The sequence below is a fragment of the Rissa tridactyla genome, chromosome 4 (genome assembly GCF_028500815.1).
Source record: "Rissa tridactyla isolate bRisTri1 chromosome 4, bRisTri1.patW.cur.20221130, whole genome shotgun sequence".
In the NCBI taxonomy this organism is placed as follows: domain Eukaryota; kingdom Metazoa; phylum Chordata; class Aves; order Charadriiformes; family Laridae; genus Rissa; species Rissa tridactyla.
Genome location: NC_071469.1, coordinates 23,020,689 through 23,142,584, shown reverse-complemented (window position 1 = coordinate 23,142,584; position 121,896 = coordinate 23,020,689). Strand labels below are relative to the sequence as shown.

The 121,896-nt window shown below is 36.9% G+C and overlaps 1 protein-coding gene across 1 annotated transcript; it reads right to left on the bottom strand.

The window, feature by feature from the left end:
• Positions 1-282: 282 nt before the first annotated feature.
• On the bottom strand, positions 283-104,736 carry EML5 (EMAP like 5). The gene is made up of 42 exons (XM_054201236.1): positions 104,540-104,736; positions 83,646-83,805; positions 79,880-79,978; positions 79,194-79,262; positions 76,362-76,547; positions 68,245-68,380; positions 65,299-65,500; positions 64,062-64,199; positions 63,069-63,325; positions 60,126-60,338; positions 59,324-59,491; positions 57,407-57,513; positions 56,901-57,019; positions 49,370-49,556; positions 47,997-48,102; positions 46,633-46,726; positions 45,031-45,131; positions 42,701-42,903; positions 41,653-41,764; positions 40,517-40,644; positions 38,926-39,067; positions 36,834-36,986; positions 35,899-36,030; positions 34,821-34,909; positions 33,850-34,026; positions 32,715-32,916; positions 31,873-31,999; positions 20,271-20,349; positions 19,053-19,182; positions 18,299-18,397; positions 16,205-16,225; positions 13,146-13,319; positions 11,495-11,703; positions 9,398-9,555; positions 7,019-7,133; positions 6,361-6,549; positions 5,979-6,151; positions 4,547-4,709; positions 3,678-3,781; positions 1,822-1,975; positions 928-1,028; positions 283-600 (listed from the first exon to the last, which is right to left on the bottom strand). Exons 1-42 carry the CDS (start codon positions 104,734-104,736, stop codon positions 564-566), a joined length of 5,910 nt encoding a protein of 1,969 aa, XP_054057211.1. The 3' UTR covers positions 283-563.
• Positions 104,737-121,896: the final 17,160 nt, after the last annotated feature.

Here is a 121,896-nt window from a genome sequence, read left to right as displayed (position 1 = left end):
TGTTTCCTTTTGACCAGTCATAGAAATGTCATTTCCATTATAATAATTAAACATTTATTAAAATACTATATATTTTAGAGTTAATATATGGTTTCTTTCAGTAATAAAATATGGAATACTCTTTCCCCCACCCCCCCAATGATATTCAGACCCCAAAACTTAAAGGAGAAACATTCATGCTGAAAATAGATCAATGTACAGCACTAGGTCAGAAATAACATCTCTTGAGTAAAACCCCAGATTCTTACTGTGAAACTGTACATTGATTAACAATTCACTTTTGCCTTTCATCCATGTACTCCATTTTCAACATCTGGCAGTGAGTGAAATACAAACCCGGATTATCCGATGCTGAAGCAAATCTAACGGCCTCAGCGTATTTGTTACAGTCCATCCTTCCGACAGACTCTGGGTACTTGTCTTTCAGAGCCAGATTGCCCCGTGTCTTGGATGAGCACCATTTCTGACGCATGCAGGGCACAGCAGAACGTCACATTGCAGTCCTGGGTATTTCATGCCTGGTACTTCATGCAGTGTCCCCTTTGCAAGTCTCCATGTCTCTCTCAATGAGGCATATGCACACATTTCCAGACAAATAAGCTGTGTTTTCAAAAAGATGTTAAATACGAGATTAAAAAGACTACAATACTGTTAAAAGAGATGACTAATACAGTCAAAAGAAAAATTTCAGTAAAAGCATAATGCTCTGAATACAGATGTTAAAATATTTTAATTAATTAAATCTTAACCGTTCGTGTTAACATCTGGGCTATTTATTTTGTTGCAAATATCCATTTCTTTATACACAAACAGACAAGCAAGAACACAGATGAAAAGATGAAGACTCTGAACTTGAGCTTTATACTGCTATGGATCGTGCACGTCCACTGCTGTGCACTTTTTGACAATAACGGCACGGATACATACCTGCAGTCATCCCCTCCAGCACTGACCACGTAGCGATCTCCACTTGTAAATCGAATATTCGTTAAGTGGGCAGAGTGACCTAAAAATCGTTTGTGTTTTGCCTGGGAAAACAAAACAAAACAAAACAAAACCACAAACAAACAAACAAAAAAGAGAGTCTAAATACTCTGTGTCCTCCTAAATCAAACATGGCATGCGTGTTTTTATCTGCCTTTTTACTGTGTCACATATTTATATCATTCAGGATGTTATATAGGTTTTCAAATGTGAAAGAGCTCCTAAAGGAAAACTACTACTGAGCTGCAATGCAGCCTAAATTGCCACCAAATGAGACAGCACCAGCAAATTGGGAACAATGCTCAAGCTAACACAATAAAATGAAATGTCACAGATTCACCTCTAAATTTTGTATAAAACTCCCAACACTGAAAAAATTATTTTCATTTGAAGCGTGTGAGCAGTTTACACTGTGCAGCCTCAAATCCTGAAAATTAACAGTGCTTATGTTAGCGAAAAACCTGTAAGTTCTTCCTCCATGGAAATACACAGATGGGACTAAAATTACCAGCTGTCTCCCTCATCTGTCAAACGGAGATTTGTGGGTAAATAAAACTAAGGGCTTTGAGATTTTCAGTATGAAGGCACTGTGCTAATGCAGACTGGCAGATAATACTACCACTTACAAGAGCTTATAGCAAGAGCCATTGCCCAAAACATTAGGAAAACTTTGAGGTGAACCATCCTTATGAGACTACAGAGCTAAACTTCCATAGATGCATCAAAAAGCTACAAATTTAGAGAAGGAAATATTTCCATCTTCCAGAGAAGCAATGCAGGACCATAATACCAACAGTACTTCTTGTTGTAGTGATGCAAACCAAAAAAGTTTCTTACGAATTTTTCAGGACATGGGAAGTCAAACAGTTTGACCATGCCAAAATCATCGCCTGTTACAAGATTGATTCCCGAGTGAGAGACGCAGGCACAGTTTACATCAGCTTTTTCGGCATGCCGGGACCAGATTCCAATGACTTCATCCCCTAGAACACTGGAACAGAAGAGCAAGTGATTCTTTGGAAAACTACAGCAAAAACAAGAGAGTGAGGAAAGAGTAAGCAGCTCTCATGTTGTAACTGGTTTTATAAGAATGTAATTTTCACATTTTATTCTTACACACACACATCTCGTATAGGTTTTACTCCGTAATTAATTTTTATATCATTCCATAATTGCTTCTGAAACTGATTCAGTGACATAGTTCTCAAAATAATGTGGCTGATGACAACACTAAGACACAGAGGTGACATCAATAGCACTCATACTGTCCAGTGAGGCATTTGCCAAAAAAATGAATAAAGAAAGCACAATTAAAACCAGAACGCCATAGCGTAAGCATTAGATGAATTAAGTTTCAGCTTCTGGAAAATAAAAATATGTATATTCTATCAATTAGATGAGAAGTTTCCTTGAGTCCAGTGAAGATTCTTCATTATAATCAGAGAGAGAGAGAGAGAGAGAGAGAGAGAGAGAGAGAGAGAGAGAGAGAGAGAGAGAGAGAGAGAACTGTCACAAAAAGAAAACATCATTATCTTAAGCTTCCAAACCGGACATTTATAGAAAATTTCCTTCGCAAAGCCTTGTGAAAAGTTGCTTTTTATCATCTCTGCTTACAACATATATGCATATTTCCAAGAATGCACAGAAACAAGCACTTCATCATTTATTAACAGGTGAATGATTTGGGAATTTTTCTGTAATTTTCCCCCCCAAATCAGAGCACAGTACACTACATTCAAAAAGGAATGATTAACTCCAGACATACTGAATTGGGTCAGAAAACCACAGGTTTCTTGTTTACGTATCAAAGAGGTGACAAAAATGGATTACCCAAAGAGAAAAGAAGAAGCCAGCAAAATCAGAAAAGCTCGTAGTTTTAGTCATGTCCAATAGCCAGGATTTAGTCAGCAAAAGTCAAGATTATTATTGTTTGAAGTGGTTCATATGTGGAAAATTTTCAAGTCTTTATTCTCTATTTTTGTCTGAGGTTGCTAATCAGAGGACAATAATAATTAAAAGCAGGCAAAGGAGCCTGAAATGAGGCACAGGAAATTAGATTTTCATAAAGTATAAACACATTATTTAAATGTGAAATAAAAATAAAATATGGTATCATTCTTCATGTAATTTCTAAGTGTATTTTGAATTAAATATAATAACTTTAAGGTATTTAAGAGTACTTTTGTGTACCTTTTAATATGCAAATGTTAATAGCAACTTTAATATACAGATGCCATTAGTGTAATACAGTAAATAAAACTTGAATTACCACAGTCTTGTATTGCCTTTCCATATTTTGATATATTTTACTTTTCCCCTCTGCTCTCATCCCCAAATCGCTATTTTGAAGCATATAGTGCGGTATTCCAGGTAATTTGCAGAGTTCAAGGAAAAACTACCGAGGCTTCTAGAGATATATCAAAGGAAGCTAGAGATACACAGCGAACAGAAAGGCAGACGTTAGAGAGATCAGATTTTATCAGATGTCCTCACCAGTCAAACAGACCATGTTCTACCGAGGGAATCTGCTGTCTTCTGCTGTACTGGACTGACCTGATCCATTGCCAGAGCAGATGGGTGCATTAAAAGAAAATATCTGACAGAATGAAGGGATGAAATACGCTTTTAAACAGCAGGTGTTTCTCCTGGAAGTTGCAAGTGTTTTAACAGGTGTAAATGTGAAAATCATTTACCTTGTCCAAGTAGCCCACGTTATTCTGTCAATCACAGCCTGGTCCACAAGCTGTTTTCCTGAAGGCACTTCATAGACTTGCCTTTTGTAAGACCCAGTAGAGACCTTTGAGATAACCACAGAGAATTTAGAATACGTGAGCTTGTTTGAAAAGGTGAAAATATAATTCTAAGGGGCTCTGAAAAGCATTTTCTTTACAGTTATCTTTTACTCGGTATGTAACTTAGCTATTAATAAAACTTGCTCAATTAGTTGAGATTTCTCAAAAATCTATACAAGCATAAAACAACAGTGCGAAAGCGTAAGAAATCTTAAATTTTAAATTTTTTAATTAATAAAAAAAATCATTGAAACATCTCACATTCTGCACATATTAATTCTACGTATATATTGTGTGTGTTAGTATGCATGCGTGTCCATAAATAAATAAGGCAAAATAAACTCCTGTCTTTAAAACTGACACAAAGGTACTCCTCCCAGCCTGTACCTGTTGATTTCATAGTGAGAGCAGCTTATTCCTCCTCTCAAATGTGAACAAAATATAGAAAGCAAAGTATGCCTACTTTATTTTGATTTTAAGAAACGTCTTGAGCCCTGTGGCTGGGAGTTGTAACACCATGATTTTGGTCAGGGATGGCTTACAGAATGATAGACTGTACACCTTCCTCTGTTCAGACAGCCCATCAGCATCACAGAGGTAAAAATGCAGGGAGACACATTACAGTGATTTTGAAATCTGTTTCTCAATCCTGTGCTTATTTCTTGTATTTAGTACAGGGAGAATATTATTTACTATGAGGAGAATACTTGCAGAGTATCTGTCATGAGTGTGTTTGCCATTCAATATCTTGAACAATTAAGGACTGATACCTGGAGATAAGAGCTATCTGCAGAGAAGTCCATCTGGATCACAAAACTTGGGATATCTTTGCAATAGCTGACTCGATTTAGTGTGGGACCCAAAGTCAGGTCATAAAAATCCACTGCATTCTCACTGGAACCGACTGCCAAGTAACGAGAATCTGGGCTAAACCTGAACAGATAAAAGGTTTTTACGAACACAGGTTGGCACTTACAACAGATTCTAATATTAGAGACGCACGGGTAAATTTGCATTTCAAGTATCTGCTGTCCAGAACTAAAAATGAAGGCAGAGTATTTCGTCAAAATGACCTTTGAAACAAAATTTTCAGGGAACATACATGCAGTAGAAGGCCACAATAATTTTGGTACAGCTGTCACGTGTAAGTGAACTGGGAACATCTCCGGAATAACTCTGTTCGTTATCTGATCTCATTACCATCTCAATGGTCTAACAACTTTGTGACATGCCCCTGATGCCTTTGAGTCTCTAACGCTAGACTTACAAGACTACAAACTAGAAAAATTAAATGCTCTAAATGAAGAAAAGCCAGACATTCTAGATTAAATATACTGAATAAAAAGACATAAAATCAAGCCTTTCATCTGCCTAACGTTATCTTTGCACAGCACTTTCTTCCCCCCAGTTTTCCTTTCCAGTCTTGAAACTCAGCTTCCTGAGCTGAACAAATTCCTCACAGCCCCTTTTGTGTTACTAGGGAAGCTGCTTTATTTCTATTATCTCTGAGACACACCTCAGGACAGTGTTCTGATTCCAGCAACCCCCTCACTCCTAGCAGGGCTCTCCTGCCTTCCTTCAGCAAGGTCCCCGTTTGCTCGTATTTCTCTCACTTGTGGCACTTTGCTCTGCGGAAGCCTCCCTTAGCTGGTTGCGATCACTTTATCTCACAGAAGGCACAGTCTTGTCCTCCACTCAGGAAAGAGAAGACAAGTTTTACTTCTGATAACTGCTTTCTAACAAAACACAACACAGAACAAACTGACAGACAGGCGCTTTCCATTGCCTCTCACCATCCAGGCTTCATCTGTAAACTTCTGATCTCATTTCATCTCCTCCACATCACCTCACCCTGCTCCTTTTAGACTTTCTCACCTGCCCCCTGGTTAGGACGGTCTCTTCCTATCGTCCATTTACTTCCCCATTCACCCTTCATTTTAACTAATCCTTTGCAACAGCAGCTGACACTCCCTCTATGGTACTGCCTGGTTTTTGACTGATTGCTACCTCTTATCTGCATGCACCTCCTCCTTCTTTATATTCCTAGTATCAGAGTAATCACACAAAATCCACATTTCACTCGCTGATTCAAGCTCTCTGAAATACCACCACAGTGCTCCTCAGAAAACAAAACTGTATTGTTAAAAAAATAATACAGATTTCTAGAGTACTACAATAGGCAAAGGCATCATATTTTCTGACCTGATATCTTGAATCGCTGATCTTCTGTCCCTTTTTTTCCCCCAAATTTTTAGAGAGGTCACAAGCAAGATAATAAATTCTCCATTTTTCATGCCAATAGCTACCATATCACCTTCTGGGCTGTAACAAACAGTACGAGCTGCGTGTCCTAAGCTGACTTTGTTCAGCATCTTCTGTGAAAAAATAAAAACCCGGAAGAGTAAATGTTTCTATTTGCTCATATTTCAAAAGTACTTTATGCTAACTGTTTACCACTATCAGATGGATTATTCTCAGAATACATTAAAAAAAAAAAAAACAACTTTTGAGTCTTCAACACCACCACGAGTCTAGGGTTTTTTAAATTTTTTTGGCTGAACAACAGCTATTGTCCAACACCTACCTTTTCAGCAATATCCCAGAGTCTTACTGTGCCATCTTCTGCAGCAGAAAGGAAAAAATCTCTGGAAGGATGCGTTGCCAGGCCCCAGATTGGCCCATCCATATGACCATTAATTAGAATGTTACATGCAGCATTTTTCTCTCCAACTTCGATTATTTCGGCATTTCTTGTCCCGACGAGAATTTTCCCCTTGAACAACAGTGAAAGATTTATCTGACATAATACATCAACTACTTGTGATGAACAGTAATAAAGATATAATTCAAAGCTATAGTTCTGTCAAGAAGATTTGCTGAAATGAAGTAATCAAATAATAAAAGATAAATTATTTTTTAAACTCCCCTACGATTTATTAAAGTACAAAGCTATATATAAATCATGATGCTAGTTGAGTCACCTATTTGAAGTGCGAAAAGAAAATAGAAAAGAAAGCCTTAGGTAGTCTTTAATAAAAATATACACAGAATATTATCCTAAGTAAGTCAGATCTCCTGAAGTACATTTCTGCTGTAAAATCAGTTATACACACCTTCTAGCTCAACCTTTAATTTCAAATACTAGTTATAAGAGAAAAAGGAAGCAATCTATCATCTATTTAATGCTATAGATCAATCCACAAACTATAAGGTTTATTTTAAAGACACGGTGCTTTCTTTACCTTGCCTCTACAAACAGAGCGAACACAGTCCGTCAGTTGTCCTGTCTCTAGTCTGAAGGCACGACATCGTTTCAGCTCTTGATCCCATAGCTTAACTGCTCCTCCTTCCTTTGAACTATGAAGAAATCAGGAACAACCATGAGTATAATGGCTGGCACAAAAGAAGACAATAGATGTATGAAAAAATATATTATTTAATGTCATGCACTGTCACTGAGGCATTTTAATATGGTTTAAATATATCATAATTTAATCATTAAAGATTCCATTTGTTTTTACTGAACAGGTGATGTTAATATGCTGAACCTCCCAGCTAAGCAAGAAATGATGATTCAAAGTCTGTGTACTACTTCACAGAACAAGCTGAAAGATGGTCACTGCTGAGCTTTGCCTGAATCAGTAGCTCTTCAGGAATTTGTCTAGTCAAAGGAACAGGTAAGTGTGTGAACAAACTGCCCTCTTATTATTAAGACAGGCAGAGATTATCAACATACAGTTGAGGGAAACAGGAAAGATACATATTTTATGGCTGTGAAATAAATGACAAACATACATGAGAAAAAAAAAAATCACACAATATTAATTGCACAAGATACTAAACTAATGAGTGTTAATCATGAAAGCACCACGTATTTCCCACCCACTTTCAAGAGAACTGGTATTTCAGTAAAGAACACATTAAATTTTTAAAAAGTTTCTAAAAAGGAGATAATGCTTAATGAAAGAGTTATAAATCTGGCATTTCCAGTTGAGCCAGGACATGTTTTACCTGTCTTCAAAGAAAAGAATCTCCCCCGAGAGAAAAGAAAATACAGTGCTGTGCAATATTGATCTGCCAGTGTTACAACTTTGATTACTGAATGACCCCTGACAAAGAACTCCAGAAGGTTTAATCACAATTACTGCTTTTGTACTTGCAATATTCTTTGCTTCCCAATAGCAGTGTTTTGACATATGATTGGTCATCCTCAGAAAAAAGTTTTTATCAAAAGAAGCTGGCGAACTGGAATTAAAATGCCAAGGCAGAAGCAAACATGCCACTTTCCTACGTGTAGAATCTGTTTTGTGTATTTTCAATGCTCCATTTTCCCACAGGAGATGAATTCTTGTTTCTTACTGTTATTTATTACTATTTCTTTCAGGCCAAATACTAATTATTAAAAGGCTTTGAAACTAAGCGGTAGAGAGAACATTCTCCAAATAAAATCAAGGTAGTGTTTTATAAATACTAGAAGAAAATATTTCAAGCACAGGAACAAATAAATTTTCAAGCTGGGTTTAAATATCAACCAGGATCTTCAAGGACTATTTAAGGAAAAGGTAGTAAGTGGCCCGTGTCCTGCAAAATGGGGGACTATCATGCCATCAGATGGACTGTATTACAGCTGAAGCATTTATTTTTTTTCTTTTACCATTAACAAGGCGCTAAGAAAAAAAATTCAAATGCTTGAAGAGATATTTTGTTTACAACCCCAGAAACAAAGGATGTTGATGTACCTTAGATTTTAGAGAAAACAACCTGCCTCTGCCATCATAACTAAACACATCCTTCCTTTAAAAGCAGCTGTGCATTATGCTGTTATAATATTTATCATTCATTTATTTAATCACAGTTGAGCAAATTACTTGGATTAACCTCAGCTCAACTTCAGAAGTAACTTTTTAATGCTTAAAGCTGTATTTCAAACTAAATGTTTTTGCCTTCTCTCAAAAATAATATTGTTGTGATAAATACCATTGAAACATTTAATAGTAAGATAAGGTGATTTCAAGGCTACTTTTGATTATAACAGTTCAGCCCTTTCCTGCTTAAGGAGGGAAAACTGTACCAGCTCTTTGATAATTTAGTATTTGTACTTGGAGAAACATTACCTGACTGAAGTAAAGCAGTATAATCAATAATGCAATATAATCGATAATCCATTCACATAATTTATTTTACACTTGCCTATTATTTTTAACCAAAACAATATAAAGTCTTAATCATAAAATGCCTGAAGAAGCTTGCACATGTGCTTCAGAAAGAAGACTGTTATCTAGAGGTTAAAATTATGAAGAACTGCTTGTAAAGCATTTAGATTCTGATTCATCCCCCTTGACTTCAGGTACTTAAGCAAGGTCAGGATCCCAGCACCTCTAGGCTTTCTCTTAGAATCAATGGAAACAAAAAAAAAAAAAAAAAGGTACTTGAAACTCATGTGGGCTTACCTGCACTTTAGAGGTGGTGGATGCTTTTTTTTCCTTACTGCCTATTCAGGGATCCAAAAGTGACTACTCTTTTAGCTTTGATGTCTCAGCTGCCTAGTGTCAGATGGGATAAATCCAAACCACTTTTAAAGAATACATGTGCATGCAGAAAAAAGAAAAAAGAAGACTCACGGCCTTTCTTTGCCTCCTGTAACGATCAAACCGTCTCTTAGCGTGGTATACATTGTGAAAACAGGTCCATTGTGAGCTTTGGCCACAATCCGTATCAACACATGATCTTTCCACACACAAACATCTCCACTGATAGTACCTGTAAACGTCAAGTTATTCTGAAAAGGGGAAAAAATATACTCATCATCTGATTCTGGGTAAGGCAGGAAGAAAAACATTCAGAAATAAAGATTGCCACCATTTGCATTTAGGCTAGGTTGCTTTTATTTGCTGCTGTATAAGAGCAAATTGTGGAAGGCGTAATAACAACCCGTAATGATGAAACAATGAGCTCTTTCTTGAAGTCTGAAACATGCTTTCTTGTAGCTAACAGGCTCTGCACTGCAAGAAGAAATGCAATGACTAAAGCTTCAGCAGTAGGGTTATCTATGTTTTCAGCCTATGAAGTGTGTAAACTGTGGTAAAAAAAGTAGAAAACCAAAACCAGTTTTAACATTTCACACGAACAGGCACTTTGCACCCCCTTCTATGTACATTATGCTTGCAGTCATTTTTGTTGTGCGGTGAAGTTACTCACTTGATTACAGTAACCATTAGTTTACAAAGAAAACAGTTTGACTTAACTCAGAACTAAAAGCTGCCTATTCTTCTTTACTTCTGCTTCCTGTTTTTGCAAGGTAATAAATGTAATTGCCTCTAAAATTTCAGGGCAACAGGAACTGGTTATTGAGTAAAACTGTTTTAGTAACTTACATGAACAATCCTCATATTCAGTATCACGTGTAGTATTTTAGAGTACCAGCATGCAAGCACAGATTTGGCAAGAACACTTTCCTTGACTGAGGTGGGCTGATGCTCTACCTCCTTTTTTAAAGGGGTACATGGCGGGCGCCCCAATAAATGAGTAAATAAAAGAGGACTGGAAATGAATTTGGGAGCAGATCCTCTGATCATCCTCCCAGCACAACTGTTGGGCTGTTTCCAACTCCTGTGTAGTAGCACCTGAACTGGCTCCTTCTGAGACAAAAACCAAGGAAGAAAAGCACTCCCAGAACTGATCCCTACAGGAAGTATGGAGAACACACCAGGTTTGGCTTTATTCGGTTTGCATAGCTTTTTACAAAACCCCTGCAAGCTTTGCATCCTCAAACAACCTCATACCATACTCCAGGACATTCAGCATACAGCCTGATTTTCACACTAAGAACATCCCTTCCTAAGAAAGCTCACAGAGATTTCCCAAACCCCAGGCTAATGGCTGAGCTGCGCATCTCTAACAGTTATTGTTTAGAAGATATCTTGATGCTTTGTAGGGCTCTCTCTTAAATCAGAGGTACCTGAGAGAGAGAGAGACCACTCTCGAAAAGAGGTAAGTCTCATGAAAAATGAAACCGTGGGCCAGTTACAGTTTCAAAAATCAAAATCAATAGTATAAATTCAGTCTGGACCTATCAGGCAGACCAGCAAGCAGGACAGTAACGCACACAATAAAAGAGAAGCACCCCTTCATAAAAGCAATCTATGTCTATCTGCACAGCTGAAGAGATGAGTGCTGCTCATACAGAGCAAGTCCTGAAATGGCAAAGCCCTGGAACTCAGCAACAAGGCCTGCATCTGCCAAAAAAGCCCCCCAGGCAAAACAAAACTCCACTGTCGTCACCTAACAGTCATAGATATTAACAAACGCCCCAGGACAGTGCTGCTCTCAGATCACCCATGAGTAGTAATGCATACAGATTATAAAACAGTCACTCCCAGCATAAAATTAACTTTATTTCTATTGTTTGGCTCCTGCAGTCTAGAGTCAGCTTTGTTTTACCTGGACTAAATACCAAGCAGCGTATTATCAGTCCAAAGCACCTATATTTGCTTTTTTTAAAACATACAAATCCATAAGCTTTTTTCTTTTCCGTTCTAAAGAAAGCTAGTATTAGTTCTAACTAGCAGGCAAGCATTAGAAATGCCAAACCGAGTTTAATAAAACAACTGATAGATTCATTAGCAGGTTAGAAAAGTCTCATTGACCTGAATAAAGGCAGAAGAGTAAAAAAAAATTTTGTTTGCATGCATTTTAGTATAGCTTGTTAAGGTACGTACCGCTCCAAAAGCTACAGAAAGCATCGTTTGCATTCGGGCATCTTCTATGGAGCTCAGCAGCCCTTTTTTACTGAGAAGAGCTCTTCCAGCCAGCGTCCAGAACCTCACGTGTTTGACTCCCACAGAAACAAACTGGGTATCTGAATCTGGCCTGAATTCTGCTACAAATATACGCTGGTTATGACCAGCTCGGCTGGCAATTTTGGCACCTGGCAGAAAGAAAATGGACATTTTGAATTTGTTGAGAAAAAAAATATTTATTTATGATTAAAAACAATATAAAAATAATGGAGAATTATGAGTCATCCAAGAGCACACACATTGGGAAGAAAAGCACAAACTGCTTCTAAATTAAAACTAAATTAAGATGCAGATTTAAAAAAAATCATTTAATAAGACACAGTAGCAAAGTGTAGCACCTAATGAAGGTGCAATCTACTTACAATTTTTAATTTGCTCAGGAGTATAAAAAAGTTAGGAGCTCAGATCCAAGTACATTTCCCTCTCCTCTTAAACTCAGACTCCTCTGAAAATCCCAAACTCTGGACAAATTACAAGTGATTAATGAGTGACTTCTCTGCAAATTTTGTCCAAAGTTAGAAAACTTTCTCCTTTCTGCAGAAAATGCAGAAACTGACTTCGTTACATATGGTGTTAGATTCAAAGGTAATGCCTTTCCAGTCTCTCCAGAGGTGTTAAAATCAGACATTTTGACCCTTATGAAGATTCCTCGATTTGGATCCTTAGCTGCCAATACTGAATCTGTACCAACTCTTAAGAATGAGCACGTTCTGACTGAAATGGCAGTAAGCTGCTGCAGGGGCTTTTACCACACATTATTCATACTACCTAAGACTGTATAAATACACCTTTGACCTTGCGTTCCAGCTCCACAGGATCCAGCAGACAAAGCTGTGAAGGATCACTTTTTATTAAGTTGAGAGCTGATCTTTAAACTTCCGAGAGATACTAGTTGATCAACAGAAATCTCCAAAGAGGAAATAAACCCCTATGACAAGAGAATCCATTTCATAATCTGGGCATGGCTTTGCCAGAGAGAAAGGAGATGAGGAGAGGAGATGACCAAATGGTTTTAGCCTAAATCCTGAACTCAGATCAAAGCCAATCTGAAAACATGTAGCGTAGCTTAAGACACCAAGTACATAGCTGCACAGAGGAGCTGTACTGGCATCACATTTCTGCAATTTGCAATTTTTTGGGGGATAATTTTAGGAGTCCAACAACCTCATCAGTAATCAGGCGTTAGAGAAGAACAAGAACAGAGAAGAACAGAAAAATTCACTTGGGAGCAAAAAAGATATTATAAAGAGTTTTTACCAAGCAGCAAAGAAATGACTGAAATAAATAAAGAAAAAAATAAGAATGAAGACTATAATTTTCTTTAATTGTTTTAACTGGACATCAGTGAACTATCTTAATCCTTACACAGCAGTTCCAAAAGATATATATAGCAGTTACTAGAATAGGCAAGTACATTTATTTTACCTCTTCTTGTACAGAGCATACGCACAGCACTTATTGTAATAATTTTTGATCTGTTGATAACGTTTATGTTACAACTGCTCTTGACTCAAGCCAACATACCCTCTAACAACATAAACGCATTCTACAAAAGCAATCACTTGCCCACCTTCCTGCCACTTCCAAATGGTAATGGTATGTTCGGGATCCAGCCCTACAGAGAGCAGCAGTTTGCCAGTGGCACTAAAACTGACTGAACAAACGCCCTTGGAATGGTAGCACCGCAGTACCGACAGCGTCTGTTTGTTCATTGCATCCCACACGTGAATAGAAGGAGCTGTAGCTACACAAATATAAAAACACGCAGTTAGTACACGTTTTGAAAATGGTTGACGATTGGCTTATTGCAGCAGTTAATATTTTTTAATAAGACAAAATTGTTCTGGTCAGACAAAAGAAAAAGAAAGAAAAGAAAGGAGATTTTGGCCTCCCTTTGGAAACCAATTTACGGCAAACAGGACCATTAAGCAGGACTAAGAAGTTGTCCTCATTGCACTACTGGAGATGAAAACTTTGCTTAACCTGCTACTGGACTTCTGAAGCACAGCAGAAGCGCTGAAAGCAAGCTGTCTTCTCCTGCTTTTCTCCTAGTGAAACTTAGCTCAGCACAGTAACTCAAAAACCTTCATAAATATTGAATCGATCATCAAGAACGTAATTTCTACATGGGGCTTTTTGGACAACTGATAGCTACAGAGAAATTAGTTTACAGTGCAAGACCAAAATCTCCTTTTCTACAAAACGGCCATCTGTCTGAAATGCATGCTCTCTTAGGAGAATGTCAGCTGAACAATCAGCTTGCTCACTGATGTAGAAGAACTAGGGTAACTAATTTAGTTTGCATTGTTTAGACTGCAAGCTCTTTGCAGTAAAAACTCTCTTCCCATGCTTCTAGTGCACGTGATTATTTCTATTATGATGACAGCTAGGTTGTTTTTTGTTTTTTTCCAAATGCAATGCCTTCTTCAAAGATCTAGCAATCCATGTATAGTTTACAGTCTCTGAATAGCATCTAGCGCGTTTTCAGGACAATAAGGTTCCCTCTCCAACTTCTTTACTTCTGATCTCTAGCAAATCTGACTGCAGAGTCTGGAGGTTACTCGTTATTGTCGTAAACCCAGATTCACATAAACTAAATTATATTTCAGCTCCACACTTTGTGTTTCTGATCAGCTAAATCTAGTCCCTCAAAGGCACACATATGATGGGAAACAGTAGGCACAGGGACCTCGGTAAAATTTTAGCCACATGAAAATAAGTTTTTGAGCACAATTCCACAGCTGTTCCAAAACAGTCTTTAGATTTCCTAATTTCTTCTATTTCCCACTGGAATTTTCTCTCATGGCACCAATATGCTGTTATCATCACCTTTTGAGAAGTACTACAGCATGGTATAGACAGGCCATTAAAACAGAAAGGGCTGAGGTTGACAAAAACCAGCATGTCTCAAAATTTTCAGCAAACTTCCTGTCCTTATGGAAAGTTGAGGGAAGAGAAAGCTTTATTATGGCTCTGAGCTGTTCCTTCCTCTTCAGCACTCCTCTTGGTAAAACTCTGTATTGCCCTTGACCTGTGTACCTCTCCTATAACCTTGGCCAAAATTTTCCTTTCGTGTAGCAGACAGAAGCTTTCACCCAGATTTCATGAATAAGAACTGACAAAATCTTTCAGAGCAAGGTTTGCAGGACAGAGAACGTGGACTTTTGAGTCGTCCTACTTGACAGTGTTCTTCTGAAAGCCTCTGTCCTGACATTGCGTCCTGCTTGTTGAGTTCTCTAGCTGCTCAACATCTGCACTCACAAAAGAGATTTTCTAAGGCGTCATCTCCTTCTGGGAGAAGTTAGATAAAGCTACCACGGGCTGGCAGGGCAAAAAATACCTTCAGTAAGATGAAGCAAATCTATACCAAGTCATTATGAGATTTAGTTTGCCATTCCCGCCTATTACAAACATTACTGCTTCAAGAACCCCGGCATCACTGTAGACAACAGAGAAATGGAACTAGAAAAGCAAAAGTTGTTGGTAAGAAAGGTGCCAAATAGCCATCGATAAATTTTAAGTGAAACTATGCAACTTTCTAATGAAGGCAGGCAGCAGCTTGGATTCCAGACTAACGATTCCATAAAGAAGAAAAAAGTGAGAGTGCTGGTTTCAGGCAGTGACAACAGAATTTAGTAATATACACAAGCTCAAACTAAAGTTGCAGTAGGAAGAAGGCAAGTGAGAGAGGGAAAGTCTCCAGGCATCATATGCAGGACTAGATATGTTTTTTCATATAAACAACCATATCATCACTGCTTCTTTTATACAGTTTAAAAGTGTGGGAAAATGTACCTATATTCTTCCTCCCATCCTTAGAGCAAGCACAATTTGGCATATTTAAAAGAAGTCAACACACATTAAAAATGCCATTGTACATTTGTTCTTCACAGAACAAGCTTTAGATCCACATGAAGATTATTATACTTTCTAGGTACACATGAACACACATTTATGCATCTCTGAAGATGTGTCACAGGACAATTATGGCTGCTCAACAATGAACTCATTCACACATGACGGTGATGAATTTTTAAGATTACTGTTGAAAAAACAACATACTAATAAAAAAATAGCTCAGTGAAGACTGTCAAAGACCCAAAATGATACTGAAAAAAAATTAAACCAACATCATAACAAGCATTTTGGATCAGTGGTAATAACTGCATGACAATCATACATAAATGCGAAAGGTGATTGTTTTTTTCACTCAGTCACCTAGGCCTCCTCAATAGAATTTACTTCAGAAATACGTATTTAAAATTATACTCAATTGAGTGTCTAAACCAAATGTTAATTGTCAGCCCCAACACATCTATAAAACCTGCAAGTGTACACAGGAATGCTACAGTAGCAGTAGGTATTAGGACTCACTAATCGCTGGGCAGCAAGAAGGGAATATGTTAACAACAAAAGTAGTTTTTAAGTGTGTTCTAACATTTTAATTGTTTCTATATTAGCAATTTGCTGAGCTGCTCTGGTTTATATTCAGTGCTGACAGTAATATGACTGATACAGGGTTTTAATAAACTAAAAATGAATTCACGTCACTTATCACTCTATAAAGCTGTAGACAGCTACCAGATAGGCTAACTACACCTGAAGATGTTAAAATTTTATTTCCCTTACCTGACATATCTGCTGAGTCTCCTGTAATGGAAAAGCAGCAGAAAAATAATTAGACCAGAAATAATATAAGTGCTAAAGAAAATATACGCCACATTTAGTGTAATTTCCTAACACACACATTGATGTCATCTCTTTGCATTGCAGCAGCACCAATACTGCTTTCAGTGTTAAAGATGAACAATTACTGATAAAAGGCGGTCATATCAGAAATAAAAATTCGTAGAATGAATATATTTTGATTTCCATTTTGAGTTACAACACAAAAATCTAGTTTTGGTGTATGTTAGGTCTCTCTCTGCCAAACTAAATAAAAAACATATTTTACACGTTACTCATATTTTAACAAAGTAAGTGAGAAAAACCCCACTGATAGCTATTCTGCTAAGAATTAATTTTTGAGTCTGAACTTGACAAGTGACAAATACAACCAGTGTTCTTCTATAGGAGCATTAAGAAATAAGGATATAAAGGTTCAGGTACTGGGAAGTATTACTGAGACACTGCATAACAGCATTACAGTTTAAAAATACTTGAAATAATGCTTCTGTAAATCTTTTGAAGATTTAAATCACGATGATGATGCTATGTTTGTGCCAGTCATACCAGTAGGAAAAGTAGCAGCAGCTAAGTGTGTTCTCTATGGAGTATGTGCTCCTTAACATCTGTTCAGAATCTAAAAATAGGTACTGTTTGAAGATATTTTGCTTCCAGCTCATTTTTCAGATTTAACTCTCTCCTTAAAAATATGTTTTGTAGTTTAAGTGTCATCTGCTCCTGATTTGTATGCCTTAATCCACATTACAAACAGTTAAAATTGTTCTACTGCTAGTTATGAAATAAAAAAGCTTTCAGGGTCCCATGTTTCTTCTTGGGCAAGATGCACACTGAAGAAAATCCATGCAAAGGACAAATTTTCACATTATGCCTTCATTCTTCCCATATTTATATCATATGGAAAGACAAACAGGGCCAGATTAAGAAATACACTGAAAAACCAAATTTCTAAAGACAACAAAAGGTTTGTAATTCTTGCAAATGTTCTTTGCAATCAAATCATAGGCAAAAAACTGCTGATAATTTTTTCCATTTAAATAATTTCCATTAATGATTTCTTTAAATTGTTGTGAGGCAAGAAACTCACCAAGAAAGAAAGCTATTTTAGCTAAGCAGTTACAATTATCAGTGAGTCAATTTTAATGAGACATGCACCTAAAAATCCAAAAGACAGAGGGAAGCAGGCAATAAACTGAGAAACTGACCATATTTAGATGAAACGCCTAAACCAAACCTACAGGGAAAAAAACCAAAACTATTCAGCCTAAAATAAACTAAGGTTTTTTTTTATTTATTTTATGCACTAAGAGAAACTGTGGTTTTGAATCTGCTGAGAAACAATTAAAGGTATGAAAACTGCAACTGGGTTGTAGGACTACAAAAATAACAATATTCTGCAAAATTCAGAAACACTGGTATTAGTTCAGCCATGCAGTTTTTTGGTTTTTTTTTTTTTTTTTTTTTTTCTTTTTAAAACCTGGTTAGTTCATAGATCAATTTGAACATTACTATGAACCGTAAATCTAAATTTATGTGTAGGGAAACACCATTAGGGTTTTGGTTCTGCCTAGAATATTACAACTATGTATTATCAAAACATGAATTAGGCATTATAAATCTGCCTGATGAGATAAAACTTCTATAAAGTGACATTTATTTTAAGAATTCTGTGTTTAGTCCATGTAGAAATGAAAGATAGCTCAATTAAGCTTCTTTGGAAGGCCTATGACTCTTAGGAAGGCCTAACACAAGCTGGTAGTTAAATAAAACCAGGCTAATTTCATGGGGCTTAACATTTCTAAAAAAAAAATTTTTGCTAACGCTCCAAAGAAAATATAAGCTTAGTCTTAATGCCTCAATATTTTTTGTTCAACTTTATTAAATTACACTCAAAGAAACATATAAAGAGGACAGGTAACTGAGTAACATTCATACAAACGGAGATAGCATAATCAAATATTTCTGTGATTTATCATGAACTCACAAGGCCCTAATTGCATGCTCCTATGTCAATTTCTTTTTACAAAAATACAAACATACCTACTTGGCCAGTTGCCACTATGTTGGTAAACTTGGGGTGCTGATTTACAGTGAGGCACAAAATATCATCATTGTGTTCCTGGTAAAAAGACTGAGAGCCTAAAAAAAGCCCAGAAGTCCAACTTTAATTAAAACATTTATACATACACAGACATGCTTAATGTTTGAAAACTTTATAATATTTGTGCATTATGGTGATATTGCAGTTTGGAGCTTAAAAACAGGAAACAGAAACTCCTAATTTTTTTTATCTCGATTTTAACACATAGCACTCAATAACTCCGAACTATTCCCTCAAATTTTCTATATCAAGTTACTTAAATATCACAGAAACAAAGGGCATTGCATTACTCTTTAAAAGGTCTAAGTTATCTGAACTGAATTGGTTATTGGGAATGAATGTACGTGATACGGAGGACTGAAAAGTAAACCAAATAAAAAATAATTAACAGAAAAAAAAACATTAAAAAACTATAATGACCCCATTGATCAGCTGTTTTAGTTTCTGTGATCATTTCAACAAGCAAATTTCAGAAAGTTAATACCAAAATAATCAAAGCTTTACTTCCTTCAAAATTCAGTCACCAGAAACATTTCAATATATTTATGCAGCTATTGCGAATCATTTCTACAGACTGAATTTTCAGCAAATAATAATAATTTTTCCACATGATTTAAAGCATACCAGTTACTTCATAAACTGTAACTCCACACGTGTGAAGAAACATTTTTCCTCAAGTGGGTTTTCTCCTACCTGTTGCCACGTTATACAAGATGCCAATAGACGCGGTATGATATATTACATCAGCACCATCATTCAAATAGTGCACGTTGTTTCTACAGTCCTTGCCTCGGTACCCAAATACAAGCTCCAAAATTAGGTCCTAAAAAAAGATATTTCCAGCTATTAGATACTCAAAACCTGAAAGCAGTTATGAACTTTACAATCTTTTCCAGGATTTTATTTTTCAAATATGTCCTTATGCAGTAAAGGAAAAGGAGTTTAACGATGTTTCAAACCAACAGGAACCAAGATCCTGCCTTCCCTGTCAGCTTACATTCCTGTTCATTCTTCTCGTAGACAGTCACGTCATCCTGTCATCTCTGTTTGGGGGATGCTGTAGAATATTTGTATGTGTATACACACACACGTATATGCACAGAAAGAGAGACTCATAACACATGCATATAAATAAATAAATTACAGTGAGCCAAGAAAAACACAGCTCTTTTTATGCAGAAGATACTCAGAAACAAAGAATGACAACCATTCGTCCATGACTTGAATTCCAGCTGGCAATTAAGAAAGCTGAATTATAGCCTAAAAGTTCTAGGACACTGATGGCAAAAGGCCGTTCATTGTGCTACACCGAACATTTTGTTTCCTATCATAGAAAATATTTCAGTTGATATGAAAAAACTGCATTTTTCGAGGTTAGATGAAACTTCCGCTTCAGATTAATCAAAAGTGAGTATATTTATTTGGATAGGCCATGTAATGAAAAAAAAAAAAAATATGTGCCTGAGCTAAACGCATCATTAATAATTTTTAAAAATAATTTTGTTTTAAAAACTGTCAACAATTACGAATTTTAAAAAAGTTTTAAAATAAATTAAAAAAAAATCAGTAGAAGATGCTTATTTTAATTAGCAATAGTACACCATTAACAATTCAGTTATCTAAGCAGGACATATTGCTTTCAACACACTGCATTTAAAAGGTTTTATTGTTACTAAGAATTAAGTTGTGCTCCATTTTGTTTGCAAGAAAAATTAATACCAGGCTTTTTTGGATTTACAAAAAAAAAAAATTATCTCCCACTTTTTTTGCTCTCTATTTACTCACTATTCAATATTTCCATCTTTGATACATTTAAAATGAACCAATCATTTAGTGTGTCCACAAATATGTCAATCTCTAGAAAAAAAACGTCCTAGAAGGAGAGGAAGAGGACGTCAATGTTTTTCTTACCTCTATAGGTCTCTTTTTTTTCCCAACATTATTGGTCTGAAGTTTCTCCGGCTGTGGCAATGCCCTACTAACTGGTGGTCTGAAATAAAGAACTGTGAATAAGAGAAGGCTGTCCGTCACCCATTCCATACTAACACAGCACCTTCCAACCAGCTACTGCATATGGAAAACTTACAGCCCTATCCTGCTTAGCTGATATCTGTACTCATCTTTAACAGAAATACCTCTGACAAAGCGGGGGGGGGGGGGGCGGGGCAACAAAAAACCACCTCTGTTTAACATGCTAGGTTTTCTGACAGTTCTTCAACAATCCATGAGGTTAATGCAAAAGCTGTTCTGCAATGAACGACCGCTGATAAAATATTCTTAGCTTTTTCATGCTATATTCTTAAGGTACTTCCATCTCTGTAGCAATTTTTATTACGTAAACTTTAAAGGCTTACCTGATTAATCTAAATACTTGAGATAATCATTCCTGTTCCCAAACACCTTCAGTAGGCCCTAACTCTTCCTATTTTTTTAATAGTTCATAAAGAACTAACTCCATGTTTACCTGCCCATTCACTCTTGCATCAACAGAAACAAATTACTGATAAACGCTTAGTTGGAAGTAAGCCATCACCACGCAAATGCATGAATATCAGCCATAACTCATGTTCCACTGTTCTGAATAGCCCAGATTTAATTAAGAAATCTCAACTAGATACGTTTGATAAATATCTGTAACATATCTTTCAGATTATGTTTAACTGTTCATATACAAAGAAACATACAAACAAATAAGTTTCATTTATCAAAATTATGCAATTATTTCTAGTAATTTGCAGGAGCATTGCTTATTGCTTCTATATATACAGCATATGTGCCCATAAAAAGAAACCTTTAAGTTTGACCCTTAAGAGGAACAATTAGTTTAAAAATAAATTCTACAGATAGATTCAATGAAATCTAGGCGATTTAATCCAGAAGGCTGCGTGACAAACTAATATCACATACAAAGCAACAGGTCAGCTCTCTTTCATATTCCCTTTTTAGCATGAAGTACTTTTAATTCCAATCTCTGGTCTTGAATGATGACTTTGATGCAAAATAATCACCATGTCTCTTCTAAGAGCAACAGACTATGGTTTGTTTGTACACTGTATATTTTGAACTACATTCGAAGTATTTTTTCAGTTATTCAAATAAAATACCATTTTCTGAGCTTTATTCCTCCATTTTCCCTGAATAATTTTAGTACAATTTATAGGTTGATGTCATATCACCAATCAAAAGATTCGCACATACTATAAAGCAAATTATACCGCAACTACGTAGTGAGTTCTGAGATACTTCAGTTACTTCCCCTACACTTAGAAGCCTGTAAAGTATCTATGGCAAAAAAAATTACAGAGGAAAAACCGATGATGAAAAATTCCTGTCTGGTAAAAAAGTCTGTTGGATGCCTGGATCACACAAACATGATCAAGTTTATTAAAACTCGCTGTTGTGTTAGATAGCGCCAGAGGGAAGTACTTGAAGTATTACATTAAGCATCATAAATCTAGATTTTATGAAATGTAAAATTTTTTACAACAGAAAATCCAAATCCAGATCTAAAAACAAATACTGCTGCTTTACACTGGATAGTTGAGACAATGAGTCCTTTCACAGAGGGGGAATATGGGCTGTATTAAACACATTCTTATCAGAGCAAAATATGAAATAATAATTTGAAGTTAAATAGAAAATTCAAGGCGTGAAGGAAAATAACTAAGGTTCACATTTCATATTCATTCATAAATAAGTGCAAATGAAAACAGAGAACACTAATTGAAGTATGGAGAAAGACTTTTATAACTTCACAAAGAACGGCAGTCTAACATTTGGGGTTTGCTACTCTAAAATTTTTACTCTTGGAAAACAGACTTCTACTAAAGCATCAGTAAAGGCAAAAACTGGGGACATCTACCACATATAGCAATGAAGGTCAGAAAAGGAGTCCAATGTGGACATGCACTAAAGGTCTCCTCGCTCAGAGAAAAATATTCAAAGATAATGGCATTTAAACGCACTCTTTCTGTCCTGCTTGAAATGTGTCTGGTGGGAATGTACCCCTAGATTTCATTCTCAAAGGTCCTCAGTTAAAGATCTTTTTTTCATCTCAGCTCTGCAGTTAGAAGGAATTCACATACACCTTGAGACAGAAAAGCAAAGCATTCGAATTTCTTTTTCAGTTATAGCCTGGACTTAGCTCACAGCCATTAACATCCTGTCCCTTAGTCCGTGAAGGTGAAAAAGTATTCTCCTAATTTTTGGAAAAGAGAAGGAAAAGCTAAACAAGGACGATCTGGGCTGCCCTCATCATCTCTACAAGCATGTTGGCCAATACGGGAAGCCAGGAATATATCTGATTTCTGTCAGCAATCCCAACATCCAATTTCATGACCATTTTTGAATCACTGTCTCTCAACCAATTCTTTCTACCAATTTGATGCAAAATTCCTAGCACACCAGCTATTTTCCAGGTCCCTTCTTCTCTTCTGTCCTATCACCACTGACTCCTAGCATCCTCTCATCTAGGCTAGTCATATTAAAACAATAGTATCGCTAAGCATGATTAAAATTCTCACTTTTTAATTTTAAAAAATAAAGAAACTACACTTTTAGTTAGAAGCTTCTAAATTATGAACAGAAAACACTCCCAATAGGTCATAATGTTGTTCATATTAAATATATATGGAGAGAAGTCATCTGAAGTTTTGCGGAGGAAAAAAATATCTTTGGCCATATTTCTTCCCCCCCCTTCAGAGTATATGAGCAATTTCAGTTACAAATACACTGATCGAGAAGCATCCAGTGCCACAGAAACCTTCTTATCACTGTGTGCCACTCAAAGTTAATCAAATCCAATCAAGTAAAACTACTGAAATGCATGAACAAAAACCGAAAGGCACAGGTTCTGTGTGGGGAATGGGCTTTCTGAAAGCACTTCAGTGATACGGAGAATAAAAACCTGCCCTTATTCAAGTAAATGAAGAGACAGAGAAAGAGAGAAACTAATACAGCCCAGGTCCAATTAAAATTTGCCGGGGTGGGTGGGGATATCAGCCAGCTTCATCAAACATCTGAGGTAAATTTACATTAAGATTCCCTCTTCTCTCATAAAGAACAACTTTTTTTCCCAACCTCTTTTGTGAAATGGGTCACACTGAATCCCCAAAATATTAACAAATAAGTTAATACCATACCATGGTACGGTATTATGAGGGTTATGATATATTGTATAGTTAATACCATACAAAAGAATAAAGTGAATGTACATTGGTCAATAACAATTGACTGGCTAATTTATACTTAGCTGTATTATCTCACAGGCCACTCAAACCATTTATACAAGTACCCATCTATGAAAGACTAACTCTATATTGATTCAGAGCAGTGGAACTGGAACGCAAATTACAAGCACGTAAGTATTTTTTTCCCAATTAAGTTTCAAGCTGACATTTAAAAGCGGGAATGTTGAAGGACACCATAATACATTTTCCAAGTGCTTTTTTTAAAGGTGCAAAAACTGAAGATATTTTTCATTTGCTATTTAATGTGCAGGAAAGTGACTAATGGCATATAAAACACACAGTGACCATATACCTGCACATATAACTGGCTGCATGCTCAAAAACAGTGTGCAAAAGATGGGAAGGAGAGCGTGAATAACATTTTGGGCTGAATGCACATATGGATGGGATCAGTTTGAACATGTGGAAGTAAAGTTCCAGCCATCTATCACAGGGGACATAAATACCTTAAACTGACACTTTATTTTCAACATGAAAATAGAATCCATATATATATTTTAATATTTCATGTTATGAGACCATAAAAATGGAATAAAAGCATTTCGCAGTAGTTTCTGAAACAAAGAAGTCGCTTTTTCATGGTTTTAGACATAGTTTTAATATTATTGATACTGCCACCCATGTTGTTTTGTATCATGATGTTGTATTTCACTCCTTAATTCATTATCAATACTGAGTTTCTAAAGTTATTAACAGAAAAAGGGATGGTCTTCTCCGGTTAATATAAACTGCCATCAATTCTTTGAGTTCCATGGTAACTTATGGCAATGTCAATCACATCTATTTCTGTTTTAAAAATCCAAAGGTTATTGTAGGCATGATTTCATAGAGCAAATTATAGCTGTGGGTACAAAAGAAAAAAGCCCCTTCCTGTGAGGGTCACCCATAGCTGCCCCTCGTACTTTGGGGGACTTGCAGAGAATTTAACAATTGATTTTGCACTCGCCTTCAACATGAAGTGACTTTCACTGCCCTCCCCAACAGGTGTTGGCAAGCATGAAGTAGAGAATTAATTTTAAAAGTAAGGAGGAGCTCTTTCCATTTACTCTTGATAAGATTCTCAGTGTCACTTTTGAAACTTTAGAGGTCTGATTTCCATTAGAAGATAATGAAACCCGGTAATTTTTAAATACCACTTCTTGACAATGATTAGTCATAATTACTTTCCTATTTCCTATGAATAGTAAGTGCCATGTTATAGGCACTAACATGGATATAGGTAATCTAATACTTAAATAATTTAACAACACACACACCTTGACATGTCAGGCGAGACTGTCCCATCAAATGTAAAACAATCCATTTTTGAGGTGGATGGCTGTCTACTAGGGACTGGAGAGAGTGCTAATCTCTATATTTTAATAAATATTATTGAAAAATACTATTAGTAAAACATAGGGAAGTTTAATGGTCCATGTAGTTAATTTTATATTGGTAGGTAAAGAAATACCTAGCTTACTGTATGGAACAGAACTACAATGAATATATATAACTTTAAAATTTGTAATACGCCAATATTCTGAAGAGTGATAGGTGCATGGTATAGCACCCAACATGACAGATGGCTTTTTAAGGAAAATGGGAGATGACAGTAAAACATGGACTAGATAGCAAAATAAAAGCATTACCTGGAACCTCTTTCAGCAGCAGGTAGGAAAGAGAAAAGGATTACTTATACAAGTTTGGCTGAAAGCTAGGTGTCACTGAATTATTCATAGAAATAATTATTATTGACTTTCTGGTTTGTTTACTTTTTATAACAAGGGGATTATTCACAACTTCATAGGTTACGTAAATCTATTATTTGTACAGACAACCTCCATTCACTTAAATAAGAGTTTTGAACATGTGTTGGCATCAGAACGTAATTCCTAGGAATGATTCCTACTGTAAACAGAAAGAAAGCAGAAGCAGACCCAAAAACCTTGGATGCATATCAAGTGTTTAAAGAGTCGGCAAACACAACACCTGAGTTACTTAAAAAAAGGTTGTGCAGGTTTAACTTCCCAAAATGAGCTGATGGATAGAACAGGCAACTCACTATTAAAGACAGATGTTCAAGTTCACTCATAAAAATAACATTCAGTTATCCTAAAATACAATTATCTCAGATAGTCAAAACACGTGGGGTACTAAGCACTGCTGATCTAGTGTTTTTTAACAACTATTTAATTCAGTTTATATTAACTGAAGATATTTCAGCATCTATTTCACAAATTTGAGGAACTGGATGGGTTTTCTCAGTCACATATGATGACTACTCCTACACTGTGACTAGCAAAAAAATCATGATTAGCCATCAGAATATATGGGCACGTAGAGATTATTTCCTAATATTTGTACTGTGCATTGGCACTTTTCATTAGTCTGATTAGCAGGTACACTTCCTTTGTTTTGATTTGCCTTTCTTTTAAGAACTACCAAGCAATTCCACTGCAGCAAGGAGGAAACTAGTTACCAGTCTTTTTTACTTAATGGTGAAGCAAAAATAATTCTTCTCTCATCTGTTACAGAAAACTTTCCAGAAAATTAAGAAAACAGTGTTAACAACTCAGAAATGGATTTTTTTTTCCCCTCAATGAAAATAATCTGTTTTACTGAATCTCCTCTAATTAGTTCCAACTTTATTCTGCAATGCAAGACTGGCACACTATTTCTTCATACAGGAAACAGCTAAATCTTTTCTCCCAATAAAATTCAAATGTATCTTGAACTGGTTTTACAGTCAATAACATGCAATTCTTCAAGGACTACAGAATTCAAATACCTTCAGATATTTTTCAGAGTAAGCGCTATGCAGGGGAAATGAGTTTCATCAAGAATGGAGCATAGTTTTCTCTTACAATTTTTTGAGTCCACTGAACAAAATGTTCATGTAGTCAGAGGAAAATTTTTAGCTTTCATTTGGCAGTTTCAATTCTTTAATTTCAAGATTTAAGTAAGGAACAAGATTTTCCGTATGGACCACATGTGACATATCTAATTATTTGCTGGCAAATATTTACACATATGGAGATATGATTGGATGCCTAATTGATTCAAGGCAGATTTCATAAAAGGCTTTTGTGTTGTCTTCATCACTGAAATATGCATGACATTTGGAGCTGTATTCAACCTATCTAGAAATATGCCTGTGTTTCGGTTACCCTTTTCTTGAGGTCTTTGATAAATGCATATTGTTCGTGTAACTTCTTAGATTCTCTTGATAAAGTCAGTCTACACAGATCAGAACCCAAACAGAAATCTTCCAACCCTCATCACTGGGCCATGCAATTGTACTGCTAGACATTTCTTTCCTGGTCACATCTGAGTATTTTAGTTGAAAAATGAATAGTTTTTTCTCCTTGCATTCAAAACTGGAGATTATTTGTTAAATCTTGATACTTTGGTAATTGGCTTTCTGATTTCCTCAAAGACATGGACTTTAGCTCAGCTTTGGGAGGAAAAAATAATTACCTCACACTGGTAAAGTGTGAGGAAAGACTGTTCCTTTCCATAATGTTGTTCTAGTGCATTGCTAGTGCTATAAACCACAGCAATACAAATAACTGAAGATAATGAAATTCTTGCTTGTGAAGAATGAAATCTTCAGATATTTCAGGGTTTATATCTCAAGGTTAATGCCCTGTACTAACATACATTCCAATGTGCGGCAACTGATTCACAGCTTCGAAAAGCCCTACTTTCTTTCTAAAACTGTTTAAAAAAAAGTTAACGTGAAATTTAAACTTTCCTGTAATCTAACTTATTCTGCAAACAGGGTGAACAGAGAGAGGGAAGAAGTTGCTAATAGAAAGTCCCTTGCTATAATTTTTCATTTTGATTCCTGGCTTCTGCCCTTTCCCAAATCACACAAGTTGACAGAGTGAAAGGAGAGGATAAAGTTAAATTTTTACCAAAAGAACTTTGGAATCTGTGCTATTTACATTCATATCACAACTCACTAGACTAGCAAGCAAAAAAATCTAATTGCATTTTGTTCATTTATCCAAAACGTATGGAAGATGTTTGTATAAAATCTCTGAATTTCTCTTTCAGTGGCAATTACAAGGTGATAATTGTGAGGTTCAGATAAACGAAGCCTCATTTCAGTAGCTTCCTCCCTCTTCCAGCCCCTTGGAAGTACAATTTAGGTTTAATTACTGTCTGCTTCAGGTAAAAAAAAATTCTTCACTTCTGGATCAGTAAAGGACTAGTTTGTAAATAGTTCCCTATGATTCCCTTCCCGCTATGAATACATAAGGATCTAAAATAGGTTATGTATTTTTGCATATTTCTATTCAACATATACACCTTTACAGCGCTAGCACCTCCTATTTTGAAAAAATACCTGCCTCTCTCATTTTCTTTCGAATACTGAATTGCTTAGATAAGACTGTTACCAAAAAAGTCCCAGAAAAAGTGGGGAAAATCATGTTTGTCCTGAAGGAAAAAATAAAAACATCACTGCCTAGAAGTATGAGCAACTCACATCTCAAGTTAATGTGTTAGCCATAAAAATGATTAAGACATAGAAACGTCCACTGCTCCTAGTAAAACTGTGCTATTGTGAAGAGAAAAACAATATTTTTTTTTAACTTCTGCTATTGCAAGGAAAAAAAGTAATTTACGAGCAAAACCAGAAAACTGAGAACACTACCTCTGTTGGACAGCAAATAACCTTTTGTTCAGATTCATGTTCTGGGAATCACATTTACATTTTGAATTAAGGGTCACTGGAAGAAAATTATTATGCTACACCAAAAGCAGAATCCCATGTTCCACACTTCACAGAGAAGTTACCTACCCACCAGACTCCAGTGTTTTGCAGCCTCTTTTGCTCAGGGTCTTTCTGACCCTAGGGATTCTTTCACTGCTTTCTGCAGAGCTTTAGCAAAAAGAGTGACACTGTTCTGACCCACCTGGTGATATGTATTTGCATTTTTGATAGACTAAATGGCCTACAACTCTGATATCCTATATCACCCTACTACTTACAACATAAAAGGTAAGATCAACTCAACCTTTCTAATAATATTAGAATCAAAATAAGTTTAGTGAATCAATTTTTGGTAGCCAGTTGAGTAATTTCCGACTCTAAATCCAAGCCGTGGTCTTAGACTGCAACTCTTGGCCTCACAGATGTGCTTTTGTGATAGTAGTAGGAAAGAGGTAAGATTTCAGGTATGCTTCTTCCTTTAGTGTTATCCTATTGTTTATCTCATTTAATACTCTGGATACTAAAAATCATATATCTTCTATACAGATGTAACTTCACTACACAGCTAGGGTTTATGAATTCCACTTCAGCTGTCAGGTACAACAATCTTTAGTAGTAAATACATTTTTGGTATGGTCTTTAAAGTCTTTATACACAGCCTTAGAGTTCAATTATCTGGCAGTATTTACCTCCATCTTCTCCCATAAAGAACTAAACTCTTCCTACATTCAATAGTAAAAGAGGTTCAGATACTTCCTAATAAGGAATCTCCTTTATACGCAAAGTCAAAATTACTTGAAAGACATTCTCAGAAGCACATTCTACACTGGTGTGTACCTGTGATCCTGAGAATACAAGGATTCCAATAAAGTGTTACTACAAGAAACATATCTCTTCTAATGTTTGGCAGTCAATGTAACAAGCCTACACACAACATGGAATGCCACAGATGTACTGCCCACACTCTGAGCAGTATACTCAAATACCCTGTAAATGAACAAACACAGAAGAAAAGTCTGTATAAGTTATACACGCTTTGTATAACTTCAACAGAAACACTGACTTTACAGACATACATTTTTTAAAAGCCTAACACCAGAATTAATTTGATAAAGATTGCTAGTGGTTTGATCTAAAATTTAGATGAAGACAGTGGCTTTCTTGATTCTGTCAAGTTGTCTGCAGAAGGATACGTAGAGGTTAACACAATTGTATCATCTGTCACCACAGGGATGTGATTTCACTGTGGAAACACGGTCCAGGTAGGTACGAGAGGGGTTCTCCTTTCTTAACCAGTGTAGGTCCAAGTGTCCTGGCAGCTCAGTCTGCAAAGTCTGAAGGGTAACCTACAGCCTGAGCATTTGTTGTGCGACAAATGTAAGAGCATGGTTTTGAGTATGTGTATATTCTAAACAGAGTATGTGCAAAACCTCATTACCTAATGCAGGCACCTAAGCTAGTGACTCTGCATGTCATCCGAATGCTACGTGGACCTACCAGCTCACATCCTGAAGTAGTGTAGATGCATTGGTAAAATGCTGCAGCCCAGTCAATAACGCTGCTCTTGTCCCTGAAGCTTTATTAGCTCCAACACAGCGGTGCAGATGTGGTGATACTGCTCATATGGCCACCTCAGACATCTCTGCAACGTGCTCCCTGCACTTTTTATTCCATGTTGGACCTCTGCCCCAACACTGTGATACAGTCTTACAGAAGTCCACAAGAAGTTAGGCAAGCTCTCTGACTATAGCTACTTAAATCAAGCCATTCCTTAGCCACTCCAAAGTATTAAGAAAAGAGGATGAGATTTAATAACCTCCCATATACTGTATTTAGCACCCACTCACGTTTACTCAGACTGAGAACTGGGCTTATTCATTGTCCCTTATCCCTTTTCTACCCATTAACAAGCTACTATTTAATAGCAAAGAGTTAAAGTCTTCACTTCTATTTCAAAGCATAACTACTTTCCCAAGCAGCTTAAGTTATTAAAATGCGTTTGATCCTGGACTTTGTGTAAATGAACTTACCTCACTACCCCCTGCCTTCATAGGAAGCCAAAGGGAAATAAAAATAAAATAAAAATTAGTATCTCTGAAAGCAGACTTACTAAAACATTTACCAATTTTACACAATATTAACTAGGACAGAAGTTAAAATGCATTATAGTAACTTTATTCTTGTTTTATTCTTCACAGAAACTTTTCTTTGAAGTTTTAGGGCCCCAACTTTTAAACAATGCAGGCAATGGAATTCTTTCATTAACTTTTATGCATTCTGAATTAGAATCTAGTTTCCAGAAACAATTATTGAGTGAAATACAAGAAGTCTGTGATTTCATTTAAAAAACAAAACAAAAAAATCTTTAATCACAGCTTTCATTAACAAGAGTAAATATAAATCAAAAATGTTGATACCGTGGACATTTCTTTTTGATTTCCACATCAAATATGTTTAATTAATAAACAGAAAGACCATTTCTCATTTTAAATGCAAGACAGGGAGCCACAGCTTTATACGCAGGCATCCATTCTCTGCTTCAGCAGCACAACTTAAAAACAAAAGATGACAAAAAACCTCCCACAAATGTCAGGCTGCGTTTCTCAACAAGGGCATCACAGATCTGTCGGCTTCACTGTGGAAAGAGGCGTGTGCTCCTCACGTTCCTGCAGGAAGCTTCCAATCTGCTACTCCTCTATAACCTTACACCTAATCATACCACGTTGTGTTCTCCTCACTTCCCTCTGTAACACTAGCGTCGCTCAGCTGCCACCGTATGGCGTTAGGAATACCTCTCTCCTTTTCCCTCACATACACTGTCCACATCTATTTTGCTGACAACAAACAACTTTCATGGTCCTGTGCTCAGCTGCAGATTTGACAACAGATTATGTTCTAGTGGTCATAAACTCTTTTTCTTATTTCACAACTACTTTACCTGCTGGTCTTATTCTACTCTGCTCCCCAGCCCCTCCTCTTCTAAAGCACACGATAGCGAACCAAGCTATACAGCTAACACTGCAAAGCAATCACCTTCATTTTCCAAGACTCACTAATAGAAACTGCAGAACCACTGTGGACAGAATTTTTCAAAGAAAGGCAGAAGTTATCTGCAGACAGAAACAATGCGAGAAGCAATTACAGCTCAATTAGTCAGATTAGTTTGTTGGCAAAAAAAAAAAAAAAAAATTGAGAGCTGTCTTTCAATAAAACAATTGTACAGGTTCATGCCTATAATGCCATCACTAGATACCACTTGGTATTTAAGTTTCAAAACGAACATATCAAACACCAGCAAATAACACAATTATTTCAAAAAACTCCCCAAACATAATAGTATACCTACATCATTTGTAGTCCTCTGTGCTCTCTAAAAAAGTACAACCTAGTCCTTAGGCAAGACTTTTCTTAAGTTGGTGTTTGGTTGTTTTTTCTCCAAAGAAATAATTCCACTCATTTTATACATATCCTTTTTAGTTGTATATATATTCCAATATAGTTACATTTTACTATTAATCATATTTTCAGATTCCTTTCTTGACTAGAATTTTAATTTAGCAATTACCTTTCATCTAAGGTTGGCTCCTTTTGTTGCAGATGAGGCTTAATTCCAAACATTGGTCTAATGTTTGTTGATAAGGCTTTGATGGTATAATTAATTTCATTTTCCCTTGTCACATCACTGTCATAACCTAACAAAATGAGAGTGCACAGTATCAAAACAAAATAAGATACCAGAAAAAACAAATTAAATCATAATTTGTGCAGGTTTCAACAATGTACTGGACTACAAGAACAATTATACCTTGTATTATTAGTAACATAAACACGCAACAGAAAGAAAGTAGCTGGGAATCATGAACATTGTTAATAAAAGACATTCTAAGATAAAGGTTCTCTACAGTATCTTTGTGGAAAAAATGATTAAAAAAAAGATTCAAGAGACATTCAGAGCTACCCCATTTCTGCTTTGTTGGGCCTTAACTCAGGGTCACTAACATAGGACTTTACTACATGACACCTGCTGCTAAATTCACAGAATCCAGGTTGGAAGGGACCTCAAGGATCATCTGGTCCAACCTTTCTTGGCCAAAGCACAGTCTAGACAAGATGGCCCAGCCGCCTGTCCAACTGAATCTTAAAAGTGTCCAATGATGAGGGGATCCACCACTTCCCTGGGGACATTATTCCAATGGCTGATTGTTCTTATTGTGAAAAATTTTCCTCTTGTGTCCAAATGGAATCTCCCCTGGAGTAACTTGTACCCATTACCCCTCATCTTTTCTTCGATATTTAAGATTAAAACAATCATATGTAAAACTTGATTATTTCTAGATCAGCAGTTTTCCAATAATCAAGTCTCCTTGAGATAGCATAATCCAGCTAGTTTTATAAATTATCACTGACCTCCATCTTCTTCAGAATCTAGATCAGACTCTTCACTGTCACACTGCCTGCTATCCCGATGTCCTTCCATCTCATAAGTCCACAGCATTAAAGAGGTGTCTGCTCCTCCAACAGTGACCAACAAACTGTCATCGTAGGTCCAACGGACATTTGTTACATGGGTACTGTGAGCAACATACCTCTTAAATTTTCCAAACTTTCCCTAAAAAGGGAGAAGAAAAGACATAAATCAAATTTAACCAGTCTGCTAGATAAAACTGAAATGAGCTGCCAGTGCACAACAAAATGTTCTTAACTTCTTTACAGTTTATGCTTCAGCTGTTTTGCATTTGTATGTATCACATGATTTGCCAAGTTCTTCTCCTATAGCAACTTCATGAAACGTTAACCATATTTCCATACCAAGCATACAAGAATTTGTTTATAAACAGATTCCAGCAATAAACACTGGATCATTTTTCCTAAGAGAGAAAATAGTCTAGCAGATTAAGAATAAAATGCACATAGAGTATTTGGAGTCAAGACTCGTGCATTGTTACCAACCCTAGCATGGCAAAATATGGAAGACATATTTACGGATAAATAGCGGGCAACTAGAAAGGTTCTAGAAGAGCAGTAAAAATATAATGTGTTTCCAGAATGGCTTTTCTAATGATGCATGTTTAAACAGTATTAAAACTCTTAATCTTAGAGAAAAATGACTGAGGTTGGACAGAATGAAGGTCTCTAAAATCATGAGTGGAGTGAAACGAAGGTGAGGAAGAAATGATCATTGTCTTCCAAAACAATAGTTTAAGGGGCTAAAAATGACACTGATAAAAACCACACTGAGGATATTAATGCCTAAGATATTATTAGACGGTGCCTGTTCCATTCCCATGCTTAGTTTTTTCCTATGCATTTGCCACTGTCAGTGATAGAACTGACATGAGGTGGCTCTTCAGTCTAACCCAGAATGGTCATTCTTACTGGCTGAAAGTTTAATGCATTGCAAATTGCAGTGCAATGTTGAATGCCTTCTTTGATCATAAGCTCAAAAGTATAAAAGCACCATTTTGCTCTGAGTGATGAGTTTTTACAGTTTTGAAAAGGCAGTTTTATTCATCATCTCCACGAACCGCTGAAAATTACTTACTTTAGCAGGGTATCGAAACAGTTTCACAAATCCAAAATCATCTCCTGTGGCTAATACTTTACTGTCACTAGTGAGGCATGAAGCAGTTACATCTGTGACTTCACCAATTATTGGCCAGATTCCTTCACAGCAAGAGCCCAAAACACTTGTCCATGATGCCCAGCCAATCTTTTCTACCTATAAAAACAACTTGTTTGAGACAGAGCACGCTTCTTCCCAGGCAATTTTCTTCCATACCTGATTTCAAGAAAAAGTCCTTGCACTGAAAAATACGACACATCTAAAAGATTAACCACTTACTTTCTGACTCTTCAGGATTTTATTTGAGATCCTTAATTTTAACTCTGTTAACTTCCAGTTTCAAAGCCTCTAGAAGTATTTAAAAATTTTTGACCTTACCTGCCCTTCCAGGTTAGGGAAAAGAAATTACATTTTTCAAGACTGCCTTTCAGTCTTATAGAAAATATTATTTGAAAATTATCCGTTATCACTCTCTGCCCTATGACTATGCTCTATGTCTGAGAAAACAAATCAATATCTACAATATACTACACTTGCCTATGTATATTATGTATACTATATTGCATTGTTATGTAAAGACATTCATGACGTCTTCCACAGCAGGTTTAGGGCTAAGTAATCAACAATCGGTTTCCAAAGGTGTTGAGGTATCAAAAGAGGCATACAGAAGTCCGGCGAGATCTTCATGAGTACCTAAGTCAGCCAAATGTCCATTTCTTAACAGAACAGACAAATGTGATATCCCCTATGTATTTTATCATTCTGATTACATCACCTAATGAAATACGCTGCAAAAAAAGGATAAAGGATAGCAAATACCTGAAAAGAAGCTTTTTCAACAGACCAATTAAAATCACGGTTTTATACATCATTCCCTCTTATGCAGTATAGACAGTTGCATCAATAAATCTAATTTGCCATCAAGTTAAGGCGGCAGTCTATTTCCTTACCTCTAAGCTAGGAATTGTCTGTTTTTTCCCACGAGGAGCTTCAAAAAACAACTGCTCTTTAGCACCAGTGTTGACTTGCAAGAGCTTCCCTATAAAACATATTACATATTGTATATTAACATTAAATAGAAGATTCCATTTAAAAAAAAAAAGTTATTTTGAAACTTTTGTTGCTAACAGCATTACACAAACTATTTGTTTCCAATGGAAAAAGCTGCATACATAAACAGTGGAGCTGGAAGTATGGGCTTCTGAATCCTTCAACCCCTTAAATTCACAGTCCTTCCTCCTCTCTTTGAAAACTGCAATAATGCATTACTTTTCTCTCCTGTTTAAGGTCTTCCCATCAGATGGTAGACAAAACGTGCTGCATCTACTTCAGAGCTTGTTTGTGACAACCAGCGGACCAGTGTGCGTGTGCACTTGGGACTGAGAAGCAAATATGCTGCCCAGCCAATGACTGCTTCCAAGCAGCTGGCTTCTGCTTGCCTTTATACTGCTTCTTTTCTGAGGAAAATTCTCATTAATGTTTCCGTCCTCTTCCTGTTTTCAAAATTCTCAGATGAAGCTAACGTATAACACTCTTAAATTGGACAGTTTCAAAAGGGATCATGTAGAAGAATAAGAGCAGGAAACTAAGAGACTGCACAACTGCACTGCCTTGGTTTTGCATGAAACAGGACTAAAGTTACTGTTGAAGTTAGTCACGTATTAAGACCCAGGAAGACAGGAAATCCAGTCTTTCTGCTATTTTTGACAACACAGATATATCTATTCCTGAGCTACAGATGCAACTGCATCATGCAGTACATTTTTCAAGAAGTACAAGTCACACAATAAACACAGAAGATGTTAAAAAAACCCAAACCACTCTATTTTACTTCAAATTGCACAAATTCTAAAAATATAAACACTAGTAAAAATCATGTTTTTATATTTATTCAGATGCTGTGAGCATACTCAAAAACCAAAGAAGCAAATCTGTCAGTGATGCCATAAATTCATACTGTAGATGTACTGTATTTAGTTCGTAATGTAATCAATCTTCCAGCAGATTTTTAGAACGATTGCTACTTACCTCTTATGTCCCAGTCCATGTGCGTGATATAGCTGGAGGCTCCCTTGCAGATTCCTACTCGTTTACTGCTCATTACATTGTAAATATCTACAAAGTTGTCACAGGATGCCACAGCTAAGTACTTTCCAGCTCCTAAAGCACATCAGTAGAAACACAAGACATTTTCAAAAATTGTAGTGCTCTGTATATTAAATAAAAGTACGTCCTGGAACTCAGCCATATGCAACTCAGATTTCTTTGAAACGAGCTTGCTAATTTATATAGTCCTCAACAGGCTAATATTCGTATCACAGTCAAAATCAGTATGAAATATACAACCATGACATCATTACATCTTCAAACAATAAAAACCTATCTCATGAAATTTTAAACATTTATCCCACTTGGAGAGCACTAAGGCTTAGGTAACCAGAAAGTAATGTTGCTTGAGAACGGGTATCAGTAATTTGCATCGAAATCTCAAAGTATTTTCACTGAAATACACTTGAGCTCCTAAGAGCTGTACTGTCTAAAAAAAACTAGCCTCACTGGGAGTGCTTAGCACTGTAGGGGGAAAAAGAAGAAAAAAAGAAGACACCAGAACTTTCTGACACACCAGTTTCAAGCATTCTCGTTCTCATTAGCTAACAGTAACCTCAGAGGAGCCAAGCTTATGCAGCTCATAAAGTGGAACCCTCAGGAGCCTGCTGGATGTTCATGAGTTGACTGTTGCATTCAGGAGGTTACTATGAGCAAACCTATTCCAATAATCTCAGCCTTAAATGAGCAACATAAGACTTCACACCCAATATTTTTCAAAATGTTAATATTAGTCTTGACGGCTTATTTGTTACACGTAAAAGAGTACTAGAAATCTCTACTTCTTTTATCTTTTAAAGGTTATGAAGCTTGCTTGAACAACCTCGATATAAAAATCTTAATTTTAAATCACTTACCAGGAGAAAATCGGATCTCTGAAATAACATCTTTCCTGTGCTGGAAAGAGACTAGATCCTCCAGGGTATCTGCATTAACTATCAAAAAGCTTCCATCGTTGAGACCAACAGCTAATGCTTTTCCATCAGGTGAAAAGCAGCAACATCTACCTCCTATGAGGAATACAGAAATGGCATTCAGGTACATTTATAGTGCATAATCCCTCTTTTAGGTGTACTTTTCCAGTAGTAAAGGAAAGCTATTCTTAGAGTATATAGTCCAATGAAATTTTTTAGATGCTACCAAGATAATTTCCAAGCTCTACATCTGTAGTAGCACACCAAAGCTATTAACAAATCGACGAGTACACAATCCCAGAATCTTATGATTACATTTATTTGCATATTAATTGACATATGTTCTACATTAGTAACACAAATAAATCACTATTGTCTATATATTTTTAATTTGCTCTCCATCTTAGTATCTGGTGCCAGTTGTTGGTTACCATTTGCTCTGGTAGGGAGAACACAGCAGGAAAAGACCTTCTGGAACAGCCTGCCCAGGGAGGTGGTTGAGTCACCATCCCTAGAGGTGTTTACAAAACGACTAGATGTGGCACTTCAGGGCATGCTCTAGTGGCAGAGATTGTAGGTTGTTTGGTTGGACTCGATGATCTTAAGGGTCCTTTCCAACCATGAAGATTCAGTGATTCTGGATTCACAGAATCCAGTCATTTGCTATCACTGTCACTATGTCATATAATCCTTCTAATAAACATGTCAAGTTTCATTTGAAAAAACAGTTTAATTTCCAATCAAAATTTATCTATGGTCAGCTTATATAGATTTGCATAAATCTAGCATATCTATATATCTAGATATAGCATAAATATTTTTCCCTACTATTAGGGATGATTAACTTGTAGACAGTAGTCCTTTATTTAGCTGACTCCACCACAAAGCTTCTCATTCATTACCCTGTAGCTTCTCCCTCTCCATACTCAACTTTCAGTTTAATTTCATTCAGCTGAACACAGATGAGAAGTTTATACCAAAAAATACTCTGATTAGCCTCTTGTAAATTATATGCATACCTCATTATGTCCTGGGAAAAATACCTCACTATCACAGGTAATTGTCATCCTGCCATCCGCTAGAACATCCTGAGCCTTCTGCTCCTCAGTTACTCCTCAGCTACAAAGGCATTTTTCTTACAGTCACTGAGTCTTGCCTTTTTTAATTACCAACTATTATCTCATTTACATTAGTGCAATCTGCAGAAGTATCCAGCTCTTTCTGTACAGTACACAGGTACTTTTTAAGACCGCCAAAGCATCTCAAAGCGTGTCTCATCAGCAAATTAAGCAATCCTTACTCTTCTGCCAAAACTACTCTTAAAGCTATTAAGAAATATCAGCTTCAAGACTTGAGCAGACCACAAACTTGAAACTTTCTTGTTTAATCTCTGCTTGTGCCAGCTCGTGACTCTTCTTACATTTACTTTATTAATCCAAATCATCTTCAACTAAGCTTCCTATAAGGTTTGGATCAAAATGCTTTACTGAATGTCAAACAGATAAAGCCTATTGTATTCCCTTGTCTAGCAAAGCATATATACCATTAAAAGCTTGTTAAGGCCAGCCTGGTCTAATCCTAAAAAAAGTCTCCTTACGTGACGTCACTTACAACAGATTTTCCAACTGTCAAAATAGAATTCAGTTACAGTATACAATGAGTAAGAATTTTATGACTGTTCTCTTTCCTCGACATTCCAGATTCTTCCAAAAATTTCTAGATTCAAAGTCCTCCACTGTTCAAAAAAAGCTTGCAATACTATAAGCAATATGGCAGAATTATGTAATTGGCTCAACCTTTATTGTAATTTCACTGACTTTAAATTATTTGCAATTGTAACATTCAAGAACAGTATTACGAAGAAATCTTTCTTACAGATTCATTAGCTTAAGGGCTACATAACTCATGAACATAGCATCGATGAAATAATTTGAGGAACGAAAGGAATTTATTCAGTCTTGCTTTTGAAAGATTCATAATGCTAGTAAATGTCAACTGAATTCAGTTAAATATTTTTTCATACTAAGCATCTTACCCTTCTTCAATTTGCGAACAGCTAACATACAATGGCTAGGAGATAAATCCCATATTCTTAAGGTTTTGTCATCACTTACAGTGGCACAAATAGGCAAATGAGGATGAGTAGCTAGACCCCAAACTTCCCCCTCCATGTGACCCTGAAAAAACACAATGAATCAGATGACTTTGTATTTTAAACTGACATATGAAATAATACATTTAAGGAAGTTTAGAAATAGAGAGAGAACATGCATATCGTTAGAGGATGAAAAAGAAGTATCTCAATAGAAACACAGAACACCTGAAAAAAACCTCACCCTGCTACATACAAGTAAAAGTGCAAATTATAGTAATTATCAGTAGAGAAAATTTTTCCCTGAGAAATAATCCTCACACACATCTATGTCAATGACATGGACAGTGGGATCGAGTGCACCCTCAGCAAGTTTGCGGATGACACCAAGCTGTGTGAAGCAGTTGACACACCTGAGGGTTGGGATGCCATCCAGAGGGACCTGGACAACTTTGAGAAGTGGGCCCATGTGAACCTCAGGCCACAAAAATGATCAAAGGGCTGGAGCACCTTTCCTATGAAGACAGGCTGAGAAAGTTGGGGTTGTTCAGCCTGGAGAAGAGAAGGCTCTGGGGAGACCTTATTGCAGCTTTTCAGTAGTTAAAGGGAAGAAGAAGATGGGGACAAACTTTTTAGCAGGGCTGTTGAGATAGGACATGGAGTAAAGGTTTTAAAGTAAAAGAGGGACGATTTAGACTAGATATAAGGAAGAAATATTTTACAATAAGGGTGGTGAAACGCTGGCAGAGGTTGCTCAATGAGGTGGTAGATGCCCCATTCCTGGAAACATTCAAGGTCAGGTTGGACAGGGCTCTGAGCAACCTGATCTAGTTGAAGATGTCCCTGCTGATTGCAGGGGGGTTGGAGCAGATGACCTTTAAGGGTCCCTTCCAACCCAAACTATTCTCTGATTCTATGATCTAGATTATTATTTTTTTATTTACCTTAGGTTCTAACAGATTTTTTAAAAAAAATCTATTTCTTTACATATTGCACTGGCCACTCAGAGGTGCGAACTGAAGTTCCACGGATTTTTATTTAAGTATGAACGAAAATCACATGATGATACGATGTAAAAAAATTTGTTTTGTAGTCAGGCTTAAGAAATGCAGTCTGTTTGGTAACCAAAATGTTTTTTACATAATCACGAAGCAGACCTAAAAGTAAACCTCAAGGAGATAACTTTTAAAAATAGGAAGAGTAATTAGTACTTAGAAAAAAGGTAATAAGGAATTTGGTGGACGATCCACTGTTACACACTTTTTTACCTTTTTTTTTTTTTTAAAAACAGAAATATGATCTTGGTCTGCTTTAAAGGATGAACTTGTTGAACAAATTAGTCCATAAAATTCTGCGATCTGTTTGGCTCATTAAAGAGTCATAATGGTCTAGTCTAGCCTTAAAAATCTATGAACTGATAGTAACTCACTAACTTTACTCAAAATTAAAATACTTGTTATTTCACAACAGTCTTTATTTGGAAAATAAAACAGTGTTTGTGGTACGGAATATTTGACTGATATTTAGGATGTACCTGAACCAGCAGAGTTATTGGTCCACTTTTATCCACCTCCAATATTTCACCGTTCTTTGTGCCCACTAAAATATGACCATGTCCTAAAGATATGGCACGTATAGAAGGATTATCTTCTAAGAGGAGACCTAGAACATTAGAAAACAGAATATTCTCAAGTATGCCTTAAAGAGGATCTTTCATACATACGCACATTCTATTCTTACTGTAGAAAAAGATACTCAGTAGTAAAAACATATTCCTGCATGGAAGAACTCACATGTTTGAACTCATTTGGGAGTATTTAGCAATTACCCAACTGACACTAACCTTTCTTCTCAACAGAGTAAATGTAAGAATGATAATGTAAATGTAAGACCCACTGGCAATCTTAGTGAAAAAAAAGTGCATGTAAAGCACCAACTATACTACTATACTGCTAGAATTTACGGTACCTTCAAATCTAGCTTTTATTAAACAGGTATGACAATGAGATACTCTGTATTAGAATGTTTTAGTTACTGGGTGTTTTCATACATGATTTTTGAAAATCAAACTACATACATTAGAATACAGCAGATGTAATTTTAAGGCAGGGGTGGGAGGCTATCCAGAACATCAAACAGGGAAAACAGTAAATCAGCACTAAGATCAAGAATAAATGGAAGAAATAGGAATAATAGGAACTAAAATGTTCTTACATAATTTCAAGAGACATATGGATTTACAGAAAATTAAGTCATAAAACGTACTAACAGCATACAAAACTAACCACAGTTCTGAATTCCACTCCTCCTCGAAAACAAAAAAGATCAGACAAGATACTTCATGATTAGAAATATAATAGGCTTTTTGGTTACCACTTAAAAAAAAAAATAAAAATCACCTGGGTGGTAAGAGACTCAAGGTTAAATCAATTAATTCAGGCAGATAATAAGATATGCACCCACCAAATGTGCAAACAGACACTACAACATACCATTCCCCTCCCAACATAAAAATGACTTATTTAGAACCAATAAAACTTTAAAAAAAATTGTTAGTATTCATTGGGTCAAATGTGTATTTCCTCCTATTGGGGAAAGCAATTCCACAGAAAGAGTGTTCTAAAGAAAATACTTTAAATAGAATAAAAAACAGGATAAAGTCTGCGTTACCTTTAGACCCAGGGGCCAAAGCAGCCCTTTTGATGGCATACGTTTTGAGACAACGTTCAAAGGTATCATCCCAGAGAGCTACTACCCCATCCTTTCCTCCAGTGACAAATCCCTGAGGGAGGGGAAAAAAACAAAATAAAAAAAAAAATAAAAAAAATCGCAAGTTATAATCAGTTATTACCTTTCCTTAATTTTTCAGTGATTTCTGTCAATATTGAAAATGGATTCTATACAACACCGTAATGCACAGAACTACAGATGTTAGAGATGAAAAGATCAGGAGCAACAAAATGAATTCTCCTGACGAAGGCAGCACACTTCTGTAGAGTCCATGTACATAGGCTGGATTTTAAAGGTCTAACCAATAAGCTTCTACCATACCAGAAAAATAACTTAATTGACGTACTGAAATGTTTTTCTTGATATTTAGGCTCAAGATCCTTTTGGCTATATACAGTATATATGTACTATATAGACTATACTGAAACTCAAGTATTAGGAGGTGGAGTAACTTGGTCTAACCTAGCAAAACACAAACACATACATAAGTTCAAACATACAACTAATCTAACTGGAACACCCACTCACATTTAAGCACATGCTTAAAGGCTTTCTGGAGTCAAAAGAAGTTGAGAATCAGGAGAGAGTACTTAGTGAGCTACAGATTGAATGCTTCTACTAGTAGACAGTAATCACTGCACAAAATAGTAAGAGTATGATCCTCCTCTCTCACAAGCTCACATATTGCATCATACTCCTGGATGCTTAAATCAAAAAGTACTTCTACTTATCATAAAGTTACTATTATTTCTTTAGTAAGAGGTCATGAAAATTACTGAATAAGATGTTACTAGACCACAAAGATTTGAAAAACATTGCGTTACGTAACAAGAATTAGAGACTTGCATAAAACACTATTTTGGATGTAGACCTCACAAGGCTTTTCTGTAATGGAAATAAAGCCAATGGATTCTTGAGTTTAGGAAAGGCCTAACTTCATACGCTTTTTTTGTCCAGACATCAAAAAAACAATGAGCAGTTTATTTACTTTTTCCAATGCGTGCATGCTGAACACAGGACCATCATGTGCTTTGACAGTTTTTATGAGAAACACATCTCTCCAAATACACACATCCCCTGTGGAAGTTCCAGAAAACGCCATCTCTTCTGTCCAGCCATATACTGCACACATCATTGTATCAGTTCTTCCCAACGCACCAATGCAGCCCTTTCTCCCAATTAGTCCTCCGCCTGGTTCAAACCAAAAACAAGTCATCAGATCTTTGCTTAAAATTATTTTCCATATACTATACAACCTTACAAGCAACAAGTCTTTTCCTCTCGTTCTCCCCAAGAAACTGAGCCTGAGAAGAGTTGTCAGAAAATAAAATTTTTGTACTATTTGGCATCTTTCAAGACATAAAAAAAACCTTACCTTTAACTTATTACTTAAATCTGGATTTGAATAGGTACATATACCCACATAGACATACAAAGAGAAAGTGCATTTATAAACCCACATGTAAACAAAAAACTTAGCATCTACCACACAGTACATAGAAATTTCTAATGAAATTAAACTGAAAGAAAAAAAAAAAGTTTAAAACTTGACATCCCATCCCTTTCACAATAACACTAACAAAATCACTGTGCTAGGAAGTCTGTAGTCACACTTATCAGTCACATGATTAAGATGGGTAGGAGGAAGTATTTCAGTGATACGCTTTTCTTAGTGAGATAAGCAGAAGATGCTGCACTACATTTATTTAGTAGAATGGCCAGATTGGATGGGGCTTTGAGCAGCCTGGTCTGGTGGGAGGTGTCCCTGCCCATCGCAGGGGGGTTGGCTAGATTATCTTTAAGGCCCCTTCCAACTCAACCACCCTATGATTCTATGTTTTCAGTGAGAGGATTTCTGATTTTATTTTAGAGGTATGCTATACTGGCCTCTGGATAATATAAATGTTACAGCTACATAAATTTTAAAATTCTTTAAAATACTGTCTCTAAAATCATTTGACAGGTGTAGCACAAAGCAACTTCTGGCTAGAAAGTGAGATTTATATGCTCACAATCCTCAGAGAGACTTCATGGGGTATAACACAGAAGTCCCTCAGGATCTGACGCTTAATACCATTCTCCTACTTACAGAGGCAGGATCTCTGAACCTCTCTGCCATCACTTGCCACCGATGAAAATTTATTCCGAAGCATATACTTTGGTGTCTCTTCTCACATCAAGTGCACCTGCACTAGTGCATATTTCAGAGACTTGGCGTTTGTTAAGGTGCACTGATATGCTACATACACTACCACTGTTAAGTCTGTTTCCCGGTGACTGCCTTGCCTGTGTGCCGTTGCAGTTTTGCACAGGTGGGCTGCAGCGTTAGAGAAATTTGATTGACTGAGCAGTACCAGAGGAGAAAAAGAGGCATTTTAAACAATTTCATTTCTTTATTCAAAATTGCCATCTCCAGGCTTTTATCAGAGTTAGGATTTCTTTCTAAAGAGTTTATAGTAATTCTCTCAGTAAGTATCCTGACACACTTTGTTCTTTCTATAGACAGCAAGCACCATTGTTAAAATTAATAATTTATAGAGACTTCAACAGCTTGCTCTCAGGCAATCTTGATTAATTTCTGCTGGAGCCAGAACTGAGAAAACTAGTGTAATTTTTTTTCATCACAGACTTATCTCTCCACAATTAATCTTTATCAGGGACTCATGTGACTTGATGTACATAAATTCTGCATGAATAGTTAGAACATTCTTAGCAGATTAGCTAGTCCTCTGTAGCACGTGTCTTTCAAAAACCTCATTTTGAGGTCTGAAACAATGAAGTTCACACTAATATCAGGGAATGGATTTTTCACTCTTCAAAATTTTTCAAGCAGATAAAGCAAGCTTCTTTATCTTGGTTTTTAATTGTCAAGTTCTATCTAAACAAACAGGTCTCAACTGGCACATGTGTCCTCTTCAAGTACTTTGTGGATTTTTATAACGTTAAATTTATTTATATTTGTGCCTCTTTATAACATGTATGTTCTAAAGGTCCTTCTTCCAAAAACTGTTCTATGATTTTAGAGCAGCTCTGTAACATTTTCAGATGTGCTACGTTATTAGTAGATATAAAAAACAGACAGTAGGAAATCTAGGGTCCTTTCTACTTGTGTAGCTCTAGCTCCATGGCAAACTGATCTTAAAAAGACTTCCCACTACTGCCGTAATGCCAATTAACATTATTTCTACTAGGGCAAACCTAACTTAGAGACATATAAAGAGAAAAAAATTGCCTTTAATGCATGAGACATACTATAAGAGATGCAATATTTCTATTTCAAGTAACCGAAAATGCTGTAATTCTGAAAAGTTTCCTTACCTGCCCTACGCCAGAATTTCATGTGTTTAATTCCAACCGTAATCAATTTATCAGGCATGTAAGGATTAATCTTAACAACAAAAATCTTATCTTTGCTTCCCCTGAAATGCAAAGGAAAATATTTTAAATAAAAATATAACTATTCATATTTTTAAATAGGTTTTGGTTTGAGGGTTTTTTTGCTAATGTGTACCTTTTCTATCTTGCTAACATTTATTTCCAAATCATTAACAGGAATTTATTATGAAGAGGAAGAAAGCCAAAGAACAAACATACTGAGTCCTATTCTATTTTGATTACCCTTCAGTTTTCAAAGCAGGTGAGTAATTATGTTACTTCGGAAATCCACTAGGTGGCATTTTCTTTGAAAAAGAATATATATTTGCATTAAGTTTAGACACACAGCATTTAGATCTCTGACAGCTCATAATGAAACTTAGAGGTGTAAAGTAGTACATCTTATTTAAAAGTCTCTCATTTTGAAAATAAATTTCCATTCTCATCCATCTTTTAATTTATTTTTCTTGTTAGAATAAAACATATGCTGTTATATCAATTTTAAATGGAAATTTCAGTTCTTTCTAAAAACACTAAAACCTGTTATGTGTGTTAGATTTCTTACTGTGCTTCTATAAAACCAATGCTTTGCTTCAGTCCTAGAATGTGAAAAACAGCTTTCAACTATGTTTGCTATCTGTGCAAGGAAAGAAATGCTTACTAGTAGATTTTTTTTTCTTTAAAATACAGAAGAGCTTCTATTCCCTAATTTTTGTTCTCTGTTCAAGAGTGACAACAATCTTTTACCTTCTGTCATTTTCAAATCACTAAATGGGCTAGTAGCAAAAAGCATGAACCAGTTTCTTTCCAAACTTACACTGTAATCTTCATTCAAGAAGATTTGTAATCAAGAATTAAGTAAGACTGGTAGGTTCACAGAGTAGGGGGATTTAAAAAAAAAAAAGAAAAGCTGAAAAAAATGTCTATCTAAAGCAACAGATGCTTAGAAACAGCAAAGTCAAAGGTTTCACAAACATTACTCAACATTGGAAATAAGAGCTTAATTAAGAGAATATTAATTCTCTTAATATTTATTAAATTAATATTAATGTAATTAATATTAATAAGATAATATTAAGAGAATTAAGAGCTTAAATAAGAGAATCATTTTGTAGATTAAAACTCTATTTAACAAAACACCTGCAAACTACTATCCCAAGAAAGATGTGATGTCTGATGAAAAAAGATTTGAAAAGCAGAGTGTACATCACCATCTCTGGTAGGGCCAACAGAAGTGCATGCAGTTAAGTTTTAAAGAAATTATTTCAGAACACATCAAATAAATGTAAATAAACTTTGCCTTCTATGTCTTCTTTCTTCACCAGTTGAGCTGTCACTATAATAATTCTTGTTGACTCTACCAGAGCTTTGTTTTTTTCTTCCAAAAAAAGTTTTAGGGCTGTGCTAAATGTTATCGCCTGTATCACTTAAGTGATAGAAGTGATAATTTATTAGAGAACTATATTATTCTTTAATGAATGTATTTTGCTTACTGTCATTTGAGTAAATCCAGATACAAATTTTAAAGCAAAGTTAAATTCCTACCTTACTGCTGAAAGCTTTTCTCCTTTCTTCCAGTCCCAGAGTACAACAGTGTGATTGTCGTCTATTCCAACAGAAGCCAATCGTTTCCCATCCGCTAGAAAAATAAATTTATGATTAAGAGAGTAGATAGATAACATTATGTTGCAATAATAAGAAACCATATTAAATAATATTATAACTTCAAAACTATTATAAGAAGAATGTACAAACAGGTAAATAATTGTATGACACGTAGAGGCATGCCTGTCATCTGTTTGCTTTTAAACTTGAGTGGTCAGTTGGATGGAGTTTAGGGCTTGGTTACCCAGTCTAAAAATTGCACTTAGATTCTCTGTGTTTGTACGAAATCCTTTGTTCAGCTAGTTGCTGATATAGTTGCACAAAAACCTTCATCACAGGTTGCACTGTGAGAATTTTCTGTCCACTCTGAAAATCCCTGTTCACTTCTGAACAGGAAAGCATTGAAGCAATACCATGAAGTTTATGAAATATCCTTAAACTTAGTAATAGCGCAAAGTCTTTGAGAAGCTCTGACACATATCCCACATTAACCTCCAAAAAAGAAGTTATTTGTGGTCACTCGTGATCAACAATTTTCTGACATTATCCAAATTGCTATGCATCTATGTCAAAATTTGTGAAATGAGATTCGCATCTTGAAAAAGGAGAACAAAACAAACGTAAGAATCAAAGACTCCAAACTACTCATCTTTGTGATTAAGACATCTTCAGTGTGAGTTTAGAGATCCTATCCAGTAAATCCAAACCGTTAAAGAATAGAAGCCAGTGGAGAAGAGGTAATTTAACATTGTAAAGGAATTCCATGCATGGGGTGCAAAAATATCAAAAGATTTAACTGACAGTCTCTTATGTTAGTATAAGGTGGAGAGAGGGGCTCGGTTTCTGCTCAGAACTCCATAAGTTGACTTTTTGAATTTATCAGTGTGCTAACCAATCAGCTTGCAGGATTTAATAATAATCAAAAACAAATAATAAAAAAAAAAAGGCACTCCTGAACAATTTGCTCAAAAATTCGCTTACACGGCTGTATCGCAGACACAACGCTCCAGATCTGTGCACCTGCCTCATACAACCAAAATCAATTCCAAAGTGATCAGCCCAGCTATTAAACGGCACAGAACCTGTTCTTGCATTTCCTGATGTGCAAGACTCCACAGGAGCTCTTTTTAACAAACGATCACTTTAAGACAGTCTCTCTCATTTGACATTGATCACTGGAGAATATTTTTAGGATAAAATCTTCAGTGTAAAGGAATTCCCAATTGTTCATTAGAACCGATTAGCTTGTATTTTTATATGGAAAAGGAAAATTATATATAAATAAAAAAATAAATACTTATTACCTGAAAAATCAACAGCACAAACACCGTACTGGTGATAGCCCTTTAATACCGAGAGTGGTTTTATTGTTTCTGTATCCCAAATGTGTATTGAGGAATCTCGACCAACCTGAAAGTATAAATATTTGTAACTATATTTTTTGTCATTTCTCAGTTACTTCACACAGTTGTTTAGAAGTATAATATTGACAAATACTTTTTAAAGTATTAGAAAAAATTCACAGTGATAACATTTTCCTAGTATTCCTTCTGTCCGGCTAGCAGTATTATTCCTTCTCCTGCTTTACAAGTATCACTCCCCAGCTGTCTCTTTCTCCCCTCCGAAGAACTTGAGCGCATTAATCACAATAACTAGAGTCCTCTTGGCGCTAGGGGGGTGGGAAGCCCTTCATTGATTGCACTGTGGCATATTTACTCCATCAATTCTCTATCAATCATTCCTTGTCTAAAAATAAAAGGTTATTTTTATTGCTGGTACATAAGCTACCCTATGTTTGAGAAATCAAGGTGACTTCTGTTGTCACTACAAATGCCTACAAGTCAGATTCTACTGCACTGATACCCGTGAAGTAATGTCCACAAGAACAGTACTAATGCAGGTAATTGGAACTTGGTAAGAAATGGAACATAGATTATTCTTTTCAACTACGTACAAACATTATTAGTCAATATTTACAAGATTACTTGCTATTCCAAAGGTTTTGCACCTCAGTACACAAAAAAGGGCTGCAAAACCAGAACACTCTCCTGTGTTTAAGCCCAAGGGTAGGACACAAGAAAGATAGGATTTATTTCTGGTATTGCCACAAACTTGATATATGACGTTTGCAAAGCTTTCCGTAATGTCCACCACCGGGAAAATCTAAACCAGTGTTGCATGGGGAATTTGATTACTGCTTTACCTAATTTCTGCAGGTAATGTAGCATACAACAGTATATAATGTGTATATATACAACAGTATATAATGGAGTGCATCTTTCTGTTGATAGCATAAGGTATTTTAAAATATCGTAAATACAGGCACTAACTTCACAACTAAGATACTAAAAAAAAAAAAATATATATATTTTAATCGCACATTTCCTCCACTTGATATCATGAAGCAGCAACATAATGCTGAATAGAAAATATGAATCTATTCTTAAATAAAAAATTAAGTTCAAAAAAACTACCAACTAACAACTCTTATCAGAGTTAATTTGAAGAACTGAAAAAAACATTTACGTTGCAGTTTTTTAACATGATTCCATCTGCAACACAAATGCAGTCCTTCCCCTGAATAAATGTAGACCAGACTTCCTTCCTCCAAACCACGCTTTCCTAAATTCAGTATTAACAACTTCAGATTCCTATTGCAGATAAACGCGCATCCTACCTGACCCGTTGCCACATAGTCCTTTAAGGGATGAATAGCAAGGCAAAGAATGTCATCATCATGACCTAGATAAAAGCGCTGGGTGTTCTGCTGTCGATTGTACACCACTCCCACTGCTGCAACATGGTATACAATTTCACCCGTCTGAGTGTAAAATAAATTGCTTCGACAGTCGTAACCTCTGTAACTGATTAAAGAAAAAAGTTTGTTCATCAAGGTCATAACCATATATACAGAAACTTTGACACAGAATTATGCAAGATGCGTTTTGCACATGTAAAAACTCAGGTTACTTACCAACTACTGCTTTGGTGTTGTAAGATTATTAACATATTTCCCCAAAGAAACACCAATTTATTAATTTCATATACTATTCAGACATTAGTACTACTAGTATTAGTTTGAAAGTGACTGCTCTTTAATAGCTAACTCTCCACAACTAGTTTAGAAGAGGAAGTAATAGCTAGTAGTTGTTCCAAACCACATAGGAGAATTGAGGCATGCAACACAGAATTAAATGAAACGGACAAAACTAATACTTCAGACATTTTCTATCTCTTACTGCTCAAAAATCAGGCAGCTAAAGTTTCCACAAGAATGTGGACAACACAGATATCATAAAACTGAAAGTTTCTGGAAACTTGCTAACAGAAAACAAATGCATATATTTTCTTCCAGATCTTCCTTCTTTTTTGAAGGAAAACCTGTCTCCTTTCTGTACTGGTACAGCAACTGGCAAGAGCAGGCCAATTCCCAACTGAGGGCTGTACGCGCTATCACAGTATACACATTTCCTCCTAGGTGGGAGGATTAACATTCAGTACCCTATTAAAAAAAAAATGGAGGCATTTTCAAAAAGGCTAGGGTCCTACTTCCACAAGTAATTTAAGAGGGTCAGAAACCTAAAACAACACATTAAACAAACCACCAAGTTTTAAATTAGTGTTTTTAATAACGCTATCCCTGGCAGTCAATGGAGATAATATTTAAAAATGCGTAACTGAAATTCATTCCTTCTTTTCTTCCGATATAAACAATATTCCATATACTCCTGACACATCCTGTGTCTATGCTGTTAATTCTCCAGCAAACCTCTTTCTGTTCCTTCTGTTCTTACAGATATTCACTAAATCAGCTTTTTAATTATTTTACAAAGATGCAGGCAAAATCTGATTACATCTCTAAACAGATAGTTAAATTTACAGAACGGGAATAACACTTGAATGTGTTTGAATTGGCCACGAATGTTCTTTATTTAGGGATCATAAGGCTCTACTTAAGCATTTTTGCACCCAACTTCTAATTGAACTAGTTGAAAAAAAGCCCTGAAGATGATCAGCAAGTCATTCTCGGCAAACAAAATAACTAAACTTTCACCATCAGCAACTGCAAACTAACAGAAATCTCTAATGTTTATGGTATACATCTCAAGATACTAATTTCTTTACTTAATTAAAAGCATGTATCATGAGAAAAAAATTACATTATTTTTAAGAAGAAAACAAATGCAGGACCTTTTTGCAGCAATGCAGCTCTTTAAATTATCGCATAAGAAAGACAAAGATGCATCTGTACGCATACCAATAAGTGTCTTACACAAAATGAATGGGTAGCATTAAGACAATTACTGTGTATGAGACACTTCAAAGGTTTAAATGACACAGGAATTATGCTATCCAGATAGAAAAGTCTTTCATAAAATTATATACAGCTTTTCTTGCACACATGGTGCAACCGTGTACTGGTCAAGTAACAAATCTTTAAAGCAGTTGACCAACTTTAGCTTAATGGATACTATTCTGAATGAATAGTGAATGAATGAGTACTCAACCATGGATCCACGTTCACAAATACTAGACACTTGAATTACTAGTAAAACCACAGCATGTACCTGGAGCAGGTTTGGACACGCTGTATTTTTGTTGGCTTACCCACGCTACATGCAATGGTACTTATGGCAGATCACAAGTGATTAGAGAAAAATTGCTAAATTCATCTCACGAAGTTTTCAAATGGATCAGCAGATGGTTCAGGTCCACTCCTCCCCAGATGCAGAATGCTGCATTTCCCCTTTCTGAAGTTCATGAGATCTCTCCCTGCCCAGTTCTCCAACCTGTCCAGGTCCCTCTGGATGGCAGCACAGCCATCTGGTGTACCAGCCACTCATCCCAGTTTTGCGTTATCTGTGATACTGTGAAGTCCAAAGCTGTGTCTCATTAGACTGTGAACAAGCAAAGCGAACTTCCTAAACCAGCAAAAACTATGATAGCACAGGAACAAAAGTTTTTAAATAAGTCTCCCTCCAACCCACTGTTTAGATTGGTACTCAGAGGCAGGTTCTTAACTTCAGGTTTGGTCCCAGCCCAGCAACTTTTCAGTGGCTGCTGAGTTACTGTCGTTTCAAGGTCTTTCTTTCCATTAAGTGTGGGGCTCAGCTATATGTCTGCTCCCTGCCCTTCTCAAAGTGACCAACAGTGGAGACTCACAATTCAGGTGCAGACTCTTCAGTCATGCCTTGCTCTCCCTCCATCCATACCCTTCACTAACAACCTCCCCCAGCGGCAACACATGCAGATGTTTTGAAGCTGATTTCTGCCCCACCCAAAGTGCTGCCTGCCCATCCTGCCTGCCTGCACCCTTCCTTGATGTTCAGCCACTAGTTTTTACAGGGACATAACATGTAATCATCTACAAAATACTATGAAAAAAGAAAACAAAAATAACCTATCACAGTATGCAAAACCAACAGTTCAAGGATGTGACAACAGTCATTGAGAAGCAGGGTTTATAAAGGCAGGCACAGTGCCAAAGATGACATCTAGACCCATCGTTGCTCAGACGTCATTTTCCTGTGCTTCGCTCTGTACTGTGCTCTTTTAAAAATACTAGATTTCCTTTACAAGTGCAGAATAATAAATAAATAAATAAATAAATGCTGAATATGCACCTTAAATGAGAATATTTCAAAAAACAGCTACAGAAATATGTATGCTGAAAGAAATAATGCTTTAGAAATACTGGACATTGAGCAATTTCTTACAAGCTTGGCAGTTCACTTACAAAAGTAAAAAGCACTAAGACAGATCCTTCTACCTGCAATCCAGAAACTCAGAATTTTCCCAGCTCCTGTCATAACAATTGCCTATATACCCTAAACTAAGCACAGTGAGTACATTAATGCCATATAGCACAGGACTACCCAAAACCCCCAAAATTTATCTAGGATGCAGGAAAATAATTCATATTACTCATATTTATAACTTTTTATGATCAGAAGCTTGGATTTTAGTTCACTACCTCCAGTTATAAAAAGAAATTAAATAGGTGTACAATCAATTGCTTACAATTAAAATAAAACATATTTTGCCAAAATACCAAGCAAAGACAGCTTGTAACCCGGTTAAACACATCTGGTCTTTCTCACATGCTGGGCTACTAACTCCCTGACTATTGGTACTTTTCACCAGATGGGTTTAGACAGTCCAAGCAGAGATGAAAAGTAGTATGTTTCACTGTAGAAAATTATTCCCTCAGAATGTGCTACACAGTTCCAAAATACTTACATCTCCATATTACTAAACCAATTTAGAACTGAGATTATTAGCTAATGTCAGAAAAAGCACAAAGAGAAACAATTTCTTTGCATGCAGAAAACAAACCACAGAAATAATTTACGAGGTATCTTGATTAGCAACTAGAAACTAAATAATACTGAAAGCAAGCTCTGCAACACAGTTACTGGATAATATATAATAAGACACAATAATCACAGAATCATGGTTGGAAGGGATCTTTCAGATCATCTAGTCCAACCATCAACCTAATACTGACAAAAATCACCACTAAACCGTATCTCTAAGCACTATGTCTACCGTCTTTACATACCTCCAGGTATAGTGACTCAACCACTTCCCTGGGCAGTCTGTTCCAATGCTTAATAAACCCCTTTCAGTGAAGAAATTCTTTCCTAATATCCAGTCTAAACTTCCCCTGGCACAACTTGAGGCTGTTTCCTCTTGTCCTATTGCCTGTTACTTGGGAGAAGAGACCAACCCCCACCTGGCTACAGCCTCCTTTCAGGTAGTTGTACAGAGCAATAAGGTCTCCCCTCAGCCTCCTTTTCTCCAGGCTAAACAAACCCAGTTCCCTCAGCTACTTCTCATAAGACTTGGGCTCCACACCCCTCAACAGCTTCATTGCCCTTCTCTGGGCCCACTCCAGCACCTCAACGTCTTTCTTGTAGCGAGGGGCCCAAAACTGGATACAGTACTCGAGGTGGGGCCTCACCAGTGCCAAGTACAGGGGGACGATCACTTTCCTAGTCCTGCTGGCCACACTGTTCCTGATACAAGCCAGGATGCTGTTGGCTGCCTTGGCCACCTGGGCACACTGCTGGCTCATATTCAGCCACTTGTCAACCAACACCCCCAGGTCCTTTCTGCCAGGCAGTTCTCTAGCCACTCTTCCCCAAGCTTTCTGCAGTAGTTGATGTTTTCAAGTGTTCTTCAGCAACAGCTAATCAAACCATCAATCCAGGACTGATTCAAGTTAATACAACAGTAAGTTTCAGAAGAAAAGACTGCTACCTCAATGCTATGTAGGAAAACAACTTTGCCATTACAAAGATCATGAAGAGCAAGGACTGGATTCACTTTGAGATTAAGGCAAACATAGCTAAGATAGGTGTTCACATCTGTGTTAGATATATTAACACCTATGTTTTAACCAACAGTGTTCCAGTCAATACAGCCAATGGAACCTGCAGGGCTACTCAGCTGACCGACTAGTCAGCACTTAGTTTTACTTGAGCCAAATCACTCTTTATGCTCCACTGACTGGATCGCCACTGACTGTGACAGAAGTTCAGATACACACATAAACCCACCTACTTTTAGGCACACAATTTAAAATTCTTTAACCTGAAGCTGGATCCTACCCACAGTTGCAAGTTACACATCTACAGCCAACTAAGGGGGAACTTCACAAGTAGTGCCCTCTCTGGGAAAAGAGTCAACGTCCATAGTTTGTCTGATGCTTTAAGTGTTTCAAAATTTGAATGTTACTTTTCAAAGTATAAATGGGACATTTCCGAAGGTAATGCAACCCTCCCCAAAAATCTCCAGAAGAACTAAATGTCAAAATAAACATGGTGAAGGTCAGAGCCTATATAGCACAAACGAAGAGATAATTAAAAACAAAAAAACCCAAATAATTTCACATGGCAACAGTGTTTTCTCAACAGGATCCACTCACAGCCTACTCCCTTCAGGTGTTATTTGTAGGTATTCGTAGCCCTCTGATAGAAATCCATGCAAGGTGTCATAAGACTCATTTAAGAACATAAGAAATCCCATCTCATCTTGAAACCATTACCAAATTTCATCTTATGATAAGGTCAGTTCAATAAATATCCTGAAACTCAAACCAGATTTTGCTTAAATCCCCTGAATATTAAAATATATATATATCATTCTTGTGAGATTGGCAGCATAGCTTTGAGAGACTGCAAGACATAAGTATTAGATTTGCATCCCTATTCCCTGCCAGCAAAAAGAGAGTATTATAAGCACTGAGTCTGAGAAAGTGGTTCCTCTGAATGTCCCAAAAGATGTATTCTTTTTATGCTTCTGAACCACCACCACTGTCAAAGACATGGCAGAAAGAAAATACAGGAAAAGTCAAAAACAGGCCAAACTAGTACGCCAATTTTATAACATGCTTCTGATGACAATTGCATCAGATTTCTCAGAGAAAGATGCACTTAAAGATTAACCTGTTAATAGAAGTTGCTTTCTCCTCCGTATTAGTCAGTGGCTGGCTCACATACTCAGCATTATTGCTTTTATCCCCTTCCAAAAGAGGAAGTAAACAGAGGTTTAAAAGATTTCTTACAGGATATAAAGAGATTTTTAAAAGCTCATCTTTCAAGGCAGTTGACAAATTCAAAACACAAAACCAATGTGCTGAAAAACAAAGAAAGGAAAAAGAGCTTCTTATCCCCTAGCTGAAAAAGCACCACTTTTTATACTTTCAAGGAACATCCAAGACATTTCCATTGCAGCTAAAGAAAGATGAAGCAAAGCAGACTTCCTGAATCAGAGAATATGCCTATTACTCACTTGGATGTGGGTCACTTTAAAGTTAACAGCCTGGACACTGAGAAAAATCTGTTGTTCAGCATGGATTCTTCATTAGTTTCCTTGATGCCCATTGGGTAACCAGACAGAACTCAACTGGATATTCTACTTCTGGTCATTCCTGGATATTCTGGTCAAGCTTCACTTCTGTTGTGAAGGAAATAACAATAATCCCAAAGATCCAGGGCCCTTGCTTGTGCTACATCTTCTTCAGGATCATTTGGTTTGCTCCTCAGACCAAATTTTAAAGACTACATACAGCTACCCACCTTAATGCATTTTCTAAACAAATATAAAAATCTTCAACTGAGAATTCTGGAGCATCAAAAACAGAAATAGAAAACACAGCTTTGTACCAAGCTTCCCAGTTGTCATTACTTCCAAAGCTATTCCTTAGACTCCATGTCTTCTACAGACAAAATTGCTGAGTTGAGTGATTAACTAGTCTTAGACAATTAATTTATTACGCATTCCATGTGGAGCCCTTCTAAAATTGTTTAAGTGTCATTATAAAGCTAGACAGTATCACTAACTTCACTGTGCATTTAGTTACCTCCAAAAAGAAGTTGTATCCCTGCAAAGAGGTATCTTTTGAAAGGGAAACACAATATTGCCTGATTTCCAGTGCCTCAATTTAATAAACACTTTGGTTTTGCTTTGTATCAAGGGAATTTATATTTCTGATCATTATTCTAATGTAGTAACATCTACTGCCAGTTGGCTTTAAACCACCACATCTTTGTCCTGATGAAAAAGTCTTCACTTATGAAGAGTTACATGAGACTACCAATCCCAAAGAAGAAATCATAAGATTTCAAGGATGCATCTGAAAGTCATTTTGTTACTCAAATTATCACCAAAACCAGAATTAAACTGAATTTGACACACTTATAGGACCTACTAAGAATTCTATTTCATCCCTAAACTAACACGAAGAATGTACAAGTTGTTTCAGATTAGGTACAAACAGTTTATACTTTTTTTTTAATTTAATAAAACACTGATAGAAACACCACTTAGTACAGAACCCAGTCATCTTCAACTACACCAAGTTTCTGTCGTAGCTTCCAAAATAATACACCAAGGAGAGCTATTACTTTCCAGATACAGAAAAATATAGGTGATAGCCAAATACTATATTTAGTCACCTGTATTCAAATAATAAATATTAGCTAAAGTTTCAGTGCAAATTCACTTCAGAATTCATGTTCAGAATTAGTCTAGCTCGGCATCAAACTTTCTAGTGTAAATTTATTTTTACAGAAATAAATAAAAACAATAAATCACAAAGCAACTGACCTAGAAGTCCTTCATCAGGTTATGAAATTATAAACACCAGTCTACAAAACACAAACAGTCTGCTTATATATTTTAAAGAATACTGCTTTTCATACCCATGAACAAAATGTAATCTTATACTGTTTCCTGGAGCTCGCTCTCGTCTCTTAGAAGCTGCACTTTTTCTTTTTTCTTTGCATTGCTCTTTAAGCTGAGGTAGATCTTCTTTGTAAACCTTTAAGAAAGAGCACACTTAAGAGATTCATAAGGAAAGTATGTTTCTGAGAATTCAGCCACAGTCATCACCCACAAAAATGTTACACTGATATAACTGAAAAAAAATCTCTAATAACTGTAGATGGCTATTGTATAGCGCAACTGATTTTTAACTTACAACCAAAACTCTAGTAGAACACACTACGAATATACGCAATCACTTTTTTTTTTTCCTCTGTTGTATCTTAATATTTTGAAAGCATCAGATAATAAAAATTCTAAAGGTTTTGGCCAGTTCCTGCTCAGCTCTCAGTCTCCCCAGTTCTCAAATTTCAACAGGTCTTCATAAAAGACCAAATTAAAACCTACGGAACATTCCAACTGCCATTAAAACTAAAATCTTTACCTGTCGACGATAGGTGATCTGTGTCTCTTGTTCAATTTCAGAGTCCAGCTCTGGAACGTCAGACTGATCTGAATCTGATTCATCACTATTGGAATCAACCAGACTCTCTGCCACCAAAAAAAAAGAAACAGAAAATGAAGCAACCTCAGTTATAAATCAGAAAATGTTTAAAGGAACTGCTTAATGTTTCCCATTTGACAACCAATGCTCATATTAACTACAACATAAACTGCTCATAACTGACAGGATCACTTCTGCTGATAAAGTAGAAATAAGCCAACTTTTAAGTATGATAATTGCTTTTATGTGGTTTGGGGAGCGAGTTAGTTTTCATTTTTAAAATTATTTCTTCAACATTAATGTTAGGAGGAAAGGGAGAAAGAAGAGAATGAAGTAATGAGTATAAAGCAGAAACTAAGACTTGCAGAAAACTAACAACAGAAGTAAAGAGCTCCAAAGAGAAACTTAAGGTTAGATGAGCCATTCATGTAAGTTGCAATTCTCTATCTAGATCAGGAAGGAAAAAAAAAAAATCATATATGGGAAGGAAGTGGTAAAATTTTTAGTTACTGTGGAGAAAAACAGTAGTCATTTAATGTTTCTGTTTTACATCACCTGGGGAAAGCCAAATAATGTTGCAGTACAGAGTTTCATTCCAACAGAAACTGAAAAGAACGTCCTGGATGATAAATGATAATATATTTGGAACTTTCTGCACCCTTTGATTGAACATTGCACATTTTTTGATTAAGAAACCAGACAAAAAAACTAGTCTAGAAAACAAATGGATTTTAAAAGATCTCAAAATGTAATTGCAAAGAGAGAATCACCACTCAGTAAGAAATGTTTCTAGAAATATGCAATAAAGAGCAATCTTTGGAGCTATAATACTTAACATTTTTATCAGTGATCTACAGAAAAAATAATATTGCTGCCAATTACAGAGTTAGAAAAGTCATTAACAGGACAATTATCAATAGTGTAACAAAACAGATGTATGTTGCACATACTGTCAGATAGCCAGAAGTAAGGTTATATATCCAGGAACAAGGAATCTAAACAACACCTAAAATTTTATCTTGGGAACGAGTAGCTAATGAGAAATTTGGGACATGGGAAATAATTAGTTGAAAATTAATTCATACCATGAAAGGATCAAACCAGTTAAAGGATTTTTGGAGGCTCCATCAAGGAGATGAAGGTACCTATTGCTTCTTTCTGCATTTGGCACTGACAAGACCAGCACTGAATCAGCATTCATTTATCTATTAGCTGGGTCCACACTGATAGATCTTCATCTGATCTTAGCAATTAAAGGATAAAACAGCCTTTTTAATTGTAACTCTGTATACTTATTTCCCTAAAGGACTCTCTAAATTCCTTTAGGAATTTCCAAGTGAGGCACTCAGTTAATTGTTTGATTTGGGGAATAATTGCTGTATCAGTCACTGGTGGAAACATGATCTACATTTTTTTCCAAATATTAAACACCTATAGTTTGCTTAAAAAAAAAAAAAATCAATTACAATACTTAAATTATCATCTAAGTACTTCAAACATTTTAATCAAATGAGTATATGCATCTTTTTTTTCTACTGACATCTGGGCACCCATTTGTTGTCAATTCAGTAAAGGATATATGTACAGAATTCATAAATTCATATCTATAATACAAACTTTTAAGTTTTCCCTTTACACAGGGAACAGAGCAGTGAATTTTTTTCACAATCTTGCTAGACTGAGCATACAGGATACAGGCAAGTAATAGGCAACGCCACCAGCTACTTCAGGCAGCTGCAAAGGTATAAAAAACAACAATTTTGTGCAGACTATTTATTTCTATATTTGCACCAAAGAATTTTACTTCTCTTTTAGCCTCCCCTCCTCCCACCTTGGAGGGAGTTATAAGTTACTTACCTTGAGGTGCTATGTGAAGAGAATCCTTCAACTTGCGCTCAGGGACAAATTTCCACTGAAAGACAGAATGATCAGCTCCTCCAATGGAAACAACCCACTGGTGATCGTGCGACCATCTGACATTTGTCACGTGAGCAGAATGACCAAGATATTTTTTAAACTTTGCTCCTAGAACAAGAATAAAAATCTCTTTCAATATATGTGGAAAAAAAAGTTTCTGAAGCACCTCAGGAAAACATATCAAGGAACACATACAAAAAGTAATAGTTTAATTAAGATATTCCAATTACTAGTGATATTTTAATTAACAGCGGCAATCTCATGCAGTATTCCCAAATTTTAATCTGTCTTTAAGACAAATTGTTAAATTTGGATTCCAGGTTATATCATCTTTAACAAGTCAACACAAAGAGAGAAGACGTATGATAGTGCTGTATGAGGTGTACTAAAGGAATATTTTTTTAAAATTTTATTGCATTTGCTTTGTTTTATCTTTGCAAACCAAAATTTCGCCAAAAACCAAACCAAAACTAAACTATTTTTAAAAATAAAATATATGTAAAACTTCTGGCTGTCCTATTCAAAATGCAAATAAGATACTGTTACTATTACAGTTGTCAATACACCAGCCTATTATTGTTTATGAGCTTTGAGCTCAAACTAAACTTCTAAGAATAAATATTGGCCATTGATATAATTTTCAAAAACCCAGTTTTCTAAAACCTTTTTCTTGAATAACCAAAATTCAAAAATTTATGTTTATAATTAACTTAGAATTAACTGAAGAACTTAAAGGTACTACCTTTTCTTAGACATGGGTATCGAAAGAGCTTTACTATTCCATAATCATCAGCTGTAACCATAACTTGCCCAATAAAATTTGCATCCACAGAATTTATATCATTTATATCTGAATATTTGGGCCAGATCCCATTAACTTCAAGGCCAGAAACACAGGTCCATGAGGCCCACTGAATGCCTTTTAATTCTTCCTTGTTTGTTACTTCTTTTCCACCTAAAAAAAAAAAATTAAAGGGCTATTTTTCCAATATTCACTTAAGCAATTTTAAAGAATGTAAAATTTTTTAAAATTTTCCAGAATCAAATCCAAGTGAGACAGAATTAAAAACTATCTTCCAAAACTGTCCTGATCTAATATTCTCTATTATGACCAACAGTATCAGTAGTAAGGCTTCTCAAGACTACTTAAAAGAAGAGCATAGCTTTGGTACTTTACAGTTTCTATTATTTCTTGATACCTGTTTGAGGCTGTGTTATTTTTATATGTTTATCAAAAACACATGTAGCCACTCTAAGATAAAGTTGTTGCTGAACTATTCTAGAAACCTGGATTATTTAGAGCAAAAACTGAAGAACGCGTTTAGATCTAGCCACTGTAAATTACTGAAAATACCAATTTTACGCTTAGATCCTTGTTACATTATTTCACATCAGCTCTATCTGTAATAAGATTGTTCCAATCCCACAAAGTTGCATGTAGGAGCTTAAGAACTGAGTCAGACCAAAGGCCCATTTAATAAATACTGTGTCTTGAGGAATGACCAGAAGCAAAGTGCAGGAGCAACAAAAGAACAATGCAAGCGAATGTAAAAGTTGTGAGTCAGATTCATCGCACAACGGCAGAACCTGAGCAGGACACTGCCAATAATTCATCCCTCAGTCTTCAGTGGTAACAAAACTGAGGGCATCTGGGCTGGTTTTTTTCCTGTTTTCTTATTTTTAATAGGATTCTGACTAGTGGGAGAGGATGGGATGGAATGTAGGGGAGCAGCCTCAGGTATTGTAAGGAGGTAAGTTTTCAACAGAGGGTTAGGGCAAGGGAGAACGCAAGTGGACTGGAATAAACAGAGGAAAGAACAGCCATAGAGAAAAGATAAAGCAAAATGGCAAATAAATTAAAAAGGAAAATGTAAAACAAAACAACAAACCAACACAAACCACAAAAAACCTAACAATTCACGCTCAAGGAAAAGTTTAACTATTATATACCCCTCCAAAAACTGGAAGGGAACTCAGGTGCCCTGTCTGAAGATCCTTCAGCTCTGATGAAATAACTACACCCTTTGACAAGGTTTACCTTGTAATCTCTTTCCATCACTAATCCGTGTAAACGATGACTACTAGTACTGGTTATATCCATGACTAAGTCTTACAGATCTTGTATTAGGCAACTGTAAGTTCCTTACTCATTTATAGTGGAATTTCAAGTGTTATATGACGCCCATCATTATTTTAAAATATTTAGGAGATTCCTCTAACTTCACTGACTTTGCTAAACTTTTTTCATAAACAAGCTTCCACTATCTCACATTCTAATATATCAAAGAACTCCAGGCTGAAAGCTGCCTATGTAATTCAGAATTGCTCATCCTCTGTGTATGTATTTGTTACAGCCTAATTAAATTCTCACTTACTATCTTTTCTCACATATCTTCTGTCTCATTCAGTGCACAAAACCAGAAACATCAAATGAATTAGATGCTTCAGCAAAGAGAGTCACAAAAAGCTCCATGGAACTATGAATAATCTACAGTGCAAAGCATAAATATTATATAAGAAATTAAGGGACAATATACTAAGTGGTGATGATAAATAAATACTTATTACAAATACAATGAGTGGGAAAAATATAGAATGATATTATGTAAAGAGTGCATACACACAGAAGAAACAAGTGAAGCCTTGTGACAAACACTGCCCTTGACATACTGTAATCAGGACTACTTAAATGCGAAGCTTTAAGATACATGTAATATGTACATATGTCCTCTGCAGAGGGAATTGTCATGGTGAAAAATGTTTCAAGATTATGGGACAGTTGAGCCAAGTTTTCAAGACAGTGTTGTCTTGAAAAATATTTACAATTACAGGGTTGTCACAAACTTTGAATCAGAAAACTATATTTGAATATTACGTAATATACTAATTTTCTTTAATAGTCCCCTATCATAAAAGAGGAAAGACACATACGAACTTGTGTTATCAGCAGACTACCCTGCTAAATTTCATGGTGGTATTTTTATTCATTTTGAAGGTTGCATGATAGAATCATGTATGTAATGCAGCTTAAATATTTGTTTCCAGTGAGTAATTCCTAACATTCTGGCATCCTTATATCAGGTACTCTTATTTTCTCTACAGTTACCTAATGCCATTAGACTTCCAAATTCATTTGCATCCTGATTTTTTCTATCTGCAGATATTTCTCCCTGTAAAAGCTCTTTTAAGTTAAATTCCTCAGTTCTGCTGCAAACACAGTTCTAGAAAGCCAGATGACTCTTCCGAGATGCAACATATTGATTTTTCCACACATTTTAAAAACCATACGGTGCAAGCAAATGATAATCTATTTAATACCTAAGCTCAATAAATACAAAGCTATTAAGCTGTTGCAAAACTGAATTTGAATGCAGTATTATTCTTTGTCTAAAAAAGTGGGAGCAAAGATTTATTTTTGAGAAATAAATTATAAGCCAGCATCTCTACCATGAAAAGATGCACTATAAAGAAAAGTAAACATATAAGGATAAAAATATTTAAGTATCTTTGCCAGAAAATGCTATACTTACTCAAATATAGCAAATATTTATAGAAACTTAGAAAAAAAATATCTCTATAACCCAGTGCTTTGAACCAGGATCTATATTTGGCTGTTTTTATGGAACTACTATACATTCTTTCTGTATTAAGTAACAAATCTCATACAGGCAACTCAGAATCTTACTTGGCATCCTGTAAAAAAGTCTCTTCCCGTTGCCATCATTGGTCTGTAAGTATTTACTGTCCGAAGACCAATCCATATGGGTGATGAAACTCAAAGATCCAATACATTCCCCAACTTTCTTGTATCGCTGAACAACACCATATATATCCACAGAGCTGTCATTGGAACCAACAGCTAGGAAATTCCCATCTGGTGAATATTTCAGTTCATGAATAGCTTCTTTCCTGTCTTTGATATGAACAACCTCAGTCATATCTCTGTAGTATGAAAGAAAGCATGTCATAAGTATAGAGGAGCCTTATCATACTGTCAAGTTCCCAGCTTTAAAAAATGGACAAAACTGTGAAATGATGAAGTGGACTTTATATCCTATGTGCAAACACAACACTGCTATGTTTAAGACTTGCGTAGGGCTCCATGGTAAAAAAAAAAAGAGAAGGGAATAGTGACAGAAAAAGGTGCTGCACTGGGCTGAGGGAAAGCAAACAAAAGGAATGTTCAAGTTGGGTCTACAAAAAAAATTAATCGGGTAGATTACCATATCTTTATTCACTCAGGGAAGAAAACTTCACTGACATGAGACACAGATCTCATTTTCCTTTTAAAACTGTGGGATCACGGCCACAAGGAGCACTGGTTTTGCATGCGTGACGTGCTCACAGCAGCATTCCAACACATGGAAACAATTTAGGAAGCAATGAAAACTTGTTTCTTAATAATTCAAGAACAATTAATAAAGCTAAAACCTAAAGTAAAACAATTCCTAGAACGCTCTGCAAATAGACCAATATACTTTTTCAAATATGTTATTATGGAACAACATGAACACATGTAGCACACATATTTTAAAAAGATCAGTAATTTAAAACAGAAATCCAAGTGTCTCCTCATGTATGATCACTACAGTGTCAATATACAACAATTTATAAAAGCAATTGTATAATATGCTTGAAAGAGTTAATGAAGTATTTCTTTTTAATTTTTGTAACATACCTAACTCGAAGCACAGTGAAAGAGCCATCCTTCATTCCAAGAGCAAGATGAATTCCATCGGTACTAACTGCAGCACAGCGAATGGGTTCCTCCATATTGCACCGGGCAATCAGAGCATGGTCTATTAAACTCCAAATTCTAAAATAAAGTAACAATTACAAATGTAAGAAGCGGTTTGTAGCTGTGTCATAGATAGCACAAAGCCTGTAGTTTCTGCATAATGCTGGATGTGGTAGTGTCCTATTTTAAAATAATTTTCCACATGGAAAATCTAGGACAAAAGTCTGAATTTTGCATACAGCAAAGAATATTCTTTTACCTAAAACAGCAAGAAAATTCCTAATGAGAAAATGCAGACGCAGATTAATTTTATTTGACTTTCTGAATATAAACTGAATGACAACATATGACCATACTTTTAAACCACTCTGTGAAAATTCCACTATTTTCTTACTCATTTTAGCCAAGAACATTAAAGAACAGTTAAAGACTTTGCCCAGTAAATATATCCTTTCTTATTAACGAGTCATTAGTCATAACTGCTTACATGCAACTAGATATTATAACATGTAAGGTTTTACTACAGGACACATTACAAGATCTATCATTTACAAGATGCATCTGGAATTCTAGAACATCATTTCAATAATCATAATTCAACTACTGTTTTGCTTAACCACGTTACACTTAAGGTATTTAACAAAAATGCCAATGCATTTAATTACTGAGAAAGAAGAGAAAATGTGTTTTTCACAAAAAAAAAGATAAACTTGTAAAAGGAAGTAATTTACTGCGTTTTCTCAGAATATAGATTCTATTTAATATGCGTGCATTAAGTTTCATGAAACTTCCAAACTAAATGTTAATTCTCAGCATGTGAAAAAGTGAATATGGTACGAGGAAAAATCGTAAGTTTTTATTACAAATTTTTTCATTGTATCCTGTGAATGCCTTATGTAACTCCTGAAAAAGAAACATTACAGGATACTTGTGTATGAGTGTTTTATGTTAGGTTAAATGAAATTTGTTCAAATTATGTACATTTCATTTTTGTGAAATATACATTTCCACTATATTTTATTACTATAGAGCAATAATTTCATGCATAACTTAACTGGTTCAGAAGCACTTCAATGCCATGTTTTAATACCTTTAAAATGCATACATTTCAATTAGGTTATCTACCAAATGAGCTGTTTGTATAAAACTGTATGCAGTTAAACAACCAAGATTTAACCTGACTGATCGATCATCACTTCCAGTCATTGCTAGTGGTTTTGTAGGATGGACAGCCAAAGCCCACAGCTCTCCTTCACAGTGCCCCTGCATTATCAGGAAAGGCTTATTACGCTCATGCACCACAATTTCAAAAATTTCACTATCTTGTGTCCCGACGAGTATATGGTCTCCTCTCCAGCAAACGCTTCTTACAGACAGACCTGTAGAAGAGATTGTTACTTAGAGATACAACCACAGAATTTGTGAAACAAAGGTAACATAGCATGTGACAAAACATAAGAGCAAGAAAACATCAAGAAGTATCCATATACCTTCTCTTATTCCTGTATTTACTCCTTTTATCTATTCCATATAACACATACTGCCCTTGGAACATTAAGTTTTCCATCTTAGTATTACAAAAATTCTGAAATAAAACATGAGCCTTATTTTAATAAAGGACATGTAGTCAATTCTTGTATTACAAGATCTCTAGCAGAGAAAGATAATACTGATGTTTGTATCTAAAATAACACATTTAGAATATTTCCATTTCAACTAAGGTAGAAGACAATCTAAATTACAGTTTTTAATCAAACCATGGACCTTAGTACTAGCTAGATGAACCTAAATTATATGTGACAGAAGCATCAGCAGAACATGCATTATACGTAAGACAATCAAAGAGCCCAGTTCTCCCCGGCTTATTTCTGAGATGCTCCCCCTAAAGCAAATCTCTGTAACATCTTCATAGTATCTGGAATTATTTTTCCCCCTTAACAGTAAGCTTCCAGGCTTGCAGCGGAGGCGAGCACTCACAGGCTGCACTTGTTTGTAAATAAGGTTGGGAATAACAAAATGCAAGTTAGGACAGCTGTACACCGAGAACCCAGTCATAGGTGCCCAATTTTAGGAATATGCACCTTTGAAAAAAAGGGTGATAGTCCAACTCAATTTTGCCAATTTCAGGTATAGATAACCAGAAGGTAGCAATGCCTAACTTAATTCAATTTGCCTAAACACTGATTGTGGAGAGTAGGTGAAGAACGATCTTTGAAAAACTACTCTGGATTAACATGTGAGACAAAAATGAGAGAAAGGAATATTGTAATGGTATGAGTTGATGTGCTTCTGAAAATATTTTTAACAACGTAGAGGGGAAAAAAGAGCCTTATGTTAATTAATTTACATTGGAAAGAAAACTGCAAGACTCAGAAACAGTGAATGGGTGGGTTAGCAGGCCAGTCTGGTGCATCTGCACTGATGTTTTAATTCTGACAAAACTAGCTTTCAAAGCGAAGCTCCTGATCATGTCTACTTACCACGCTCTGCAGTACAAGATAGCTTTCAAATGTGCAAACAAGACTCCCTCCATATGAAACAGAACTGAAAGATCCACTCAGTGCACTCCAACTGCAATACAATGTTCACTGAGGCAGAGTAGAGCTAATGCCTCTCAAACACCCCTCAAAATGCATATATATTGTGCTACTCTAACACTCCACACAAACTGTTTTGCTTTACAGATTTGTTCCTATTGTGCTGCACTGGTGAATGTAACCACCTTACCATTCACTACAATCTGGACATTACATGGCTGTATTGTCCACAGTCATTAAAAAAATAAAGAAACAAACAATGAGAGTCTTTGACGAAGGATGATTAAGACATCTGTCTTAATAATTCGGAACTTATTACGGTAGAGGGAGATATTTTGAAAAACAATTTGACTACTTGGAGATACATCTAGAGTCAATTAATTGCTCTGTGAGCCGTTCACAGGGATACAGAACTTGACTTCGTGTTCACAGATAAAATTACCAAAAGGTGAGGTATAGCAGCAGCACAAAATGCAATTAAAAAAACAAGCAGAAGGACAGGTCATAAAGGCAATCCTCAAAAGGATACAATAAGAAAAAAAGACTGAAGGGAAAAAACTGAATTTATTAAGGACAGGATATTTAAAAAGCTATTAGCTCTGTCACGGGCATTTGACAAGTCAAAAAGATGAGGATGGAGTTCACGTAAGTGATCAAGAACTGAAAGAGTTCATGGCAAGAGTCTGTTCCACTGAAAGAAAAGGAGACAATCCGGAGTGGAGAACAAGTTTGAAAGAATGAGCCACAGCTTTCAACTACATGCAACAGAGCTGACAAACAGCAGCTGAGTATATTTAGATTTTAAACAGAGTCAGTATACGGCAGGGTATTTAAAATGAAACATATTCCATCTTGTTGCAGTATTTCACAATCTTGGTGGGAATGCCAAGTCAATTACAGCATACAAAGATTTAACTTGTAATCAGTTATTTATTGGTCTGAATATCTGAGTGCCATCAGACATTCTACCACATTGTCAAATTCTTGGCAATATATTAGATAATAACAGAGTGGGGGCAAAGAAAACCAAATGCCAACCAAAAAGCAAAATTATAACTGACATTAGTGCTTCAGTATACGTTTCCTGAATCACTACAGCAATTAGAACATTGAAAAACATGCTATAGACTGCTAGATGTAAAATTTTGGCATGACAAATTGTAACTGAAGTCATAGGTATACGTAAGCAACATTCTAAATACTACGAAACTGTAGATTGCTTCCAAGTGTTTTTTATGAAAATTTGAATATCTAGCAAATGCAGTTTCTGTACGTGGCTGTTCTACGTTGTAGGTCTCACTAAGTTCTCTTAAAGCATTACTGCTCCCTGTTAAAAACTGCTGTGCTATAGAAAAGATGGGCATTTTATTAAATCTCTTCATCTACAACTTCCTAGTATGCTTTACAGTAACTTTGAAGGACTACGTGACCTTCATACTAGTGGGCATGATCAAATTTCTCTTCTAGCAAATAGTACACAGTAACATATATGAAACAACCTTTTTGGTCTTTTGATATCTTTTCTTGTTCAAAACACTGGTATATTTCCTACCTTATTGGTCTATCAAAAGTGACAAACTTTTTACCTTTATATCCCTGGTCTGTTTCCCTGAGATCAATCACAGTAATTGGTTTAAAATTTAAGTCCCACAAGCGAACGCAGCCATCCCTGCCACCAGTGGCAAACCCCTCTTCGCATGCATTCATGCTGAAAATTCCTGCCTAAAGAGAGAAGAAAGTTAATTTTAACAATACACACAGTTTAGAGGCACCAATATGGAAAACGGACCTCTTGTCCATGCTGGTATCAACTGTCTTCCTACCTGTTACGCTGTTGAAAATAGCATAAAAATACACAACTAATAAAAGCTTTAAATACGAAAGAGCCAGAAATGGAAACAAAACGAGCAGAATCCACAGTCAGTGACAAACAGTAAGATGAGAGAATTTCTGCAATACTGCTTTCATCCTGGTGATGATGATGATCGCAGTGATGCTGCTTCTTATCCCTAGAAAGAGTTGAGTGTCATATCCTCTTGCCTTGGGGCCTGGTCCAGCTCTCACAAATGTCAGCAGGAAGATGTCCACTGATCTCCACGAAGCATAGTTCAGGGCCTTTGTTGCTATTACTCAGCTTCCAGGCAAAAAACATCTGGGATTTTTATTTTTATTTTTACATTTTAAGCCAAGAAAGATTGATCTAAAATTTGTTTAGATGCAAAACATAAGAAAAACAGTGATCACTTTACACCATTTTTAAATGCATAACATAAGCTCTTATTTTAAAGGTGAACATCAGAAAACACATCAGGACATCAGTGGACATCAGGAAGAAATTCTTTACTGTGAGGGTGCTGAGGCGGTGGAACAGGTTGCCCAGGGAGACTGTGGATGCCCCATCCCTGGAAGTGTTCAAGGCCAGGCTGGATGGGGCTTTGATCAGCCTGGTCTAGTGGGAGGTGTCCCTGCCCAGGGCAGGGGGTTGGAACTAGGTGATCTTTAAGGTCCCTTCCAACCCAAACCATTCTGTGATTCTGTGAAAACAAAACCCAACACATTTTCTTTAACTCACTTGATGCATGTTTTCTTCAGGATAACAATCTATTATTAAAATAAATACAATGTATCCACATAGCCACTATACTCGATGCAAACATGATACATTATCTAAATAGCATACGGACTTTTTTTTTTTTTAAAGTACTCACACAACTCACTGATAACTCTTCTTATTTTCAGAAGTAGTTCACACATTGCAGTAAGCAAAGCTACTGAATCTTTGGCTAGTAAGTCTATGAGAAGTTAAAAAAAATTGTTCTATATATATTGAAAATATTTAATATTCAACTATAAAAAAAAAATAAAAAAAGAAAACAGGAGAGCATTAAAAATGAGGGAAGGGAAAAATCTGTCCAAAAGAAGGCAGAAAGCCAATAACCGCCATAGATCTTCTATACTATTATTCTGAAATTTCAGTTTTGTAAATAAGTAAATGTAAAGTTCCAATAGTTTCTTTGGTTGGGGGTCTGGATTTTACACTAAGGAAGCACATTAACCCCAAAAGCGAAAGCAATTTGCAAAGGAGAGATGGGCTTTTGGGGGAAAATAAAACTTACAGAACAAGTTAGCATCCGGTGTGGTGGCTTCTGAAAATTCAAAAAGGTACTCATGACTATTCTCTCCTACCAAGCTGTTTTTAATTCTTAAATTATAACTAAGGAAAATATTATAATGGTCTGATCATAATGAAATATGGACTGTGTTTGCTTCTCTAGCGTCAGGTAATAAGGATATAATTTTTCAAGTTGAAAAAAAAAAAACCTCAGTTTTCACCAAAAAAGCATATTATTACTAGAATGTCAAATGGAAATCAAAATTGAAAGATTAGGATGACAGAACTCAAATCTTTTGATGCGTCATGTCCATCCTCAGGATAGATACTTTTAAGACAAGCCATATTTTCAGTAGTACATGCCCAAATAGAAATGGAGTGGAATTTTTAAGTCATAAGCAGATTAGAAGGCTAACTCCCATTATCTCTAACGTCCTGAAAATCCTCTTTCTGTTTCTTTAGGAGCCTAGAGATTTTTGAAAATAAAACCCAAACTGTATTTGTTTCTCTGTGTCTGTGCATCTGTCTGTCTGTTTTATTGCATTAACCTTTTAGTGCCATTGAGCAAATAAAAGGCTAGAGGAATTTTGGCTCATTTTGTACCACATAGTGAATTCTGCCCAAGTTCTGGCATATTTACATCTTTTAAAGCTCTATTTGGAATGCAACCTTCATAACACAATTATTCTCTTTTCTCTAATAAAGTCCTTCCAAAAATCCATGATTTAATTAGTCAGTATTAAAAAAAGAATCAGACATTTGGAGATGTGGGAAGCTGGCTGAATGTTATGAAGATAAGATCAAGTGGATCCAGGATTAATCTGTTTTCCATTTCACAGAATATCCTTATCTTGAAAAGGACATACTGGTTGCCAAGGAGATTTGGCAGATGTGCTTGCTCAATCTCTTGAAATGCAATAGGACATTCTTGTTTCAGTCTATGTGCCACTGGAATAGAAGAATTAGATGAAAACTAGAAAAAAGGTCCCTTATTAACGGGAACTGTAAGTACCTAATGGAAGCAGCCGAGTTTAGCTACTCTTCATTTGATTGTTAGGCGCACACTTAATGGGGAAAAGACAGATTCTTTACTCTGGTAGCTTGGCCAATCATAATTCTTCTGCTAAGTATTTCCTTTTAGAAACTGTCAAGATTGTTAATGCAAAAAAACTTTGGACATGCTTTTTTTTTATTATTATTTATTTATTTCTCTTAATCCTTCAGCCTGAAATTGGCATTAACATAATTTGATTCTTGGTGGTCAATAACCTTCTAGCAGTAATGAGAGGCAAACAATTGCACTGACTTTGTTTGATCCCATTGAATAATGTGAACGACAAAGATTGATTGTGCTCCTGAGTCAAAATAAAAGGTGTAGATCAAAGTCTTCCATCTTAAAAGTTACAAAGTTTGACAAACAGACTGCGTGCTTCTGTAACAAATTTTTCATTACACTTCCTAATGAACGGGAAAATTGTGGAAATAACATCTCAAGCTGATCAGCAGGTTTCTCAGAATGCAGAGTATTTCCTGTTTTTTCCGATACAACCAGCTGATATCACATCTGTGTTCCCCCAAATTCGAAAGAAGAGTTGAATGAGAATAAACAAAGAAATAAAAGCTCAGATCTACCAGAAATGATAGTTGAAAGCTGAAGTACAAAAAGAACTTGACAAAGATGGTCTCTATTGCATGAATACTTTGCTACTGCTTGTATATAAGAAGCTTCCAGTAGTGAACTAGTCTGAGGTTTTCTGTTGCTGCTGGACCTATCTTGCCCCTAATGGACAAAAATCAAGTGCTAATTTATCTAAATGCAGTTGTTTATACAAAATCCACCACACTAACTCTGACTATGCAATTCCTAAAACACATGACTGCAGTTAGCTATAATTAGGACCAAGCTTGAAAGATCATACGGAAACTTCAGAAGCAACTGGCTACTACTGAGCAATATGGAGAACAGAGACATTATACCAGTTCAACAAGAATTCCAGTGCCTCCTTTTTACTCCTAGATACAATTCAGGACATAGAGGCTAACATGTAAAGCAACACATATGTTGGGCACTTACGCTAAGATATTGCCTCTCCTGATTTATACTGCACAGAAAGGAAATGGATTGCAACCATTTAAGGTTGGTGTCAGTAAATTTACAGTGGAGAGCCACTACTGTGAAATTTAAACTTCCTATCTAGCAAATCACCCATAAAACAGTCAAAAAACGGACATATCACTATTAAAAAAATAATAAAATTGTTACCTATACACCTCTCATCGTCTGAAATAAGCGGACGGTTACCTTCCAAATCCATGACTGGTCTAAGCAGTAGGAGAAAAATACTGCACAACTTAATGTGTTGGTATATGACACCAGCTTAAAACCATTCATTTAAGTTCATGATATTGTTTCCATCTATATTTAATTAGTATTCAGCCAACTGACATAGGCGTGCAATAGTTTTAACAGCGTGCCTGTTATTTAACCTCAAGCCTGTTATTTAACCTCAGTTTCTGACATCAATCCACACAACTTCAGTGTGTACCTCTGAAAGACTATCTCAAAATAAATTATTCAGCTGCTGAGGAAGCATCTTATGTGCATTTACTAGGCAAGGCAACAGCATAGCACCCAAGAATCTTTAAAACATATGGTGCTTTTAAATAAGCATACTATTTTGTTTTAGTACCTGAGTAACATCTTGTATATACATCTTCATAGTCATGGACCACCTTGAATTTAGAACATGGAAGATGATGAAATAAATACAAGAATCTATAGTCTGTTCTTTGCACTGGTACAAAAATGAGACATCTTATAGAAGTTGTTGTTTTTTAATCAAGGTATATATTAACTTTCCAGAATCAGATGCACTTTCTACAAATAACCTCCTGAAGTACTACCAGCGCCAATGAACTTAACATATGCTTTCGTGTTGCTCTGTTTCCTTTCTCCCTATTAAAACTTCCATTATTAGTAGTATTATTTAGCAAACCTAGAATCTGGGTTTCCCATTGCCATCTGCTGTTCCCTGCGCATGAACTCTGTGCCTTTACTCTTGACCCCTGCTTGTTTCCATCTTTTCATTCCAACTTCTATATTAAGTGAACTCTCCACTCCTCTTCCAACTAATTCTCCAGTCATCCCAACCTAATTGTTCCAACTTTTTGTTTCTACTCAAACTCGGATAGGAAATCTGCTGGAAACTCTTCTTTCTTCTGTCTACAGTACTTAGTACTGACGTGACAGAAGACAGAGAATCTGTCTTAGCTGTGAATTCTTATTTTGCTTGCTAGTGTTAAAGTTGCTATCTGTTTCCTCAGTTGTTTATACTGGGACAGCATGGTTTATTTTTCATATTGAATTACTTTTAAAATAAAAAAAATCTCTTTTCAACTAGCGTAACTGTAACAAAGATACCCAACCTTTGAAAAGAACCCGTTTTCTCTATTAATGCAGACCACTGCCAGATGGATGGACTATATCCCCACATCACTCACGTGCTTTAGAAAATGTTTTCCTGGGTCTCAGACACCTACTGTTTATGTTGCAAGAAAGAAACACATGGTACTTTATGCAAATAATGAGACATGTTTTCCTTGAATAAATTTTCAGTTTAATTCAAGCCTGTTGAGGAGTAATGATGCAGGATATTAGAGGCACGCAGGGAGGACAATTCCAATACTAGCATACTGAATGGAAATTTGTAGCAATTCCCTACAATGCACACACTGTGCTTTTAACAAGATATGCACATCACAAATGTTATCATTTACACTTGCATTTGTTTTTAAAAGAATGGACGAGAAGGACATGATTTATAAAATTAAGTGCAAAATAACTGTAAAATATAATGGTAATAGTTTAGTATGTATGAAGAGGCACTCTTATTCCAAGCTATACTTTGTTTTTAGAATAGCCTAACAATATTATCCTTTAAGGTAATATTTTATTGAAAAAAAAGTTTCATTTTGTTGGACAGTAAGCTTCCAAAAGAGATTTTATTGTTCCCCCCCCCCCCAGAAATCGGTGAGATTTGTAGTGACTCTAATCTCTTGTAGAAATGAATTCCAAAGACTAGTGCCTCTACTTAATTTTCAGTACTGCAAAGTACAATTCCACTGAGCCTAAAGGACAGAGCCAAAAATAGAAGGCTAGACGAGACCTACTCCAAGGTCACCTGAGCTCCAGCCACTGACACTACTGAAGATAAGGAGCAGAGCACTTCAAATTTGATCTTGTAGTCACCAAAGAACTGACACGGCACATAAAGTAATGGAGCAACAGGCTCTCATCATCCTATGTTTATCAGTTGGGTCATTTCACACTGAAACAGCTGAGAAGCACTGCATTATTTTGAGCAATCAACTGCTGCAATTTTAAATACTCCACATAACAAATATGTGAATATACAGGACAGGTGTCTCCTGTAGCACCAAACAGGATGGGAGGGTATTTTCCTGATCAGTTTTGGATAGGAGACAAAGTGCACTCTTTCCTATGTGAATCCAGGTCTGCATATGTAATATAATAATTTTAAGAATTTCATTTCACTAACTTCAACATCAAAAAGCGAACGTCCATGTCACCTTAGGAAAACATAGAATACAATAGAACACTACTGAACACTAAATATAAACACTAAAACTAGGTATGAAAGTATAGAGTAAGAATGAGGGAATATTTGAAGGCTAAAATACCTCCTCGTACTTCCTGGCTTGTAATTTGGGCCTTCTTGAATATATTTAATATTTCTATAGATGCATACAGGAGGGTATGCGTCTGTGTGTGTGTGTATATATATTTTTTTTTAATATACATACACTTATACGTATATAAAGAAATCTCAAATGCAAAATATAGCCTAAGGTATGTTTCCCACACTTATGTTCTTCATAACTTTTTTTTTGTTCATGATCAGATACACTATCATTATACAGCTGGCTGCATAAGCAGTCCAATCACTTTTAAATTATTAGCTAATACAACAAGTTGCAACTGTCCTGAATGTACATTTCTAAACTATCAATAAACCAAGAGTCTCCTTACTGCAGCCTGACGGCAGCCTCTCCCACATATATATCATTCATCATGTTTTGGCCCCTCCGTTCTACCTGATCAAATCATAGAGTGGTTTTAATACTTCAGTTACATACATCATCCCATCCAGTCCAATACTGCCAGGTAAAACAAATGCATTCTTACAAGAAAGTATAATTAACTGTTACTGATTTTTACCTCAAATTTTGAGGCCGCAGTATAGGAACTCACATGCTTGTATTTTCACACTATTTTAAATTGTTATTAAGGAAACTTCAAATATTATCTAGAAAGTACAATGCTTTCCAAAATGAAAGTTAACCTTCGATCAGCAAATAACATAGCTTTGAAAAATTACCTTAGCTGTTTCATGCCTCATAGGTTAAAACAACCAGAAATTGATCGGCTTTGTTTTTAAACTGATACTTGGACAAGTTAGAAGTTGAATCTGACATTATTTCACCACATATGACTTAGTACCAGGAGAGGAAATGAGGACTCTGATAGTTTGGCAAGCACAAATTAGACTGCAAACCATTATGCTTTTTTTTGCTGCCTGCTTTAATCACAAAACCATATGCTTTGAACGAATACGGAAAATATGATGAAAATTTACATAGCAAAAATATAATTACTTCACAGTTGCATTAAACATTTCGATTAAAAGGAAAAGAAAATCTACCAAGCACTTTTGAAAAATTTTATTAATCTTTCACTGATAGGCCTTCAATTTTCAAAGCCGTATACTGTTCTAAAAAGCTGAATGAATACAGTAAAAGGCAGCAACACAGGACGAGTGATTGAGTCAAGCTAAAATGACTAAACACATGTGTCTACAAACAAGCCAGGTGTTTGGGAACACATTACAGTTCATCGAATCAATGGACTCGAGAGAGCTCTCAGACACCACCAGCTAGGAGGACTCACTTCACAGCATGACAGAAGACCTGATGTTGGGGGAAAACACTGGAGAGCTTCTAGTCCGCATTTTGAGTATCTCCAAATGGACAGAGATGTGGATGGCGACTCCACAACCTCTCTGGGGACCTGATTCTTCGTTTCAACATCAATTGCCTATCAGAGTCCAGGCCTTCCGAGATGCTTTTGGACTAATCAGACATCCACAAAAGAAAGTCAGGTAAAGCAGATCCATATTCTTTGGGGAAGGCAGCTATACACTCAACTCCGGTATAGAAAACATCACTATATATACCCATGCATGGGTAACTGAACAGAGTAATACATGTCTACTTAAGGGTAAGCTTAAAACGCATTCCAGGCTCTATTAATTAGTGACTAAGTGCACCAGCAATGATAATGGGAGACAGCACATAAACAGACACCTAAATGTATTTCTCAGTCTAGCATGCACTTCCTACCATAACAGCAATCTTAAGCAATAGAAAGGAGAGGAAAAAAATATTCATATTAAACATACTGAGTCTCTATCATTGAAATTGTTTAGGAACACCAGCTGATCTTGCACTGCCCTTTCCAGCTCTCCAGAAATCTATTTAACATTTTATATTAATTTAAAGAGATATACTTACAGCATGTGCTCCCTGTATTGTCCGTACAAGGTTGATTCCTTTCCATACATATATATCTCCATTCAGGGCACCAGAATACGTCACTTCATCCCTTGCACAGGCTAGGCACAATATAGTTTGGAGATCACCAGTTTTGCCAAAAACACCACGTTTTGGTGTCAACGAATTGCCACACAAGCTCCAGAACTGCAACATAAAGCGATTTATAAAGATGGATATTTCACTAATATCCTATAATTTAGTATGTACATCTGAAAGAGAAGTACCTTACCGCCAAAAGACATCACCATTCATACCCTTTTCCCTGATTTAGTTCTCCAGTTGGTTAACAACTTTTTATGTTATTAACCAACTTTCCCTTTCCATAAAATCAGCACAGAATACTAGCTGGGAAGGAGTTTTGCATTATCAGTATTAAATCAAACTGAAATTCTTTCAAATTATAATTTGTGAGTCAGTTGTGTTTTCCATCATTTTTGGAAAGCATTTCATAATAGAGTTATGTGATCTTTCTTGGATGTAAAACTTCCACTTTGTAAATGCTGCATTTATATTTTATGTCACTTTAGGCATTTAAAGATGCAGTCTACACATGTAAATTTCCGATAAGGTTGCCAGTTGCTCTGTTTGAAAGCAGCTGGTTTTATGATAGATTTACCGCTTCTCATCAGACCCACTGATGATGCAAAGCAGCCATTTAAGGCCGACATTTTTGAGAACTTTCTAATAAAACGCTAGCATGTGATTACAGCAATCACATGAGAGTGAATTTCCTCCTAGATGAACCAACATGTACTAATGACTCTTAAACTGAAGACATGCAAAATCTCTGGTCAGAGCACAATACTTGCCAACCAAATCTCCATCTGCACTCTAGTTTCTGAGAACTCTGCAGACAAGTAGCACTTAGATATTCACTTCAAACCCTCCTTCCCAAACATGTAAATATGCACTGGAAGGTCAAAAAGCTGCTGGAGTAATCCAGTGCAAAATGTGAAAGCACCGATTTCATCACTGCTGACAGGTTACTCTTATATTGTCTCAGCATATTCCCTGTATACATGTTTATGAAACTGTATTTCACAGTCAAGTCTCTGTTACCAATAATCTATTCAAAATTCTGAGCAGAGACTTCAATTAATACACGATAACATAAGTAGTTACAATGAACAGATTTTTGTACCAACAATACCGTAATTAAGAAATAACCAATAACCATATACTGATTAGATAAATCCCTGTATCTTAACTAGTATTTCTTTAAGCAAACTACAGAGGTCATCGATTATGTTGTTGCTTGAGAAGTAACCACACAATCACTGCATAAATCAAACATCTTGCTCCAATATGGAAGTAGGTAACTTATCTAAGAAAAGTAATTCCTCAATATCAGTTCACTTGGAATTATCTACATAACTTTATTACGTGAGATTACAATTTGCATAACATATCATGTGAGGAAAAAATGCAATAGTATTACAAACGTGAATTACTGGTATCTGAAAGAAGAAGGGATGCTTTAAGAAAAAAAACAAACAACAACATCAACAAAAGTCTTTTGCCTGATCCAAATGCCTATAAATCTCTAGGATTCAGATTTCTGGTTAATGTTTTCTCAAAGGAAACATCAATTATTTTTTAAAAGCTATTGTTATTTAAAAATGCTTTATAGAGCCTTAAAAGTTATTCATATAAACTTTTGCTTATCTAAATAGATATGTTTTGACATCATAAAGCCACCATAAATATACTAGATCACGGCTGGAAAATATTAGCTCACTATTGGCATAATATTCCTTTTAAATCTTGAAGTAGAAAAAAAGATTGTTATTAATCAAACTCATGGCAACCTGTTACTGACATGCTAAACACTACCAAATCAAAGACGCATGCAATCTAGCCAGCATATTGAACATTTTTTTTTTCCAATAAACCATTAATTCATACTAATCTAAAAGTTCATTGTCTAAAAAGCAACACATTTTTCCCACCATAGGATCCTCCACATAAGAGCAATAAAGAACTTTCAAGCTGCCATCTACTGCTGTTACGTGGTAACACAGACGACAGTGCATGGGAGAAGGCAGTGACTTTAGGAAACATATTCGATGGCAGTCAAGCATTGATAATTGTGCTGACAGTTAAACCTGACAAAGAAGCTGTTTCTGCATGGCAGCTGGTACGTAGATCAAACAAAGCAGAGCTTCATAGAAACGCTCTGCTTGAAAAAGATGTGAACTGTCCAAATTATGAAACCTGTAACAGGTAGAGAGTGTTCAAAATGACAGAGATAGGAGTAACAGCAGGGAAAAGAATATAATTAAAAGAAAGATCAAGCTTTCCACTGTATCCCCATACTCTCTCAAACTGTAAGAAATCGTTTTTCAACTCATTTCACCTCTGCAGTGTAACAATTCACTAATTATTCAAGAACCATAAACTTGAGTACCTTGACTCACCTTAAACATACGCATCCTGTCTTATGCTACCTGGGATTTCAAACAGCACGTTTTAGACAAACCTAAATGTTTAATTGTATTACGATCATTACATACGATGCTACTGACAACTGTTTCATTCCTTCTGCGTTTCTTCTGTCAGGGCATGAACTCTTTTGAGCAGAGATGGTCTCTTTTCCACTACACATATCTTGTAAAATGACTAGTGTAGTCAGGTGTGATCCATGACTGCAGTTCCTAAGAAGTAATATTATTCTTACAGACAATGTTTCATATTAAAATTATATTCCTTTTAGATTCTATTTTTATCTATTTTATCGAGTATAAACTACTGCAGCTTAAATATTTTATGAATTAACATTTATTTCATTACCTTGATGTGTTTTACGCCACAGCTGACAAGCTTGTTTGGCTGGTACAAATCCCAAGAAATATCAAATATCTGCATTAAAAAAGCAAGGATGTCAGCAGAGATGGTCTTTCTAGCATGTTAAAACAGTAAACACTTGTAGTAAATTAACAGTCTGAAATGCTTTAAATGGAACTATTGGAATTACTTTTTTATCCCCTCACTCAATACTGAAATTGCAACATATAGCTCATTAGTTCTGTTTGGGTTTTTTTCCTAGAGTAATTACAACACATAATAAAACAACACAAAGGCTCATTTATGGACTAGAAAAATCTAAGAGATTATTTGCATTTTGATTTCCCGTATAGGGATTTGGGTCTACGAAGTGCATTAATTTTGCACTTCCCCTACATGCTTACAGTCTCAAACTGTACACGAATAAACAGTAAGTTACACATTTTATTTTAGAAATAAATATACGTATCTTAAATATCTTCACATAACTTAATAATAACTAAAAGGCAAATTCACTTTCTAAAACATAAAATATTTTCTTCACATAACTTAATACATATCCAAGCTTTATGCAAATTCAATTTCTAAAACATAAAATATTTTTTGTTCAGACATAGCTCTAGTATGTATACACAGACATGATTTAACAAACTAAAATTACACTGACATTCACATTCTTTAGTTATACTTACTCTGTCTGTATGACCAGGAGCCATTGATAACAATTTTCCTTTTCTCCAGTCCCATACGCAAACTGTGTTTTTCGAATCCAAACCAACCGAGACCAAACGCTAAAAATGTCCAAATAAAATAAATAAATAAATATAACTCAATATATTAATGAAAAGTAGAGTCATCATTTTGAATGACAACAAATTCATAACATATTTAAGTTAGAAGCAATAGCTACATTTCAATGTAGAAGAAAACTAAAGATACAACATCTTATGCCAAAGCTTCCATATATGCGTCTCTTCAGTTATGACATCATGATCTTAAAGTATTAAGATCTTCTTGGGTAACAACATTTTTCTGATTTATAAAGTTTAATACGTATAATTATATATAGCCCACATGGCAAGCAGCAGTCAGGAGACATTTGCAAAAAAGAATAATCTCACTGAAATTAATGAAACTACATGTGTTTACCCTTAATTACACAAAACTTACAGAATTTAAGTATTGATTTTACAAATTCACGAGATACATAGAAAAAAAATACTTTCTTCATTCTTCTTGGAAACAAAGATTCAAAACAGTTAAAAGCTTTTAGAATCTTTTTCTTGATTCTTAAAAACATGTATGAGTAACTACTCCTTTCTGAATCCTTTCTCAAACTGGAATCCAACAAAACCCTGAATGCACAAATTTCATTAAGTTCTTCCCCAACGCTGGACACTTTTAAGATTCAGCTGGACAGGGTGCTGGGCCACTTTGTCTAGACCGTGCTTTTGCCAAGAAAGGTCAGACCAGATGACCTTTGAGGTCCCTTCCAACCTGGTATTCTATGATTCTATGATTTAATATTCAGAAAGAGTCTGAAGCCAGTTAAATTAAATAACCAGGAAGGACAAAACGATTGTTCCAAGAAAATAAAGAAAAATAAAAGGTTGAGATCTTCCTATGCTCTGCAGCCTGTCGTGTCTTCAACTGTGAAGATATTTTGCACAGATTTCTTGACACAAATCATCAACCATATTAGCCAATAGTCGACACTTACTGTATTTCTTAACCAGTCAAAATGTTATTTTTCCTATAGAAATTCTCAACAGAAAGACTAACAGCATTAAAGATCGGATAAAAAGTAACTGAGTGATTTCAGACTTTGTTTTTAAAGAAAATTAAGTCTTTTTGTTCAGTTTATGCATGAATTGTGACATCTTAATTTTGATAAATGAACACTTTGCAAATATTTCAGACAAAATTTTTTCACTGTTCAGCAGATAATACCTGCACACATTAAAGACAAATTTAGTTTCGATTTCTACGTAGATTTATTAAAGGGAGTTCATGAAAGCAAAAGTAAACCCAAAACTTAAGTGTATTTTTTCCCAAAGACAGAAACCCATTCCAAATAACATCATTTCTTTACTATCTGAAAAGCTCCAAGATTATGAGAAGAAACAAGTTAAATACAGTTGCTATCCATGCTCTCTATTTATTAATGCTAAATTCAATTTTTCAGATACTGCAAAGTCCAACCTTTCTATTCCATCTTTGAAAACATTCTCGGAAGGAACATCAGTTTCAATTCCAGTTACACTTTCAAGCAGTTCAATTCCAGTCGCACCACAGAATAAGAGGCGTAAATGCAGACTAGTTCTACAATTACTGCATACCCATCACAAAAACTCTGGGTGGATGCCTTTCCAGACATAAGCCAAAACAGTGACTTCTCCAAAATGAAGATTAAATTATGCCCTTGGTCCTCCTAAGAACTAGAAAATCTTGTTACCAACCAGCACACCTCCCCAGTGGAGTAGAGCTCAGAGAAGATCAAAAAAAAAAAAAAAAAAAAAAAAAAGGCAAGCTTGGGGAAGAATATACCATAAAGCAAGATGAACTGCTCTCAACACCAGGGAGACTGGAGGCTAACCTTGGTTTTAGATAACACAGCTGCACCACTGAATCAATTCAAAAAGGATAATAAATAAAAAATAAATAATGCATTCCTGACCAGTTGGGGGTGGAGAGGAGAGCGTGTATGTGGCATGGCCCAACATGAAGTACAAAAACTGAACAACTAATGAAATACACTTTGAAGAGGGCAATGCGCTTGACCTCAATTCAATCCACGTATTCCTTCCCAGTGAGTAGAGAGGCCCAGCATGGTGACAGTGATCATATAGAGGCCAGTAATAGGAACCACATTTTTCTTGTGATTCATCTGTATGTCGCAATTGCTTGTGTTGTGATTTCAGCATATTGCTGTATCACTCTACTAAATCAAAAATCCCTTAAAACGCCAAATATATCAAATAAGTATGTTTAATATAAAAAATTAAACCCTCTAAAAGAACCTGGCTGGGGACTCTGACAAATTTGGATTTAAAAGGACAGGCAAGGTGTAACCAAACATATTTTGCAGATCCTTCTGAAGTGGATTTGTGTTTTAATGTATTTCCATATGGAGATAATTCTGGAGACACAGATCTTGAAAAACCTGTATTCAGTTTTCCCTTAAGACCACAAAATTCTAATAAATGCCACAAAAAAGCTGATCCTATGGAAATGCTGAGAAAAGTGGACAGCCTAAATTCTGACCATTTATGGCTTTAAACATAAGAATCAGTACTGGGTGCTCCTAGCACAAATCACAGATCTACATTCAGATCTCTCCAATACACACAGGGGATGCATTCTAAAAAAGAATTAGGGGACTTTAATCCTAATTAGATACATTTTGACCTTAAATTACTAAGGCTGTTCAAGTGAGGAAGTGACACAAGTTTACATAGACAAGAACAATACAGAGAAAAGATATTTCTGTCAAGTAGAAATGATGTTCTAGAAAGAAGATGACTCTACGAGTTGACTCTAAACAATGAGAAACCTAAATGATAAAATCTGTAGATCATTCCAAAAAAACTCAAAGCCTCCCTACAACAATTACAGCATGTTTTAATAGAAACAAGTTACAGCTAGGCTTTCCTCTACTTGTGTTCAACAGAGCTTCATTTGATATTGTCTTAATAAGGACAGCAACTGCTCTCTGCAATATATCCTCACTTGAAAAAGCAATAGTAAGTTACAGGTACTGACCTTTTTAGCAAGCAAAGGAAATGAGAATATAGCTAAATCTGAATATCACATTGCAAAGCTAAGTGGGAGCGGAAGAAGTGCTGCATAAGACCAGGAGAGCACAACTGCAGAAAGGACTTTCATGGCTAATACCTCTTCAGCTGCTACATAATGTGCATTTTCCATTCCTAACACATCAATGAAGAAAGACTCTTTATGCATAGGAGTAAGTGTCTCCCTTATAAGTAGCAGCTCCGAGAACCAATTCACTACTCAGAGAATGTTTTAAAGTAACAAAATTATAATCCAATAAAATCTTTTTCGTGACTCTTAGATCCAGGATACATGGGTCTGCACAATTGAAATGTGGAGAGCCACCAATGCACACAAGATGCATGACAGAGAAGGGGATAACGCCCGAAGACATTCGGAGTCCAAGAGCAGTAACACAATGGGATTGCCATCACTTGGTGCCTAAGACAGGTCCCTGCGCAGACCACAAGAATCTCCCTACCACTTCATCTTCATTCAAAACTCTTTTGTAGTTATACTTTTCTTGGCAAATATTTGTCAGTCACTACTAATGCCAACTTTTTTCCTCAACTTGAGGATAAGCAGATAAAACCCTTCCTTAAAAAAAGAAAAAGCTACATAACAAGATTTCTGACAGATAAACAATTTATTTAAGTGTTTGAAAAAAGAATATTAATTACATACCTGACCATCTAAATCAAAAGCCAAGCAAGCTATACCATGTGTGTGAACATCTTTCAGAACAGATACAGTTTGCACAGTGTATGAGTCCCACACGCAGATGTATGGTTCTTTTCCAACTTGACCGGTTGCCACCAACACACGTTCAGGATGCAGAGCAAGGCTGCAGAAGAAAAAGATATAAAATATTTCTGCATGAAACTTTTACACTTACCTAATTCACTGCATTAATATTGTTCCTTAAAATATTTCACAATATTTTCCCATTGATAGTAGATATTAACAAATCATTTTGTATCACAAATTCCACAATAGCTGTAAAATTCCCTTAATACAGTACATGCCGCCACTTTTCTTGAATTTGAACCTTCAAGCCTCCTCCAGTTAAACTAATTACAGAACAGTCATTAATCCTGTCTTCTAAAATAAACTTTATTAAATTAGGTCAGATTTTCATGCACTAAAAAAAAAAAAAATCTCTATTTTCCCTTTCTTTCTATTTCTTAACATTTAAAAACACAGAGGATGGACAACAAAAGTTAGTGTTTAGCTACCTATGCATCTATCATCAATGGAAAGAGATACGCATCTCCAAAGTATTTCATTCCACATACTATTAGACGTCCTTTTTATGAGAGGATTGAATAGCCTTCTGAAGCTATCTCTCAGCTGATCATACAGCAAGCCAAAGCATGACTAGCATAGACTAGATGTTATGACTAGACTTCAGATGACTAAACTGAAGTGAGATAAAAATTATCTTAAATGTCTTAATTTTTATATAGAACAACTGAGAAGAGTTGATTTTGAATAATTATCAACTTTTCACATATCTAACATTGCAGAGAATTTTCTTACAGTTTGTATTTTAGAGTCTTTCAAAGTCTACAGCTGTTTTGTCAAATCTGGGACCAAGCTAGAAAGCATGTAGTCAGCAAGATAGTTTGTTTTGTTTATGCAAGCAAACTGCAAGGGAGGACATGAGGTTTGAAAATCCATATTTCATAACACAGAAAAGTAAAAATATATTCTGAGAGAAACCCAAACAAGCTACTTGATAACATTCTACACAGAGCAGGTACAGCAGTCCAAAATGATGTAAGAAATACCACATGTGAGTCAGGAAGATAAAATTTCAAAAGTTGGCTATTTAATCTGGCTAAAAAACTAATCATAGAGTAATGACCTTGAGAGATTGGTGGATAGGATCACTAACAACATATTCTAAATGTATTTATCTTCTTAACATCACTTGGAAAGGAGAAAGGTTGAGCACTTTGCAATGGTAAGATGATCTTACACCTAAACACAGATTTTGATAAATGAAGTTCAAAGGGCAGAGACAAGGGAATTCTATAAACATAGAAGAAATAGCCAGGATAAAGCTAATCAGCAAGTCACCAGTAAAAAAAACCTAACTCAAAAGTTGTATACATTTTCTATATACAAAAAGAGCAAGAGAAAACCAGGTTAGAAGTTGCTTAATATTTCATGAAGGCATGCTACAGCATGCAATACACTTTTATATTTTTTCTATTTTAATACAGCATTTTAGTTGGTTGATATTGCTTGACAAATTCCACCTGCATAACTCTGAGAGGAGCCTTTAACTTCAAAGTTTCTACAAAAGGTAAAAAGCCCCTGGACCTTTCAACTTTTCTACAGGAATTCCTCTTCTTTGCTACTCTGCATTATCTGCAGCACTGGGATCAAGCAACCAACATTTCACCACTCTGTTTCTCTTCAATTCCAGAGTTATTTCTCTGGTACTCCCTTCCTTCTTTATTTGACAGAGCAACTTCATAATTAAAAAAAACAATGCAGAAAGGAGCTGGCAGGCAAAACTTATCACATTTCACTTCAGTTCTGCCACCTAATCCTGACCAACACCTGCCCATCTCCCGGAGCACACACAGGCAGATGGCATACGCATGGGGAAAAGGAAAAGCATCTGGAGGGGGAGAAAATGCTGCATTCAAAATGATCTAATTTTTACAATGACACCACAGAGAGGGAGAGATAAGAACACATGGGCAATAAAGAAATTCAAGAAGAGAAAGGATGTGAAAAGAATAAGCAAGGAAAAAGAAAAAAAAAAAAAAGACAGACTGCAACTAAGAGAAAAAGTAAAAACACAGCAGTCTTATGACTGATTCATGATTTCAATCCCATACTTAGCTCTGCTATTACTGCATTGTGCAGTTTCAGGCAAGTGAAAACCATCCCACAACTGCAACTTTCAAAAGTGATCAGGCACCACCCTGGACACAGACATGTGCAAAAGCATCCCCATGCCACACTTTGCAAAACACTTTCCAGCAACCAAAAATTAGCTGAGTATGTTTTTAGCTGAAGACCAGAAACAACAAACACAACGCATCAGAGATGGAAGGGACAATGGTAAAGGCACTACCAAGGACAACACTGTCCTAAATCAAGTGTGCCAACTAATTCCACTCGAAGCGTATTAGGTGACAAAGCGCATTAGGAGAGAATGTTTCCTCTCTTTCTAGTTAATACATGGCAAATAGTAACTAATAGCAATATCATAGTATTAGTTGTTTCTATATCACGATACAAAATACCGACTTAAACTGAGCTCACATTCTTCCTTGATATGGGATAACACAGCACAAATTAAGAGCCAAAGCCTACATTTTAATCAGAACAGACAACATTGTAGAATTACTAATGTCCTTCCCCTACCACTTCAGTCTCTATAGTAAATTGCTAACAACCTTTCTAAATAGTCATTGAACATAGAAGAAAGTATACAATAAAAACAGCAAGCTTTTTAAAAATGCCAGTATGCAGGGATTTCAGGGAAACTGAACAGCAGAGCTGTTGGCAGTAGCTGAAGAAATACTCACCTGAAAACACCTTCCCTCACCATTCCTTCCAGACCAAGGAGTGAAGGACAGATTAAAGTACTACTTGCAAGTATTTCATCTCACTGGCTGTCAGGGCAGATGGAAAAGGGCAGCACGGAAAGAGTCAAGGGACTGCTATTTCTACTACCAACACTAAAACAAGGAACTGCCACACTTATTTTCGTATGAACCATGAATGATGTTTTTCCTTAATATTCAAGTCTTGGCTATTATTACACCCATGGGGCACCATGCAGAATTCTGGGTCTGAAATTTTGAGTCCTAATCAAGGCTCATGGATTAGACTCCAGTTTTAAGCAATATGGAGACCCTTTTCAGTACTTCACTGGACTATGAGTGGTTAAGTGATCCTTACAGGCATAGCAATTAATACAAAAAATACAGTATCTTGGTCTAACTTCTAGAGTAAAAGCATTGATACAACTCACATGATCACGAACTTTCATTATTAAAACAGTCCTGAGCAATACATTGCAAACAGCTTCTTAATGCAGAAAGAAAAAATATAGCTAGAACAGGTGCCTGGAAATGGATAACCATAAATATTTGCCATACAGGCATTATGCTGACTCAGGGGTGTGATGCAGTTAACAGTATCAAACAACAAGTGCAAGTTGTCTCCGGATACCCTGGGTAAGATCTCCAAGACCAATCTACAAAGGTGTTAATAGTGTAAAACTATTGGGATAGTATTTGAATAAGTTGCTTACTATCCATCCAGTCAGTCCCTAAGGACAGGCAGAAAAGCATGAGTGTGGCTCAGCTCTTAAGACAGCTTCCAAATCATAGAATCACAGAATGGTTAGGGTTAGAAGGGACCTTGAAGATTATCTAGTTCCAAGCCCCCTGCCATGGGCAGGGACACCTCCCACCAGACCAGGTTACTCAAAGCCTCATCTGGCCTGGTGCTGAACCTGTTGGTGTGGGCTCTGTGGACTTAAGTACACACATTTTCTTGAATTTTTTTCTCCTAGGTAGGAGGAGACTGCTTAGCGGAATGAGAAGCTCTGCACTCAGAAGAGTTCCTTTCACTACCCTGGTAATGAAAGCTGGGATGACCTACCCAGGTTAGACTGCTGAAACTGTGCTTGCATCCAGCCCACACAGCTAGACTGTAAACCTGTGCCTGATCTCTTTCCTCTTCCTTGAAGGATGACTCAGCTGATGAATGAGATACCGCCGCTTGCCCAAAAAAGGAAACAAATATTCCTACTGAGAGAAGTTCTTCAGGCCTTCTTGCTTGCCTCTGGCCTTTCTGACCTGGGCTTTTCGAGAACAGATGTTAGATCTAACATAGTGTCTCTGAAGAGGCAGATATGAAGGGAAAATGTCCAAAAGGCAAATGTGACCATGAAACAAAGCAGGAACGAGGCTAAAAACCACTAAGTCAAATTAATTTTGACATTAACTATAAATTTTGATACTTCTCAGAAGAGTTCAGAAGTGGAAAATTTGAAAAATCTGCCTGTCACTATTGCAACAAACCCAAATGGACCTGTAGAGAACTGAGATTTCTACTGATATCTCTCACTGACAGGTCTTTTCCTAGACAGATATTCAAAGCCAGCTGAAATATATTATTACAATTTCAAATGGTATACCGAAAAGGAGTATGTTTCTCAATTTGGGGCATTCAAGCTCCTCCTTTATGCTTCATACACAAAAGGTTATTTCTCCATTTTAGAGCAGTATGTAAACATTCCCACCATTTTGACCAGATCTATGCATTGTACAATGCCCGTGTTAGAGTAATGGCATTAAATATTAATGGCAGTCTATGGAAAAAAAAAACACCTGTCCATACTGTGCCTGTTTGGGATCAGACCAAAGACATGGACGCGACCGTCCAATTTGTGTGAGGTTTGTAGCGCCCGGGGATCCTGAATGAGAATAGTCCACAGTAAACTACTGTATTATAGAAGAAAATAAGATTTTTCCATCTTTACTTGGTTTGTGCTGAGCATTAACAAGCATTGATTAATACAGACAAGCTGCAGACAAGGATACAGTATTAAAGATGATGTTTCCTTAGCAACAATATTGGATGAAAATCCAAGAATATATTCATGTGACTACTCCTGAGCTTCATAAAACTAGGGCACCAGTAAAAATGCACAAAAGAATACTGCAGTAAAATAACAGCATCTCAGATATCTATTAATTAAGAGTTAATTTCAAATGTGAAATTGTTTTCATGAGTAAATACAGAAAAATTTCCATTGTATGTTTACAGACATTTTACATATAGTTGTGCATATTTTCTTATTTGCTGCCATTTACCCGTATTTCCCCAGAAAGAATGACAGGAGAAGATACAAACTGTTTCTGTCATACTATTTAAGTTGTTAAAGCAGAAAGAGCTGTAATCAGCAAACATCTCTCATTAAAGTTTAAATAGATCAAGTCAGAACACACTCACTTCCCATCGACAAAGCAGTACTCATCATGGAGCATCGGGACTGGGGGAAACCAGATGAACTTCAAAGAGAAGAAAAGGGTTGAATATAGTTACACGGATGCAGAGTTCCCAACTCACCAAATATCAAAACTGAGGAAAAAGATTCTGGGAACTATATGCCACTTTATGCAGATGCACATTTTTTTGCCTTGTATAGCCACATCCTCCACTGACAAGGAAAGGATTGACTTAAGGTTTCTGGTAAAGGAGTTACCATCTCTAGAAAAGGGAGTAAAAATTAAGAAATTCTCCTTCTTTTCAAACATGAATAGTTTTGCCAGTGCCAATAGGAAAACTCATGTTTTGACTGAGACAGGGAGTGCTGGTTTTTTTCCCAAATTCTACATGATCTTGACACTTTCATCATCAGGTTTTTCACTCTCTGAGGAAAGTTTCTTTTCTAACATATCCCTTGAAAAAGAAGGCAGCAAAATTACTTGCATTTTTCTAGGAAAAAAACTGTTCTCACAGAAAAGTCAGAAATATTACATACTCCAAAACAATTTGGAGATAAATTTGCTGAGACAATGTCCTATTATCTTTTACTAGCTATTCATATGAAAAAAGCAATTCTGATTATAATAACTAGTGTTACAATAATGTGACATATTAAAGCCTGGAAGTAACCGAGGAATGGAATCCCACTGAAAAAATATCCATCTTCTTTCTTTCCTCATGAAACAATGCAAGGACCTGAGACTCATTCTTTAAACCATTATTAAATATAAACTGTCAAACATAACCCCTCCAGTACCAGCAGCAAAAAAAGAAAAAGGGTGGCATGGAAATAATACAGAAGAGCAAGATCTGCAGGGAGAGGAGGTACTGCAATCAGCTGTCAATAACTTCCGATAGAGCAGTCCAGCTATTCGGCCCTTTTGGGAAAGGAGCGATCCCTTCACAAATCAGCAAGCAATATTAAATGATTCAGTTAGGATCTGTCAGTCACAGAGTTAGAAACCAGTTCTTCACACCTGAATATAAGCAGTGAAACGTACACAAATCTACAAAATGATCACAGATTAAAAAAACTCAGGCAGCCTAAAATTAAAGGGGAGATACTGATTTCCCATTCTAACCAGTTTACAAGCTAAGAAACTACTTAATTAGCTTAAGTAAAGATTATCATGCTGTAGCCACTTAAGTATGTGGACACTGAGACAAGTATGGTTATAAAATCAGAACAGATTTAATTTCAAATCAAATTTTGCAATGAAATACAGGCTAGAAAGGGAAACTGAATGACAAAAATTCTTACCACAGTTATAATCGCTCTCATTTTTCAGTGCACAAAAATTCATTGCGCTGTTTGCTAAATTACAAATATATAGAATAAATGATTTAGAGGTCAAAGAAACAACTACTCCAAAGCTTTTAGCCAGGAAAATTTTGAAAATTTCTTTCCAGAAAAAATGTTATTTTGCATGGTTCTGACCTCACAAGTTAACTAAACAAACTTGCTTGAGGTACAAAATTTTCTTGTTTCTATATCTTTACCTATCATGGTAAAACCCTTCAAACAACCCTTCAGCCAGTCATTACTGTTTGCTTCTTCTCCATAAGAGATTTACAACAGTTTTTAACTACTAGATTAATCTTCCTTCTATTATTTTTGACATTTATACTCAAACTTCTAGTATTACATAGAAAAAAAAAACCTCACAGATTGTACAATTTTCTTTCCTATTTCTAAACAAGTAGATTAAACAGCACTTCAGTCTTCTCTCCTATGGGATACATTATGAAAAACTTATGTATGTGAGAACTTATAATCTGAATATTCAAGAGGGAAGTCACAGAATAATTAGTGACAACTTTTGAAAGGTTTTTCTTTTATACAGAAAGGTCACCCTGATAAAATTAGCAGTTGGCTTAAAATAAGGAATGGTGGGAAGAAGGCAGTGGCAGAGCTGCTAGTGAAATAAACTGAGATAAGCACAATATTCTATGCTCCAATGGACTGTATTTCATTACCAACCAAAGAAGGTTTAGACAATCTTTATCTTGCCAACCCCAAAGACTGCAGATACACTAGATTTCTTCCCAAGCTCTTGAGAACACCAGGCCTACAGGTGTTCTGCAGGTGTTAGAGGTGTTTTCCTACAGAAAAGGAAAGCCAAGGACATCTATTTACCACCCCAGCATCTAACCTCTTGCCTAGCAAAGTAAAATGAGACAGGATACCACTTAAAGTTGGTACAACATCTCAACCATCATTTAGAAAATATTAAAATGTGATGGAGGCCACAGAACAGAAATAATTACATGAAAGACTGCTAAAACAAACAAAACCCTCATATGTACCAGAAGCATAAACAAAACAGGAAATAAGCGTGGGAAAGTGCAAGAATACTAAAGGGACTCTGAGGTCAATGTCTATTTGGTGGACAATGAAAGCTGTTTCACATGTGGGCTCATGAACTTAATTGATAAAAATCGCTAGAAAGGAGAAGATGGATAAAGAGCATTCACGAGCAACAATTTCAAAAAAATACAACTCTTCAGCTCCAAGATCATGGTTATCTCAAGAATCCTGATCCAGTTGACTATTTCCAATGAGGTAGTGTAATGTATACTCATTATCATAAGCACCTGCAATATAAAGTCACAATCATTTATTAATTAATTTATTAGTGAATAATGTCCCAAAGGCTATTCATTGTTATGGTATTAATTTATATGGTAGAAGAAACAGCAATTGATAAAGCAGTAAGTGAAAAGAGGAACCTCTAACTAAAATGGAAATATCATCTAAAATGCAACATTCATCTAAATAACACCAAACCAAACATTTACCAGTTCTTCAAATTTTTCTGTTATTTTCCTAAGTACTCTGGAAGACTAGCTTAAAATGTCACAGTCACCACAATAAATCTTCAGACAATTTCCAAATGCTGTCAAATGCCTTGTCTTGATCTAAGATAAAGCATCATTCACCTTGCTTGCTATTGTAGAGGGATTATAAGCAGGGAATGAGTGTTAACACAGTTCTAGAAGTCAGGAAAAGGTTTATACAGTTGTCAACTAACTAAAACATAGAATTAATCCACTCATTTTGCATGCATACTGTCTTGGAGACATCTCACCACCACACACCTTAAAGGGCTAAAATGCATAAGTGTTTTTAAGTGACTTCTACCCTTAAGTATGTTTTGGGTTTTTTCCCCCTAGTTGTATGTATGTATAATATTTGCATATCACACTCCGACATTTTCAGGAACTTTATTATTAAAATAAGTTACCCTATAGTTCAGAAAATTGAAGGGTTAGTGTTATTTTTAACATTATATCCGACCAGATTTAGTCACAAGAAATGTACCACATAAATAGAGAGAAGCAAAGCAGTAAAACAATTCTTTTCCATCTAGTCTTTTAGAACATTGTTATAAAACTGTCATATCTACAAATTTCATTCTCCAATTCTGGTAAAGAAAAAAATACAATACTTAATCAGGAGTGAAAAATGTAAACTAGAGGTGAAAACACAATGATTTTACTGTAACTACGAGCACTTTATAAACATGATGTTCAGCTTGGACACATTGGCATTATTATTAGGTCTGGTCCTTTGCCTCAGTTTTGTTTTTCTTCTGTTTAGTTGAATTCTTCACCCGAATCAAGTATTCTATTTACATGTAATTTTATGTCAAATTTCTAATCCATATACCTTGTATGAAGCCAAAGGAAGTTTAAATTGTAATATATCCTACAGTCAACACAGCGTAAAAGGCGAATGAAAAATATCCCTGCATGTCATCTGTCACAGATCAGGCTAAACCATCAGTGGAAGCACCACTTGTGGTACCTATAAAGTTGATCACTTTGTTCAAAATGACATTATTCTCCCCAAAGTTACAGCGCTAACTCTTTGGACACATTTCTCTCGACTCTTGAATTCAAAACCCCTGAGAAACATCCACTACAAACCACAGCAATCCTCCTCCTGAAGAGGAAAGTTCAAATCTGAACACAATGCTAGGTTCTGCTCAGGTGTCCTCCTGTGCCAGCTGCAAATCCTACCCACTATCCACTAATTAGGACCAGGTTGTTCTAAAAGAATACACAGGTGAGGATTTTCCAAAAAAAAGCGCTCCTGGTTCCAAGACTGGATACGCATCCCAGCAGTTTGTTAGCTGAATCAAACACAGAGAAATTTCTTGGAACTAATCTCAAGCATATGTTTAAGATTCTTTGGTGTTCGCATACCTATCTTAAAACCTAGTAATTCTGTTTATATTTGGACAGTCTAAAGTAAAAAAAAAAAATTCCTGTGAACAAACTGGCTTACCTCAGCTCAGAAAAAGAGGCACTTCAATTCACAACTCACAAGTAATTATTACTCCCATTGTATGAATCCACTGCTTTTCAGCATAGGAACATTATTCTGATGCAAAATAATGCTAAATCCACAGACAAACAATACCAAGAGACCTCAAAAAAGTGCGTCCCCAAAAATATTTGTCAAAAATGACCCCATAAATATTTAAGCACAAGCTGGACATCACTGTTTGGATGGGGGTTACAATAAGGGATTTTTATTATTTCTTTTTTGCTGAAATGAGAGGAAATAATGCATGTTTTTAAACCAAATGAATCAGACTGATCTGGGCCTTGATCCATCCTGTCTGCAGGCCAAAGCAAATGGCACTATCAAGAAAACTCCCCTAAAAAAGCTCGGAAGATCAAGCACTGACATGAAATTAGAAAACTGTGAAAAATGACTGCAAGGATTGTCCACTGCATCTTCTGAAGTAATATCTGAATACCCGGGGCTTTCATAGAAGGAAAAACATCAGGCACATTCTTACAGATCCTATAAAAAAAGAAAAGGAGTCTACCAGGAAGCCTCTCAGCAGTAATATGGATTCCCATTTAAAGGAAAGTCTTTTTCAACTAGGCCAAGGAAAATTATTCTGAATATAAGATATAATATTTCTCTAGAGATTTAATAACACACGTATCCTCTAGCAGCTAGCTAAAATGACAAGAAAAACTGCTTTTCTAACAGAAACGATCACACAAAGACATCCTGCTTTAAATGCAGTGTAGAAGTGGAACATCTCACCTATTGCCAAAATAATAGGTATGTCAAGATGAGGCCTTCAAAGGACAGATTTTCTTCATGCTCACAGGCTGATGGAGATGTCTCTAAGAGTCATTTCGCTCAACTCAGATATCAGCTACCAATGAATACCAAAATTTGTCCTCTTTCTTAGCAATGCTGACATCACTTCTGACATTTTCATGATTGTAATTGAAGCCGAAAGACAAAAACTTGAAATGAAAGTAAAGGTGGTCAACATCAAACGAACAAATCCAGGGATTTTTTATCAGATGGTGTACACGCTGGTATTCTTTGTGTTTTCTATCTTTTGCAATATATAACTGATAGGTATCATAAGCCCAGCTTAAAAATTTCAATCATATCTTTTGCTACCAAGAGTTAAGGCAATCTTGGCTGATTCTGACCTTTTTTGTGCAAATCAAGCACTGCATTTTTAAAGTCTATTACTCTCATAATAGCTACAACAGCAATACAAATAATGATATTGCTTATTTCTTGTAGAAATTAAAGTCTTCGTAGCCACTGGAGTAATCAGAGCAATCTGCGCCCTAATGCAAGTAATTTAGATGCATAACATTCTGTAATGTGTTTCACTGATGCACCGGGGAAATTCATACTACACCAAATGGCACTCACACCAGAATCTGACTGTGTAGAAAATCTTGACTACACATTCAGTGGCATCTAGGTTAAACATTTAGCTGAATTATCAAGATGGCCAGGGGAACTTTCACACTCTGCCATGTAAACTCAAGGAATATTACAACTTTATTTTTCTGTTCAAGTTATTTCAAGTGCTCAGTAACTTTGTCTACAATCTGAAAGTACCAAAAGCAACAGATTATTCCAAGTCAAATAAATACATTGTGAATAAACCAATTTTCTTGATAATATTATAACAACATTGTAATTCTAAGTGTATCTTAAGAAATCTAAATTTTAAATTGAGCATATGACTGATCTTTATCAATCCAGATTAGACAGCTTTGCCGCTTTTATGGGTAATAAATTATTTTTCTTCTTAGGTCCTTGATGCCAGACAAAAGTGCTGTCCTAAATCACAAATGTAACTCTGTGATATAATATTTTGAAAATCTGGGTAAACTACATTTTGAAGTAAAAAAAAAAAAAAACCTTGAGATCTTAGAAAATGTAAAACTAAATTCTCTGTCTTTATTAGCTTTGTGTCAATGTCAGCTTAAACTTTAAAAACACAAAACTGTAGATGACAAAACTAGAAATTTTTTTTATAATTTTTATTATTTGGGAGAGGTTTTATAATTATTTCAGGTTCTGTTTCAAGCAATGTATGTTTTTTAAAAAGCCTACAGTGCCTGTGTTAATAATTACAGCAAAACCTATACCCATTTTTTGATATGTCAGACAGAACTAGTATAATGTTTTTCAATCTAAAACACTTTACAGGAGAAAAAAATAAATCAGCTCTTAAATAATTAACTTTTAAATCTGAAGTTTAGTTAACATCTTAAATTAAACTTTAAAATTTTGCATCAAAAAACCCAAACATTTGACTTCAGACAAACCCTTCAAAAGAATTCTTTTACTCAAACATGCTAAGCTACTGCCTACCACTATCATAATAACATTGTAAACACAATAATAAGTTAACTTTATAATGCTGTTAAAAAATCAGCCAGGAACATAATCTCCTTTCCTACCTATATCAAGACGATGACTAGCAAATTAAAACATTGAAAACATAGGTAAGCAGAAACATAATTACTTTGAATGCAACTTGGGAAAGCTAAAAGATAAGGGCAGACCGCAAAATTTCTACAGAAAATCCTTTAAAATTTGTAATGATCAAACATTATTATACCTTTGGTTACATTTCCTGCTCCTCTCTGACATTGTCTTAGTGCCTTCACGTTGTCGCATTAGTTCTGAGAAAAAGAGCCAACCACCAAATCAAGAAAAGCATTTTCTACAGCACCAAGATGTTTTCTCATATAAGCACTGACCTGATCTGACCCTGCCTGTGAGCACTGACAGAATCAGATCAGAAGGTGATGTGACCGCTGGCTATGAAAAGCACGATGCATGAAGGCAAGCTCGTAAGCCTGTAGCTCCTTGTTGCGTCCATCTACTTTAATCAACTTCTAGTACGTTTCAGATCTGCAGTTCTTCTGGCTGGATATTTTTGGTATTTCTATTCATCTAGTTTTAATTAGGAAAAATCAAGTTTTCAATGGTATGCAGGCATATTAAACAGCCACACTCTAGTTCCATTTCAAAACTGAATCCAGGAAATAATTTGATTCTGTTTTCCTAAAATATTTTCATTTTATCAAACCAAATCCAAGCAAAAGACATTTTTAAAAGATAAAACACAAAGCTGTTGATTTAAAAAAATATATATAATGAAGATCCAACAATAAATCCCTCAAAAAACGTCTTCCAGCCTGGTACATCATGTGTTCCAGAACAGCTCTAGAACTACCTAGAAAACTTGGTTTTCCTCAAGGAAAAAGCAGATCATTCTCTCTCCTCTCTCTCTCTCTTTGATCTATTTAAGACATGAACACAAATCTTCCCTCCAGACTTTTACACATTTGACAATTTGAGATCACTTAACATGAAAAGCCGGACAGAGCTTAATGGGTACTTTCCCCTTGCCAACGATGGCATAAAATGAAGCGGTCAGCAGAGTAATTATCTCACTCCTTGTCCTAGCAATTACTTCTGCTGTATGAAATGCCATTTTGACTGATAGACAGTCAAAAGATACTTGAGCTAGAGGCTCACAGGAGGACTGATTAGTTTAATTATGACATAATTTAGGTCCCATTAAATCACAAGTTCTTTAATGGAAGGAAATAAACTGATTATGCCCTTAAAGAACATCTGGAGATGACAAAGTGAGAGTAGATGGACTTATCTTTAGTCAAAACAAACACGGCACCATATAAGCCTAAGAATAAGGTAAGGAGAAGACTTGATTTTTAAGTTGCAAATCTAAACTTTCTGTGGGGAAAAAAACAACCAGTCCCTCAAAATACTGTACTCAGGAAAGGAAAATGCCTTATTCACAAAGAAGTACCTTAGCTCAGTGAATTAATCTATTCAAGTGATTTGGATGGCTGTATTAAACCTCCCAGAATGGTACACATTACATGATTTCGGCATTACATCGCTTCCATCCTTTGAAGCAAGAACATGGTTTCCTCATCACTTGTGAACACAGAATAAACCCCAGTTGTCACGTTGAAGCAGGAACGCACCAGCACACACTCCAAAGCCTGCTCTTTGCAGAAAACAAACTATTAAAGCTATTAGGTTTCACAGTAAACATTCCATTGCATATCAAAAAACCACAATCTATTCTCACTGTCTGATTTTTTTCAAGAAAAAATAATTTCAAAACTAATTTTCTCAACTACAGACTTACATGAAATTCTTTTTACTTGAATTTGCATGTGGGAAGATCATAAATGGATGTTTATAGTCAAAATCCTTTGGAAGCTTTGGAACTGAACTTCCAATTTTGGAAGCCCTTACGGTTCAGTTTGGGGCTCCAATTGTGATTTTTGCTTGGAAAGTTATTTGACCTGTCACTGCGCACCACTGAAAAGAGCATGGCTCCACCTTCTTTACATCTTCTCTTCAGATATTTACATATATTGATTAGATCCCTTCTGACCCTTTCTCTCAGCCTTTCCTGAGGAGAGTTGACCTAGCTCCTTAATCATCTTTGTGGCCCTTCATGTGACTCTTTCTAGTAGCACCATCTCTCTCTCGTGCTGGGGAGCCCAGAACTGGACATGGTACTCCAGGTGTGCCCTCACCAGTGCTCAGCAGAGGGGAAAGATTCCTACCAAAGACTTTCTTTGGGACTTAAGAACAAAGACTGATTTCCCAGAACTATCCCTAATAATCCAGAATGTATGCACCTTGTAGGTTTCCCAAGTATTATAAAAGCAACATTTTGAGGTGTTTCCACACATGACTCATTTCACATTTGAGGCATAACCGTAAGATGGATTTTACTCCTGTTTTCCTCCGGTAAAGTTATTAGAGAATCCAAAGCCGGATGACTGGCCTTCTTCAAAGACTAAGATTATTGAAATAATTTGGGGATTACACTTCTGCATATAAATAAAAAACGGAGTTATCATCTAGAAAGAAAGATCTGGACTGCACAGAATTCAAGGGCATACAAAGAATTCCTCACCAGAACATGCTGAAGCCTTTTTTCCTGTCTCACATTAGTAATTCAAAGGATGGAAGGGGTTGCAGATGTAATGGATAACTGAGAAATTTCTCCTCATGTGGCAACTGTGGTATACATTCAGTTACATTCCCTGGAATTCAAAATACACAACTATTCGTGAAATTCCTGGTGAATATTCATAGATCTGCTGCCAAACCAACTGATAGAATTTCATCTGATAAAATTTGTAGCTGCACATGTCTATTGCTTAACATTTGTGCTGTCATCTGGAGTTAGGTCAGAGACACACCACCATTTATTCCAGACAAGAACAAGACAATAAACCTGACAGCAGATACCCTAACTTTCAATTATTTGAATTATTTGTTGAGGTTTTGGAGAACTAGGATGGATCTCAGGGTGTCCGTCTACTGGACAAGCAGAAAAGATGGAAATAAAATAATTTCCCTCTACATTCTTGTGACACTTTCTGTTTGACTCTTTTTCTGAGAAAAGATACTCTCTTCTTTCATAAGGTTTTCTCATGACATGGATCTAATGAAAAAGGAACAAAGAGAGGCAGAATGATACAATGAGGTGGAAGAAACATGCAGCATTTTTACAGAAAAAGTCCAACAGCTAGTCATCCGAAGTCATAACAACGCATAGTTAACAAAAAGAGAGGATGAGGAAATGACCGGAGTCGTCATTCAAAACTACAATGTGACTAATCGCTGCACTGCTAGAATTTCTGTTTGCTAACCACAGCTGACAGCCCCACAGAGGAAGCCTGGACCTGCCTCCTGAAGAGCGTTATCTAGTAGCAGTCTTAGAAAGCAGCTGGCAGAGTTCAATGATTTCTAAGATGCTGATAGTGAGACTAACATTGAGGGTGAAACAATAGATAGAAAAATCTCCTTCAAACAGAGCTGTGGGCAGCACTAACACCAGGGAGCAGACGTGATTTTAGTGGGTTTGATTTTCACTAGAACATCAGAAATGTTGACACTAGAAAAAAAATTATTTATTTTGCCTTGGAATACAGGAGCAAGATCACAGAACCTCAGGCAGGACAATCTCTTGTGAACTGAACCAAATTCTGAAGTATAAAAATATGACGGTCTTAAATAAAGCACCCAGAAAGACCACAGTTCAGGGTGGCCAGGGTTTGGCTGCTTCTTTTTGCTCCTTGGGTAACAAAGTCCAAGATGATTCCTACAGAGTTCACAGCAACAAATGAGAAAAACTGTCTTAACAAAAGCTATGATTTAGACAAGTAAAGTATTTTACTGAAAACAGCCAAACCCTATATCTCTCAGAGTACAGAGAAATGCTTTGTCATTCTTTCTACCTGTCTTGCGTACACCTCCGCTTTCTGTAAGCAAACAATTCCCCTCTCTACAGTCTCGGATACAGAGGGGCATGAAAGGTGAAAGAACCAGATGTTTTTAACCAAACCAAAGGTAATACCAATTTCTTTCTCCTCTGTCTTTGTAGCAGGGGATCTGTTAGTTTCTGGTACCAGAACTCCTAATAGTAAAGAATTTTAATGTTTTCTGAATTATTTTTTTAAGTTACGTCTGCCCTAAAAACAGAACTCCGCACGAGTCCTAGGGCAGATGATGCATGATTTCTTTCCCCTTACTTAATGCTAGACAAGGAAAAATACACAGATTTCTAGACAAGTCAGGAAATGAACTTATTAGACACAGCCTATGGTTGCTCTACAGCAGAGCTAGAGATGGCATTATCAGCAGAAATTCAAGCATTTTTTCTAGTATGAGATGCGCCATCTACTACCTTTAGCGACAAAACCCAAATGCATAACAGACATCATAATCAAGTAGTCACAGTTTACTGGGGATAAGGTTCTAAGGAGAATATACAACAGCACTATTATTTGCCAACTAACTCACATGATGGATATTAAAAAAAGTAAGAGAGGGATACCAGCACAGAGATAACCGTGCACAAGGACAGACTTATGAACGAGTGCTAAAGTTTGAACTGAAGAACGGACATCATGGAAAGCAAAATGCGCATTTTTGCCAAGTCTACTGAAGATGTCAAAAAGATGCACTTGTTTGATCTTAGGCTTTTCTTTTGTTTTTCAATAGCATCATCAATGCCAGGTGAAAAGTTAAGTCCCAGTAAAATTGCAGTACTCTGAAGCTCATAGAAAAAGATGGTCACAGGGCTAGCATTAAGAAAAAAAAAAAAAAGGAAAAAGGAAAAAACGCATCAAAAGGAAAAATTATTCTAAAAGTCTCTTTGGAGCATGTCAGCACAGAGAATGGTCCCAGTAACATCAAAGGCTTTTGCCAGCAGACAGCCATTTAAAAAGGCAAATGACTTCACAGTTTCCAATTTTCTCACCTTCCATCAGAGAAAGCAAAGTGCACAAACACACTTGAGGCTCCTTACTTGTCTGGGCTAGCTCAACACGAGCACCAGTTTCCAGTATGACAAGTTAATACTCTGAGGTGGCATCTTCTGAAATCTTTATACAGATCAGGATTAAATATGATCCCCCTAAAATCTCTCAGACAAGGGAAGGTCAGCCAAAATTAAATAACCAATGTTCCTCTAAACCTTTAAAATTCTAAAGAGAGAACAAAGGAAAGATCTAACCTGAAGACACTGTTTCTTCCTCTTGTACAGTGAAGCAAACCAATCTACACCTCACAAGCTAGTTTGGTGATTTATGGAATCCTACAGAACTCACAGGAATAATTCAAATGCTCATTCAAAATCAGTATCTCCTACATATATACAGCCCAGGCTGGATCAGGGCTCTTATCTTCTGCAAACACAGCAGCGGACACCCAAGTTATGCTGCTGGCAATGGATAGTACTATCAAAGCAAGTCACCTGAGATTTCATGTACAAGATTTTCCTCCTTATTTACTCCTAAAAATGCAAGAAAAAAACCCTCAGTTATCAGGACTCCCAAAAGACACAAATTTCCAAAGCGCTTCTGCATCTAAGTGACACATTCCACAAGTGCCCGCACACGCTCAAGACCTCAACAATAAAAATGTGCAGATGCATAAGAAACGTGAGATAAATAAGATCAAAAGCACGATACACTCTATCCTCCAGAATAGTGGGTTGTTTTCTGGAAAGTAATTCTCAGAAGAGACAAAAAAAAAAAAAAAGCTAAAAAACGAAGCTCACCAGAAACCAAGAGAAGTCCTTTTAGAGACAGATTTGAGCTGAATGACTGAGATTGTTCAGTTAAAAAAACAGATTAATAAAAGAGGCCCCAAGTCACCCTAATTACCCTCTTCTATTCCAAAAGACTGTTTGATAGATCCAAGGGACAAAACACTGAAAGAGAGCTCTCGTATTTAAAGTACACAGTTAACTGAGGCTGGGGGGGGGCAGGGGATGTGGACACTGTGATTAAAATTGAGATTAGACATTTATACTGGAAATAAAATATGTTAAAAGATCTAATCATATTAAAAATCTTACAGCAGGTTTATAGGGTTTTGTTTAATAAAAGGAGGTAATATTTCAAAGCAGAAGACTAACTGCTAATGCGAGAAAGAAATTTTCCAAAGGAAAATATCCTCTAGCTGTCCATTAATCTAATACTGTTTTCTATATTAAAGGTAAAGAACCGGTTTCTGACTTAAGAATTGCAATTCCTCTCTTCCTGACTGATGCTTAAAGTTAAAATGTCATCCAAAGCATGCTAATGATATAAAAATTCTCATAATGAAGAGTACTAATAATACCACCATGTAGCATGCAATATATACTGCTTAGTCTTTGTAGCTATGGAGCTGTGCTCATGGAATTTTGATTCTTTAAATATGTAAGATTTTCAGACACCAGACCTGCTTTCACAAATGACATCCCATACTTGTAAAAAGACACTCAGTCTTCTCCTTGCTTTTACTGAAACATCACAGATGCCTCAGCATTCAGATGGTATTTGCTGAGCCTACTAAAACACAAAATATTTTTTTTTTTTTGCAATATGACAGTTGAGTTTGCTACCTTCCAACAGAAAAATTAGTAACACCCATCACTGTGTTATATAATCCCATTTTTGCTCCTGTGTTCTGGTATTTTAAAAATCCATTTTTAATACTTGACCTTCCTACAATGACGGCTTTAAATATTGAGAACTAACGTGTCTAGGTACCCAAGTTTAGTCAGGAAAAGTACAGGATGATGACATTTAAATGGTACCAAGTTGCTTTTAGAACAGGCAGCAAGTGAAACACTAATCACTGCAAGTCTAATCTTACGATTAGAAATAGCCGCGTTGCTTTTAAATTGAACATTCATCTTTAAGCATACTAACATTTCTGTATAGCTTTTGCATTTAAGAAGCATGCAAAATTATAATGGCATAAAACCATAATACTTTAACATATTTAGAATTACATTCTCTCAACATCAGCAGAAGTTAAAGCAGGAGAAACTCCAGTGCGGCGGGTCATGGTACCATACAAATCAAAGTACATCCCCACGCAAATCAGATAAAGTCATTATATTCTTTCTCTCTGGTTTGCTGACTTTTGACAGATTTTTTTTTTTTGTTTAGTACTATTCTGAATAATGAGTTCTGTCACATTTTGGCCAAATGTAGCACATTGTACCAAAACGGAGAGAGAGTGAGCAAAAAACTGTTACCACAGGAAAACACAACTTCCCAGTTGTAGCTCAAATCACGTTATTCTTTTACTATAAGAAGTCCAACTGAAATGAATGGTGCCATTCGGAAGCGCTTACGAATACATGGTATTAAATGTGTAGTATTACACTAGGGCAACCTTGGACTTTAGATTAGAGCAAGTAATGAGCCACCGCTTCCTCAGCACAATGGGAAGTTGTAGATCTGGATTTCCTGCAACGCTGGTATCAGGGACAGCTAGCAGTTCTTAAGGAACACTTTTTCCTGGATTAAATGAGAATGTTATAGCATTAAATGATGCAAATAACAGTGATTCAAACTTGTGATTCACACCCCTAGTACAACGGTCTATAACGGTACATTGTCTGCCTACTTTTTTCTTTGCTTTTTTAGCACCAAGGAGAAATACACTATAGACATGACACCCTTCTAAGGGACATTCACAGCCATACTTCAAAACTACTTTAATTTCTTCACGAAGATTTAAACAAAGAAAAAACTGCGGCCATTATCACCAAGTTTTCTACTATGTCTAAAAGCTTAAATGAAAGACATAGCATCTATTTTGCTCTCTACAGGCAATACCTGTTACTCATATGAGTAACACGTACAGAAGATACACCTTGGAGCACCAACCATCAGAAAAACAAATTTTGTGCTGTAAACTATCTACAAAATTGTCTATGCTAGCTCTCACCCCTACAGGAAGAGCAAAGGAAATTAGAATTTAAAAACCATCCGCAATGACACCTACTGGAAGGGAAAGGATTGATGACTCAGGCTCACATCTGCCCTTCACACTCCTCAAATTCTCTCATTGATCTCACACCACCACTGGGCTTACAACGGCATCCTTACCGTGCAAATACATTTCAGAAATAACACCAGCACGTTTCTTCTGCAACATCAGTTTATAATTATTTTTTTTTTAAATGAACTTCAGCACCTGATAACATTTCCTGCCAGGTGAACCACTGAGCTTCTATAGGAGAAGCCGCAATTTCGCAAGAAAGGCTGATCTTTCAAGATTACCCTAAAAGTTGCACGAGTTACAGGCAGGCCACTAATTCCCCACGCAATCGCCGCCTTCCAAAGGCGAGCAGAAGATCTCTACCTGCTGCAGATTAACCTCCTCCGCAGCCCAAGAACTCCAGGGCACACACGCGAGATTACTCCTTCTCCTCCCGCCGCCGGCCCTTTGACATTCAGGGCCGGCCGGGGACCGAGCAGCGACCCCGGGGCTGCCGTGCCGTGCGGGCCACCCCGCCGCACAACCGCCCGTACAACTTTCGGCACCCCGCACCGGTGGCGGCGGAGGGGAACAGACACGACGCGGCCCGTTAAACCCATTTCCAGGCTGTTTCTACCCACGGCGAAGCCCGGTCGAGGGAGGCGGGGGGGATGTGAGGAAGCGCTGACTGTCCTTGATGTATTTCGATCCGCTCCCCGGATCCCCACCCCACTTACTGGGCGCGGGAGGCGGACTGCCGGCGCAGCCCGGGACGGCACCTGGGGCAGGCGGCGGCGAGGGGATAATGCCCGCTCCCCAGGGAGTGGGAGGAGCGGGCAGGGGGGCTAGCCGGGCCATGGGGCCGGGGCGCTCGGAGGGGACCGCGGCCCGCGTCGGGATGCGGCCCGGCGGCCCGCGGCGGCGGCGGTACCTGATGATGTCGTCCTGGTGCCCCAGGTAGAATTTCTGCCGGTGCTCCCGGGGGCTGTAGACCACACCGACCCCCGCCACGAAGTAGACGATCTCCTTGGCCGCCGTGTAGTAGAGGTTGTTGCGGCATTGGTGACCCCGGTAACCGTAGACCCACTCCAGCCGCAGGTGGCAGCTCGGCGCGCTCCGGTCAGCCATGTCCCCCCCACCCCACCCCCCGCCCCCGCCAGCCGGGTACGGCTCTCTCCCGCCGGAGACCCCGCGGGAAGGGGGCGACGACGGGTGGGCCGCCCCACTCCGCTCGGCTCGCTGTCCGCCGCGCTAATCCCTGGCCGCCGACATGAATGCCCGCCGCCGCCACTCGTCCGCCGCCGCCTCACAGAGGGCGCCGCCGACCAAGCCCTCCTCGCCGCCTCGCGCCGCCAGACATGGCTGCACTGAGACACCGCCCGGGACGCCAAGCGAAGGCGCGGCGCGGCGCCGCTCCGGCCCCCCCGCTTCCCCGCCTGCCCCCCGCTCTGCGCCTGCGCGGAGGGCAGCGCCCTCAGGCGGCCGCGCGAGCGCCGGCGACGGCGGGAAAGGCACGCGGGGCCGCGAGGAGATGGCGGCGCGGGGAGGGGGCAGGAGGTAACGGGCTTCGCCATCGCGCCTTCTTTGGGTTTTGAGGGGGGGAGGGGGGCTTTTTTCTATGTCTTCTCCCCCCTGCAAAATGTAGTTTTATATTTTTACTGCCCCTCTGGGGGATGTGCCCGTTCCTCGCCTTTCTGTCGACCCGCTGCCGCCGGGTGCTCGGCAGCCACCGGGGCTGGGTGAGGCCCTTCTTCAGCTGAGTGTGGAAACCACCCCCCGCCCCGCTCCCCCTGAGGGCCCAGCGGCACCCAGCTGCATTTCATCCAAGGAGAAAACGCCAACTGTAATTTTTAATAGCTAATATTTAACCCTTTGACCCCACCGTTTGCCTCACAGACGGCACAAGAGTCGCTTCCCCATTTGTGCCTTAATTTCCCCACGACAATCTTTCGTCCTTAGATCTCAAAGTGTTTTACACGGGAAAGTGTAAAAGTGTACAAAGTCACCGTTTTCCAGTCCCACAGACAGGGGAGCCCACTTCTCCCCCCCAAGTCCAAAATTTTGGTCAGGAGAACCTTTTCCTTCCCAGCTTTGTCACGCTGTAGAGGACCTAGCTGGCTAAATAAGTGTACGTTACATGATCACGCAAACAGTTTTGCACTATATAAACTATATATAAACTTCAATAGTTGTTCTAAAAGCTCCTCAATAACTAGTCTGGTTTGACAATTAAAAATAAACCCAGTCATTTTCCTATGACTTTCAGTCCAGAGTTGGCTTTCCAAGTGGATGTATTTTGTCAGGATTTCTTTTTAAATCTCCATTTCTTTAACTTCCGTTTCTCTTCTACTATTTTGTTAGTCATATTAACACAAAACATATGCTTATGACTTGTTACATCACCTTGGAGACATTTTTCCCTGCTACTTTATTTACATTTTAATTAGTGGGAGTTCTTCCTCTTAAATCTGTCTTGAGTAAACGTAAGACTATATTATTCTTTTCACTGTTTTAGAAGAATTCTTTTGTGAAAACATGCATTTAAGCATTCTAGTCAATTAGTTTGATGTTGACATATTTTCACAGTCTGGAACACCAAGAGACTGTATTTTTCTCAAGCTCTGACAATAAGGGTTTTCATGACACCAGGATCAGATGCAGCACTCAGCCCTACACACTTACTGAAAACAACCCAAGGCACAAAACACAGGTCTGCAAAGAGATTCATAGAGCCTGAAACTTGACACAAATATACAGCCAAGGAAACTTCCCCTTTCAACGAAAAGTTTAAATTTTTTGAAGGGCTTTTATCCCTAATCAGGATAAAAAGTTGTAAAAATTCACCAACAGGTAAAGCAAATGTTACTTCCACAAAAATCATAAGCACTCTTTTTCCCTTCTCTTTGCTGCCTAAACAGCCAGAGCACCTTGGAACTCAGGTAGCCGCAGTTTCTCAGGAGTCCCCAGGGTGGGAGACTAACCAGGGAAACAGACTGGAAAATTCCCAACTAGCTCATCTTAGAAGTACAAAATGTATTACTCTTTCTAATATGATGTTAACTCTGCATGGCTGTTCCATGTTGCTATACCAGCTCTTTTCATGGGAAAGCTGGTTACAGAAAAAGTCTATAACAATGATGCTTAGTCTCATTCTGGAAATAATATGGGAAATGAACACTGGCTTCCTGTTGAAAAACAAAAAAAAAAAATTTGCATTTCTGCGTTTCTTCCCCTTGAATTCCACAGAATGTTTTGAATATCGATGTACTTTTCATCAAACTGCTGGTAAGATTTTGTGCAGTTCCATAACATTACAAACATATTGAGGCTAAAAATGAGATTACAACTGCAAGGCTGTTCCCTGCATAAGCTGAAGCTTATGAGAAAGGAGGTTTGACAAATACTAAATGTACATGATGACCGAAATAACTTGTTTCAAGCTTTTAAATGTTAATTGGATTGTCAGCAGACATAGGCATTTGATACATATTTGACTTCTGCTGTTGTAAAAGCTCATTTGAAACTGGGAGTACTTTTGTGGTATAAATTAAGAATATATTAATTTTCTCTTCACTGCATGTTTATTGCATATTTAAACACAAATGTACAAAAATACATAATTTATGGTGTCTCTACTTCCTTCTACTCTATATAAATGTATACTTTTGTTGGATTATTCCTTAAAGTGAAATTCTGGACCTCTTGAGATCAATACTAATGTGCGCTATTAACTTCATTGGAGCTAAAATTTTAATCTTGTGGTTTTACTTGCAACTCAGAAATTAGAACAAGCGAGTATTTGGTTAGTGAAAGTGAATAGGCTGTTTTCAGCCCCACGTTCCAAAACCGCAGTTACTAAAACTGAAAAGAGAAAACAGCAAGCAGAAAGAGACTTTAATATGACATTGGCTCTAACTGGAAGTTGCAGATTGTATTTCCTGAAATGAACAGCAGAACCCAAAACTGTAGTCAGAAAAACTACGTATACGCAATCCAAGGAGGATGGGAATAACTGCATGTCACACACCACACAAACAGCCAATATTTCCTTTTGATTGTTCTGGAATTGACTACCATCTCTAAGGTGAGGAAATGTCAAGAGGGAAACTATTCATTGTTGTAGTTTGCTAACCTTATGCCTACGGATAAGGGGTGCAAGTGAAATTTTACACGCTCAGCATCTATTTTTTTGCCGGGAATTGGAAGCAGTGTAGTATCCCCTCTTTGTCTACCCTTACTCTGTCTAGCGTTCCCACTCAGCTCTGACGCAAATAATTCCTTTGACTTCTGCTAGCCTCAACATCTCCACATGGTATCGTTGGTACAGGGCAGTCACTTCAGGAACCGCCAGGACCCATGACATCCCTCCATCGGTGTTATATTCTTGTATTCATATACACTAAGACCCTGACACCAGTCCCCTCTCCATTCTCTTTCTTGGTAGATACACAGACCCAGCGTGGCCTTGTCGAGCTCTTCTGGAGCCGTGACCTCATGCCGCACCCCCCTCCCTCCCCGCACCCCGGGCGGGACGGGCACCGCCGAGCCGGAGCTGTCCGTAGTGCTGACCTCGGGGTTTGGCCCGGGACGGGCTGTCGCTGTCCGCCGTGCTGATCTCTGTAAGCAGGATCCGTGAGGCCATGCTGTATTCCCTGGGCGAGGAAAGGTATGTTTTATTAGACCTACTGTTATAGTGGGAAATAAACGAGCTTTTAGCCAAATAAGACATTTTTTGTGCTTCCAGTAAGGTATTTTACAAATGAAACATGGTGTTTACCTGTTTTGCCTCAGCTGGGTGTTGTATTTTTCCTATGATGTCAGATACCTCACTGCAAATTATGTTTCATTAGTATAGAGTGACACGAGTACATCACTTCTCTAAATAAAATCAAATAAGCAGCGTTTTAATGTCTCACAACACATACTTATAAGAAGATGTGCTTCCTAGCATATTGTAAATATATTTGCAATGTATCTCATGTTCTGCTAAGTGGAACAAGGCTTAAAGAAGTGATTTCTTAAACAAATGCTCTTGGAACAGCTAATTCCAGAGCACACAAGATGAGGGATTATTCTCTGTTAAGTCCTAAGTAATACAGAGTAGCTGGTTCAAGTAGTAATTATATAATATGAAACAGATGAGCAACAGTGACAACATTAGTTTCAACATCCTCGGGGATAAAAAGGTCTCAGTGTATTATGGGAACACAATGTTTGAAAATAATATTTTGCAAAACTAAGAACCTATTTAAGAAAGAAAGTAATGGGAATTACCTGCAACCATTTAATAGCACTGAGGTAAACACAAAGGATCACAAAGGTGTGTTTACTACTGGATAAAAATAAGAAGTCAAGGAAAACAGACAGCATCGCAAACTCAAACACTATTTGAGTTAATTCTCCTTCAGAAACTGGAAAATTTAACAAGAAATTGTATACCATATCAGCCATCACATAAGTTGCAAGTTATTAAAAAATTTGAAAGGGCTAAGATATATTATTAAATTAACACAAGAGAGATAAATATTTGGTAAAGAAACATTAGAAGTAGTAAGCCTGGAAAATAATCAGCAGGTCTGCTGCATCATCAAGAAGTAAAGGAACCAATTAAGGTTAAGAAAATGGCACAGAAAAATGGTTACTGATTTCTTCACATCTCAACACAGAAGAGTCTGGGAAATATAAGATAAGAATATGTAAGGGTATGGTCACAGAAGGAGATATCTTTGTAGCAAGGTGCTGTAAAATGATGAGCTAAAGAGCAACAAGCCACAAGTACATTATACTGTACCTCCAAAAATTCTGACAATTTCAAAATGTTGTAGCTGACATGCTCTGAAGAGAAAAATGCAATTGCTCTTTAAAACCGTGTCCTGTGTTGAAGCATCATCCAATACTGTAACCGTTTTAAAAGTAAGTTCTATTATAAACTTGGTAACTATGAATCCATATATTTTCTTTTTGTACTGACTGATAAACTAGATACAATGGTTGAAATGAAAATAAAACAATTATATGTGTATGAAATTAAATATTACGTATATTAATTTGTCCTACTTATGCAAGATAAATTACACCTTGATAATCATAGGAATAGTATTCATTTGGTAAACATTCATTCTGGGCACTGGGAGAAATAGGCATCCTATTGAGAAGAAAATGAACATGTAATTTTCACAATGCAGACAGTAACTAGGGCTGCAATACATTTATTCACAGAAATTTGATTTAGACGTCCTCACATAATGGTTTCCTAACATAGGGCTGGTAAAGGGATGGAAAAGATACAAACATTATTGAAATTAAATTCATTCATCATTAGTATAGAAAGCAACAACTTCTTCTGGACATTCTAAAGCATAAATAAATCTGTTTAGGACAGGAAGTGATGCAAGTACATCAGTAAACAATACCAGCTGAAACTGCAGAGGGAACACAATTACTGAAAACCATATACTGGCTTCCTTAGCTGGGACATTTTTACCAAAAGATCTTATTTTAGGTGTCTCCTATAATCCAAAGTTCAAATCCTTTCTCTTCTGAAACTGAGAGAAGGGTTTCAACCATGATTTCAATAGTAAAAATCTCAGTCTAAGAATTTACATCACAGCACATATTTTTTTCCAAATAAATGCAAAAGAACTTCTACATTTAGTTCCAGATTTGAAGTTGCTGTAGTAAAATGATGTTTAATATTGGTCTCAGAAGATAAGCGGTAACATTTGTATTCTTTCTTAAAATGTCTATCACAAACTTCAAAAATTGTCCCTAAACCTTTTGTTAGCACATGAGAACGGTTCACTAAAAAAAATCTTTTTAGTCTATAAACAATAAAAAACTACTGTATTTCAGACTGCCAACAATCTGACACCAGAATGCATTTTGAAGCCACTCAATGGAGCATTCGGTTTCTTTCAGCAATGACATTGTGTTTACACAACATGGCTCTAGTCATCACACACACACACTTGGATCTAAACAGCTTTTTTCAGCCTGCATTTTATGCGCAATTATGTGTACTGAAGTCATTCATCTAGGTGATTTGAAGAACTTGTATCAAGCACCAGCACTTGATACGACATATGACAAGCTAAACAGGCTTAAATCAGGCGCATAAAGAGTCTGATTAAGTAGCAATGGATTTTCCGTCAATAGAGTTATGATGAAAATCTGATTCTGAACTCTCAAAATCAATTGATTTCAACTCTTGATGAAACTAAATATAGAATGCAATTTATTTTAAATTCTACTGATGTGACAGCTATCTCTTGCTCCATCTCATGATATGATCAAAAACAATGTGGAGCAACACCTTGTTTGCATGCAGTGGTAATTTTTCTACCTGTTTTCAATTTTTTCTTTACAACTAGGATAGTTGTAGGATGTGGGTAGCTGTAGATAGTAGGATGATCAACCCCAAAGCATGGTGTTAATATTTTGGGGGGGGCGAATTAATATTTCTGTGGGCTGGTGCTAATTATTAGATTAAAAATTGTCAGGTCAAGATGACATCTTTTTACACAGTAGTTGACAAGGTTTTCAAGATATGCACAGTACTGACTTTGCAAAAGCTCTCAAAAAGCTTAGCTGTCAAAAGGAATCATGAGAGAGCTTAGTTGTAAGTCACTACATAGAATCAACATGCAATAATGCAGGTTAATCAATTTGACATCATTTACCAGTGATAATATTCAGAAAAAATGAAAGAAATAAAATATGTAAACATTAAAAAAAGTAACAGTATTAACTCTCATAATGCTGACAAACTTAAAAAATCGCATAGCACTATTAATCCAGCAGTGGAATGCAAACCTTGAATTAATTCATCTCATTATATGACACCATACTATCAGATTTGACTAAGCACTGCAACAGATTGGTTAGGGACTGGAACAGGTGGCCCAAAGAGGTTGTGGTTTCCCCATTCTCAGAGATTCTCTAATGTCAGCTGGGCAAGGCCCTAAGCAACCTCATCCAATTTTGAAGTTAACCCTGTTTTGATCAGGAGGTTGAATTAGACAGCCTTCAAAGATCCCTTCCAACTTAAATCATTCTCTGATTTAGATGCTCAGTTCTGTAGGCTGGTTCCCTACACTCCTACTGCACTTAAGTCAGTCTATAGACTGAAGTAAAGTAAGCCTACTTTAAGGGCAGCAAATACTTCATTTTAAGGAATTCCAATTGTAAAAGAAAATATGGGCAAGAGACTGCTACATGATATAAATTTTTAGTGTAACTTAAGTGCACAAGCCTCTATAAAATAGTCACTCCTCACAGTAGGAAAATACATCCCTTTCCCACATTTTTGCTCTAAAAATGCTAAATTAATAACAAAACAGACTAACACTTCTAAAAGCAAGAAAGCAGATTTGTAAGACACCTACCTAATTTTTTGTGGGAACTAACAGTATATAAAAAATTATGATGCTGGAATGGCTTTGTAATTAATACAGTATACTGAGTGCCAGAGATCTGTATTCTCTCTCCACAGCTTTCATATACATATATGCGTGTGTATATATACATATATATATGAGCAAACCCTTTTACATCAAGCTTTTCAGATATGACTGTTAACTTAGTATTATTACCAGGGTTTCTACTTCGATATTTAGGATCCACTGCAAATAAGTGTGCTAGTCTAGCTGATCTAAACTTTCAAAGAAAGAAGGAGTCAAGCCCAGTTTCTTTAACCTAAGCATCCAGTCATCAGTGGATCCTTTGCCATTTTTTTGCAACCTATCTTTAAATAGAAATAACATACTGGCCTTTTTCATAGGCCACTGTTTTTTTTATAGCTGCATTGATCCCTACTAGTGTGATGACCACCAATCTATATTCAGCTCTGCATACAGGGCATCTGCATTAAAATAGTGCCTCATTTGAAACACTGAAGGTAAAAAGGAAGGTAACAATTTCACTTGGAAAACATCCTGTTCATCCTGTACACTGGAGGAGGTGTGGATCTGATCACAAAGATTGTATTCAGTCCATGCATAAATAGAACAGGGCAGACCTAAATTCATATGAAGATTAACGGCTTGGGACCTGAACAGAATTGCCACCTAAGTTCTGTTATCAACTGCTGGATGATCCCTTTTCAGCTAGACCATGGTAACCATGGTTAGGATATCATGTATGATCGGCAAGAAGCAGCAGTATTCTTATTGATGATAGCAATAGTTGCTATTGATGCATATTGTTGTCTTGGCTGGTCACAGAATGAAACCTGCAGCTGTTACTACAAATTACATTCCCCGATGCTGAATCTAAGCCTCAGTGCAGAACTCTGCTCTTAATGCAATTTCATTTGCATGACTTCTAATTTTCTATGGTCAGTAAGAAATGGGTTCTACAAGAACAGTTATGTGAACTCAAGTTCAGATGGCAGGGTCCTTGCTGAAAATACCATGTGAAGAGGGAACTTCCTCTTTGTGCTCTTCTGCCACAACTATATGCCTTCCCAAAAAGCAGGCACGTGGCATGGCCTGATCTGTAGTCCTGTTCAGGTTCATTCAAAGCACAGAAAACAAAACTCGCTCTACGCTCTGTTGTGCTCAATTCTCCCAACATCAAATGTATCTGAATCATTAGAATGAACCCTTTTTGCATGTCGTCTTTCAGAATGCCAACTCTTGTTCAAAGGCAAGCCAGACATCTCTAGCTGAGGCAATCTGCAGGTAGATATGCGGTAATGTCAATGTTCATTTTCAAGCCCTTGTTAATTGTATTGAGCAGCAAATTACATCTTTCTTCTGTATTCTTAAATCTTAAGAGAGATGAGTAAGTGACAGAAGCAGTAGCCTGCATCTGAATGACTTAGCTACTGAGAGGTACAGGACGTTTCTCTAGAGAGTTGCATAAGAAATTTTAAGATACCAACAGAATTCTAGGAACCATTTTTAAGTTCTATTCCTGGTTTTATCATAAGAATGTGAGTTCATTATGGCAGATAAGGCCTGAGAATTAGCATTCCTAGTTCAAGAAACAAGTGTGATTGCTTGATGCACAGAAGACCCCCGTGGGAGACTTACAGAGAAAGGCAAAGTCAGCCTATAGCATCTATGTTTTTAAAATGAAAGAGGTCTTAGATATCGGTGAGTCCCGTCCTACTCTCCTCTTCCATACGTGCTTTGTAAGAAGCTAATTCATGTATCTCATACTCATAGTTTAAATGTTAAGAGACTGATGCAGAAGAGTCACAAGAACATTTGGAAAATACAAATCATTTTAGGCATACCAATAGTTTATTCTGGAGGAGTATGTAAAGGAGAAAAGCATTAAATACATCTGTCCTTTCAGAGCCAGTATTTGGTATCAATTTAAAGTGCCCTTGTCAGTAGAAAGAAAAAAAGCTGTATTAAAAGAAAAGGTGAAAACGCGAAGCAGATTTAAAACTCTAAGCAATATTTAATCTTGACAAGTAATTGAACAATTAATTGAAACACAACTCAAATCCAGTACACAGATATAGATGTCAACAAAACCCATGTTTTATAAAAAGCAATTATACAAATGCATGTGTTTTATGAATAAAGATAAATAAAAATGGATTCCTGATATTCAGTAGAGTTCCCTGATATTTTAATTTAGAAATAATTATAATAAGAGTTCTTATTGTAGCCTGTCTTGGGCATATCTAGTTTTCAAATAAAGAATAAACCATAGACAGAAGAGAAATTAAACTGTCCCTTTCTTCTGAGTCCTGAATTTTCCATTCTTGGTTCAAATAAATGAAGGTAAGGTTCAAATTACCCATGAGACAGTGATATCATCACAATACTCCAGCTGTAAATAAAGCAGCACCATTGAATTTCCTGTCCTTTCACAGAAGATGAGAATTGTCTCTCAAAACATACTACCTAAGGTCAGGTCACTTCTAATACAACAAACGTGCATAGTTATACAAGACAAACACATGACTTTTCTTTAATAAACCTCGGTGATTTCTATAGTTATATGACATACCTATAATGGTCCCAAGATAGCATTGATACAATGAACGTGGAGGGATTAATTATAGTTGGAGGACATCTGATTTTTATGAGCAAATTCATCACTTCTACCTAAAATAACGGAAGGGACTAACCACGACAGTACAAAACTTCTGAAAAAAGAATGCAGACAAGCCTGTATTGCACTCAAGCCAAGCAACGTCCACCTTTCGTAATATCACACATAAACACTACTTGTAACATTTCACACAGTGAAATCCATCTTCCACCTAGACAATCTCTCCCGTAACACTGCTGTTACTAAATTATGATTTTTTTTCTACCAGTGTTAAATGGGAAATTTATAATTTATTCTTCTCCCATAAATTAAGTACATCTGAGGTATAATTCCCAAAATTGTCCAACTTTCCATGGAATGAATTTTCCTCATTTTGGGAGAGAGTGGGTGAAAGATGCAGATAGCTCAAGCAAGGTACTCAAACAGCATCTTAGCCCTCAGCTATAGGAAAGAAACTGAGCAGTTTCACACACATTCAAAATTATTCTTTCTCCATACACTATGGAGTATGCCAGATGTGACAAATCCTGATGTATAACATGGAGATTTAATCACTACTAATTTTACTGAAACCAACCACTAACTTTCCGTAAGCCACTGGATAGCTTCCTTGTGATAGTACTTCCAGCTCTCAAATGCGGTGTCAATTATATATTTGAATACATGACATCATGAAGGAAATGCTCCAGATCTGAAAACTGATCCATAATACCTTTAATGCCAGAGCCTGAAAGATACTATGTTCTCACTTTTGCAGAGGAGGGCCAGCATGTTCAGTCTCCCAAGCTGTGACTGTGCGCCCCCAACAACAACAAATATCATCCATTTGAATGCTACTAAGAGTTTTTTCATGTACTGCAGCCTGTGTGAAAAAACTCCTGAGAAGCCAAACAAGCTCGCCAGGCTTTTGTCAGCATGATGACAAATACAATTCAATGGCAGAGTGATTTATTTAAACAAAATAAATGTTATTTACAGGCCAGTTGTGTAGCGGGGCTACATACAGGGGGCACAGAACACTCATTTGCTGCCCAGTTGGCTGAATTCTGTTTAGATCTAGCATATACAGCTTAAATGACTATGATTAACTCTCAAGTCACCAGTAGCTCATTTCACGCATAGAAAGGCGTAGGTCCAAAGGACTAGCGTACAGAGTTGCAATCACATGAGGCTCTGAGAGCAAAAAGCTTTGATGTAGAAACTTTTGCAAAGTCAAATTTGCACTGATCTTTCTCTCAGACTCACCCAGTCCAACTTCAAGATAGAGAATGACTTTAGAAAAAATGGGGTATGTGGTACACTGCACAACTATGCACTAGACAGGAATTTGTCTTTGTGGAAAATGAGAGAAACAAGTTCTTTTTTCATGTTCACATGAATCAGTAGTGACAACTGCCCAGAGGTGGTGGCAGGAGCAGCAGATTGCACTGTAGGCCAGTATCTGATCAGCTTTGTTATCGGCCTTCTGTACTTGCTCTTTTATATACACCTCAGCTCTGCAGAAAGGCAATTCCTGGGCTTTTTCCTTTTACTGTTGGCATCAGCCAAATACATATGGTACACTTTTTGGGGATAAGCATCAACATTTGCCATAGAGGTTGGTACCAGATACCTCAACAGACAGGTACCATTAGCATCTAAGAAGGCCACATCACCAGAGCAAACACAGCAGCTCTAAATTAGGCATATGTGTTTAAAGGGAATACTGTTCACCTGACTTCAAAGAAACTAAAAAGACCAGGAGTCTTTAAAGGCCAGGAGGCCAGCAGCAGACCCTCAAGGGAATACAGCAAAAAAATAACCTAAATTTTGTTTTCCTCTACTGCAAAGGCCTTACAGCAGGGCTCTAAAACACCCTAATTATGTAGCTGGAATGAAATATTCTAAATTAATCTACACTTCTCAGAAGGTGACATGCAAAAGACTATTTACAAGCCTGTGGTCAAACTGTGCAAAATGACCTGAAGCTAACTAAAGTGCATGGCTGCCTATGCTGATAGTCTATTGTAAAAGTTAATGTTACTGTTAACTAGGAGAAACATAGAAAAAAGGATATGGAAATTCCTCTATACCCTCTTCCCATTACTCATCTCAGTCTGGGAGGACTGCAACTCAAGAGTCCAGGAAAGGACAGCCAGAGCTATAATGGCTCTATTCATCAGCTCCTGTTTTACTTCCTCCATCAATGCAATTCCCCCTCTTTTTCTCATATGCCATAGGATAATTAATCAGTGCTATCGATCAGCCCTACAGTTAGTCCTAAACCGTGATCAGGAGTTGTTTATATCCCAAGTCAGCCAGGGAGTTTACACGTGCCTTCAAGGATTTCTGCATTCCTGCCAGTAAAGCTTTTCTATGGAGTCTTATTTGACATATTCCTTAATGTACTAGTTGTTATGTACTGGCTTCCCAAATCCTGTTGTCCCAGAAAGTGGGTAGCAAGTATTAGAAATACTTGCTGGACTACCCATCTGGCTTCTATGCTGTGTTTGAGAATTACAAAAGTATGCAGGAGTGCCTCTACACACACCATAAATAAGTATTCAGATCCAGATTTATTTGGAAATAAATATCATAGGCAGATGGATAGGGTGAGTTTCTCAGTTGAACAGGTATGAAGTTTCTCCCGATTTTGTATGTGACCTAACTTCAGCTGCAATGGATTTTGCTTATTCTATCCCCAAAGGTAGTCTTCTCCTGAATCTAATTCCCGGCTGTTGAGCTTTCATGCTGAAGGGGGACTGCCATACAGGCCTCTACAAAGCACACAAAGAAAGACACAGGGACTTTGTGTGCCTTATTCCAGGATTTTAATAAGTTAGAGAAGTGGAATGTGGCTACCCACAGATATTATTATTTGGAGGAAGTACTAGACTGGTTAAAAGGTTCAAATTTGGGTATTCCATTAATCAAGATAAATGAGAGTCCCCATATTAAAAAGCTCAGGACACTCCCCTACACAGGAAGTGAAAGGCAGCATTATCAGTGGAAAAGACTTCAAAAATGATACGCATAGGATGATTTCTGTGCCAGTACCACAGACAGGCCAGGATATAAGCGTGCCAAGAAAGCACACCAGCAGCACGTTTGGGGATTTAGCCTCACCTGGTAGCAGCAACAGGCTGTGACAGACAGAATGCATTTTTATGCCTGCTCCTGAGGTAGGACTGGACTCCAGGGATGCAGATAACATCTGCACCAGGGGATTGGCCTTACTTGAAAGATAGGACTAGTTGAATTGTGCAATTTTATTTGTCAGTGCTCTACTCGTATGGAAATCTGTCAATATTGGATTGAGTCTTCTTTGAAACGTAGTTCCAGGATCGGGACATACTTTTTAGGCAGCCGTTTCTGAGAAGAAAACAGTGCCACAGTTCAGAGAATTGACGCTATCTAAGATTTTATGGAGAAGGATCATAGATATTATCAGGTCTATATTCACCTTCTGAATAGTGCGCGTAGAGAGGCAATGCATGAACAGGGACTTACACGTACTGTAACCGCCGACACTTGGGTGCGCACACCTTTCTCTGTCCATCTTCACTTTTCCCTACTCTTATACAAACTTATCAGTGAAATGTTCAATGCACCATGTGTAGCTTCTGGAACACAGATAAAATTGCGATGTGATCTGGAACCAAGAGAAGACTGACAGTGTGTTTCTATTCTACACGCTGGCAGGTAAACCATGAAAGTAAATGGTTTGATAAAAGCTAAATTTCCAGAATTGCTTTACATTTGGAGCTATATAAAGGAAATAGTCAAAGGCACTTCCTCATATAAGTATTGCTGACAAATTATTAGATTCATCTTTCTTTGAACTTTGATCTAAGGTATAGGAAGGATTTTGCTTTATGATTTTAGTTCTGAGTGTTCACATTGCCATGGGTGGATGAATTAGGCATGCCACCACAACTCTTTCTGGCTTCATACATTTGAATTAGATGCATACCATCACGTAGAAACTGAAAAATACTCTTTCTCATATCTGCAGCCAAACAGAGAGCAAAAACCTCCTGCACAGTACAGCTTGAAAAGAAGGAAAAAGAACTTCCTGTCGTTCGTAACACTGTAAAATCTCATTGTAAAAAAGCTGAAGATCCATCTTGATCTAATTGCTACTATACGACAACATTACTTAAGCCTGATCACTAAGTGCAATAATCACCCTTCACAACAGCGTAACAAACAAAAATTGCTCCAGGACCATCTTCCCCTTTCTTTTGCTGAGAAGCTATATGGCAGTATCTAACAGGCTAACTTTGGAAGACTGTGACCTTTCTTGTTATAGATAGAATCTTGGTGATATAAAACTTTGGCTGAAGTCCAGTAATATGTGTATTACTGATTAAATATACAGCAGTTCTCTCATATGAAAAGCATTCATTTTCCACCTCTCCTCCCAGGAGAGCTATTTGAAATGCTTACTGTTTTTCTTGCTTTTGGGGGCATCCTCCCATGACCAGGGACCAAATACTGGCACTCCACATGACTCACAATTTATTCCCATTGGTTTCTAGTCACACAGCCTCATCTCATTTTTTTCTTCTGAAAAGTCATCAGTGGAACTCCAAGTTCATCCCCCATATAAAGCATGCAGCTTCATACTTCTTTCTGGGTCTCCACTGCTTTCTGCTGGAAAGCCAAGTCACCTTGAACGTCCATAATTTTCTCTAGAAAACAGAAAACACTGTTTCCTTGTCAAGCCAAACGCCCTCAGGTGAGCCAGAGCATAGAGTAGTCGATGATATCTATGACTAATCCACCACTTGCTCACCCGAACGCAGAGCTCCCAGGTTGACAGAGTACTTGGAAACCTGAGTCCATTGTGTCTGCCTGCAATCACTGCTTCATTGTGTTGCGGTTTGATTTACTATCTCAAAATGGAAATCATTAAAAAAACCTGTTGTAATCAAACATTCTCAGCATCCCTAGACATTTAGTTTACTTTGTAGTCTGGAAGTAGTCATTAAGATATTAAGGCTCAAAATAAGTGTTCACAAAGAAAAAATTACATGTAGCACTATAATTATGAGGTTTTTAAGACGGTAGTGTCAGAATCAATAAAATTTAGGAGCTATTGGTCTCCTCTGTTTTCCTCTGTTTAACCGACGTGGTGGGCTGTTCACAAAAGAAAACTGCCTTTTAAAAACAGCAAGTATAAAACATTTGGGCATTATTTGTCTCCAGTAAACCAACTAACACCAGTTTGGCATTTTAATCTAACAACTTTGTAACTAATGTACTGACTTCACAGTGTGTCTCTCCGAACTGGAAGTGCCATTCATGTTGTGTTCCTTAAAAAAAGTAGCAGCCCAGACGTGCTGAATTACCTAAGATAGTAACAGCAGGCATTTAAATAATTTAAAAACAGTTCATCTTATAAACGTACACAAAAGTGGAGGATCTTCAAGTTAGTATTTTTAATAAATCTGTAGGTTTTGACCAGTTTTCACAATCTCTCTGAATAGCACATCCTGCTCATCGTGCTAAACCTGACCATAAAACACATGCTGGAGGATTTGCCATTTAAAAGAATTTGTAAACAAAATGGGATAATATCGTACAGCTCAATGGTTACTCAGCCACCACTGCCTAGCAATATCACAGCAGATGGTCTGACAGAGCAACAAGAAATACAGTTCACTCTTCTGACCAACCTGAGGTATACAGTGACTCTCCTTGTGCAAGTCTCCTACATGTTTTGTGGGAATGCAACACACACGGACCCCCACAATGACATAAAAACAGAAAAGGAACAGAAAATATTGTACTATTTCCTTTCCACTCTTCTTAACTGGAGGTGGCATGGGTCCCCGAAAAGACTTCACTCAGATCACTGTTTCCCTGTTGTGGTGGGTTGACCCTGGCTGGGCACCAGGTGCCTACCAAAGCTGCTCTATCCCTTCCCTCCTCAGCTGGACAGGGGAGAGAAAATATAACGAAAACCTTGTGGGTCGAGATAAGGGCAGGGAGAGACCGATTACAGTCATTGGCAAAACAGACTCGACTTGGGGAAAGTAGTTTAATTTATTACCAATCAAATCAGAGTAGGATAATGAGAAATAAAAACTAAGTCTTAAAACACCTTCGCCCCATCCCTCTCTTCTTCCTGGGCCCAACTTCACTCCTGATTTTCTCAACCTCCTCCACCCAGCGGTGCAGGGGGACAGGGAATGGAGGTTGCGGTCAGTTCATCACATGTTGTCTCTGATGCTCCTTCCTCCTCAGATGAAGACTCCTCATACTCTTCCCCTGCTCCAGCGTGGGGTCCCTCCCATGGGAGACAGTTCTCCACAAACTTCTCCAACGTGAGTCCTTCCCATGGGCTGAAGTTCTTCACAAACTGCTCCAGCGTGGGTCCCCTGCAGGGTCACAAGTCCTGCCAGTAAACCTGCTCCAGCGTGGGCCCCTCTCTCCACAGTTCCACAGGTCCTGCCAGGAGCCTGCTCCAGCACGGCATCACAGCCTCCTTTGGGCATTCACCTGCTCTGGCGTGGGGTCCTCCACAGGCTGCTGGTGGATATCTGCTCCTCTGTTAACCTCCATGGGCTGCAGGGGGACAGTCTGCCTCACCATGGTCTTCACTATGGACTGCAGGGGAATTGCTCTGGCTCCTGGAGCACCTCCTCCCCCTCCTTCTTCACTGACCTTGGTGTCTGCAGAGTTGCTGCGCGCACATATTCTCACTCCTGTCTCTAGCTGCTGTTCCACAGCAGTTGTTTTCCTCCTTCTTACATATGTTATCTCAGAGGTGCTACCACCGTCGCTGATTGACTTGGCCTTGGCCCACAGTGGGTCCTCCTTGGAGCCGGCTGGCATCGGCTCTGTCGTACATGGGGAAAGCTTCTAGCAGCTTTTCACAGAAGCCACCCCTGCTACCAAAACCTTGCCATGCAAACCCAATACACCTGTGCAGTCCACATGGGACAACCCAAACCCAGCTGTCTACAGCTGCTACTTCAGTTCAAGCCACTTACTCCCATATTAGAATAAGCCTAGTCCTGGGACCAGCACTGCTGTTTCTCCATCTTTCCACCTGACATTGATCTCACTAGCCTGGATATCCATTTCATGGATCTTGGACAAATTGATAGTTCAGGTCAGACAAAAGTAGTAAAACTATAATGATCTGTTAAAATGCCAATGACATGATTTTAGCTCTCTTGTTAGTGTTCATCCATCAGAGATTCTCACATCACAACGTCACTTATTTCTCCAAGCACCCCTGGAGATTTTTTCTTCTTTTTACTTGGGCTAAGGGTTGCAGTCAGC

Coding starts and splice junctions, on each gene's coding strand:
- EML5 (XM_054201236.1), bottom strand. CDS start 104,736: ATGGCTGACCGGAGCGCGCCGAGCTGCCACCTGCGGCTGGAGTGGGTC. Junction 42,904..45,030: donor GAAATTCTGGCGTAGGGCAG/GTAAGGAAACTT, acceptor GGTTTGAACCAG/GCGGAGGACTAATTGGGAGA. Junction 18,398..19,052: donor CTTGTATAACGTGGCAACAG/GTAGGAGAAAAC, acceptor GGCTTTTTTTAG/GCTCTCAGTCTTTTTACCAG.